At 51.7% G+C, this 121,896-nt stretch overlaps 4 protein-coding genes across 6 annotated transcripts; 1 reads left to right on the forward strand and 3 right to left on the reverse strand.

The window, feature by feature from the left end:
• Nucleotides 1-31,064: 31,064 nt before the first annotated feature.
• MAP3K10 (mitogen-activated protein kinase kinase kinase 10) lies at nt 31,065-60,363 on the forward strand. The gene is made up of 15 exons (XM_058531068.1): nt 31,065-31,077; nt 31,885-32,013; nt 32,291-32,484; nt 32,838-32,899; nt 44,042-44,578; nt 44,821-45,533; nt 49,774-49,954; nt 52,838-52,986; nt 53,437-53,612; nt 54,216-54,462; nt 56,003-56,119; nt 57,785-57,959; nt 58,052-58,164; nt 58,466-59,140; nt 59,920-60,363. Exons 1-15 carry the CDS (start codon nt 31,065-31,067, stop codon nt 60,243-60,245), a joined length of 3,807 nt encoding a protein of 1,268 aa, XP_058387051.1. The 3' UTR covers nt 60,246-60,363.
• A 284-nt stretch (nt 60,364-60,647) lies between these two features.
• On the reverse strand, nt 60,648-62,814 carry TTC9B (tetratricopeptide repeat domain 9B). The gene is made up of 3 exons (XM_058530960.1): nt 62,400-62,814; nt 61,671-61,853; nt 60,648-60,884 (listed from the first exon to the last, which is right to left on the reverse strand). Exons 1-3 carry the CDS (start codon nt 62,812-62,814, stop codon nt 60,775-60,777), a joined length of 708 nt encoding a protein of 235 aa, XP_058386943.1. The 3' UTR covers nt 60,648-60,774.
• A 1,807-nt stretch (nt 62,815-64,621) lies between these two features.
• On the reverse strand, nt 64,622-68,607 carry CCNP (cyclin P). The gene is made up of 7 exons (XM_058531069.1): nt 68,551-68,607; nt 68,226-68,495; nt 66,715-66,804; nt 66,481-66,636; nt 65,729-65,887; nt 65,486-65,637; nt 64,622-64,787 (listed from the first exon to the last, which is right to left on the reverse strand). Exons 1-7 carry the CDS (start codon nt 68,605-68,607, stop codon nt 64,622-64,624), a joined length of 1,050 nt encoding a protein of 349 aa, XP_058387052.1.
• A 4,536-nt stretch (nt 68,608-73,143) lies between these two features.
• AKT2 (AKT serine/threonine kinase 2) lies at nt 73,144-121,433 on the reverse strand. Of its 3 annotated transcripts, none has more exons than XM_058529328.1 (14): nt 121,280-121,433; nt 102,783-102,910; nt 95,258-95,386; nt 93,505-93,616; nt 83,243-83,396; nt 82,629-82,760; nt 80,742-80,807; nt 79,084-79,152; nt 78,157-78,279; nt 77,136-77,264; nt 76,712-76,926; nt 76,116-76,203; nt 75,924-76,026; nt 73,144-74,773 (listed from the first exon to the last, which is right to left on the reverse strand). In XM_058529328.1, the coding sequence occupies exons 2-14, from the start codon at nt 102,826-102,828 to the stop codon at nt 74,694-74,696; spliced, it is 1,446 nt and encodes a 481-aa protein (XP_058385311.1). In that variant the 5' UTR covers nt 102,829-102,910; nt 121,280-121,433; the 3' UTR covers nt 73,144-74,693. The 3 variants fall into 3 exon arrangements, with proteins under 3 accessions (XP_058385311.1, XP_058385310.1, XP_058385312.1); XM_058529327.1 differs by having other exon boundaries at nt 83,243-83,392; nt 93,501-93,616; XM_058529329.1 differs by lacking the exon at nt 121,280-121,433 and having other exon boundaries at nt 95,359-95,386; nt 102,783-102,831.
• Between the last annotated feature and the right edge of the window lie 463 nt (nt 121,434-121,896).

Genomic DNA, 121,896 nt, shown 5'->3' on the forward strand with positions numbered 1-121,896 from the left:
CGTAATTCCTCCAGCAGTAAGTTGTGTGGTATACGGTACAGTAATAAAATGGAAGAACTGCTGCTATATCCAGCAACTTGGATGACTATCCCATATATAATGTGGGCAAAAGAAGCCAGCCACAAAAGAGTACATACTGTATGATTTCACTGACGTAAAGCTCAAACTTCAGCAAAACTAATCTAGGTTATTACAAGTCAAGACAGTGTTTAGCTCTGGGAAGAAGGTCATGTTGGAAGAGGCGTGAGGGGAACTTTCTGGGACTCTGTTAACGTTCTGTTCCTTGACTGGGTACTGGTTATATGGGTATATTCATTTTACAGAATTCATCAAGCTGTGCATTTATTAATGATGCATTCTTCTTTATGTTATGCTTCTATTAAAAAGTTTGTTAAAAAACCAAAAAACTGTTAAAGTTTCAATTCCTTTTATTTCACTACATTTTTTATCATGTAACATTTTTTGATGTATGGGTCATAAGATTTTATTTCTTGTTTTGTTTTATTTATTTATTTTAGTGAGGAAGAGGGGCCCTGAGCTGACATCTGTGCCAATCCTCCTCTATTTTGGATGTGGGATGCTGCTACAGCATGGCTTGATGAGTGGTGTAGGTGTGCGCCCGGGATCCAAACACACAAACTCTGGGCTGCCAAAGCAGAGCACATGGAACTTAACCACTATGCCACCGGGCCGGCCCCATGAGTTTTCTGTACCTATGTATAAGTAACTAAATATGAAGACTCTACTATAGTTTCTAATATCATATCTAACTCCTCCAACTCAAAGACCTATGATAACCTTCACAAGCGTAAATAAGAGGAAGTTCTGGCATAAATCCGGGTCCTCTTTTTTATATCTCATACTAGGATTTTTCTACCAATGTGTACTTGGATGTCGCTATACCACCCACCCACCCACACACACACACGTGAATTCTATCTTTGTTTTACAAATAGAGTGTCACATTATACATCCATTTCTTGATGTTGTTATTCTCACAACACTACATAATGCTAATATCTCAAGTTTGGCTTGTATTTAACTCATTCTTTTATCTATCTACTTAGTATTTCATAAATGATGTATCACAATTCATTCAACCACTCACTAATGGGAATTATGGTTGCTTTAAGTTTTCTGCTTCTACAAACTCTGATACAATGAAAATCTCACATGTGTACCATTATGTATTGATACTTTTATTTCCATAGGGTAGACTCAAAGAATATCTCTGGATTGAAAGCTATGCATATTTTTTACTGCAATATATAATGCTAGGGGCAGCCCCAGTGGCCTAGTGGTTCAGTTCAGCATGCTCCACTTTGGTGGCCGAGGTTCAGTTCCTGGGAGCGGACCTACACCACTTTGTTAGCAGCCATGCTGTGCTGACGGCCCACATACTAAAAAACAGAGGAAGGATGGCATGGATGTTAGCTCTGGGCAAATCTTCATAAGCAATATATATATAATGCTAGATTGATTTCCAAAATTTCTGTAACAAATCACATTGCCACCAGCAACATGTGAGAGGATCCTTTCCCTAGCATTCCCACCAGCATTAGCTTTATAAGTCATTTTCGGTTTTGCCAATGAATGGATATACCATGATGTCTCATTGTTGCTTTAACTTCCATTTCCCTGGATACTAACATCTTTTCATATGTTTACTGGCCTCTTAGATTTTTGATTCTATAATTTGTTTATTTATATCCTTTGCCCAATCTTCTACTTGGTTATTGTTCTTTTACTTGCATAACCATCTTTCATCTGCCTTGCATGCTATAATTTTGCCCATCGCCTTTTTTATACATCATCTGCCATATGATTCTTACATTGTCAAATATATTAATATTTTATTATATGGATTTGAGGTTCCTTATTTTAGTTAAGGGGACCTGCCCATCACAAAATTGTACATAAAATCTCTTCATTTTCTTCTAAGATTTTTGTTGATTTTTTATCCTTAAGTATTTTATCCGTTTGAAATTTGTTTTCTGTATGGCGTGATATAGGGATCATACTTTATTTTCTTCCAGTTATGCCAGCACCATTTTTTAAATAAACCATTTGCTGGTCCTCCTACCAAATTCAAATACCACCTTTACGTGTAATAAAATGACACCTTCTCTGGACTCTACTTCTAATGTCCCTGATATATCTGCCTGGTCACATGGCAGTACTACACTATCTTTATTACAAAGGCTTTATGGTGTGTTCAAATATCTGATAAGATTAACTGCCCTTCTGTTTTATTTTCATAATTTTCTTGCTTTTCGTGAGCCATTTATTCTTCCATATAAGCTGTAAGATTATTTTACTTGATTAAAACATCCTTCGGGAATTTTAATTGGTACTATGTTGAATTTATAAATTTTTGGAGAAATTATATGATTAAGTTATTAAGTTCCTTATTCAAAAGCATGGCATGGCTTTCCATTTGTGCAGACTTTGTTTTATGTTTTCTGAAATGATTTTATAGAGTTCATTTCATATAGGTCCTATATCTCTCTTGTTTAATGTATGGAATTTTAAGTATTTTGCTGGTCATCATTTCTTACTATGGTTTATTTCATAGTCATATCTTATTTTGTATTCTTTCAACACAGACTCACCAGGCACATAGAACATGTAGAAAAACTCTTCACTTCCGCAAATAAGTATGCGCTTATCCATTTACACCACTCAGGATAGGCTCAGTTATGCTGCAATAACAAATAACCCCCCAAGTCTTGGTGCTTTAACATAATACAAGTGTATGTATTATTCATAATACATGTCCGATGTGGATCAACAGGAGGCTATACTCATTCTAGTCACTAAAGGACCCAGTCTGATTGACAGTCATCTCAAAATGTGTTTCCATGATCACTACAGCAATGGGGAAGGGAAGGAACAAATTACACATGGTCACTTCTGCTCACATTTCTGCTCAAAGTATGTCACGTGGCTATGCCTAACACGGTGTGAAGGAAAAGAAACTGAATAGTTACCAACAGTCCAGATGACTACCACAATGTTCTTCTGGAAGCATGCAACGTTCTCATCTCTACTTTCATCACATTAGATAAGGACAAGGGTGAACAGTAATATTTCTGTGTCATAAGGAAAATAATAGGGGTGGCATCAGCATAAGTGGTGGAGTAAGGACCACCAAAATTTTTCCTTCTCCATATTAATGAGAAAATTTGCAAAAACATAGTCTAGAATCCACTTGTTCAGAATTCTAGAAATTAATCAAAGGCTTGCAGCAATGTGAAGAACATTTATTCAAGAAAAATGGCTGAATTTCACTAAGAACAGTGAGAGTTGTGGCATTTTGACTTACCCTTGTCCCATCTCCTTTTCTCCAGCTCCACAGTAGCCTTGAAAAATAACACCTCTCATACAGGGTGAAAACCAGCAGTCACCAGAGGCAGCACAATGGGGCTGGAGCTCTTTCACAGCCACATTCACAAAGACTCGTCATTATTCTACCTGTCTGGTGCATTTCTGGAAGACCTCACTTGCAAGGCTGTCTGTATTTGACCTGACTTAGAGTTTTCCCAGTGAAAAAACCTTCTCACAGGGGGTGGCATTTGCCAAAAGAAATTACAGGCAATTGTTGAATTCTGTGGCTGCCTGAAGTGGTAGATAACAGTACAGGCAAACAATATGCTGACCGAAGAGCTTAAAAGGAAGAGCTGGAGAAAGAGATGTCCAGAGGACCTTTGAAAATCTCTGACACAGTCTGAGAATCTAGAAAGCCATGCACATGCACAGAGCTATGAGCATGTACAAGGTTGTGTGCATGCTCAGGAAAGACCTGAGAAAGTCCTAAGCTCTCACCTTGTGTTGACCTTGAGGCCCTGCACAAGCAGAAAGTGAAGGCTAAGGCAGAGTTTTAAACAGCCTGACTAAGCGTTGAAAGCATGCCCCAACACACACACAGAGCCCCTCAGCAAAAACTGGGAGACATATTGGTTCCAGGTATTTCAAGAAATCTCTATCCAATCATTAACTAATCCATAAGCTAACTGAGCAGAGATTTCAATATCCACACACAACAAAGAACAAAGACTTTACAGAACTAGTTTATAAAAGTCAGAAAAATCACTAAACAAATAACTACTACCACAAACAGCAAGAAAAACAAACCTTTGGAAGAGGGGAATACATGATTTCCAGAGTTGCCCATTATAACAGTCAAAATGTCCAGTTTCCAACAAAAAATATTATGAGATATGCAAAGAAACAAGAAAGCATGGCATGAAGCAAATGTTATTAAAATATTCAAAAATATATATTAAAAGAAACAAGGAAATTAAAATAGTATACTAGAAAAAATATATTTAACACAAAACAGAGCAGTAATGGAAGAATAGAGGAACAAAAAAGATAGAAGATATATAGAAAACAAACAGCAAAATGGCAGATATAAAGCCTACCTTTAGTAATTACAATAAATGCAAATAGATTAGATACTCTAATTAAAAGGCAGAGATATGCAGAATGAATTTTTTAAAAACATGATCCAACTACATGCTGTCACAAAGAGATACACTAGATTCAAAACACATACAGGTTGAAAGTAAAATGATGGAAAGATATACAATGCAAACAGTAACTAAAATACAGCTGGAGTGGCTGTACTAATATCAGATAAAATACGTTTTAGGACAAAAATTGTTACTAGAGACATTTTATAATAAAAAGAGAATCAATCCATCAAGAAGATATAACAATTATAAACATATATGACCTAACAATAGAACTCCTAAATACATAAAGCAAAAATTGACAAAATTGAAGGAAAAAATAAATAATTCAACAATAATAGTTGGAAACTTCAGCACCCTACTTTCAATAGTTGACAGAACAGCTAGACAGAAGATCAACAAGAAAATAGAAGATTTGAACAACACTATAAACCAACCAGACATAATAGACACGTACTTAACACTCCATCCAACAACAGCAGAGTACATATTCTTCTCAAACATGCATGAAACAATTTCCAGGATAGAGTCACATGCCACGCCACAAAACAATCCTCAATAAACTTACAAGGATTTAAATCATACATACAAAGTATGTTCCCCAGCAACAATAGAATTAAATTAAAAATCAACGACAGAAGGAAATTTGGAAAATTCACAAATATGTGGAAATTAAACAACAGACTCTTAAGTCAACAATGAATTAAAGAAGAAATCACAGGGAAATTAGGAAATACTTTGAGATGAATGAAAATGAAAATACAACACATCAAAACTTATGGGATCCAGTGAAAGCAGTGCCCAGAGGAAATTTATGCCTGCAAATGACTACATTTTTTTAAAATCTCAAATCAATAACCTAACCCTCCATCTAAGACATTGGAAAAAGAAGAGCAAACTAAACCCAAAGCAAAAGGAAGGAAGTAACAGAGATTAAAGCAGAAATAAATGAAATATATAATAGAGAAACAATAGAGAAAATCAATAAAACTGAAGTTGGTTCTTTGAAATATCAAGAAAATTGACAAACCTTTAGCTAGACTGTCCAAGAAAAAAAGAGGGAAGACTCAAATTACTAAAATCAGGAATGAAAAGGGAGATATTACTACTGATCTTACAGAAATAAAAAGGATTATAAGAGAATATGAAAATTCTTATGCCAATAAATTAGAAAACCTAGATAAAATGCAAAAATTCCTAGATAGACACAAACTACCAAAAATGACTCAAGAAGAAATAGAAAAACTGAATAGAGCTATGACAAGTAAAGAAATTGAATTAGTATTCAAAAAACCTTCCTACAGGGGGCCGGCCCGGTGGTGCAGGCAGTTAAGTGTGTGTGCTCCGTTACGGTGGCCCAGGGTTCTCCGGTTCGGATCCCTGGCGCGCACCAATGCCCCGCTTGTCAAGCTATGCTGTGGCGGTGTCCCATATAAAGTGGAGGAAGATGGGCACGGATGTTAGCCCAGGGCCAGTCTTCCTCAGCAAAAAAGAGGAGGATTAGCAGATGTTAGCTCAGGGCTGATCTTCCTCACCAAAAAAAAAAACTTCCTACAAACAAAAGCTCAGGTCCAAATGGCTTCACTGGTGAATTCTACCAACTGTTTAAAGAATTAACACCAATCCTTCGCAAACTTTTCCCAAAAATTGAAGAGAAGGGAACACTTCCCAACTCAATGAAGCCAGTGCTACCCTGATCCCCAAACCTGAACAATATATCATGAGAAAAGAAAACCACAGACCAATAACCCTTTTGAATATAGACAGAAAAATCCTCAATGAAGTACTAGCAAACCAAAGCCACAAACAAAAAATAGACTATACACCATGACCAAGTGGGATTTAAACCAAGAACACAGGGGGCTGCCCAGTGGCGTAGTGGTTTAAGTTCCAGTGCTCCGCTTTGGCAGCCCAGGGTTCGCGGGTTCGGATCCCAGGTGCAGACCTATGCACAGCTCATCAAGTAATGCTGTGGTGATGTCCCACATACAAAATAGAGGAAGATTGGCACAGATGTTAGCTCAGGGACAATCTTCCTCACCAAAGAAAGAAAGAAAGAAAGAATAATTCTAAAATAGATAAACAAACCAAGAACACAAGTTTGGTTCAACATGTAAAAATCAATCAACGTAATACACCATATTAAAACAATAAAGGACCAAACCACATGAACATCTCAATAGATGCAGAAAAAGCATTTGACAAAATCCCACAAAAATCCACAGTAATATCATACTTAATGGTAAAAGATTAAAAGCTATCTCACTAAGATCAGGACAGGGACCAAAATAATGACATTCTCTCTCACCACTTCTATCCAACATTTTATTGGAGGTTCTACCCAGGGAAATTAGGCAATGAAGATAAATAAAAGGTATCCAGAATGAAAGGAAGTAAAACTATCTCTATTTGCAGATAATATGATCTTGTATATAGAAAATCTTAAGAAATACACAAAAATCTATTAGAACTACTAAATGAGTTCAACAAAGTTGTAGGATACAAGATCAATATACAAAAATCAGTTTATTTCTATCCACTTGCAATGAACAATCCGAAAAGGAAATTAAGAAAACAATTCCACTTACAATAGTGTCAAAAAGACAGGAATACAAAGGAATAAATTTAACAAAAGAAGTACAAGATTTTTACACTAAAAACTACAAAACATCATGGAAGGAAATTAAATAAATGGACAGATAGACCACATTCATGGATCAGAACTCTTAATACTGTTAATTTGGCAATACTACTCAAATTTACCAATGCAATCCCTATCGAAATCCCAGCTTCCTTTTTTGCAGAAATTGACAAGCTGATCCAAAAATTCATATGGAAATGCAAGGGATCCAAAATAGCTAAAACAATCTTGAAAAGGAACAACATTGGGGAACTTACACTTCTGATTCCATTTTACTACAAAATTATAATAATTAAGACTGTGTAATGCTGGCATAAGAATAGACATAGATAAATGGAATAGAATTAAGAGTCCAGAAATAAACCCATACATCTATGGTCGATTTATTTTTGACAAGGGTGCCAAGACAACTCAACGGAGAAAGAATAATCTTTTCAACAAATAGTGCTGAGACAACTGGATATCCATATGCAAAAGAAAGAAGATAGACCCCTACCTCACACCATATAAATATTAACTCAAATGGATTACAGACCTAAACATAAGAGCCAAACTATTAAACTTAATAGAAAATGTAGGCACAATCTTCATGAGCCTGGATTAGGCAAAAGTTTCTCTGATATGACACCTAAATCATAAGCAACCAAAAAGAAATAGATAATTGGAGTTCACCAAAGTTAAAAACTTTTTGTGCTTCAAAGGACACAATCAAGAAAGTGAAAAGACAACCCTCAGAATGGGAAAAAAATATTTGCAAATCACATATTTGTTAAGGGTCTAATATCCAGAATATATAAAGAGCACTCACAGATCAACAACAAAAAGATAACCCAATTCAAAACCAGGAAAGGATTTGATTAGACATTTCCCCAATAGAGAAATGGACAATAAGCACATGTAAAGGTGCTCAACATCATTAGCCATCAGGGAAACACAAATCAAAACCACAGTGAGATACCACTTCCCACCCACTAGGATGGCTATAACCAAAAAACAAAGAATAATGAGTGTTGGTAAGGATGTAGAGAAAGTGGAACCATCATATGTCGCTGCTTGGAAGGTAAAATGGTGCAACCACTTTGGAAAGTTTGGTGGTTACTCAAAAACTTAAACATAGAGTTAGCACATGACCCAGCAATTCCACTCCTAGGTATATACCCAAGAGAACTGAAAACACGTGTTCCTACAAAAATTTCTACACAAAATCAGCATTTATATGATTCACAGTAGCCAAAAGGTGGAAGAAATCAAGTGTCCATCGACTGATAATGGATAAATAAAATGTACTATATCCACACAAATGGAATATTATTCAGCCATTAAAAGTAATGAGTATTGATACATACCACCACGTGGATGAATGCTGAACAAATTATGCTAAGTGAAAGAAGCCAAACACAAATGATTCCATTTATATGAAATGTCCAGAAGAGGCAAATCAATAGAGACAGAAAGTAGACAAGTGGTGCCAGGGGCTGGGAGAGGGGGCAATGGGAAGTGACCGCTAATGGATCTGGGGTTTCTTTTAGGGGTGGTATAAATGTTCTGGAATCATATAGTGGTGATGGTTGCCCAGTTCTGTGAACATTCTAAAAACCAATGAACTGCACACTTTAAAACGGTGAGTAATTTTATGGCAAGTAAATTATATGTCAATTTTTAAAAGAAAAATAATTATGATACAGGTATAGTGATAAATAGCAACTGATGTTGAGTCTTGGGATGGAGAAGACAATGGGAGTGCTGCCATTTCTGATTACCTGGACGGTACCTGCCCGCCACTCAGCTCCAGGTCACTGGGCCATGAATGCAGGCCCAGTGTCTCCAGATCTTCTGCTTATCTCCCTGTGTAATATAAGAGTTATCAGCTATTACTCAATTAGAAAAAAATTACAAGGTGGGCCAAGTTAAATACATCTGCAGGCTGGATTCTACCACAGGCTCCCAGTTTGTGATCTGTGGGATATGCATGTCAGAGAGTTTCTGCACTGTTTAATATCGAAAACAGAAACACAAACAAGAAAGTATAAATCACCACCATTCCATCACTTATTGGGATTTATGCAAACAAGAAATGAGTCTGCCCATCCCAACTCTGAGAAATAATACCTGTTAGCTCTTTGTCACTTATTTCTGCAGACTTGGTTTCCATAAACAATTTCTGTAGATGTATATATCGAGAGAAAACCACATGTACACATTACTTTTTATCAAATATAGGGTCATGCTAAGAAATTTATCTCAATGTTGATTTTTGGCCTCTTTCTAGATCAGCAAGTTCAACTCTAGCTTGTTCTTTTTAACAGCTGCACAGTATTCTCTTTTTTTGGAAGTACAATTACTTAGCCAGTCCTATACTGAGAGGCATTTAGGCTGTTTCCAGTGCTTTTGCTATTACAAATGAATGCAGTGAACATCTTTGGGCCTATATCTTTATATACTCAAATTATCTTGTGGGATTGATTTATATACACAGAATGCCTAAGTCATAGAGTATATGTGTTTTTAAATTGCATTTAACGACCATCAGATTTCTTTCCAAAAAGTGTATCAATTTATACTGCCACCCACATCATTTACAAGCATGTCACCTTCTACACACGCCTGGCAGCACTTGATGGCATCAATCAGCTTAAGTTTTGCTACTACGACGTCTACCTTTCCTTGATTTGAAATCTCATTTGCATCCAGAGTCCATCTAGCCAGAAAAGAAGCCCCTTTCGTGGGCCGGCCCCGTGGCTTAGCAGTTAAGCGTGCGCGCTCCGCTACTGGCAGTCCGGGTTCAGATCCCGGGCGCGCACCGATGCACCGCTTCTCCGGCCATGCTGAGGCCGCGTCCCACATACAGCAACTAGAAGGATGTGCAGCTATGACACACAACTATCTACTGGGGCTTTGGGGGAAAAAAAAGGAGAAGGATTGGCAATAGATGTTAGCTCAGAGCCAGTCTTCCTCAGCAAAAAGAGGAGGATTAGCATGGATGTTAGCTCAGGGCTGATCTTCCTCACAAAAAAAATAAATAAATAAATAAAAAGAAGCCCCTTTCGTAGCTAAATGTTTGATCCGGGCAAATTACTTTACATCTTTGATCCTCAGTCTGGTCATCTTAAAGTGGGGATAAATGCCTTCTTTTTAGGTGTTTATAAAAAGTAGAAAGACTATATATACATAAAGCAGCTATCACAGTCGGAGTTCAATGAGTGACAGCAGCAGCAAGCATTGCTAGAAGTGGTATGGTAGTGACAGCAGAGGTTTCAGATCTCTGGTTTAACGAGGGAGACAAGCAGAATTCTGTCAGGTCAGGACATAACGTATTGCCAAATTACTAGCATCTCCTGAGAACTGCGTATGACTCATGGAATTTGAAATTAGACATCTTGGGCTCACATCCTGGCCGAATCACTTACTAGTTCTGCAGCACTGGTTAAATGACATAGTCTTTCATGCCTCAGTTTTATCATCCGTCAAATGGGGATGAGGATAATAATAACTACTACCTCATTAGGATTAAACTAGTTAATATACAGAAGGTAATATAAAGCAGTGCCTGGCACTCAGTAAGCAATATAAGCACTATTATTATTGCTTCTCTCTCTCTGCTCTTTCCTCCCATGCTTCACCCACGGCCCTTCAAGAGAGGAGAGAAAGAACAGGCAGCTACCTGCCCTCCATCTTTAAAGTCAACTGAGTGAGGGCCGGCCCTGTGGCTTGGCGGTTAGGTGCGCGCGCTCCGCTACTGGCGGGCCGGGTTCGGATCCCGGGCACGCACCGACACACCGCTTGTCTGGCCACGCTGAGGCCGCATCCCACATAGAGCAACTGGAAGGATGTGCAGCTATGACATGCAGCTATCTGCTGGGGCTTTGGGGGGAAAAAAGAAAAAATAAAAAAAAATAAAAATTTAGGGTGGTGAACATGATGTAATCTATGTAGAAATAGAAGTATAATGACGTATACCTGAAATTTATACAATGTTATAAACCAATGTTACTGCAATAAACAAAAAATTTTAAAAAAAATTTAAAAATAAAAATTTAAAGTCAACTAAGTGTAAAAAACCAAGGACTTGAAAGCAGGAGATAAAGGTTCCAATTCCAGCTCCTAAAAATTTAGCTCAATGACCTTGGGCAAGTCCATGCCCCTCTCCGTGATGGCTTCCTCCTCTGTTAAATGGGACAGAGGTGGCCTCTAGACACACGTCATTGGGAGGGGTCCAAATCCAGACCAAGTATCCTTTCACTGCCACCCCAGTCCCCGCGCAGAGCCTGGGGCTGAGCTGGACACCACAGTCCGGCCCCAATGTGGCGGCAGAAGAACACCGACTGCTTTGACTCTGGCCTGGGGAAAGGAGAGGGACCGCCTGCCCACATAGGGAATTCTACCCCAGACCACCTGGCCCAGAGCCTCAGGCTGGAAATCAGCAGCCCTGAGTGTCAGCACTTCTCGCTGGTGACCTCAAGCTCCAGCTCCACCCTCTCTCAAACTCAGAGCCCAAGGGGAGGGAAGTGTGTATCTAGAAGGCTCTGCCATTCTGTTGTTTCCCACCCTTTCCCAGCTGCAGATGATTCCGGGCTAACTAGTTGGCGTCCCTAGACAGTGACTTTCCATCTCTCAACACCAGTCTCCTCCTGTAGAAAATGATATAGCACCTGCCCGTTTCAGTAGTTATAAAGAAAATCAATTAGGGTGCAAAGAACAAGAATAGCCCAAAGCAAATGGTGTAAACAATAAGGGATTTATTTGGCTATCCTACTTATAAACAGGCCATATGTAGGGCAGGCTCCACTATTTCTAGTCTAAACAGTGCCAGATGTTTTTATATTTCTTCCTCTTTATATAGAGGGAGGGAAAGGAATACACAAAAATAAATCACAAGTTACCCATGTTCCCATCCCTTTATTTGTTAATTACGTAAAGCAAGAAATGAATGTGTTCTGATCCCAACTCCTACAGGTAATTACTGCATAGAATTTGTGGCATATCTTTTCAGACTTTTTTTTCTATCCACATACAAACAATATCTATAAGTGTTACAGATAGAGAGATACCCAAATACATTTTAACATCTCCCCTTCAGCCTGGGCCCCAGCATGAACACATACAGAACACACCTGAAACCAACCCACAGCCTGGATCCAAGCCCAGCCAACATGGGGCCTGACGCAGAGGTACCCAGTGAAGTCCACTCCAGATAGTCACACTACAGTTGATCTCAGTCCAGTGATCATGAGGCTAAGTGTTTGCTGAAGCCACTGAGTTTGTGAGTAGATCATTAACCTGAATTACTGAGGCAATATCTGACTGATACACCACTGTCAGGAACCGAATGATCTGTAAATCCTGTGCCAAACCCATTCCCATGGTGCTTAAACATTTTGGTATTAGGCTATCTTTACACTCTTAAAGATTATTGAGGACTCCAATGAGCTTTTATGTATGTGAGTTCTGTCAATATTTACTATATTAGAAATTAAAACCAAGAAATGTTTAAAACACAAGAATACTCAACATCATTAGCCATCAGGGAGATGCAAATCAAAGCCACAGGGAGATACCACTTCACACCCACTAAGACGGCTATAATCTAAAAGATAGATAATAATTATTGGTGAAGATGTGGAGAAATCAGAACCCTCATACACTGCTAGCAGGAATGTAAAATGGTGCAGCCACTTTGGAAAATAGTCTGGCTGTTCCTCAAAAAGTTAAATATACAGTTACCATATGACCCAGCAATTCCGCTCATAAATATATACTCAAGAGAAGTGAAAACATACATCCACACAAAAACTTGTACATGAATGGTCTTAAGCAGCATTATTTCTAATAGCCAAGAGTGGAAACAACCCAAGTCCCTCAACTGATGAATGGATAAATATAATGTGGTATGTCCATACAATGGAATATTACTTGGCAATAAAAACGAATGAAGTGTTGATACATGCTACAACGTAGATGAACCTTGAAAACACTATGCTAAGTGAAAGAGGTCGGTCATAAAAGACCACATATTGAATAATTCCATTTTTTATGAAATGTCCAGAATAAGCAAATCTATAGAGACGGAAGTAGATTAGCTGCTGCCAGGGCTAGGGGTGGGGGAACAGGGAATAACTATCAATGGGTGTGGGATTTCTTTTTGGGGTGATGAAAATTTTCAAAAATTGATTGTGGTGATAGTTGCAAAACTCTGTGGACATACTAATAACCATTGGATTGCACACTTTAAATGGGCAAAATGTATGGGTGAGTGTGAATTATATCTCAATAAAGCTTTTATTAAAACACACACACAAGAATACCTACACACACATTCCGTTAGCCGGCAGAGCAATGACATCATCACACGTGTAACCTCTGGAAAACTCCACTGAGTCCTTGTGGGAGAATGACAGTGGAAGGTGCAAAAAAATCTTAATATTATTATAGAAATAGTACTGAAAGGGTCCCCAGCTCACACTTGGAGAACCACTGCCCCAGATCCTAGGGGAACCAGGATTAAGGTCCCCAGGCCACGTGTCTTTCAGGAACCCCGGGGTTAGGGTCCCCCATCATCGCCCCTTCATGGTTACCAATTATTTAGACCATTCTCAGTTCCTGCTCCATGAAGTTGAGTGCCTCCAAGGGGACCCTCACCCCCTCAGCCTTTCTGCCCACCAGGAAGTCATCAGGGAAGGCTGCCTGGAGGAGAGGCCACTAGTTCTGAGACTCCACAGAGAAAAAGAGTTGGCCAGACACAGAAACCAAGAAGGGGCTCCCTGGTGGAAGGACAGTCTACTCTGGATGGGGAATGACTAGTTGTGGTACCTCCCCTCCAGGTACGCTGAGTTCTCCTCTTTCTCTCTCTCCTTGCACTCACTTTGTGCTTGTTCTTAACAAGAACCACAGTCATTCCTGCTCCCACGCCCAGTGCTTCCTCTATATGCTCGGCTGGATTTCACCTTTGCCACAATTCTAGGGGGTAAGTGCTGGGTGAGCCTCATTTCACAGCGGAAGAATCCGAAACTTCAGAGAGATGAAGTAACTCACTCAAGATCCCACAGGGTAGGGGCCGACTCCATGGCGTAGCGGTTAAGTGCTCGTGCTCAGCTGCTGGCGGCCTGGGCTGGATCCCGGGCGCGCACCAAGGCACCACTTGTCAGGCCACGCTGTGGCAGCGTCCCACATAAAGTGGAGGAAGATCGGTATGGATGTTAGCTCAGCAAAAAAAAAAAAAAAAGGTCACGCAGCGTAGAGCTGACTTTCAAAGCTGCCTATTTGATCCCAAATCTCTGCTCTTTGTCATTGCTTCATATTTTATCTCACAGATGCGAACGCTCGCCCTTTAGGAACAAGTTCCATTTATTATTCATTGCTATTCTCTCCCACCCTGTGCTGAAACACTGATTCAGGACCAAGTGGGTGCTCAGTTTAAGTAGCTGCTTGAACTTATCTCCTGCATTGCTTCAGACCTTTCCGGAAACAACACTTACACCTTGCAGCATTTTTCTGAGCATGTACTATGTGCTAGGCGTGTCCTCAGGATTTTGCATGTATCACTTCATTTCATCTTCACAGAAGAAACTGAGGTGCAGAGAAATGCTTTGCACACCTAGTCAATGTCAGAGCCAGGGTTCGACTTCAGCCGGTTTATGCTTTTAACCATACTGGACGGTGTCCTGGAGGGGCTGAAGGAAGCACAAGTGTACGCAATTTTTGCCAAGAAGTCCACACTCAGCCTCTGGGGTGGGCTGAATAGTGGCCCCAAAGATGTCCTTGTCCTAATCCCCAGAGCATGGGAATATGCTCCCTTGCACAGCAAGAGGGACATTGCAGATGTGATAAAGTTAAGAATCTTGAGATGGGGAGATTATTCCGGATCATCCTGGAGGCCTGATGTCATCACAAGGGTCCTTGTAAGAGGGAGGCAGGAGGATCAGAGGTCAAGAGAGACGACATAAGGATAAAAGCAGAGGTCAGAGAGGAGGAAGACGCTATGTGGCTGGCTTCGAAGGTGGAGGCAGGAGCCATGCGCCAGGGAATGCAGGCGGCCTCCAGAAGCCAGAAAGGGCAAGGAAACAGATTCTCCACTAGAGCTTCTAGAAGGAATCAGCCCTGCCAACACCTTGATTTTAGCCCAGTGAGGCCCATTTCAAACTTCTGGCCCCCAGAACTGTAAAATAACAAATTCGTGTTGTTTTAAGCTGCTGAGTTTGTGGCAATCTGTTACAGCAGCAACAGGAAACTAATACCGTCTCTTCAATGGGAGGTGCCAATTTGCCCCCTCTGCCAGACCCACAAAGCTAAGGAATCTTACAAAAGAGAAGAAATATTTGGCTCCTGGGTGGAGCCAAATACAATTGTTTACAACAATTGTAAAATATCCGCCCTCCAGGTCAAGGGGGACTTTTGTGTTTCCTGTAATATTTGAATATCTCCTAAGAATGCACTCACATACCAATAGTATAGTTAAAATCAAAGAAGGAACAAATTTGCTCTAATGTAGTGCGTAAGTGCTATGTAACACTCATTCTTGCATTCACTTAAAAATATTTATTGAGCACCAACCATGTCCATGCACTGTTCAAACACTGGGGGTCCAGCAAGAACACACAGACAAAATTCCCTGCCCTTGTGTATCTTATACAGCCTGACGGGGAGACAGAGAAACAAAACGATGAGTAAATTACATTAGATGGTGAGGAATGCAAGGAGAGATATACACCAAGGAGAAAATAAGGGGTACGGAGGCGGAAGGCGCGAGATTAAAGGGGTGGTCACTGGGGCCGGCCCCGTGGCATAGTGGTTACATGCACGAGCTCCGCTGCTGGCAGCCTGGGTTCGGATCCCGGGCGCGCACTGACGCACCGCTTGTCAGGCCATGCTGTGGAGGCGTCCCATATAAAGTGGAGGAAGATGGGCATGATGTTAGCCCAGGGCCAGTCTTCCTCAGCAAAAAAAAAAAAAAAAAAAGGAGCAGGAGGATTGGCATCGGATGTTAGCTCAGGGCTGATCTTCCTCACAAAAAATAAATAAATAAAGGAGTGGTCAGGGGCATCTTCACTGAAGAGGCAACTTTTGAGCAGAGGCCTGAGGGATGGGAGAGAGGGAGCCCTGGGGAGCTCAGGGGAAAAAGATTCCAGATCGAGTGGAGTGAGCAAGGAGGAGAGCAGATGAAGTCAGAGCTCACGGTGTGGGAGGGTGGGGGCAGTCTTGCCAGGCCCTATAGGTCACTGAAGGGAATGTGGATTTCACTCTTAGTGAAGCCACTGGTGGTAATAAGCAGAGAAGGGACACGACCTGGTCTGCATTTCAACAGAATAACTCAGCAGGGCAGGGTGGAAGCACGGAGCCAGGTTAGCGAGGAATTGTAGAAACCCAGGGAAGACGTGATGTGTGTCTTGGTCCAGGGTGTTCGCATTCGGGATATTTCACCAATAAAGTCAACCGGATTTGCTGACAGATCAGATGAGACGTATAGAAGAAAGAGACGAGTCCGTCGAAAATGATTCCAAAGATTTTGGCCCGAGCTGCAGGACCGATGGAGTGAACTAAGCCGGGGAAGCCTGCAGGATGAGCAGGGAGGGAAGATCAGGAGCTCGGCTGTGGACACAAGCAGTGTGAGTCCATCAGACACCCAAAGCAGATGTTAGACATCCAAGGGCAGAGCTTGGGGGAGAGGTTGGCCTGGAGATAGAAGTTTGAGGCTAATGGTGGACAAAGAGATGTCCTGCCCAGATCCCCCTTCAAGGTAGGACTTGCCACTCCAGCCACTGGAGTGCTGTCAGCAGATAAATTCCTGCTGTCGGCTCCTTCAGGGTTGGCCTCAGTCGCCCAAATGCGGGCCCTTCCCAGGACGGCCCCATCAGTGACAGAAGGACTCAAGGACATGAGGTCCAGGAATTCGAGCCAAACAGGGGACAACTCTAATGGGCTGTCCACGCTCCAGAGCTCCTTGTGGGGTCGACCATGGCCAATGCTGTGCCTGCCTCGTAGGTCAAATTCTCCATCCACCCAACCCTGGTTCTGCCCTCTCCCTTCCACAGGCATCGATCCCTAATAAACGTCTTGCATGAAACTGCATCTCGGCGTCTGCTTCCAGAGAGCTCAAATTGCAACAGGATTCATCAGCCCACAGACAGTATGTAAAGCCTAGAAACTGCATTTAACGTATATACAGCCCCTAAAGTATTTCAGGCCTGCTTCTCAAGACATAGAGTTGTGTCTGTGCTGTGAGCCTGACATCCTGACCTAGAGAGACAAGAGCAGGATAGAAAATAGATGCCATAAGCATTTCACAGAGGCCACAATGGGAAAGGCCAAAGATGCCCAACCTCATTAATGGTCAGTATTCAGAAAGATTCTAATCAAAACCACAATAGTGTGCCATTTCACATCCAGCAGGTTGTCAAAAATTAAAAAGACTCTCAATTTCAGGGTGGCTTTTTTTTGTTGTTGTTGAGGAAGATTGGCCCTGAGCTAACATCTGTGCCCATCTTCCTCTATTATGTATGTGGGTCGCTGCCACAGCATGGCTTGATGAGTGGTGTAGGTCTACACCTGGGATCCAAACCTGTGAACCCTGGGCTTCTGAAGCAGAGCACACTGAACTTAATCACTACGCCACCAGGCTGGCCTCCTCAATATCAGGTTTTAATCCACAGAATAAAACAAATATCCACAAATCCATACTGATCTAAGTAAATTATCAAATAATTAAGTAAATGAGAAGTAGAGACAGCTTTTTCTTTCAACAGAATTCCACTTAATAAATGTAGAAGGAAAAAGGGACATGAAAAATCACCATTAGGCAAATGCCCCAGTAATAACTGTGGCAGACAAGATTCACCGATGGATGGAGAAAGTGTGAGGAGAAACGAGACTTGTCTAGTCTCAGTGTTTCCCCTAAGATACTTGTTAATTACAAAGGGAAAGGCGGTAACTTCACAGTGGAGAAGTGAAGCAGACAGCGCTATAACCTCGTGATCAAGGTCAACATCACCAGTAATAAGACACATAAACATCATGAAACATCGGGGATAGGATGCTCTGAGAAGGACACGACATCATTCGTGTGGTATTCTTGGCAAAAATGCAGAATTTCATTTCAACCATGAAAAACATCAGACAAACCCAAACGGAGGGACATTCTATAAAGCAGCTGACCAGTGCTCTTCAGAAGCGTCAAGGTCATGAAAGAAAAGGCAGTCCAGAGGAAATGACACAGACCATAGGAGGCTAAGGAGACGCGACAACTAAAAGCAGTGTGGGGTCCTGGATTCGATCTTACAACAGAAGAAGGACATGTGTAGAAAAATTGCTACAATTCAAATCAAGTTGCTAGTTTAGTTAGTAATATGGTACCAGTGTTAATTTCCTGGGTCTGATCATTGCACTATAGTGTTAACACTGGGGTGAGCAGGGTGAGAGACACATGGGAAGTCTCTGTACTGTCTGCAACTTTCCTCTAAGTCTAAAGTTATCTAGCATTGCAGCTTCCACCCTGCTGTCTCTGGGTCCACTTGCTCTGGGGGAAGCCAGGTGCATGTCACAAGGACACTATGGACACAGCCACGTGGTGAGGAACTGCCTGCCAGCAGCCAGCACTGTCTTCCACGTGTGTGAATAAACCACCTTGGAAGAAGAACCGTAGCCCCAGTCAAGCCTTCTAATGATTGCAGCCCTGGCCGACGTCTTCACTGCCAGGGCTTCAAGCCAGAGCCACCTAGAGAAGACCTGAGCCACAGAAAGTATGATAATGAACGTTTATTGCTATGAGCTGCCTTTTTAGAGAAAATATTGCCGTCGTGTACAGTGGCCACCAGATGGGGCCAGGATTCCAAGGATGGAAACAAAGACCCGCCAACATTATAAAGAGGTCAATAGCCGCTGAGTTAGTTTATAAATGTACCGCAACCCTAATAAAAATGTCATCAGCGTTTTTTCCTAGAGCTAGACAACTTGATGATAAGGTTCATTTGGAAGTACGACAGGCAAAGATACGGGGAAAAACTGGAAAAGGAGGAGGAGGAGCAGAAACCAAGGAAGTAGCTCCACCAGATATTAAAAACAATATAAAACAATGCGTTATTGGTGCACGAACTACCATACAGATCAAAGGAAGGATCAGAAAATCCAGAAATAGAGACAACTGCTTATGGAAACTGACATGATCATGTAACAGTTTTTAATTTAGGAAGGGACTTTAGGGAAGCTTTTAATTTCGTAGTGTTGGAACAACTAAATAACCAAAAAGAAAAACTTGCATCCATTCCCCACCCCGGGAAACAGATTAAATTCCAAGTGTGTCAAAGATCTAAGTGAAAAAATACAACCTCACAAATAAAAGAAAACCCTGGTGAGTCTCCTGATGACCTGGGCATGGGGTGGATTTTCAAACTATTAATCAAAATCGAGAGGCAATAAAAGAGAATTTTGTTAAATGACCAGACAAAAATGAAAATCTTTTGCAGGTTCAAAACTTAAACCCATCATATACAAACTGAAAACTACAGGTGATAAAATGAGAACAATGTTTACAACTGATATCACAGACAAAGGGTTAGTATCCTAAAATATAAAGAGCCCCTAAAAATTGAGAGAACAAAAGACCAAGAAACCTATTGAAAGTGGGCCATATATATGAACAGAGAGTTCACATAAAAAGAAATGCGAATGTCCCCCACAGATATAAAAATACGTTCAACCTCACTCATAGTTTTTAAAAACCACAAATTAAAACAACACTGAGATCCTTTTTTTCATCGATCAGATTAGAAAAAAATCCCCATGTTTGACAACACCCGGTTGACAACACTCTGGGGAAACAGGGACCTCACACCTTGCTGGTAGAATTCGAACAGGTAAAACCTCCACGGAGGAGAATTTGGCAATATACAGCAAATTTACCCTGTGACCCAGTAATCCCATGTCTGGGGTTCTATTGCAAAGACACATCAATGGAAAAATGAAATGCCATATGAACATGCCTCTTCGTTACAGCATTATTTGTAACAGCAAAAAACTGGAACCTTCGAGGTGGCCATGAATAAGTACTAGTTAAATCAACTATGCCACATCCATAAAAACAGGATACTATACAGCTGTAAAAGCCACTAAAATACGTTAGGATTATATATACATAAGATGTGTGTGTGTGTGTGTGTGTGTGTGTGTGTGTGTGTAGTGACCTCCAAGATATAGTTAAGTGAAAAAAGCAAAGAGCAAGCTGGTGTGCATAGCATGCTATTTTTGTGCAATCAGGAGGCACAGGGTCTCCCCTGGTCGTCTGGGACCTGGCCCCAGGGTGATTAGGGCAGGTGGAGAGCAACCAGGAGTGAGAGCCTGAGGGAAGAGGTGTGGGGTGTGGGCTCTGGAGGGGTTGGTCTGTATTTGATGATGCTCACGGGTGAACCATTTTCTCTCTCTAGGAATTGGCTAGTCCTGGCAGGGGCAGTCCACCAGCGTCAGCCATGCCCCAGATGTCAAAGCATCAGAATGCAGAAAAGAAAGACCTGACTAATACACTTCCTTGGCTCTCTGCTACATCTGACCCGCCTTCTTGAACCTCCTTTGTCCCTCACTCGCTATAACTTCTCACCCCTCAAGCTCTCCTCCCACCACACTGCCTGTTCCTTCTCAGAGTCTTCCTCGTCTCCATTCCTGTGACTCCTGGTTGGGGATCTTCTTCTTGTGTTGCTTGTCTCCTCGGGTAGACGTATCCAGGTTCATGGTTTCAGCTGCCACCTAGATGCTGATCATGCCAGAATCTCCATTTCTATGCAGACCTCTCTCCTGAGCTCAAGACCCTGTAACCAACTGCCTACGGGATCTCTACACCTCAGTATCTCAGTTGGGACCTGACCAAATCCAAAAGCAAATCCGTCATCTCCACCACCACCGTCTCTCCCCTCCTCCTATTGTGTATTTTGTGAATGGGCACCACGGTCCACCTGGGACCCGGGCCAGGGACCTGGGAGCTGTCCTAGCCTCCTCCCTCCTCCCAAATAGTAATCAAGACCTTGTAAATATCTTCTGTCTGTCACCTCTTCTCCACCCCACTCCCACTGCTCTGGTTTGGACAGTCTTCATCTCTAACTTGCATTATTGCAGGGGGCTCTGGGTCACTCAGGGTCCAGTGAGGTGACAGAAACCGCATCAGTTACTTTAACAGAGAGAATTCAACACATGGAATATAATATTGGAATTGTATTACATATGAAATTGCCAACTTGGTATAAAGTTGTTATCTAGATAACTGAAGGGGTAAAAAGAGACTCTAAGGCAGAAGTTCTTCAGCTTGAGAAGAATTGCCTGGAGGACTTGTTAAAACACAGGCTGCTGAGCTCGACTTCCAGAGCCTCTGACGTCTCGGCCTCTGGGACGGGGCCGGGAACGCTGCATGTCTAACAAATTCCCAGCTGATGCCGCTGGTCTGGGGACCACACTGAAAACTACAGCTCTATGGAAGTAGCAACCACAGGAAGCAGCTATCACTCCAGGAGCTGGAGGAACAAAGACGCTGAAGAAAGGGCACCAGCCGGCTGGCGCTGATGTTTCTGCTGAAGTTCGTTTTGCAAGTGTTAGAAAACTACGGGCTGGATTCAGCTGCTGCTACAGGAAGGAACTGCTGCTGCTGTCACCGCCAGATGAAGGAGTGTTGCTGGGGTGATGCTCACAGGAACAGCAGACAGGGTCCGGCTGCGTAAGGTGACCAGCCAGCCTGGGGAGGGGCTGCCAGGAGGCAGAACTTCCAGTGCTAAAACTGGGAACGTCCTGGGCAAACTGGGACGAGTTGGTCACCCTCCTTCTGCAGTCTCTTCGTGAACCCGACTGCCAGGGTCTAACATCGAACCATCCGGCAAAGCAGAGATGTGGTTTCCCGGCTCAGCATCACAAAGCAGAGCTGAGACAATAACTTCGTAATTGATGCTGACTCCTAATGATCTTCCTGGTCCTCTGCAATCCATCCTCAGGACCGCCATCAAGGGAAACTTCATAAATAGGTTAAACTGATGATTTCAGACTCTTGCTGAAAATTTTTTAATAGCTGCCAGTGATATTGTGAGAAGAGATTTTCACACATTGAGGTATATGGGGTAGCTATTCTGGTTCAAAACGGATTCGGCTCGAACTAAAGAAGCCTGACTTATGGCCTATCAAACATACACTGTACATCTGCTTAACCATTAAAGAATGCATTCAACGTTATCTCAAAGTAAAAGGATGCACTCTCTCAAGAAAAGAACGCATACTTCCCCTCCTAGCCCACCAGTATGGGTCACGCCCCTATTAGTGCTCTTGAAGATAAGTCCCCTTGCTAGACATCAAGGTCAAGTTGACCTGCTAATTTACAACTGAATACCTCTCTGAAACTTTGATGAATATGTATCCTGGGCTTGTTTAATGTATGTTCTTTGTTCTGAAAAGGTACAAAACTGTACTGAAAACCATGCTTCTCTGGAACACCTTCTTCCTTTGTGGAGACTTCCCAGACTATAGTCCTCACCCTGGCTCAAGTAAAGGTCATCTTATCTCTCTTATCTATAGAATGGTTATTGGTTATTTTACGTTGACAATTGTGATTTATAATCAGAAATATATATTTGGTCTTTGTTCCCTTTCCAGACACAGAGCTCCTAAAACCCCCGGATTTCCTAAGTGGGAAGAGAAATAAAAGTGAAAGGAGTGACTTTTATTATTCATAACAAGCCCCTTTCAACCACACCTGAGTTTATGCTAATGAGGTGGCTTTGGGAAAGCCCCTGAGGATGGGGGCTGGTTGCCAGGAAACCAGCCAAGGGATCAGTGGGTTGGAACTTTCAGCCCCACCCCCCTGACCTTCAGGGAGGGGAGAGGGATTGGAGGCTGAGTTAACCACCGATGGCCAATGATCTAATCAATCATGCCTATGTAATGAAGCCTCCACAAAACACTGAGGGGTTCAGAGAGCTTCTGGCTAGTGAACATACCCAGGTGCTGGCAGGGTGGTGCACCCAAGGAGAGCATGGATGCTCTGAGTCCCTCCCCCCATATCTTGCCCTATGCATCTCTTTCACCTGGCTGTTCCTCAGTTGTATCTATTTGTGTGTGTGTGTGTGTGTGTGTGTATGTGTGTGTGTGAGAGGAAGATCAGCCCTGTGCTAACATCTGCCAATCCTCCTCTTTTTTTGCTGAGGAAGACTGGCCCTGGACTAACATCCGTGCCCATCTTCCTCCACTTTATACGGGACGCCACCACAGCATGGCTTGCCAAGCTGTGCGTCAGTGTGCGCCCGGGATCCTAACCGTGAACCCTGGGCCGCCACAGTGGAGCACACGCACTTAATCACTTTCGCCACCCGGCCGGCCCCCTGAGTTGTATCTTTTATAATAAACCAGTAATCTAGTAAATAAACTGTTTTCCTGAGTTCTGTTGGCTGTTCTAGCAAATTATTGAATCTGAGGAAATCGTGGGGACCCCCAGTTTGTAGCCAAGTTGGACAGAAGTTGTGGGTACCCACAACGGGGGACCCACTACTTGAGATGGGCATCTGAGAGTGGGGGGCGGTCTTGTGGGACTGAGCCCTTAACCTGTGGGATCTGATGCTAACTCCAGGTGGGAAGTGTCAGAATTGAACTGAATTGTAAGACACCCAGTTGGCGTTCCCAGAGAATTGGAGAATTTCTTGGTGTGGGAAAAACTTCCACACATTTGGTGACCAAAAGTGTAGTATTGGGAGTAAAGTGGTGAGTGGAAGGAGAATTAGAGTTTTTACTTTTCACTGCCTACCGGCCAACTGGGGTGAAATGTCAACTTTTAATCAGCATAAAAGGCTCTTCAAAGTTATCTTCTTATAGCCCAGCCTCATCTCCTTTTCTGAACTTTATGTTCCAGAAATATATAAATCTTTGGGTTTCCTAAAGCAAATTATATTCTCAAGTTTCTATGCTTTGAATATACTATTACCTATATACTATATATATTCTGGATGAAAAGCACATAAATCCCTTTTTTAGAGGAAAACACAAGATCAGAATATGCGCTTCCCCTTTAAGAATGGAAGTTAGCTTTCAATCGGTGTTAGGTGGATTCCAAGGCCAAAGAAAATCTCAAAGCAAACATATTTTTGAATTCCACAGTATTTACTGTTCTCAAGCTGTGACACTCAAGGAGAAAAAAAGATAAGAACACTCCCAGTGCTAATGAAACTTGTTAGTTTTTCTTTCCTGTTAAAGATACTTACACTTGAATCCTTTTCAAGGCTTGAAACATTTTTAGATGAATTCCACAAATGAAAAGCAATGATTGGTTTGAAAATTAGAGATGGTTTATAAAATCATATTGAAGTTGGGCACCTGAGGGTTACTGTAAATATTCAGTAAGAACATGATTACCCTTTGACCTTGTTCCCAACTTAGACACAGATGAAAAGAAGCTAATCTTGTTAATTTGCTGTTTTCTTGTTTAACCTGGGGGGTGACTCAAGGGTCACAAGGATTTATGAGCTTGTTTTGCAGAAGAAAAAGAATGCCTTTAAGCAAGTTACGACCACCAGATAACCAGCCCCCAGCTGCCGTTGTTGCCCAGAAGTCTGATTGCCCAAGGGCTTATCTGGAGCGAAAGAAACACAGATTTCCCATTTGTTTCTCTGAAACTCCTCCTGCCAAGCCCCTTAGCTCTATAAAGACCCCTGCTTTCTTCTTTCATTAAGGTGGATTTGAGAGAACCTATCTTCTTGCCTTCTTGCTTTGGCCAACTCCAATAAACCTTTCTGCATCTCCAAGCACCGATGTCTCAGTGATTGGCTTATTGTGCACTGGGCACATGAACTTGAGATTAAGAGGTTCAGTATCACTCTGTCTCCCCAAAATGTACCCAGCTGACTGGCTAGTTCTGCTACTTCTTGTGTATTGCCCAGAAAAAAACGTTCTCCAAAAGAAAGACCACTGGCTTTTGCCAGGAGAGCTAAGAGCCCCTCAGCCACAACACCCTCCATCTCTCCAACTCTTGCAGTGAAGTTATTCGAAAAACCAGAGCAACTCTCCCAGGCCTCGGGAAAGAGCCAGTCAAGTGGGGCCCAGTGCTGGTTTTGAGCTTGTTAGTGGCCAATGCTACTCAAAGGAGCAGCAAGGCAGAGCTGCCCTCTGGGTGCTCTCTGGTTGCAGCCCTGCTTCCTGCCTTCCCTTCCCCACACATGCAGCTGCAGGACTGCAGGGCCCGGCCTCAGCAGTGAACCAGCATCATCCTGTGGCTCACCTTGCTCATGTGGGAGAAGCCTGGAACTCTCAGGACCTAGCGGTAATGGAGACCACAGTGCTTTGTGAGGCCAGCTCGCTTTGTTTTAAAAGGAAAAGCTTGTTGTCAGACCATCCTCCAGCACCATCCTGGCAAGGACAGAGGCTAAGGACAAAGGAGCTGTTCTTGGGTGACAGGAAGGTCACCAGCCTGGTGACCAGAGCTGACAGACATCACCTTGCTACAATTGCACTTAAGCCAGTGTATCAGTTTGCTAGGGCTGTCATAAAAAAGTACTACAGCCAGAGTGGCTTAACAACAGAAATGTACTGTCTCTTGGTTCTGGAGGCTGGAAGTCCAAAATCAAGGTGTTGGCAAGGTTGGTTCCTTGTGAGGGCTTGGAGGGAAGGCTCTGTTCCAGGTCTCTCTCCTTGGCCTGTAGATGGCTGTCTTCTCCCTGTGTCTCTTCACATCCTCTTCCCTGTATGCATGCCTGTGTCCAAATTTCCTCATCTTATAAGGACACCAGCCATACTGGACAGGGAACCACCCTAATGAACTCATTCTAACTTGATTCCTCTCTAAAGACCTATCTTTCAGATAAAGCCACATGCTGAGGTACTGGGGGTTAGGACTTCAATATATGAATTTGGGATTGGGGGAACACAATTCAACCATCACAGCCAGTAAGGCCATTCACAGTTATTAGAGAAGGCAGTCGCCTCCAGTAATTGAGAGCTCTGGATCTCCATCCCATAACCTCACTGCCTGGTAGTGTGCTACATGAAAACAAGGCTTGGTCCAAGTTCTGCCACATATATAAACACTGATTAGCAGACTGACAATAAAACAGCCACACAACCTACTCCGTGAAATCAGTGAGGCCCGGATTCTGTTGTCAGGTTAGGCATTCCAGCAAACAGCTCAAATGAAAAGTTCACCGGAAACAGATGCAATGATACACTAGCCACAGGTTAGCTAATCTCGTCAGGATCAAGTGGCAGCAACCCCCATTTCCTGGGGGGCACAGGGTCACACCACCTTAGTTAGGGCTATGGTGTTGTTGCAACTAGCAGAAGCTCCTTGGCTCCTGAGGCTCAAACCTGCAGAGTCTGTCAACCCAATATGCATCTTCACTGGCACTCATTTCACCAAAGAAAAAGCAGTTCCAACATCTGATATGCTAATTCAAAGACCCACAATGTTGCCTGAGAGAAAGATCGTCGAATGCTTAATAGCCACCTCTGCAGTGTGGCTCCCTAATTAAAGTCTTTCAAATGATAACTAACCTGGCTATGGTGTACAGATTCAAAGAAAACACCCACATATCTATCACTGTGCGCAGAAGTCTCCTTTTTTTTTCTTCTAGATTTTAGATTTTCAATCACTCTCTTGGAATAGTCTTTTTTCTTTTAAGATAAAAATAATAATAATATATACATATAGTTTATAATGAAAACAACCCTCGCTGCCGCTCCATTCCCTGCCTGCCCATCCATCCTCAACCTCAGGTCTGCTCCTCAGAATGTGTGGAAGTATCTCAAAGTAAATTATAGATAATACAGCTCTCAACTGGAAAGCTCTCTCTTCATGGACTACTATAGAGCCTGAATTTTACCATTAAGAACAAAAAAGATAGGGATGAAGTCTTTTCTTCAAAGTAGAATGAATTGCATGTGCGAAGATTCAGAGGTGACACGATATAGCAGATTCAAGGAACTAAAGGAAACCCCATATGACATGCATGTTTCTAAAGTTGAGATGTAATTCACATGCCATAAAATTTACCAAGTTTAAGTATATAATTCGGTGGTTTTCAATCCATTCACAATGTTGTGTGACCATCCCCACTATCCAATTCCAGAACATTTTCATCACCCCAAAGAGAAACCCCATACCCATTAGCAATCAATCCCCATTCCCTTCTCCCCCCAGCCCCTGGTAATCACTAATCCACTTTCTGTCTCTATGGATTTGCCTATTCTGGACATTTCATATAAACAGAATGATACAATATGTGTCCTTTTATATCTAATTTCTTTCACTAAGTACAATGTTTTCAAGGTTCATCCATGTTGTAGCATGTATCAGAATTTCATTCCTTTTTTATGGCTGAATAATATTCCACAATATGACTATAACACATCTTGTTTATCATCCATCAGCTGATGGACATTTGGGTTGTTTCCAGTTTGGGGCTATTACGAATAATGCCACTATGAATGTTCGTGTACAAGTTTTTGTACGACCACATGTTTTCAATTCTCTTGGGCAGATACCTAGAAATGGAATTGCTGGGTTAAGTGGCAATTTTATGTTTAACTTGTTGAGGGACAGGAATGTAGTTCAAGGACCACACTGAGGACCGGTGAGAGAAGACATAAGTATTAGTATTAGTTTCTAGGGCTGCCTTAACAGAATGCCACACTGGGTGGCTTAAACAACAGAAATTTATTTCCTCCCAGTTCTGGAGGCTGGAAGGCCAAGATTAAGGTGCCGGCAGGTTTGGTCTCTCCTGAGGCCTCTCTCCTTGGCTTGCAGATGGCCGCCTTCTCACTGCATGCTTGCATGGCCTTTTCTCTGTGTGTGCATGCCCTCGGTGTCTCTTCCTCTTCTTATAAGGACCCAAGTCCTGTGGGATTAGGTCCCTGCCCTTATTATCTCATTTAATAACCTCCTTAAAGGCCCCATCTCCAAATTCAGTCACATTGGGGGTTAGGGCTTCAACATATGAATGGGGGGGCACACAATTCAGTCCATAAGAAGGTGATAAGGCAGGAGGTGAGCAGGGATCAGAACCGGATCATGAACAGCCTCGGGAAACATGTTTGAGGACATTCTTCTTCACCTCCCCCACCCCCAGAGGTCCCCCGGGGGATCAGCTCCACGAAGAGTCCCCTTTCTGTGCTTTACCATCCAGACAGGACTAAGCGCTGAGCACAGCTCCACAGACTTGTTTCCCAGGTTGCCTGGGTAACGGTGGACCCAGTGGGACTCATTAGAGAGAAGTTGCCTGGGGAGGAAACACAGCTGGGAGGGATGGATGCAAATTAGATACAAACGACCCGCCTATTTAGGATTCCTTCTTGGGGTCAGCTGCCCAGGGCTTCTGAAAAAGAGCCTAACCAGAAGAGGACAGTCCCTTAATCCCTGCATTCGACAAATCTGAGGGTCTAGTGCGCCAGGGACTGTTCTAGGCCCTGGGACTCTTGCACTGTTTACGTTCTAGGCCTGCACTGTCCAAAATGGTAGCCACCGGAACGCTCGGCTATTAAGCACTTGAAATGTGGCTAGTCCAAATTGAGACGTGCCGAAGTATAAAATGCACACCAGACTTCAAAGACTTAATATAAAATATCTCATTAATAATTTTTTTACTGAATGCATGCTGAAATGATAATATTTTGGATTAAATAAAATATGTTATTAAAATTAATTCCATCTCTTTTTACTTTTTTTTTAATGTGGCTCCTAGAAATTTTGAAATGACATATGTGACTTGCATTTGTGGCTCAATTCTATTTCTCTCGGACCAGGCTGTTCTCCAGGCTCCACCCGGAGACCCTCTCTGTTCAAGCTCATTCCCGTGGACACAACAGAGGGGACCTTAACTTGGATCGCCATTCATAAGGATTAGGGGATTTGAAGCAAATGCCTCTAGCTGACAATATCTGTTTTAAAATGAGCTGCCAGGACAGGAATAAATGGGAAAAGGAGGGAAAGAAAGAGGTGAGATTGCACACACTGGGGGAGACTGGAGAAGGACACAGAGACTCTGGTGCCTAAGAGCCAGTTTCCAACTTGCCCTCTGTGGTACGCAGAATAATAGCCCCCCACAGACGCCCATGCCCTAATCCCCAGAACCCGTCAATGGTATCTTCTGTGGCAAAAGGGACTTTGTGGGTGTGATTAAGGTAAGAATGTTGAAATGAGGAGTTAATCCTGGATGAGCCAGGTGGGCCCAATGTGATCACAAGGGTCCTTCTAAGTGAAAGAGGAGGGCAGGACAGTCAGAGAAGGAGACGTGAAGACGGAAGCAGAGGTTAGTGTGATGCCATTGCTGGCTTTGAAGACAGAAAAAGGGGCCATGAGCAAAGGATGCAGGTTGCCTCCAAAAGCTGGAAAAGGCAAGGAAGTAGATTCTCTTCTCAGCCTCCAGAAGGAATGCAACCCTGCAACACTTGATTTTAGCCCAGTGAGACCCGTTTCAAATTTCTGACCTCCTGAGCTATAAGATAATAAATTTACATTCTTGTAAGCCACTAAGTTTGTAATAATTTGTTACAACAGCCACAGGAAACTAATATACTCCATTGTCTGCCGGAATTCTCTTTGAGTCACATTCTTCACTAGCTGAGAGAGCTATTTCCTTCTAAGGTGTGTGGGGAAAGCCCTGGGTTGGGTCTTCAATTTGCCCTGTGGGTCTTTGGACAAATCCCTTTTCCTCTCTACTAAGGCTGGGGCAGAGGGAGGCTGGAAAAGCTGTGGGGACTTCTAGAGCAGAAGTGGCATATTTGTCTGCACCAGGTGTCAGCATGGATGTCATTACCAAAACCAGGACAAAACAAGTGCCAAAGAACCGGAGAGCTGTTCAGCATGCTAAGTCCTTTACATAAATCATCTCATTTAATTCTGAGAGCAGCCCCATGAGTCAGATAACTATTATTACCCCATTTTAAAGCTAGAGAAACCAAGGTCAGAGAGGTTGAGTGACTTGCCCAAAGTCACTAAGTCAGTAAAAATATGAGCCAAGACTCAAACCTTGGTTTACAGACTGCAGAGAGGCACCCTCTGCTGAGGGAAGAGATCACGACCAACAGAATGGATCCAGGGGGCTGGCCCGGTGGTGTAGTGGTTAAGTTTGTGCACTCCGCTTCAGTGACCCAGGTTTCACGGGTTTAGATCCCAGGTGCGGACCTACACACTGCTCATCAAGCCATGCTGTGGCAGTGTCCCACATACAAAACAGAATAAGAGGGCACAGATGTTAGCTCAGGGACAATCTTCCTCAAGCAAAAAGAAGATTGGCAACAGATGTTAGCTCAGGGCTGATCCCCCTCACCAAAAAAAAAAAAAGAATGGATCTGTAAGTTTCATTCATTGGTTCATCTCACAGCTAGTTGGGCCCCTGGGCTTAGCATTCAGGGGAGAGCGGTGAACAACTCAGGCCAGATTCTTGCAGCACAGAAGTCACATTCTATTAGAAGGATGCCAACAACTGAGAAATAAGCTGATTATGATGAGCATGATGATGACCATTCAGAGAGTGAGGTGAGAGGGAGTGCATGGGCCTGGGAGGCTGCTTTTTGTAGCAATATGTGCTTCTGAACCTGAGAGCCCTCTGCCCTCCAACGGGTGTCATGACCAAATTCATTGTGTTTCCTGTCTTTGTTTTCCTTGGTAATCCCCCCAAATACAAGCCCCTCTCATCATCTCAGGTCTTCTTGCCTCCATCATTCTCTCTGTTGTCTTTCATTCTACCCAACTCCTGCCTCCCTCCACTCTTCCCAAACTCTTCCACTGTGACCCTGTAAACCTCTCACTGAATGCTCCCTTCAATTCATAGCTTAACTAAAACCAGCTCCTTCCTCAAAGATAATCCCTACCATCCTAACTGAAAGTTCTCCATCCTCCACTCGCCAAACACCTCAAGGTCTGGAGGAGGAGAGGGGTAGTCTGGATGTGCTGTGGAAACCAACAAGCCCAAATCCTGATAGTTCACACAAACAAAAGTAGAGACTCACCTGTGCCCATGTCCAACGTGGGTCAGCTGGGCTCTGCTCCATGTCTTCATTCATGGATCCAGGCTCTTCATTCACAGGGCAGCATCTGAAACATTGCCGATCTCTGGCAAAGAGAAAAGAGACACGGACACCTACGAGCTGGCTCTTGAAGCTTCAGCTCAGAAGAGATGTACGTCACTTGTGTTCACATTTCATTGGCTAAAGCGAATCATAAGGCCAAACCTGACATCAATTGGGTATCTTTCAGGAGAGACAGCAAATACAATCTGCTATTCCTTGGCACCCCAATGCTGTTTATAGATATTGTCATTCCTTCTCCGTACTCTCATTTTTTTTTATTGAGGTCATAACAGCCTATAACATTGTGAAAGTTCAGTTGTACATTATTATTTGTCAGTCGCCATACAAATGTGCCCCTTTACCCCTTATGACTACCTCCCAACCCCCTTCCCCTCTGGTAACCACTACTCTGTTCTCTTTGTCCATGCGTTAGTTTATCTTCCACATACAAGTGAGATCATACGGTGTTTGTCTTTCTCTGTCTGGCTTATTTCGCTTAACGTAACACCCTCAAGGTCCATCCATGTTGTTGCAAATGGGACGATTTTGTCTTCTTTTATGGCTGTCCATACTCTTATTTTTTTTTAAAATCCTGCCTCCCCTTGACAGACCTCCTAGAGTGACATCTAGACCCTCTTCTCTTCTAGCTCCTCACAGTTTCCCGAGAAACCTGAGAGTCACACTTAGCCCTTCCCTCTCCCTCACCCCATTTCAGATCCTTTAGAATGTTCCAGAGGTTCTAAATCTCACTTCCCCCAGTCCCCACAGATGCTACCCTCTTCCAAGCCACGATCATCTCTCACCCGAACTACGACAACAGCGGCCTTCTGAGTCTCGCTCTACAGTTAATTCATGATCCACCCAACAACCAAGTAGTCACTACCCTGCTTAAACCAAGTAGGCGGACCATGTAGTCACTACCTTGCTTAAATCCTTCCGTGGTTTCCCACTGTCCTTTGGAGAAAGTCTAAAATCCTTACCCATTCCTAGAAAGCTCTTCCCAGCAGGCTTCTGCTTAGTGCCTCAGCCCCTGCCTCTGCCCCCGTCACCCCACAGTCTGGTCACATTGGGCTTCTTCTGGGTCGGGAATCCACACTTTAACTACTTTGGGGCTTTCACAACGTGGTTCTCCTTGCCTGGAACTCTCTCCCTCCCACTCTTCTTCACCCTTCAGGTCTCAACGTCCTCACTGGGGCCTTCAGATGTACTTGGTTCTTTCTGCGCATGTGCGCCCACAGCGCCCCCTACTACCCCTTCCGAAACACGCAACACTCCCGTCTGCGCATGCCCAGTGCCTCACCTGCTGACCCCGACTTGGAGCTGCATGAGGTTAGCGACCATCTCTTAGACTGCTACATGCCCAATACGGTGATCGTGCTCAGTACATATTTTTTCAGTAAGAATGACTTTGTCATACACGAAGGCTGGAAGAGGGAAATAATAAAGGTTAATAGACGCAACTATCCATGATTGAATTAGCCTCTTGATCAAGAGAGGCAGAAGAAGCTGGGACATTTGCAACACTTCTGAATCACTTAGTCCTAAACTCATGGAACATCATTCCCTTCCTGCATTTCCCTCTGTTTCCAGACCTCATAAATGCCTTCCTCACCCACGCCTATTGAAAGAAATCTGGTTTCATGCCCGAGAGAGAGCTTCTGTCCCTCCTCGCTCTCCCCAACTCCTGCTGTTCTCACCTCTCCTCCAGTCTCTCTTCTCAGCACATCCCACAGGTCCCCGAAACCAAGTCATCTGGAAAAGTCTGGAGCATCACCAAGATGTCGTGAGATTCGTTCCCAAGCAGAAGGACTTGAATGACACCCTGAAAAAAGAAACATAATGATGCGCGAGTGAGACACGTCCTCGGCCTGGGCTTGTTAAGTCTCTGCCAAACCAGGCTGTGCTCTGGGTGCGATGGGAACAGATCTGGAAAGGCCCCTGTGTCAAAGCATAGTTCCTCCCTCCAGGCTAAGATGGTGTCTGAAATTAGAGCATTGAAGACAGTATTAGTTTGCTAAGGCTGCCGGAACAAAGTACCACAGACAACGGCTTAAGCAACAACAGAAATTTATTTTCTCACAGTTCTGGAGGCGAGACCTCCAAGATCAACGTGTTGGTAGGTTTGGTTTCTTCCGAGGTCTCTCTCTTTGGCTTCAGACTGTTAACATAACTGGTTCAGTTTCTGTTTTTCTGACCAAACCCTGATCAGAAACGCTTTGCCTCCTGTAGCCATATGACTAATTTTTGGTCAGTGGGATATGAGCAGAAGTGAGGTGGGCAACTTTTGGGTCATGTCCTTAAAATGAAGCTAATTGTTCTATACTTCCAAGTTCTGTCTTCTCACAGACTGGAACATGGATTTGGTGGCAGTGGGACAGCTGCAACCATGTGAGTCAGGATGACTCTCAAAGCAGGGCAATAAGAAAGGGATCTGATGACCTCTTGGGGGGGCCACCTACCCACTCTGGAATGTTCTGTGAAATAAATGTCTTCGGAGGCATTGTGTTCTGGGCTCTCTTTGTTTTAGCTTAGTCCAAACCCTAGTGTAGATAGCTCTAAAAAACACAAAAAAGAAGCCCAAAAACTTAAATAATATAATACAAATAACTCAAGTTAAAAAATAGAACATAGGGGGCCAGCCCCACGGCTTAGCAGTTAAGTGCGCGCACTCCGCTACTGGCAGCCCGGGTTCCAATTCCAGGCGCGCACTGAGGCACCGATTCTCTGGCCATGCTGAGGCCGCGTCCCACATACAGCAACTAGAAGGATGTGCAACTATGACATACAACTATCTACTGGGGCTTGGGGGGGGGGAGGGAAGGAGGAGGATTGGCAATAGATGTTAGCTCAGAGCTGGTCTTCCTCAGCAAAAAGAGGAGGATTAGCATGGATGTTAGCTCAGGGCTGAACTTCCTCACAAAAAAATAAAATAAAATAATAAAAAAAAATAAAAAAATAAAGCATATAAAAAATAGAACATAAATAAATCCTTATAACTGAATGGCAATAAAAGCACTGCTGAAGCAGAGTTTCAAGGGTAATTCATTGCTTTGAACATTTTTATCAAAAAAGAAAGATTGATGGAGGGACTGACCCAGTGGTGTAGTGGTTTAAGTTTGCATGCTCTGCTTTGGCGGCCCAGGGTTCACAGTTTCAGATCCCCGGCACGGACCAACACACCGCTCATCAAGCCATGCTGTGGCGGCATCCCACCTACAAAATAGAGGAGGCTTGACACAGATGTTAGCTCAGGGCCAATCTTCCTCAGCAAAAATAGATTGGCAACAGATGTTAGCTCAGGGCTAACCTTCCTCACAAAAGAAAAAAAGAAAGATTGAAAACAAATGAAGGAAGCCTTAGCTTAAGAACTTAAATATGAAACAACAGAGAAAATCCAAACAACAAGAAGAAAAATATTTTAAGGCAGAAATCGAGAAAGTAGGAAAAAATAGGGAAGATCAACAAAAACCAAAAGTTGACTATTTGAAATTCTAATAAGTTAGAAATGCTTCAGACAAGACTGATGGAGAGAAAAAAGAAAGATGCAAAGAAAACATAATGCATAATGAAAAAGGGGAACTAACTACAGATATAAATTTTTTTAATAATAAAATTTTGAACTCTATAAACCAATACATTTTAAAACCTTGACAAAATGGACAAATTTCTGCAAGAATAGGAAATGCCAATACTGAAACGAGAAGAAACAGTAAACTGTGACTAGACCAGTAACCATTAAAGAACCCCAAATTTTAGTTAAAAGCAGCCCCAGAAGGTTTAACAAGGGAGTTCTATCACACTTTCAAGGAACAAATAATACCTGTCATATACAAATCATTAGAGAAAAAAAAAGAAAAGAAATTCATTTTATGAAGCTGACATATCCTTGATTCCTAAACCGAATAGGGACAATTTTGGAAAAGACTAGAGGTCCACTTTACTTTCTAAATGTATACACAATTCCTAAATAAAATATTAGATAAGCAAATATAATAATGTATTAAAAATAAAACATTATCTTGGGGCCAGCCCGGTGGCGCAGTGGTTAAGTGCACGCACTCTGCTTTGGCAGCCCAGGGTTCACAGGTTCGGATCCCGGGGCACAGACTGACACACCGTTTGTCAAGCCATGCTGTGGCAGCGTCCCATATAAAGTAGAGGAGGATGGGCACAGATGTTAGCTCAGGGCCAATCTTCCTCAGCAAAAAGAGGAGGATTGGCAATGGATGTTAGCTCAGGGCTAATCTTCCTCACATAAATAAATAAATAAATAAATAAATAAAACATCATCAAGTAGGTTTTAGTAAACACAAGAAAGTTAACAATGTAAGGCATATATTATGGTATAAAGGAGGAAAGTCACATGGTTGCCTCCATAGATTTAAAAAAACATTTGATAAAGTTTGACATCTGCTTGTGCTAAAAGCTCTCAGAAAATTAGGAACAGAACTTCCATAATTTGATAAGGACTATCTACCAAAAATCGACCACAAACGTCACACTTAACATAGAACCTTAAGCTCATTCCCTTTCAGATCAGGAAGAAGACACAGGTGGCCACCATCGCGACTACTGTTCAGTCCTGAGAGTCCTGGTCATTGAAATAAGTCATTACAAATATGTATATAAGGAATGGGAGGGAGGATGACAAAACCGTCATTCTTTGGATGTGACTTCGTATCCCATACAGAAACTCCAAACCATTAAAACTCAGCAAATCGGCCAAATAAAAGATCAAATTGGAAAAAAGGAATAGCATTCCTTTACATAATAGTAAATAACTAGAAATTCTAACAAAAAATAAGATTCCATTGAGAATAATAACAAAAGTTAGAAAAGTAGTCTGGGAGGCTGGCCCAGTGGCACAGCAGTTAAGTGCGTGCGCTTCGCTTCGGTGGCCCAGGGTTCGAAGGTTGGGATCCTGGGTGCGCAGTAATGCATCACTTGTCAAGCCATGCTGTGGTGGCATCCCATATAAAGTAGAGGAAGATGGGCACGGATGTTAGCCCAGGGCCAATCTTCCTCAGCAACAAGAGGAGGATTGGCGTCAGATGTTAGCTCAAGGCTGATCTTCCTCAAAAAAAAAAACACAAAACAAGTAATCTAGGAATTCACCTGTCAATCCACAAGACGTTTATGAAGAAAAAAATTTAATGTTATTAAAGGACATAAAAGAAATTTAACAATGGGGAGATGAACCATGTTCGTGAAGGCAACAATTTAGTATTATTAAGATGTCTCTTCTACCTAATTCAATGCAAGCCCAAATTCCAGAAAGATTTTTTTAGAAACACAATAAAAAGATTCAAAAATGCATACGGAAGAATCAAGACCCACAAATAGATAGGAATGGGAAAAAAAAAAGAAGAAGAAGAAGAAGAAAAATTTTCTGTATCAGATAAGACATACTAAAAAGCCAGAGTTCAAAAAAGAAAACAGGGCCGGCCCCATGGCCTAGTGGTTAAGTTCGGTGTACTCTGCTTTGGCAGCCTGGGTTCGGTTCCCAGGCACGGACCTACACCACTGGTTGGCGGCCATGTTGTGGCAGCAACCCACATACAAAATAGAGGAAGATTAACACAGATGTTAGCTTAGGGCAAATCTTCCTCAGCAACAAAAATAAAGAAAGAAAACAAAGGTAGTAGGCACATCAGAGACAAACTGATCAAAGGAACAGAACAGAGAGGCCAGAAAGAGACATTGGTACATAAAAGAACTTGGGATATTTCAGAATAAGTATCCTAATCAGAAGGGAAGCCATGGATTGTTAAAGAATAGTATTGGGAAAACTGGCACCTTATAAGGAGAAAAGTAACATTGGTTCCCTACCTCCCACCGTAATACACAGGTCAAATAAATGGAGTAGAGGCCTAAATATGAAAGATAAATCTAGAAACCTAGTATATCAGTTTCCCAGGGCTGCCAGAACAAAGTGCCACAAACTGGTTGGCTTAACCCAACAGAAATTTATTGTCTCACAGTTCTGGAGGCTAGAAGTGCAAAATCAAGGTGTCCGAGAGGCCATGCTCCCCCTGAAACCTGTAGGTGAATCTTTCCTCGCCTCTTCTTAGTTTTTCGTGGCTTGTTGGCAATCTTTGGAGTTCCTTGGCTTGCAGCTGCTAACTCCAATCTCAGTCTTTGTCATCACATGGCACTCTCCCTGTGTGTGCCTGTCTTCACATGGCTGTCTTCTTATAAGGACATCAGACATATTGGATTAGGGGCCCACTCTACTCCAGTATGACCTCATCTTAACTAATTACATCTGCAAGGACTCTACTTCCAAATCAGATCACATTCTGGCATACTGGGGGTGAGGATTTCAACACATCTTTTTGGAGGGACACAGTTCAACCCATAACAGCTGGTAGAAAAATGTAGAATGTCTTTATGACTTTGGAGTGAATAAAGATTCTTAAACCAGGCCGGCCTGGGGGCGCAAGCGGTTAAGTGTGCACGCTCCGCTGCAGTGGCCCGGGTTTCGCCAGTTCGGATCTCGGGCGCACACCGACGCACTGCTTGGCAAGCCATGCTGTGGCGGCGTCCCATATAAAGTAGAGGAATATGGGCATGGATGTTAGCCCAGGGCCAGTCTTCCTCAGCAAAAAAAGAGGAGGATTGGCAGATGTTAGCACAGGGCTGATCTTCCTCACACACACACAAAAAAAAGAATTTAAACCATATAGTGAAAATGAGATGGATTTGACTATATTAAAATTAAATATTTCTTCCAAACAAAGACATGATTGAAAAAGCTAACTAATGAGTGACAAACTGGGAAAAGATATTTTCAGCTTCAAAAAAAAAAGTTACTAATATCCAGAACATACAACAAAATCACGCAAATTTTTAAGAATAGGAAACCCAATAGAAAAAAAAAATGGGCAAAAGATATGAATAGGTAATTAACATAAAAGGATATCTAATGGCTAACAAGTCTAAAGAGATGCTCAACCTCATTCATAATCAGTTAGGAAATTACCACATGTTAGTTTAAATCTATCAGAGTGGCCAAAATTAGAAGGTCAGAGAGGGCCGGCCCCGTAGCTTAGTGGTTAAGTGTGCGTGCTCCGCTACCGGCGGCCCAGGTTCGGATCCTGGGCGAGCACCGACGCACCACTTCCCCAGCCATGCTGAGGCCACATCCCACATACAGCAACTAGAAGGATGTGCAACTATGACATACAACTATCTACTGGGGCTTTGAGGGGAAAAAAAGGAGGAGGATTGGCAATAGACGTTAGCTCAGAGCCAGTCTTCCTCAGCAAAAAGAGGAGGATTAGCACGGATGTTAGCTCAGGGCTGATCTTCCTCACACACAAAAAAAAGAAGGTCAGGGAGGAACTAGTACTAGTGAAGATGTGGAATTTGGAACTGTCATGCACCTCCAGTTGGTATAATTCAGTATGTAAATCCTATGATCCAGCAGTCCCAATTGTGGGTATATAATCCAGAGAAACTCTCACAGAAGTCCCAAAGGATACAAGTACAAGATTGTTGATTGAAGTACTGTTTATAGTAGCAAAGAATTCAAGGCAATGTGGGTCTTCATTAGTAGGTGAATAATTAAGGATGGTGAATTAATAAATTGGAGTGCTATGCAGCAATCAGAAGCAATGGACTAGGTGTACAAACAACATGGAATGCTCTTAAAACAATATTGAGCAAAAAAGGTAAAAACAGACATTTACTTTATATTTTTGTAAATTAAAAACATATGCATATATAAAGCACTATACATATTTTAGGAAGATGGGCATATCCAAGAAACATAAATTAAACACATTAGAAAATGTGTCTATGAGGTGGAGGAAGAAATAAAAGTGGGAATGGGGATATGGGGGAAAAACAAGAGAATAGCTTTATACAAACTATTGTTAATAGTGTGTCAGAAATGAAACAGTATGGTAAAATCAGCTCTCAGAAAAAAAAAAGAAGAATGAATGAATGGGAAAAGAAATACCAAGGAAATGTTAAGAGAAAGGAAGCATTAAAAGCAAAAGTCATTAGGAAGGACAACAAAGGATACTTCATACTCATAAAAGGAATAATTCACTGATGTCATATTAATATCATAAACCGCTATGCACCTAACAACATAATTTCAAAATATATAAAGCAAAAACTGATACAGCTAAAAGGAGAAATATGGACATATCCTCACACATAATAGGAGACTTTATTACACCTTCCAGAAGCCAACAGATCAAACAGAAAAAAAAATAGGTAAGGATATAGTAGATAAGAATTAGATAATAAAATTTTTTATTCAGACCTCTGATCCCAATAACTAGAATGCACATCCTTTAAAAACACATAGAGAACATTTCCAAAACAAAACAAAAAAAGCCACATACTAGGTCAAAAAGGAAATCTCAACAAATTCCTAAGAATTTATATCATTCATAATATGTTCATTGAATAAAATTAGAAATCAACTACCAAAAAAATCCATGTACCTAGATATTCAAAAATACATTTCTAAATAATTTGGGGGGTTGGGGCCGGCCCCGTGGCATAGCGGTTAAGTGCACACACTCCACTGTTGGTGGTCCGGGTTTGGATCCCAGGTGCTCACTCCCCACTTGTCAGGCCATGCTGTCGCGGCGTTCCATATAAAGTGGAGGAAGATAGGCACAGATGTTAGCCCAGGGCCAGTCTTCCTCATCAAAAAAAAAAAAAACAGAGGAGGATTGGCATGGATGTTAGCTCAGCACTGATCTTCCATACAAAATAATAATAATAATAATTTGGGGGTTAAAGGAAATTGAAATTACATTTTTTTGGGAACTGAATGACAATGAAAGTACCACATATCAAAACCTGGAGTATACAGAATAACAAAATAAACACTAATACAAAAAAAAATAATAAGTCAATAATTATAGCAGAAATTAATGAAATAAAATAACCCCCCTCTCCAAAAAAAATAGTAGAAGACATTATCAGTAAAACAAAAAGCTGGGGCTTCTTTAAAGACCAATCAAACTATAAAATATTTAGCAAGTCTGATCCGGAAAAATAAGAGAGGGAACAAATAAATATCAAGAAAGCCAAAGAAATATAACTTCAGATACAAATAAGTCATAAGAAATAATATACATAAAGTATGTCAATGAATCTGAAATCCTAGATGAAATAGATATTGTTCTAGGCAAATATAAATTACAAAAATTTATTCCAGGAGAAAGTAATACATCTGAATAAACCAATATCCACAGAAGAAGTTGAAATCATAGTCAAAGACCTACCAAAAAGACACCAAACATGGGGCCGGCCCCATGGTTTAGTGGTTAAGTGCGCGCGCTCCGCTGCTAGCGGCCCGGGTTCGGATCCCGGGCTGCACCAATGCACCGCTTGTCCGGCTATGTTGAGGCCGTGTCCCACATACAGCAACTAGAAGGATGTGCAGCTATGACATACAACTATCCACTGGGGCTTTGGGGAAATTAATTAATTAATTAAAAAAAAAAGACACCAAGCATGGATGATCTTCATCCAGTCAAGTTCTACCAAATGTTCAAAGAACAGATAACTCCAATATTTCACAAACCACTCCAGAGTGCAGAAAAAGGGAGATGGGTTCCCCAAATCATTGAATAGGGTTAGCCTTTCCCTAACCCCAAAACTGGGCTAAGATAGCACCAGAAAGCAAGCCATGGGCCAATTCCATTTATGAAAACAAATAAAAAACAGCTCTAAAGAAAATATTATTAAACCAAATCCAGAAATAGCGAAAGGGAGGAGGACAGTTCAACATTTACAGATTAGGGCAGAAAAACCATCTGATCACATCAACAAATGCATAAAAAGCATGTGATAAAATTCAACACCTGCTTTCTAAAGGAAAACCTCTTAAGGGCTGGCCTGGTGGCGTAGTGGTTAAGTTCACCAGCTCCACTTTGACCCAGGGTTCACTGGTTGGGTGTGGACCTACATACTGCTCTTCAAGCCATGCTGTGGTGGCATCCCATATACAAAGTAGAGGCAGATTGGCACAGATGTTAGCTCAGGGACAATCTCCCTCAAGCAAAAAAAAAAAACAAAAACAAAAAACCTCTTAGCAAATTAGGAATAGAATTTGATAAAGGATTTCTACTAGATATCTACTGAAAACATCACACTTAATGGTGAAACCTTGGGGTCATTCCTTTAAAAGTCTAGAACAAGACAAGGATGGTCCAGTATCACCACTATCATTCAACATTGTAGTGGAACTCTTACCCAAATGGGGAGGGCATGAGAAATGACTAAATTGTCGTTTTTTTTGCCAACAGCAGGATCATCTAGCTAGAAAAGTATGGAGAATTATCTGTCAAGCTATTCTAGAACAAGTAACAGTGAGTTCAACAAGGTAGCCAGATCCAAGATCAGCATTAAAAACACAACAGCAGTAACTGATTAGAAAAAAATAACAAAATCCCAGCCATAAATAAATGAGTAAAATCAGTAAAGTTCCAGTGAGTGAGCCAAAGAAACTGTGTACAAGATATCCCAGGAGAAAATATACCTAGGTCCAAGGATGGAAGACTCAATACTACAAAGTCATAAATTCTCCACAAATTAATAACTTATTCATTAGAATCCCAATCAAAATCCCAAAGATTTTTTATGGCATTGACAAGTTCCACCCCACTCCCCATTCCCATTTGTTTAGAACCAAGCCAGGTCCCTTTTCTTACCCAAGTCTAGACATCTGCTTAAAGTCCACCTGTTCTGCTGCCCATCTGCTTTTCTGGCTTAAACAGCCCCATGAGGGGCTGGCCCTGTGGCTTAGCGGTTAAGTGCGCGCTCTGCTACTGGTGGCCCGGGTTCGGATCCCGGGCGCGCACCTACGCACCGCTTCTCCAGCCATGCTGAGGCCGCGTCCCACATGCAGCAACTAGAAGGATGTGCAGCTATGACATACAACTATCTGCTGGGGCTTTGGGGGAAAAAAAGGAGGAGGATTGGCAATAGATGTTAGCTCAGAGCTGGTCTTCCTCAACAAAAAGAGGAGGATTAGCACGGATGTTAGCTCAGGGCTGATCTTCCTCAAAAAAACAAAAAACAAAAAACAAAAAACACCCCATGAGCAATTGGTAAACAGAATAATGTCAGCATAACACAAGCATGTTGGTTAATATGCAATTTTCTCCAGGAAGTGAATGTTTTGAAGCAATCAGGGGCAAGCTTTTTCACAGTTAAAGGGACAGCCTTAGGAATAAAAGAAGATCTTAAGGAAAAAAGCTGCAAATGTACAGAAGTGTCTTCCTCTAGATCCACAGTGGCTGGTTTAGTCGCTTCAAAGACCACAACACTTGCTACAATGTTACATATGTGGCAAAGCTGTGAATGCAGATGAAGAAACCGCAAAGATATTTTGTCACATTAAAATAGATTAATGAAGAAGACCACCTTCTATCAGATTTTTAATTTTGATGAAAATGGTCTCCATTAGAAGTTATCTCCAGACCAGCATCTTCAAGGAGGAAGCACAAGCGCCAGCCTTTAAGATTGCAAAGAAGGGACTGAAGATGTTGCTGAGCGCAATGCCTGAAAAACTGTGCTAGTATTTCTTTTTTTTTGTGAGGAAGATCAGCCCTGAGCTAACATCCATGCCAACCCTCCTCTTTTTGCTGAGGAAGACCGGCACTGAGCTAACATGTATTGCCAATCCTCCTCCTTTTTTTCCCCCTTTTCTCCTCAAATCTCCAGTAGATAGTTGTATGTCACAGCTGCACATCCTTCTAGTTGCTGTATGTGGGACGTGGCATCAGCATGGCCGGAGAATCGGTGCGTCAGGGCGCGCCCGGGGCTAAGCCACGGGGCCAGGCCGGCCCCTTGTGCTAGTATTTCTATTAGAATCATTATTGGTTTTGTAATGCTCTGATTTTGCCTACATTTTGAGCAATCTGTCCCTAATTCTATTTTTCCCACAAAGTCTTGTTATTTTTAGTGCACTGTTTTGCAGAACTCCCGTTTTTTCAGGAATGCATGTATCAGGTTATAGCATAAACACCTATACTCAGAATGAGGTGGGGCCTCTCTCTTCCACCAAGCATTCTTGACAGGTCCTGAGTTTCCCTTAGAGAGATCCAGGAGATCAGGCACCCACTTACCCCTGCGAGTGGAACAACTTCTGAGGAGCTTGTGTAGCAGTTCTCTGGAGTTTGGGCACCCGAGTCCATCACAGGTCCCCTCTTCTCTCCTGCCTCCAGACCCTCAGACCACTCAGGCGAGGCCAAGTGAAAAGACCAGAATTTTGCCGCTTACAAGCTTACAGATCCTGAGCAAGTCACCGAACCTCTGCAGGACTCAGTTTCCTCGTTCTTTAAATGTTTTAAAAAATCACGGTGGTTGTTTTTAATTTAAAAATCTGCCTTTGATTCTTGCTTTGCCATTTATAATTCGACCTTGGACAGTGACTTGGGGCCTTTGCGAGGATTTAATGATTCCACATGAGCAAGCACTTAGCACAAGATGCACAGTAAGCCCCAATAAATTGAAGTTCCTATTCTGGGAGGCGGCGGATTCTCGAGGGTACCCAAAGCTGGTGGGGGAAAGCAGAAGTGGCTGTGATTTCCCCAGGGACAGTAAACACATCCTCCCGGCCTCGTCTACCCTGCAGAGGCCTCGTCATCAGCCTGACCCCCTAGCTTGCTGGAGCCACCAACCGGCTCCCCGAAGCCCGCGGCTTGGGGACTGCCTCCCGCAGCGCCCGCGCGAGAACAGACTACATTTCCCGGCGTGCACCTCGGGTCGGGGCCCCCAGGGGCCGTCCCGCCGCAGGGACCTCGTCCGGCCGCATTAGAGGCTCAGGGGAGTAACCATCGTTCACGCAGCTTCTACTACTCGCTTTGTGAAACGCGTCCGTTACGGTCAACCCCACCTTGGGCCGCGGCCCCTACAGGGTCTGTGAGGGACGCTTGGCCCCCTCCTCCAGGCGTCCTGCCCAGTGGATCCCAGGGAGGGTCCGAGACCAGTCTTGTCTCCCCTGGAGGATTCCTTCGGCCCCGCGGGGTCCCCACTGCGGCCTGACGCTGGCAGCGGGGCTCTGGGGGCTCGGGGGCTTGGGACGAGCCTCGAGGCCGTGCAGCCGGAGACTACAACTCCCAGGCGGCACCGCGGCGGCGGCGGCGGCAGCGGCGGGCACGTCACTCAGGCACCGCCGGCGGCCCCGGGCAGCGGCGCGGGCGGGGGCAGGGGCTGGGGCCGACCGGGAGGCGGGTGCTGAGGATGGGGGCCGCCTGGCCGCCCTGCGCGTGAGGAGGCCGAGGGGCGCGCCACCCCGTCCTGGGGCGGGCGCCCCCCGGGCCCCGCTACCTCCGCCCCGCCCGGCGGTCGTGGCCCGGGATGCGGAGCCGGGGGCCGCCGGTGGAGCTGCGCGGGGTGAGAGGCGCGGGGAAGGGGGCTGCCTGCTTCCCTCGCCCTCGTCCCCCACCGGCGGGCCCCGGCAGGAATTCGGGAGCCGCGCGGCCAGGCCTTCTTAGCGCCCTGACATTTGGGGGCGACTGGTGAACCCGCCGCCCTACCCCCACCCAGCCCCACCTGGACAGCTGAATCAGAGGGAACGACCCTGCCCTTTTAAAGAGGCTTTTTCTTGCTCCTGCGGAGGCCCCCCCCAGCCATGGCCCCCAGGAGCCCCCTAGGACCCGCAGGGACTTCCCTCCATCCTGGCCGCCGGGGCCCGCCCTCTGCATCCCGCGGGCAGCCTGTGTGAAGCGGCCTCCCGCAGCCCCCGGCCCCTCCCCCATGGAGGAGGAGGTGGGGGGGGGCGGCCAAGGAGTGGGGCACGACCCCCGCGGGGCCCGTCTGGACCGCGGTGTTCGACTACGAGGCGGCGGGCGACGAGGAGCTGACCCTGCGGAGGGGCGACCGCGTCCAGGTGCTGTCCCAGGACTGGGCCGTGTCCGGCGACGAAGGCTGGTGGACCGGGCAGCTACCCAGCGGCCGCGTGGGCGTCTTCCCCAGCAACTACGTGGCCCCCGGCCCCCCCGCCGCGCCCGCGGGCCTCCAGCTGCCCCAAGAGATCCCCTTCCACGAGCTGCAGCTAGAGGAGATCATCGGTGTTGGGGGCTTTGGCAAGGTCTATCGGGCCCTATGGCGTGGCGAGGAGGTGGCTGTCAAGGCCGCCCGACTGGACCCTGAGCGGGACCCAGCAGTGACAGCAGAGCAGGTGCGCCAGGAGGCCCGGCTCTTCGGAGCCCTGCAGCACCCCAACATCATTGCCCTCCGAGGCGCCTGCCTCAGCCCCCCACACCTCTGCCTGGTGATGGAGTATGCCAGGGGGGGCGCGCTGAGCAGGGTGCTGGCGGGTCGCCGGGTGCCCCCTCACGTGCTGGTCAACTGGGCTGTGCAGGTGGCCCGGGGCATGAACTACCTACACAATGATGCCCCTGTGCCCATCATCCACCGGGACCTCAAGTCCATCAACAGTAAGTGGTGTCATCCCCCCAAAACTTGCTTCCGCAGAACCTTGTGAGGCCAAGCCTAGGTGATGGGAAATAGGGACACCAGATGACACTGCCTGGGGCAAGTAGGGGCAGCAGAATGCCTTCAGGGCCGGGTGGAAAAAGGAGGCTCAGAAAGGTTGAAGGACTACTGACTACTTGCCTTCCAGGCTGCAGAGTCACAGCAGCCCAGTAAATAAGTATATGCATGAACGCTGTGACAGGCCCTGCGTTCCCTGCCATGAACAGGACAGATGCAGTGCCCGCCCTCATGGCGCTCACTGTCCACGCATGACGCCAGAGTCCACCAGGCGGGGACAGAAAGAACCTAGCCCAGAGTCAGGGTTTCTCAACCTCGGCACTATTGACTTTTGGGGCCGGATGATCGTAGGGGGCTGTCCTATGCATTGTAGTTTGTTTAGCAGCATCCTTGGCCTCTACCCACTAGATGCCAGTAGTGTTCCCCACCTGCCACCGCCAGTTATGACAACCAAAAATGTCCCCAGACATTGGCAAATGTCCCCTAGGGGGCAAAATCGCCCCCAGTTAAGAACCACTTCCTGGAGTCCTTCTAGGCCTCTGCCCCAGCTGGCCGAGGCAAACTGGAAAAGAGGAGGGAGGAGGAAAAGGGATGTGGCTTACGTAAAAGCTTCCAGGCTGCCCGGCCTATCCCAGCCTCTCAAGAGTTGATTGGTTGGTTGAATGGGGACTGGGGCCAGGTGGAAGGGAGTGTTCCCCAGGACGCACAGCTAGATCAAGGAGCTTCTCATGATGTCAGCAAATATTAATTGAGCACCTATTTAATAGGAGCCCAACAGGGACCAAGGCAGCCGTGGTTTCTGCCCTTCTGGTGCCCACAAACTAGAGATTTCATTCATTCCCCAGATATTTCCAGAGCGCCTGTTGTGTGCCAGACCCTGTCCTGAGCCCAGAGGGATTCAGCAGGCGGAAATCCTACCTTCTGGCTCTCCCATCCTTCCTCTGCCCCATCTTACTCCCTTTCATTTCTGTGTTTGTGTCTTCATTCTTTCGTTTGGTATTTCCCGGGCCAGCTCATGTGCTAAGCAAGGAGGATCAACAGTGAATGAGGCTAGCATGATGTTCCCTGCCCTCTCATGAAATGTGAGCGTTTTCTCTTTGCCCTCAACCCTCACGTCTCATCCATTTCTGGTTCCTGTCAATTCTACGTCTTGAAATTTGTTTGAATCCATCCCACTATTTTTAGGTTTGTTGCTGTGCCTCCCCCCCCCCCCACCAATTGCCAGCCCCTAGACAGAGGGGTGAGTCCTCCTTACCTTCCAGGCCTGCCACTCATGCACACAGCTGCCAGGTGACCCCGTTGGGCCAAGCCCTGTGCCAGGGTTGGGAATTGAGCAAGACAGACACAGACGGTCCCTGCCTTCGTGGATGCTCGTGCTCGAACTCCCCTGAAGTGCTGGGCGGATGGAGGCGGGACTGCCAGCAGCTCCCCTTGAAGGCTAGGGCCCCTTCTCAGTCCTTCCCTCACCCCCGCTGAGTCACAGCCTGCAGGTGGTGGATGAGGACACGCCCCCAAGTTTTTCTGTCGCCAGTGCCGCCTGGACGAAGGGTTCTTGGGGCTCTTTTGGCCAAGGCTTCCTGCTCGGGCAATGGGACTGCTCCATGCCTGCGACAGAGGACACAGGGCCTCCACGTTCATCCTTCCCCAAGGGGCTCCACATCTGACGTCACTCATTCACTGGTTAATTCAACCAGTAATTCTTAAGCAGAAGTCAGTGTGCTAGGCACTGTCCTGGGCTCTGGGATTACAGAGTGAACAAGGCAAGATTCCTCCCTTGTGGAAGTTATAGTCTAGTGGACAGAAATAGATGATGCGTATTTAGATAGACAACAAAGTTTCAGAGTACCAGGGACTTGGAAGGAAATAAAGCAGATCGAGGATGGGGCAGAGGAGCTCTTAGATTAGATGGTCAGGGAAGGCAACATTAGAGCAGAGAACTCAGCAAAGAGGACTAGCCTTACAAAGGGCTGGGCAGAGCCAAGGTCCTGAGGCAGGAATGAGCAGGCCTTGTTGGAGACACAGCCAGGAGACCAGAGGGGTGGGTAGAGCGGGAGTGAGGCAGAGGTGGAAGGAGATGAGGTCGGAAAGGTAGGCAGGGGCCAGCTCATCTTGGGGTCCATGGAGAGGACTTGGGGTATTTTGTTCAATGTAGTGGAAGCCATTGGAGGGTTTTAAGCAGGTGGTGACATGATCAGATACATACCTTTACAGGGCATTGATTTAGGCCCAGCCTGGGAGATGCAGAAATAAAGTGTAAGACCATAGGGTGTTCCTTCTGTCACAGGATCACTCCACTCCACAAACAGGAGAGGGGGGCACCCAAGAAAGGAGGAGTTCTGGGACATGGAGTCACAGGCTAGAGAGTCACGGGAGGCTTCCAGGAGGAGGCGGCATTTGAGTCAGTTTTTAAAGAATGGACGAGAATACCACTAAGTGACCTTGGGCAACGTACTGATCTCTCTAACCCTCTGTTTCTTCGTCCGCCAAAGGGGCATGATAGTGGAATTATTGTTCTATGTTATTGTTATTGTTGTGACTGGAGAAGTAGCCAAGAATGGTCAAGGATGAAGGTGGAGAAATGAGGGACGATTATGACGATGTAGCACACTAACAATAGCTAAGGCTTTTAAAGGGCCTGCTGTTGCCTCAGGCAGTAGATCTTCCCTACAACCCTATAAGGTAAATACTCTTATCCTCTCCAGTTAACAGAGGAGAAATCTTAGTGTTAAGAGAAATAAAGTAAATTATACAAGGTTATGAAGCTAATAAGTGGCAGAGCTGGGATTCAACCCCAGGCAGGACGCCCCACACTTCGGGGCCCCTGTTGGATAGAAGGTGGTGGAATATCGTAGCAGTTAAGAGACTGGGCTCTGACGACAGATCTGGGTCAGGGCTACGCCCCACCAGTTTCTAGCTGTGTGATCATGGCCAGGTGATGTCATCTCTGAGCCTCAGTTTACTAGTCAATAAAATGGGTTGCTTGCTAGTTAATTCATGTAAAAGGCTCAGCACAGTGCCTGGCATAAAATAGTGCCTGACAAACATGAGCCATGATTATTATTGTTGTTACGGATAACCCCAGGTAGCAGGTAAGTTGGAACTACTCAATATGCTTGGGGGATATATCAGTGAGATATATTAGTCATTTGTCGCAATGCTGCTGTGTAACAAACCACCCCCAAAACTTGGTGGCTTACAGCCCCAATCATTTATTAGTGCTCATGGATTTGCTGGCCAGCTGGAGGGTAAACCAATTTAGGCTGGGCTCAGCTGGAGGGGCTTTGCTCCAGGCATCTCCTATCTTCCTTGGACAGCAGGCTCGCCGAGGCACGTTCTCATGGTGACGGCAGAAACGCAGAGGGCAAGCAGATATGTGAGGCCTCTTAAGGCCTAGGTTTGAAACTGGTGCTCTCACTTCTGCCTCATTCTATTGGCCACAGCCAGTCATATGGGCAAGCCAGAGTAAAGATGGGGACATACACTGCCTCTTTAGTGGCAAGAACTGTGAAGTCCCATGGCAAAGAGTGTGACACGGATGGGGCTGGCCTGGTGGCATAGTGGTTAAGTTCACGTGCTCTGCTTTGGCGGCCCAGGGTTTGCAGGTTCGGATCCTGGGCGTGGACCTACGCACCACTTATCAAGCCACGCTGTGGCAGCGTCCCGTATAAAGTAGAGGAAGATGGGCGTGGATGTTAGCTCAGGGCTAATCTTCCTCACCAAAAAGAGGAAGATTGGCAACGGATGTTAGCTCAGGGCCAATCTTCCTCACCAAAAAGTGTGACATGGAAAGGAGTAGAATGGGGGCACAGAAGGCAGTATACCACAGTGGGTGACAGAGACAAGGGAAACCACGTCCATCTCCTCTGCTCCTGATTTGTAGTTCCCACGTCTGGGGTGGTTGGGAATTCAAGGAGAACCAAGCCCTTGGCCATTGACCTTTCACTGAGCCCCCCAGAGCTCAGTGTCGGGAGGGCAGGGGACCCAGGGGAAGCTCCCGACCCCCTCCTGGGAACCTGGGGCCTGGGAGGGTTCATGGTATTCCAAGCCAGGAAAGGGGCCACTGCAGAGGCGGGCGGCTGGGGGTTGGGGAGAGAACAGTAGGAGGTTCCAGCCGAGGCCAGGACACTCGGGTCTGCAGCCCAACAGGTCTGGGGTGACCCACCCACCTTTCTTCCCACCCCACAGTCCTTATTCTGGAGGCCATCGAGAACCACAACCTCGCAGACACGGTGCTCAAGATCACAGACTTCGGCCTCGCCCGCGAGTGGCACAAGACCACCAAAATGAGCGCCGCGGGGACTTACGCCTGGATGGCTCCGGAGGTCATCCGTCTCTCCCTCTTCTCCAAAAGCAGTGACGTCTGGAGGTGCTGACGGTGGGGCCGGGGAGGCCTCCTGGGAATGGGGGAGGGAGGGAGTGAGGGCAGAGGGGAGGGACAGTCTCCCACTGAAGCCAGGATCCAGGCCTGGCAAAGGGGCCGCCGGCGAGGTCAGACCGTCAGAAAGGCGCCAAAGCGGGTGTCCGCTCTGCCAGTGGAAGTGGATTCCAGTAAAAATCCCAGAGGCGTAGAGATAGGATGTGAACACTAAAGGCCCCTCGGACACCAGTACACTGTCCCCGCTTGTCACACAGGAAATTGAGGCCTTTGGAGGCAACCATTCATTCATTCATTCATTCTTCCATCCATCCATCCACTGCTCTGGGTGCTGGGGATACAGCAGTAAATAAAAATAGATGGACATATTTTCTGCCTGCAGAGATAGTACATAAATAAATAAATACACAAGAAGCTGAAAAAAAGCTATTTTCAAGTTAAGAAAATTGTGAAATAATTTTTATCAATCCACCAGAGAAAGCATTAGATAGTGTTAGAGCCAGGCGGTGGATGGGAAGCACTCTGAGGGCTGGGGGACAGCGTTGGGAAGGTTTTTCTGAGAGGTGGCACTTGGGCTGTTGTGACACTGAGTTCCGAATGGCTGGGAGGAGTCAGCCAGGCAGAGTTTGGGGGACGAAGCTTCCCAGGCAGGGGGCACAGCTCCCACGAAGGAGGCACTGAGGTGAGAGCGAGCTCGGCATGTTCCAGAAACAGCTGCGAGGCCCGTGTGGCGGGAGCCGAGCAGGCAGGGAGGAGAGTGGCAGGAAATGAGGTAGGAGCGAGCTAGAGGGTGCAGGGGGAGAGCCCTCCGAGGCGTCTATGAGGGACATGATCTGATTTTGCGATGCAGGGGCTCCCTCGGCTGATGGATCACAGGGGACAGGAGGGCGGGAGGCCAGCGAGGAGGTTGTTACCATTGCCAGCGCGACTTGATGGTGGCGGCAGAAAGTCTTCAACCCGGGGCCTTTTCCTGGGGAGGAGCCAGCCCAGGCCAGTCCCCAGCTGAGGCTCCAGGTGCACCGGGCAGCAAAGTCCTGGCTGTTGGGCAGACAGATCGGACAGGAAGTCTCAACTAGAGCAGCACAGCCCTTTGGGGGAAGTTCTGACTGGCTTCACATCAGACATTCATTTATGGTCCCAAATGTTTAGTGGAGCCATATTTCAGCAGCAGGAACAGGAAACTCAAAAACAAGACAGAAGTATTTGCTCTCATGTAAAGCGAGAACTGATACGGTGCCCCTAGCATTCCCCTAACCCTAATTCAGGGTCTTATGTCAGGGTTCCTTAACGGGGGTGTCATTGACACTGGGCAGGATAATTCTTCCTTGTGTGGTACTGTCTTGGACTTTTCGGGACACTAAGTATGCATGGTTCTCAGCCACCAAATGTCAGTAGCACTATTGTGACAATCGAACATCCCCACAGGTTTCCAGGGATGTGTATTGGGGCCGGGGGGTGGCAAGGGATCATGCCATCTCCAGTTGAAAGCCACTGTTATTTTCTTCCACCTTGTGTGGGCTCCATCCCCAAGTTCACTTCATCATCCAGAATGGCTGCTTGAGCTCCAGCTTTTACATCCACATTCCAACCAGTAGGAAGGAGAAAAGAGGACAGAGGCACCCTTTCCCTTTAAGGACACCTTCTGGAAGTTAGTTGCACACGACACACCTTCCTACATCCCACTGGCCAGAACCATTGCCATGTGGGCATACTTAGCTGCAAAGGAGGATGGGAAATCATTTCAGGCAGCGTATGCCCAGCTCAGACTCAGCAGTGCCATCTCTGAGCAAGAAGGGGAGGCTGTCGGCTGCGTGAGGGCAGGGGTTGTGTCTCTCTTGTTCCAGTGCTGGGAACAGTGTCTGGCAGACGGCAGACATTTGATAGGTTATGTTGAAGGAAGGCGTGTGTGGATATGGGGAGCAGGGATCTGCTGCCTGCGCGGCATGGCACAAAACGGTGAGCAGGGTCCAGAGGCAGCACAGTCCACTGGAGAAGATGGACACGCAGGGGATTATAGCCCAGTGATGCACGCTCTGGTGTTGTGTAGCCGTTAAGGACACTGTCGTGGGCATCAGGGAGACCTCAGTCCGAGTGTGGCTCTACCACTTACCAGCTGTGTGACCTTAGGCAGGTGACTTAACCTCTCTGAGCCTGCATCTGCTCATCAGATAAAATGGAGGTCATACCCATAACTTCTGCCTTACAGGGCTGTTGTGAGGATTATGGAGAGTGCCTAGCACAGTGCTGGCCTGGAGTGAGTGCTTTATAAACGTTGAGTACTGTTAACTTGTTTTTAGAGGTAAGTGCCCATGGTTCCGTGAGAACATAGAGTAGGGGCCTTTAACCCAGCTTTGGAGGCTGTGGAATCAAGGAAAGCTTCCTGGCAGAGGGGACACCTGAGTTGTGACTTAAAAGGACAGTTAAGAAAAGGGAAGAGTGTTCTCAACAAAGGGAACAGCATGTGCAAAAGCCAGAGGTTAGGAAGAACAGGGCTTGTTCAACTGTTCAGTGTGGCTGCAACATAAAGCTGGGGTTGGCACGGGGGCTGAGAATGCATAGAGGCGAGGCTGCAGGGGTTAGCGAGGGTCAGGGCTGAGGAGGGTGGATTTGCCTAGTGGGCACAGGGGACCCCTGAGGGTGTTCAGCCGGGAGTGAGGGAAGAGAGGCAGAGCACAGGTGAGGCATCCAAGAGCCAGCCCCAACACGTCCACTTGAGGTCAGGCTGATGGAGGTCAGATCAGGATCTCGTGGCCTGGTCGGCCAGGGCTGGCTGTGGGGGTGAGGGAGGCCCCCTGTGGGACCGGAGGCAGGGCTGGGGCATAGGTGAGGATTGGGGTGGGCTGTGGCATCACCCTCCCTCTGCCCCACCTGCAGCTTCGGGGTGCTGCTCTGGGAGCTGCTGACGGGGGAAGTCCCCTACCGGGAAATCGACGCCTTGGCCGTGGCGTACGGCGTGGCTATGAACAAGCTGACGCTGCCCATCCCCTCCACCTGCCCCGAGCCCTTTGCCCGCCTACTGGAGGGTGAGCCAGGGCCCTGTGGAGAGGGTAGGCTCAGCTTGGGGTGGAGGGGCCCTCGGGCCCAGACCTCACCCCTCACACCCATCCCTGCCAGTGAGTGAGGGAGAAGGGGCCGGGACCATGGGACTGTGAACAGCCTCCTCCGCAGTAGGCTCCATGGCCCCCAGACCCTTGTTCTGCCAGGCCCTCAGCTCTTGAGGGCACCCTGTCAGGATTCCTAGGCCCAGAGATTCCTCCCCAGTCCTCGACCCTACCACCAGTCAGGGAGCACGTCCCCAGGTTTCTCTCCCAGAGTTTCACTGAGTGAAATATTGCCAGGAATTTGGCTTTTAATTCCTTCCCCTTGGCTCCACGGGAGTCCCTTGTAGTCCTGCCTCCCACTGAGCAGGCTGATGCCCAGAGCGTGGCCACTGACGTCGCCACTTCCACTGCTGTCCCCCCACCCGACCCCAGAATGCTGGGACCCGGACCCCCATGGGCGGCCAGATTTTGGCAGCATCTTGAAGCAGCTGGAAGTCATCGAACAGTCAGCCCTGTTCCAGATGCCGCTGGAGTCCTTCCACTCGCTGCAGGAAGACTGGAAGCTGGAGATCCAGCACATGTTCGATGACCTCCGGACCAAGGAGAAGGTGAAGGCCGGGGCAAGGTGGGGGGGACGGAGCGAGATCCCTGAGTGCTGACGCCTTGAGTGGGGCAGAGTCCCTACTCTGAGGCCCTGTCTTTGGGTCCATGCAGGGCGAAGGGAGCCTTTTTTGCATATTAAAAGGAGACAACCTCCTTTTGGGGATTGATAAGAAAAAGGCACCCTGCACTGAAGGGCTTACAGGTGATACTGGGTGAGATCTGGGACTGGCTTTAAAAATGCGAGGGAGAGAGGAGAGAAGGAAGGGATACAGGAAAAAGGATTTGCAAAGTATAGATAATTATTGAAGTCTGATGATGGCTACATGGTGGTGCACTGTTCTGCTTTTGTAGATGTTTGAAGTTTTCCAAATTGAAGAGTTAGAAAGTTTAAAATGGGGGGCGGGGGAGAAAAGGCAGCCCTTTCTTTGGGCTAACAGTCCCCTGCCCTGGCACCCAGCTTGGCTAGTGCAGTGTGAGTTGGAGTGTACCCCAATTTGCCCCACCGCAGGCCGCCCCTGTGCAGGGCCCCAGGCAGCCCCGGCAGCCCCGGGTCCGTCCCCGGGGGCGGTGTCGCCGGGCCCCTCCCCCAGCCGGCGCCTCTCCTCCAGGAGCTGCGGAGCCGCGAGGAGGAGCTGCTGCGGGCGGCGCAGGAGCAGCGCTGCCAGGAGGAGCAGCTGCGGCGGCGGGAGCAGGAGCTGGCCGAGCGCGAGATGGACATCGTGGAGCGGGAGCTGCACCTGCTCATGTGCCAGCTGAGCCAGGAGAAGCCGCGGGTCCGCAAACGCAAGGGCAACTTCACGCGCAGCCGCCTGCTCAAGCTGCGGGAAGGCGGCAGCCGCATCAGCCTGCCCTCCGGTACCGCCGCGGCCCTTGAGCGCCCCCCAGCGGGCTGCTGGGGGCACCCCCAACCCGGGCTTGACCTCTCCCGTTTATTTTTTAAGCTTTTTTATTGCTAAATAGATCAGACATGGAAAACAACCAAAACACCGTGCCGCTTAACGAGTTAGGATAATCGCCCCGTGAAAGCAGAGAAAACTTCCACCCACCCAGATGCCCTCCACATGCCCGCTCCAGACACAGCCCCCTGACAGCCCCTGAGGGTAACCCCTGTCTTGACTTTTAGGGCAGTCCTTTCCTTATTTTTCTATATAGTTTTGTCCCCCAACTCTTTCTTTAATATCTCCTGATCTGCCTCTCGTCCCCCTTGCCAATGATTGGCGGAGGGGCTGCGCCACTTACCCTGTGGCGTCTCCACAGCCTGGGCTGTGCTGCTCGCATCCCCCTGGAATTGCTGACCATGCCCCTCTGTCCCCTGAATGTCCTATACATTGGTATTAGGTTAAACCGTGTGAAGTTGCTGGTGATCAGCCATTTTTGACCTACGAAAACAAGTTTCACATGGATCAGCCGTTAGGCTGGGTCTCAAGGCTTAGTCAGTTTCAAGTTCAGGTTTGATTGCTTTCTGTCCCCAAAGGCTGCTTCCCAGGAATGTCAGCAGGCACAGAGAGCTGGTTCTCTCTCTCTGTGATGCTACAAGCCACAGAGCAGTGCCCAGGACAGCACTGGCCAAAGAAATATAATGCAAGCCGCATGGGTAATTTTAAATTTTCTAGTAGCCACATTAAAAAAGAGAAAAAGAAATGGGTGAAATTAATTTTAATAATTTATTTAGCCCAATATGTTATGGTTTCACCTGTAATCAATACAAGAAAAATTGTTAATGAGATATTTTACCTTCTTTTTTCACACTAAATCTTTGAAATCCAGTGTGTATTTTATATTTACAGTGCCTCTCAATCCGGGCGGTAAATTTTCATCAAAAATACTTGACCTGTATTTAGATTTCATAAAATTCACAGTTGAAAAAGTAGATTCACATACCCAACTTGTTCCAGACATGCTTAAATGTTTCCAAGAAGTGAACTGAGTATTGTTTTTAAATGTAAACTTAGATTAATTACCATTAAATAAATAAAGGTTGGACCCCCCCCAGCCCCTCAGTCACGAGCCGCATTTCAAGTGCTCAGCTGCCACGTGTGGCTAATGGCCACCTTCCTGGATGCTCAGACCTAGACCCTTAGTCAGTCCTTAGTTAATTAGGGAGCCGTTAGGATCCTGACTCGCAAACTCATGTGCTTCAGGGGTACCTGGAGGGCTTGTTACAGCCACATTGCTGCCCCTTATCCCCCAGGGTTCCGATTCAGGGAGGGCCCGAGAGTGTGCATTTCCAAGAGGTTTCCCCGTCATGTTGACGCTGCTGGCCTGGGGACCACACTTTGAGAACCGCTGCCTTAAGGAAAGCAAAACGGTGGCGTTCCCATTCCTTCCATAAAGGGAACTTCTCTTTGGTTACCCATGGAACCGTCTGCTTAGGAAAGTCTCTTCCCTTTTGCAGGCTTCGAGCATAAGATCACAGTCCAGGCCTCTCCGACCCTGGAGAAGCGGAAAGGATCTGATGGGGCCAGCCCCCCCGCGAGCCCCAGCATCATCCCCCGGCTGAGGGCCATTCGCCGTGAGTACCTCCCAAGGCCCTGGCCAGCCAGTCAGTCAGTCAGCAAACCTCTCTGAGCACATAGCTTGCACCGAGCTGGAGGAACAACCGGGAACAAGACAGGCAGGGTCCCCTCCCTTATTCTTACCTGGGGGAACAGATGTGAACCGGGAAACAAGTCAGTGAGCAGGATAAGCACTGTGAAGGAAATCTGGGAGGAGAAAGCGGAGAGAAGCTGCTGTTCACATCAGGAAGGCCTGTGTGAAGAGCTGAGCTTTGAGCAGGGGCCTGCATGGCAACAAGAAGGGAGACATGCGGGGATCTGAAGGCAGAGTGTCCCTAGCAGAAGGAACAGCCGAGGCAAAGGCCCAGAGGTGGGAACAAGCGTGGCGTGTTTATCAGCCCGGAAGGCCGGCTCGGCTGGAGGAGAGTGAATGGGAGGGAGCGGTAGCTTGTGGTCAAGGATCTCGCCGGGCCTGGAGAGGCAGGATAAGGAATCTGGATTTTATTTCAAATGTGATGGGGGAGCCCCTGGAGGGCTGTGAGCAAGGCAGTGACGTGATCAGATTCACCTTTCCCCGCCGGCCCCTGTGAAGAGTACGGATTGTAGGAGGGTGGGAGACAAGGGAGATGATGGGGGCTGGACCAGAGTGGGGGCCTTGGAGGGGGAGATGGCCACAGTGAGCACCGCATGGCAGAGGGACAGCCATCGGGGTTTGCTGATGAGTTGCAGGGTACAAGGCAAACAACAACCATACAGTGGTTGTCAATACTAGTATCAGGGTCTGTTCAAAGTGTGGTGGGAGCAAGAGAGACAGCAACGGACTCCAGGGAATGAACTGCTGCAGAGCTAGAGGCTTGACGGGCAAGCCGCCAACCAGGCCAGGAAAGGGACTGAAAGGGAACAGAATCCAGGTGAAGGGAACAGCCTGTGCAAAGGCATGGAGATGTGAAAGCGTCCCCCTGGGAACCAGCAGACAGGGTCCCAACCATGGCACCTGATGCCCCCTGCCTGCGTGTCCTGACCCCATCTCCTCCCCCTCCCTCCACACCAGCCTCCTGGCTGGCTGTGAGCTCTCCAGGCGCGTCCCAGCCCCTGGCATCTGCCGTTCCCTCTGCCTGTAGTGCTCCTCTCCCTGCTGTCTACCTGACTCAATCCCTCACCTCCTTCAGGTCTTTGCAGATTTCTCCCTCTCACACAGGAGGCCTTCCCTCACCCACAGCCCTCACCTGCTCCCACGTGCTCACTTTCTAACGCCCCACACAGATGGCTGACCCAGTAGGACCTGCCTTTACCCACTAAGATGTAAACTCCCGAGGGCGGGATTTTTGTCTGCTCTGTCCCCTGCCGTCTTCCCAGCCCCGCCACAGGGCTGGCCCAGCAGGCGCTCAGTCAACCTGAGTGGACGGTTGAAGGCTGAGGCTGTGAGGAGTGATGGGAGATGAGGCTGAGGAAGCCAGCAGGGAACAGCCTTGAATGCCAGGCTGAGGAGCTGGGACGTTGTCCTGACAGCAGTGGGGAGTTATGGAAGGATTTATAGCAGGGAAGGGTCATGATTGGAGTTAGAATCCAAGATCCCCTGGGCTTCCAGGTGGAGGGAGGATAGAGGTGGGGAGAAGGAGGCTGGGAGCCCAGCGGGGACAGACTCCCCAAGACCCAATGACTTACTGGTTTGTCTCCCTCAGTGACTCCCGTGGATGGTGGCGGTGGCAGCAGCAGTGGCAGCAGCAGTGCTGGCAGTGTGACGTGGGGCCGCAGCGGGCCCCCAAAGAAGGAAGAACTGGTTGGGGGCAAGAAGAAAGGCCGGACCTGGGGCCCCAGCTCCACCCTGCAGAAGGAGCGGGCGGGAGGAGAGGAGAGGTATTGGCTGTGGCCCGCCAGCCCTGTTCCCCGGCCCAGGCCGCCACCGCCGGAAGGCTGACGACGCCCCCCACCTCTGGTGCCCCCTGCAGGCTGAAGGCCCTCGGGGAAGGAAGCAAACAGTGGTCATCCAGCGCCCCCAACCTGGGCAAATCCCCCAAACACACACCCATCGCCCCTGGCTTCGCCAGCCTCAATGAGATGGGTAAGAGAGTGAGGGCCCCTTTAAAAGGGGAGGGGAGGGGAGCCCAAGACAAAGCGGGGACCATACCCCAGAGTTGGGGGGAGGGAGCCGGATTTCACCGGGCCAGTGGGTAGGAGGCGTTCCTGGAAAGGGGCCCAGCCGGGCCCTGGGGTGTGGGGGTCATTCCCAGGGAGGCAAGGGGCTTTGGGGGCGAGGAAGCCTCGAGAACCACGCCTAGTGGGACTCGGTGGTCTCGCTGCCGGAGGGGCCCCCGGGGCCAGGGGCAGCCCCGGAGTCGAGCGCCGGCCTCTCCCGGTTGCAGAGGAGTTCGCGGAGGCGGACGAAGGCGGCAGCGTGCCCCCCTCCCCGTACAGCACCCCGGCCTACCTCACGGTGCCGCTGCCCGCCGAGCGCTCCCCCGGGGCGCCCCCCGCGCGGCCCGGCCCCGGCGCCCGGCGGCGCTGCGAGCTGGCGCTCCTGGGCTGCGCCTCGCTGCTGGGCGCCGTGGGCCTGGGCGCCGACGTGGCCGAGGCGCGCGCGGCGGATGGCGAGGAGCAGCGGCGCTGGCTCGACGGCCTCTTCCCCCGCGCCGGCCGCTGCCCGCGGGGCCCCGGCTCGCCCGCGCGCTCCCCCGGCCGCCGCGACGACGCCGCCCCCGGCCCGGGCCTGGCGCCCTCGGCCACCCTCGTGTCGCTGTCGTCCGTGTCCGACTGCAACTCCACGCGCTCGCTGCTGCGCTCTGACAGCGACGAGGCCGCGCCGGCCGCGCCCTCCCCGCCTCCCTCCCCGCCTCCCTCCCCGCCCGCGCCGTCGCCCCCGCCCAGCGCCAACCCCCTGGTGGACCTGGAGCTGGAGAGCTTCAAGAAGGCCCCCGGCCAGTCGCTCACGCCCACCCACGTCACGGCCGCACGCGCCGTGAGCCGCGGGCACCGGCGGACGCCGTCGGACGGCGCTCTGGGGCATCGGGGGGCGCCCGAGCCCGTGGGCCCCGGCCCTGGTGAGTGAGGCGCCGTGCGCCCAAGGCGCAGAGAACGGCCCTTCCCCTGTCCCCGCCGGGCTCCGATGTCCCAGCCCAGCGGCGACCCCCTGGATGCCAAGGCGGCCTCCTGCTTAGCATGCGGAGGGGTGGGGTCTGTGTCCCCATGGCCCTCGCTGTTGAGGGTCCTCGGGTGACTGAGACACAGGCCCAAGCAGGGGTGGCAAATTCTAATGCCCACAGGGGCCAGGCAAGTGACATTAATGGCAGCAGTAATAACTAGAGCAAACACTCGTGCTGGGCACTGCTCTCTGTACGTTTGTTATCAGGACAAAGATGATGAGGACAGACAGGAGTTAAGTCCCTCCTGTGAGGCACGGTGCTACTTCTACAGTCACTGTCATTATTTCATTTAATCGTCACCCATGTAGTGAGGCGCTGTTATCCCTGTTCAGAGGTGGTGACATGCCTAAGGTCTCTCCGGGGTCTGTCTGCGGGAACCCCGCCCAGCGGAGGAGGTGGGGGCAGGGCACGGGGGCGGGGGGCTTGTCTAGAGAGGCAGCAAGGAGGCGGGCCCTGGAAGGTTGAGGACTGTGCCTAGAGTTGCCCCCAGATGAGCGGGCAGTCAGGAGTGGCCGGGGCCTGGGTAAAGGTCCAAACCTTGCAGGAAAGCGGACCCAACAAGATAAGCAGATTTTTCAAAAGAAGTCAGAAATCCCAATTTTCCTGTAAACGCTCCTGGCTTTTAAATACCGCCCTCGGGCCCGCCCCGCTCACCTCCTCCGATCCTCTCTTACCAGGCCCTCGAGATCCCCTGGACTTCCCTCGCCTGCCCGACCCTCAAGCCCTGTTCCCCACCCGCCGCCGGCCCCCCGAGTTCCCTGGCCGCCCCACCACCCTGACCTTCGCCCCGAGACCCCGGCCGGCCGCCAGCCGCCCCCGCCTGGACCCCTGGAAACTGGTCTCCTTTGGCCGGACACTCAGCATCTCGCCTCCCAGCAGGCCGGACACTCCGGAGAGCCCCGGGCCCCCCAGCATGCAGCCCACGCTGCTTGACATGGACATGGAGGGGCAGAGCCAGGACAGCACGGTGCCCCTGTGCGGCGGGGCCCGGGGCTCCCGCTGAGGCCTGCCGCCACTGCCCTCGGGGCAGCCATGAATGTAGCGCCCCAGGCCCCGCCCCAGCCCAGCCGGCCAGAGGCGGGGAGGCCCTGCGCAGGATATTCGCTCTATTTATTGGGGAAGGGGGGAGGGGGGACACTTAATTTATTCCTTTGTACCCCAGGGGGTGGGGCCCTGCGCCCGCCCTGCAGTGGGGGGAGGGTGGGCCGGGATACTCAGGGACAGGGCATCGAGGGGGATTTGGCACAAAATGCAGCATTAAAGGTAACCCCTGCCCCCTACCGCGCTCGGCTGTGTCGTTCCCGGCCCAGGTCCCACCCCGGGTCATCCCCTGTGCCCCCCCCCACTGGGTTTCTGAAGTCCGTGGGGGTGAAGCGCAAGCCTGTGTCCCCTCCTGGGTCCCCACAAGAACACCACACAAAGAGGCCACGGTCACCAGTGACGAGTACTTTACCAGCAAACACACGAGTCAGGGGAAGTTACACGGTGAGGGGGGAGCGAGTGGAGGTGGGGACTGTCCCCCTAGGTCGGCCTCAGCCAACGACATCCCGAGTGCCGGCCTGGGCCCCACTGTCATCCCGCTGGAGGCTGCACCGGTTCATCTTCAGCTGAGTCAGCTGGATGTAGCGCAGGACGTTGGTGTCTGCAGGGGAGGCGGGCGGGGTGTTATCAGGGTGTCCCGGGGCAGCGGTGACATCTGCACCTTCGGCTCACACCTCATTGTCCCCAGCCTTCAGTGGCTCCCCACACAGCCGGCATTGTCAGGGCCCTTCTCCAAAGGCCCCAGCCACAAGGAACGGGGGCATTTCACAGCTCCGTGCTTGCACATATGCTCTGCCCTCTGCCAGGAATGCCTCCTCTCAGGAGCTCCCGTCACACTGCCACCAGCCTCCAGTGACATCTGCAAGAAGCCACTTCTCTCCAACCAATTACCAGGATGGCTAATCTTGCCTCTGCGCCCACCACCCTGTGTTGTGCACCTGTTGTGCTCCCTCGTCTCTGGCTCTCAATACAAAACTGAGTGTTGTGTCTGTCTGCCCCCACACACACACGCACACACCCCTCTCTGATCTCCCCGAGGGCAAAAAGCAAGCCTCCAGCTCTGCTAACCACCCCCACCCCGGGCCAATTTCCTAGAGTGCCAGGAACCAGGTGACTGAGCAGGTGAAAGTGTGACTGGGTTAGTGAGTGAGTGGATGAATGAGTGAGTGTGTGGGGGGCGTGTAGGGAGACAGGGCGCGTGGATGGAGAGGGAAGTGGCTGATGGGGGGTGGGAGGCATCGGGACGAATCAGTGACTGACTAGATGAGAAGTGGGTGAGTGGACATTCAAATGGGAGGTGAGTGGATGGGGGGTGTGGAAGGAGTAGGTGAGTGGAGAGGTGACGTGGAGGGAGGGGTACAGCACTCCGCTCCGGGCCCGCCCTCACCTGTGGGCTCCCGGCTGCGGGCCTCCTGCAGGTAGCGCAGCGCGCGCGCATAGTCGCCCAGGTGGTAGAAGGCGATGCCGGCGCGGTAGGTGGCCTTGAAGTTGCCCTGCTGCTTCTCCAGCACCTTGAGACAGTACTCGCGCACGCGCTCGTAGTTCACCAGCTCCGACTGCAGCAGGCAGGCTGCGGGGGCACCGGGACCCCTGGGCTCAGAGCTGCCGGCGCCCGGACCTCACCTGGCGGCGAGGCTGCGGGACCCCGCCCTTCCCCGCGGCGGAGCTGGGCCTGAGGGATGGCTCAGGCCAGCGGGCCGCCGAGCTCTGACCAATCAGAACGGAATCCATCTGCGCCGCCGCTAGAGGGCGCGAAAAACATAGGCAGGCGCTCTCCGCGGTTAGCTGGGAGCTTTCCATACCGGAGAGCGCTAAGGGCGGTCTCACAGGTGAGGGATGGGGCCTTGAATGGCTCATCCAGGGTAAGTTTTTGTCACCTGAGGCTCGCGGGTGGCAGCCCAAAGCTCAATTCCTGCGTCCCAGCTCCTCCCGCCTCTGTGGTCCCCCACACTTTCAACCTCTCTCGTTGATCAAGTTCTGAGGTCTCCCCACACAGACCCCAGCCCTGGCCCCTTCAAGCCTCCAGAGTCTCCCCCCGACCCCAAGCTTCATGATTGCCCCTCGCTCCCCATCCCTCTCGCATATGCACCCTCTGCGCCCCCCGACGGCCCCGTACCCGTGAGAGAGTCATAACATTCCACCTCCGTGTTCTCCACCAGGCGCCGCTGCTCCTCGCTGAGGCGGGCTGGCCCCGGGCTGCTGGCGGGCCCGGGGGCGGGGGCGGGCAGGCCTCCAGGGCGGGCCCCCTGCGCCGCCTTCAGCTGCAGCAGTGCCCGATGATACTTGCCGATGGCTTCCCGGAACTTCTTCTCTCGGTAGCAGCGCTGGCCCTCCGCCTTGAACGCCACGGCGGCCCGCAGGCTGCTGTCGAGCGCCGCGCCCAGGCCCCCTGACGGCTCTGGGGCAGGACCGGGCCGCGCTGAGCCATGGCGGGGGCCCGCGCCGGGCGGGGAGAGGGCGGGAGGCGGGCGCGGCGGAGGCTCCGGGGCAGCGCTGAGCATCAGCACCGGGGACAGCGCGCCGCGCTGCATTGTGGGAAACTCCTGCGGCCGCTGCTGCAGCTACCGCATCGCCCCCCGTGGGGCTGGTCCCCACCCTTTCTCCGCCCCCGCACCTCCGGCAGCCGACTCCGGCTGCCCCCTATGGGTCTAGAGAAACCCCTCAAGACTTCCCCACTCTCTCCTTCAAATCAGCCCCAGTCCTATTTCTTCAGCCGGCCTCTCCCTCCTTCCCACTCCCTTTACCCTCCCCACCCTCCTGCCTGCTCTCCTCCCCCATGCCCAAAGCTCCCAAAGCTTCCTGCAAGGAAAGGGGATGTCTGGGGGAAAGAGCAGGAAGATAACTTCGTGGAAAGCTGGTTTTCAGCCCACTAGGCATTTGGCATATTAGATAAGAACACAGGCTATGGACTCAAGCTGTCTGGATTTAATTCCCTGCTTATTTTGTCACTAGTTGTATGCCTTAGACAAATCACCCAAATTACCTGGAACTCTGTATCCTCATCAGTAGTAACATGGCAAGATGATAGCAACTTTGAAACTCATTTGTTTATCTATGCAATGAATAAATTTTCACTGATGTCTTTTCTGTGCCCAGCTCTGGGCTGGGTGACGCTGGGAGATAGCAGGGATTGAGAGAGCCTCAGACCGTTCTCACTGGGCCCCTAGTCCAGTGGGGAGACAGACCAGTGACGAGACAGTGACAGCCCAGAGTGAGCAGCACAATAAGAAAAGTGTACAGAATGGGAAACACGTGAGAGGCTTCTGGGAGAAAAACTGAGGGCAAATGAGGTGATTGTCTTTCAACCCTCCTTAGCCTCTCACTCCTTGATCTTCCTCCACCTTGCCTTCCTTCCCTGTAACATGGGATAACAAGTGAGCTTACTTCAGAGTAGTTGTAGGGACTGAATTATGTTATGCAGGCAAAGCACGGAGCACAGGGCCTGGTAGAGTAATGCAATTGACAACCGGTGTTTCTTATCATCCACGAGACTGTGAGGTTTGTGATAAGTGCCCGGCTTTGAGTCAACATCCATATACAGCTGTTGAATGAATGAGTGAGTGAATAAATTTATGTATGACCACCTGACCCCCAAGACTCTAGCTTGGGTCTCAGCCCCAAGCACCATGCCCGTATTTCCACTCTCCCCTCCCCCTCTATCGCATACCCCCCCACCACTGACTGTCGCACTTCAGAGGTTGAGTAGATCAGATCCCATTTACCGAACTCTTGCTATCAAAGACCCTCACTGTCACAAACTGATGACCCTCACCGACCAGTATATTTAATGTGTCGGGCTTGTGCAACCATTAAAAAATATTGAATTAGTTGCCAACATATAAAAACAGAGATACTTGTGGAATTGCAAATTTTCAACTTCACTTGAACAAAATCTGAAAATCTGGCAAGGTCAAGGTAGCATTCCTCATGACTAGGACAGGCATTCTGTTTCCCACAGTCCGCATCCCTCCTAGTTTCTTCCCAACCCTGAGGCCGAGGGTCATTCAGCTTGCGTTGCGATTTTCCTCTCAGCATCTCTCTCCCCCGCGAGCATTTGCGTTTGGAATCCCAGTTTTATCCCGCTAAGCGGCGCTTGCGGAAGCCCGCCAGCGCCCCCTCGCGGACGAGTCCGGAATTCGCATCGCGTCTCCCAGCAACCATTAAGGCACTTGGTGAGAACATCCAATCAGAGGGAGGAGAGGCCCAGGAAGTAACCAATCAAAAGCGAGAGCAGGCCAGAATTCGACCAATGAGGACAGAGAGCGCTCGGAATAAAAACTCTTTTATTGAAGTGGGCGACGCGCAAACGCGGAGTCTTTTTTGGTCCGGTCTCCCGGCTCAGCGAGGCCCGGGCTGGGGGCGGCGGAGGAGGCGGGCGGCGGCGAGGCTGGTGCCGCGGCTCTGGGGCCGCGCGTACTTGAGGAAGACGGCGGCGCGGCCGGGCGCGGGGCCTCGGAGCGCGGCGCGGGCCATGCACGGCTCGAGTGGGCCCAGCTCCGCGGGGCTGCGGCGGGGAGACGGGGAAACTGAGGCGGGCGCGGGGGCAGCGGTGGAGACGACCTGTCCTCGGAGGCTGAGAAGACGCCTTGACTTGGGTCCCCGAGGACCGCTCACGGGCTCTCTCGAGGTCGGACACATGGTCCAGCATCTAGGGAGTGACTGGGGGGCACCGAGGAGGGGACGACCCCCGATTCTCCCCGCAGGGCGCGGCTAGGGGAGAGCCAGGACCCGCGGCGAGGGAAGGAGAGGGGCTGAGGACGGGCGGACATCCAGCTCTGCCCCCGGGGGCAGGGGACGGGAGACCAGACGATTCATCCTGCCACCCGGGGCCAGGGTTAACGGGGAGGGGGGGCTCTAGCAACTAAAGGGAACCCCATTCGCGGCCAGAAGGGGAGCTGGGGGATGGAGGCCTACAGACCTCTCACTCTCAACCCTGGAACGCAGTTAGAGCATCTTCTGGGCCTGGGGAGATCTTGTCTGCCTCCCTGGGGCAAGGTTAAGGGTCCCCAAATCTGGACCAACACCCCATTCTCTGACACCCCCAGACTAGACAGACATACCATTCTCTCTCACACCCAGAAAAATCAAGTCTAGGTGCGTGCCCCCCCCAACCCCCCCAATTGTCTTATTCTCTGAGACGTAGAGACAGCGACCAGGAAGGTAGGTCCCTGAAGCCACAGAGACCCTCCGCCGCGGCCGTACCTGTAGAGCGCCGGCTCGGGCCCGGAGCCCGCCCCGCCGAGCACGCGGTGCGCCAGGCTCAGCGCCGCAGCTGCGCGGCGGCCGGGCTCCCATCCTGCGGCCTCGGCCTCCAGCAGGGACAGCTCCAGGAAGTAGGTGGCAAGTAGCGTCACCTGCCGATGCAGCTGGGAGACCATCAGGCCACGCCCCTATCCCGCGCAGACCCCGCCCCTCCCGCGCGGGCCCCGCCCCCGCCCCGCGCACCTGGTGGCTGCTCCGGGCCAGCGCGGAGAGCAGCCCGAGGCAAAGGAGCGGGCCCGGGTGGTGCAGCCGGAAATCCAGGCGGCTCAGGATGCGGCGCTCGGCGCGCAACAGCTCCGCCCGCGAGAAGGAGCCAGCGCCCAGGAGGCAGAGGGAGGCGGGCTGCGGATTGGGGGAAAGTGGGGGGAGTCTTGGGCCTCGCTCGTTACTCCCTGCCCTGGAGCACCTGGGATCAAGTCAGCCCCCGTTCTGGACCTCAGTTTCCTGATCTGTAAAATGGGGCCATTGATGTGTTTTCTGGAAATCGTGGAGAGCACCGACTTCCGAGTCAGAAAGACCTGGGTTCGAGTTCAAACCCTACCATCTACTCACTGTGTGACATGGACATTCACGAGGCTCTCTGAGACTCAGTTTCCTCATTCATAAAAAGATTACCCCCAACTTCCCCGGGCAGCTCTGATAAGGCACTGAGTTTGTGCTTGTTAACAGCAACTACTCAAGATGGGCCGTAACTACTATAACTATTGAAGACTGAATCTAAGTCCCAGCTACTTGACTTGGGGCAAACGGCTTCCTCTCTCCGGGCCTCAGTCTCCTCCTCTGTTAAAGGGACACGTCGGTGCGTCCCCTACCTCACCCAGATATGCTGGGATTCCGAGAGTACGAAAGCGCTCACTTGGCACACAGTAGGCGTTTAATCTGTGACCGCCGGGAATAGCAGAGCTCCACCCTCCCCAGCTCCACCCCGGCAGTACCTCGGGAAGCACGCACTCTTCCACTTTGCACGCCACGAAGAGGCAGGCCACGCCCAGCAGCTGCAGGCGGCGTAGGCGCACTCGGCCCGCGCGCAGGTAGGAATCCAGCAGGTGCACGGCTAGGTAGAGCGTGTCCCCCGCCAGGCCCAGGTACTCCTGGGGAGGGGCACGGGTGACCACCAGGGTCCCAGGCTGCGACGCGGGCCTGGCCCTGGCCCTCCCCCCTGTACGTACGTGCACCTGGACCAGCCAGTCCACCACTAGCGCGCGCATCTCCGGGGTCACGGTGCGCGGCAGGGCCCTCCGGGGCAGCGCGCTGCACACCTGGGGTCGGGAAGGGGAGGCTCACTCTCCGCACCTGTGCCTCTGCTCCTCTCCTGGGCTCCAGCCCTGGGTGCTGCAGCCTTCTCCAACCAGTTGGATGTCACATGAGTGCCACACCCAAACTGGCCTCCAAAATCTCCTCCAAAAATGCTTCTCTTCTGTGTGCCCATCTAGAACCCTGGACTTTGTTCTGGACCCCTCGTTAGGCACCTCTCCAGTCTGTAGCCCCCATGAGCACTGGACCTCCTTGAGTGTCTCCCCCTGGGTTCCCAGATTCCACTCCTGGTCACCAACTGTCAACCCATCCCCCTCAGAGCACCCAGAAGGGTCTTTCTAAAGTACCAATCTGACCAAGGAATTCCCCAGCTTAAAACCGTCCCATGGTTTCCAGTATCCTCAGGAGAAAAATCCTAATTCCTCTCGGACTCTCTCAGGTCCTGCCACTGCTCCAACACCACCTCTTCCCTCTCCCCCCCTCACAATCCACACCCTGCCTACAACAGCCTTCTTGGGGTCCTAGACTATGCCAAGCTCATTCCTACCTCAGGGCCTTTGCATGTTATGTACTGTTCCCTCCACCTGAAATGGTCCTTCCCCAGCTCCTTGCATTGCTGACTCCTTCACAGTCATTCAAGTTTTAGCTAAAATTTCCCTGACTTTTTCTTTTCCCTGCACCCCATCATCACTCTCTCTTATCACTTTATTTTCCTCATAATCTTTTCAGTCTGGAGATGTGTTTCCTTGTGACTTTTGTCCATTTGCCGCACGAGGCTTCAGGCACCACAAGGCCAGGGATTTCTGTCCAGATCCCAGCTGCATCTCAGGTCCTGATAGAGCCCCTGGCCCGGGAGAGGCATGCACAAGATGTTTGTTAAATAAATTCCTGCCTTCAGTATTTCTTCTGACGGTACCTATCCCATACAGATGTCTGCGGACTCCCACGGCCTGTGTTTGTGGCTCTTCTGAAATTATCACCTATATTTACTTGTCTCCCCACAATGAGGACAGACTGTCTGTGTTGTTCCCCACAGCATCCCCGGTGTTCACAAACATTTGTTAATAAATCGCTATGTGTTAAACGAATAAATATGAGGGACAAGTAGGCGGGGCTGTGAAAAACCAAAGGAGGGGCTGCAAACGGCCTGGGGAGGAGGGGAAGGGCACTCCGAGCGCGGGAACCCGCCCAGGTGACTGTGCCAGAAAAAACAAGCCAAGAGATTAGGGGCGGGGGCTGGAAAGTCAGGGAGGAGGGCGGAGAGCTGAGGCTGGCGAGGGGGAGTTCGGAAATGCTCGGGGAATGGGTGTTGGGCGAGCGGGTCAGCTTTGGCCTCGTCTAACCCGAACCCTCTGCTGCCCTCCAGGGCTGGGGGCGGCGCCCGAGTGGCCCGCGGGTCCAGGGGGGCCCTGGCCCGTCCGCTCACCATGACCTCGGCGAAGATGTCCCCTGCGTACTCGCGCTCTCGCTCCAGCCCCAGCGCGCTCAGCGCCTCCTCCAGCCCCGGCGGCGCGCACGGCCCCGGGCGCCTCTCCGGGCGTCCCGGGGAGCCGCTCGTGCCCGCGGGGACGCCGTCGGGGACTGCGGCGCTCGGAGGCTCCGGGTTGAGCGAGGCAGCTGGACTCTGCAAGGGAGAGGGACTAGGCGTCAGTGCCTGGAGAGAAGCCCGAGCCGGGGGTGGGCCCCTGGCTCCTGCCTCTCACCAGCATCCTCCAGGCTGGCGTCGGAGCCAAGCCAAGCCCTGCGCTCACCTCTTCCAGCTGGAGCGTAGCCCTCGTGGAGGGCGCTTTAAATGAGCCTTGGCGCATGCGCGCTGAGCACGCCTCACCTGGGCAGGTGCATAGGTAGTGGCGAGTGTTACACAGGCTGGCTCTGCCCCCTCCAAACCCTCTAAGGCCAGCCAGCTGGAGTCCGATCCTCGTCCTGCTGCTTCCTATATGACCAGAGGCAGCCTCTCTGAGCCTGACTTTCCTTGGCTAGAAAGTAGGGATTATTTCAAAACTTCTAAGATTGTGTGTTTAAGTGTCCCACACAGGGAAATACAGTAAAAGCTTAAGACATGGGAGCAATAAGTCACCTAACAAATATTCAAGGAAGGCCTCTGTGTTCCGTGCAGCGGGGGTTGGTGGGGAGCACCTGTGGTGGCTGCCTTTACCAAGTGCACGGCCCAGAGCTGAGGTGGTGATCGGGATGAGTGGCTGGCGATCTGGCTGGACTAGTGCAGCGGCCTCCTCACTGCCCTCCCTGGTCCCCTCCCCTAGGGTCTGTTCCCCACACGCAGCCAGAAGGGATCCTGTGCACACCTAAGAAGTCAGATCACCCTCTCAAGTTGAAAGTCCATGAGGCCCTATCGTATCTTCCCCCCTACCCCATACACACCCTTTGAGCTCATCTCCTATCCCTCTCCCCCCTCACTCATTCCTCTCCCACCACACTGGCCTCCTGGCTCATCCCCACCAGGTATGCTCCTACCTCAGGGCCTTTGCACTGGCTGCTCCCTCTGCCTGAAATGCTCTTCCCTTCCTTTAAGGTGTTTATTCAGATGTTACCCTCCCCATGAAAAGTGCCATCCTGAGCATTTCCGGTCCCCATTGTCTGCACTTATTCTCTCCTTAGCACCTACTGCCTTCCTATTTATTGTCTCCCTCCTGACTAGAATGTGAGCTCCACGAGGACAGGGCTTGTCTGTTTTCATTGCTGTATTCCCAGTGCCTAGAACAGGGCCAGGCACATAGTAGGTCCTCAGTAAATATTTGTTGAATGAATGAGCAAACAGGCTGGTTGTAACTTAGAGACAGTGGTCTGGAAGGGCCTTTCTGACATGACATTGGAGCTGAAACCTGAAAGAGAAGAAGCCAGGAATGCAGAGAGGGAAGAATATTCCAAGGGGAGGGAACAGGCTGACGCAAGGCCCTGAAGTAGGAAAGAGCTTGCTATTCTCAGGCATTTAGAGGTCGACGAGGCTGGAAAAGTGAGCAGAGAGGAGCGTGAGACGCTGGACCAATGGCTTCCTGTCATCCTTACCATAAACCCCAAACTCCTTACCTTGGCCACGAGGTCCCTTTGGCCCATTGTTCTCTCTCTAACCTCATTTCCTTCCGCTCTCCCCCTCCCTCACTCGAGACACGCTGTCCTCTTTATGTTCCCGGAACATCTGAGGTACCTGCCTGCCTCAGAGCCTTTGCGCTTGCTGTTCCCGTTACCTGAATGCTCGATAAGAAGGAGGATATTTACACTCTCAGTATCTTGACACAAGATACTCGCTAACTACACAGAGAAAAGTACTAACTTGACAGTGGAGGAACCTGACAGACGCCACCTTAACCCCGGGGTCAGAGTCATCCCCAGTAATGGGACAGGTGCCCTCCTGCCCCTCCAGAGAGGATGCCTTGGAGGGCACACCGTGCCTGGGAATTCCTGCCAATGGCTGGAATAACCACGAGGCGCCATCAACCAACCAACCGATTGAGGGACATCCTGCAAAATAACTGCCCCGTAAGCTCCGAACCCGTGAGCCAGCACTAGTCACTAGGCAGGCCTTTTCTTCTTTTGTCTACAAGGGCTTTTCTGTGACCATTGGTAAGATCTGAGGAAGGTCTGAAAGAAGGGCATTGCTTCACCGCTAACTTCCTGACCTTGGTAATTAGACTGCGGTCATGAGAGAGAATGTTCTCGTGTTAGGACAGACACGTTAACACAGGGGCGGGGAAGGGAATAAAGTAAATGTAAAATGTCGTGGGGAACCTGTGTGAAAGGTAGATGAGAATTCTTGGTACTTTTTTAAAATAAAAAATTTGAGCAGATTTACATCCCATCCCCCATTTCTGCTATTAACATCTGACATGAGAGGGGTACCTGTCACAATTTAATGAACCAACGGGGACACACTATCATTCAAGGCCATGCTTTATTCAGAGTTCCTGACTTTTTACCTACTGTCCTTTCTCTGTTCCAGGATCCCACACTTAGTCTTCATGTCTCCTAAAGCTTTTCTTGGTTGTGACAGTCTCTCCGGCTTCCCTTGTTTTGAACAACCTCCACAGTTTTGAGAACTAGCGGTCAGGTCAGGTATTCTGTAGAACGTCCCCGAATCGGGATGTGTGGGACGTGGTTTCTCCTTATTACATGGGGTTGTGCATTTGGGGCAGGAAGACACAGAGTTTAGTAAAGCCAAGTTGTCATCGCGTCACGTCCAAGGCACCTACTGCTGACGTGACTCGTCACCCTCGGCGTGGACCCTGACCACCTGGCAGACGCAGTGCGTCAGGCTTCTCCACTGAAGAGCCGCCTTCTCCTCTGTCCACAGTGCACTCTTCGGAAGGAAGTCACTTTGCAGCCCACAGCTAAGGCGTGGGGGTCTGCTCCCCCTCTGTGAAGGCAGGGTATCCACAGAAATTCTCTGCAGTTCTGCACAGATGTCTCTTCCCACTGTGTATTCATCATTTATATCAGTGTGGGCTCATCCATTCTATACTTGGGGTAAAATCCAATACTACGCTACTTATTTTGTTGCTCTAACTGCTCTCGGCTTCTGCCACTGGGAGCTCTTCCCATGGGCTCCCGCCGGCTCGAGCGCCATCAGCGAGAGTCCAGTTTGGTTAGCAGGTCCTTACTCCCGGGCACCACAGGATGCCCCGGGCTCATGTGGCTATTTCCTGCTCCACTCCTGGATCATTTTAGTACTATTTTCAAAAGTTTCACAATTTTCTACAAGTCTGCAATTACTTCAAAATTAAAGTTAAAAATACGTGAATCACTACACCTTTTGGGGAAAGCTAGCTGACACATTAAATACGGCAACCCTGGAAGGTAAGCCACAAAAACAAAAGGCAGGTGCAGTAAAGACGGACTGCTAAGGTTTATTATAATACGGCTGGCAGCAGCAAAGAAACTGGAAACCAAGTAAACTCTCGTCAACAGGAGGCGGCTCAATCAGCTGGGGTGCATCACCCCAGGAACCTCGTGAAGCAACTGGAAGGCATGATGGCAGTGTCCACGAGGAGTTCCCCAGAACGCAAATGGCTGGAGGATCTCGTTTTTACCAACGACCCAGCACCCCTATTCATGTGCATATGTTGGGGGGAGCCTACGTGACAGGTGGCAGGACACGGCCCGGGCGTGGCATGATCAACAGGGAGGAAAGTTCTGCAAAAGGAGGGGGGACGGGCAGTTCACCAGGTCCACCGCGCCAATACGCATGCTCAAGGCCTGGGATCTGGGGGACCTGACTTTTATTCTTTACACACACAAACAAAACTTGTGAAATTTTCCATGTGCACATGACAAAAGATTAATCTACTCAAAATCTAATTTTCCCAGTTGGTAAAATTTTATTAAAAGCCTGCCACCTGAAACTCGCTCTTTGGGAAAAGCTCTCCTGTGGAAGCAGGCAGCACCGCTCCGTCTAAGGACGCATGTTGCCCTGAGGGAGCAGGTGACTGACGTGGGGGGCCCCACCCGGAGGAACGTGAGACAACACAGAGGCTGACTCAGGAACGTCCCCACACGGGAGACCTGAGTGGCAGTGCGACGTGAAGGGAACCTCTAGCACCCGTCCCCTCAGGGGGCTGTGACAGAGGGAAGAGTAAAGGGCTTTTCTTTCTGCCCACCGGGACTTACTCTCGTACTTAAATCGAGTCCACATGAAGCGAAGAAAAACAAAAAATTCCTTGAGTCTTGGCCACAGCTCATGCTAATTTCTATCAACCGGATCCGACTTTTCTGCTACCCTCAAGATCTCAGACTCCATGCACGTGAAGCCCTAACACCGTCTGGCAAAATCTGACAGGGACTTCTCCCATGCCGGGCTTAGCAGGGGCAGCCCCGGCCCTGGGTCTGGGAGGAGTGATTCAACCGTGGGGACTCTGGATAAAGGGGACAGCTATCAGAGGATGCCCAGAGCTGGGAGGACTCTAACCAAACCTGAGGTGGCCCAGCTGAGAGCCACCACAAATCCCACTGACACACCAAGGAGCGTGGGGGACTCAAGGCTCCCTGGTTTAGCCTAAGTGAGGAGACGGGGATGTGCTGGCAACGCCCCCTCTCGGCTCAGGCGCCACGGGAAACGAACCCACTCCCTCTCACGCCCACCTCCAGGGCACACTCTTCTTGCTCACAGCCACCCCACCTCTTTTTGCCTCAGCAGCTTCTGAGGGTCTGGAACGGTCTCTGTCCACCGTACCCCACCACCCCCAGGCCCTGGAGCCTCCCCCAAACTCCTCCGCCGGCGCCCCCCCCTCCCCAGCCCGTGGCTGACCGGCTCTGTGAACGGAGCACGGGGAGCAGCAGGCGGCTGGTGCCAGGGGCTGGACTCCAAAAGCAAGGAGAGGCCCAGGGTGGTGGGCCCCGGTCTGAAACGAGTGTCTTTATTGCTTGTACCGTACAAGTACGAGGAGTAGGGGAAGGCCAGTGGGGAGGAGAGAGAATTGTCAGATCAACGACAGACACACACAAAAAGGAAAAAAGACCCCCCCACCCACCGAAACCAACCCCACCCCCACCCCAGGATGTCTCTCTGTGAACTACCTAGTACAGGAGGTGGGGTGGGGAGATCAAAACCAGAAAAACTAAATTCCAAACACCCGGAGATGTTGCGGGGGAGGGGGACAGGGCAGCAAGTGGACCCCAGGCGTGGCTCCCCCCCTAGGCCAGCACCCCTCCCCCACGGGATGAAATGCTCAGGCCTGGGACAGGGGCCTGAGCCCACACACACCACGCACACTCGAGGCCGGGACACGCTTGCCCTCGCACACACATACCCAACACGCATGCACACACACACCCACGTGCACCTGCGTCCCAGATGCACAGGGACGCCTGCGGACACACGCAGTCTGGGGCACTCACACACGAGTGCCCACAGCACTGACACACGTTCACCTTAAGGCTGCAGAACGCAGGGCCCGGAGAGGGGGAGGGGTGAGGTGGCCTGGAGCCCCCCTTCTCGGAGGCCCCCACCCCAGTACGTACCAGAGACCCCCACCCCCTCCTCAACCCAAGTCCACGGGGCCCAATACTGTCTCGGTGTGAGATGTGTAACAGCCGAGGCTGGCACCCCTCTGCCCCAGGCAGAGAGAAGGGGGCGATCCCGGCCCCATCCTCGGAAGGGACCAGGGCCAGGCCCGGGATCCAGCGGGAGGTAAGGCCAGCTGGAAGGAAGACCTAGTAAGGCACGGGGCTCGGGGGCGGGGAGGCTAGCCCCCAAAAGTTCCTCCTACCTCATCCACAGGTCAGGAGAGCAGCGTGGGGGGGGCGGGGGGGAGGCAGGGCCAGGAGGCAGCGCCCATCCCCTGGGCCCCTGCTGGGTCCCCACAGGGTCGATCGGGCCCCATCCACGTGAGGAGGCCCCAAAGCCCAGATCCCACAGCTTCCAAAGGCCCCCGCCTGTCCCTGGACATTATTGCTTTTCTGCCCCCATGGGGGAGGGGCTGGACTGCCCCTCGCCAGACCACTGGGAGCCTAAGGACAGGGCATGGAAGGCAGCACCCCCGCGCTGTCTACCGGGCGGCCCAGAAAAGGCGGCCTCTGACAGACGCAGCAGCACCCCAGCCAGAATGCAGGCCCCACGGCTCCACGCTTCGCCCCTCACGGGGGTTGTGTTGATTAAATACCGGAAGCTCTCTCACCGCCCTGAGGCCCGGTCCTGGGCAGGCGGCGGGAGGCTCCCAACTCCTGGTCTGGGCACAGAGGTGGGGGCAGGACAGGGTCCTGGAGGCAGGGCCGCAGGGACCGCTGAGGTGAGTTTGGCAGAGGGCTGGAGAAAAAACTGGAAATGGGGGTAAGGAGGTGAGGGATAGGGATGCAAACAAAAAAGGCAAAATAAAAAGTTGAAAAAAAAGAAACAAGCCCCCGGCGGTGGTGGCGGCCGTGCGTGCGTCCCGTGGCGGCGGCACGCTCACTCGCGGATGCTGGCCGAGTAGGAGAACTGGGGGAAGTGCGTCCGCTGGTCCAGGTCGAGCGAGCCCAGGCTGTCATCTGCGGGGGTCAGTGGAGTGGATTGGGGAGACCCGGCCTGCAGACGGCCCGGTCCCCCGCCTGCACTCCCTGGGGTGGGGGGGACGGGGGAACCGCCCCAGGAGGACAGCAGGTGGCCCACAATGTGAGCCCCCAGCGGGTGGCCGTCCACGAGAGGGACAGAGAAGGCTTGGTGACTTCCTCCCTGACAGGCCCCTCAGCCACAGCCCCAGCCCCAGGCAGAGCCCTGGTGCACGGGCCACTCCTCAGCCTCGCCAGTGTCCCCCCAGCTCCTCTGCTCTCCTGCTCCTGCCACACCGCGGTCTAGCCCAGGCCTCTCGGTCCCAGTCCTCTGCCCTGGCAGCCACTCCCGCCCCCAACAACCCTCCACACGCAGCCAGAGCCAGTGGGGACTTTCTGAAGCCCTGAGGCAACCCTGTCCCTCCTCTGCACAAAACCCTCCTACGGCTCTCCAGGCAACAGGCGCCCGCTCCACCCAGGGGCCCCCAAGCTCCTCCTGCTTGGCCCGATGCCCTCTCCTGCTCCTCTCCCCTCTACTCTGACCTCTGCAGTGCTCCCACGGTTCCTGACCACACAATGCTCGCACTTCTGGGCGTCCCACGTGTCATTCCTTCTGCCAGAAACGTGTCTCAATTGCCATGCCTCCTCCTCCAGGAAGCCCTCCCTGACTCAGAAGCCGAGTCAAGCATTTCCTCTGGGCTTGTATTCCTACACCCTAGCCCTGACCCCTCTGGGCTGTCACCCCACCTGGACAGGGAGCTCCCCGAGGGCAGGGCCTAGGGCTGTCTCGGTCACTGCTGTGTCCCCAGCAGAGCCCAGCCCTGGGCAGGTGAGAGTAAGAACTCAGAGGAGCAGAGTCAATGGACCAATCGGACCTGAGACCCAGGCGACGTGAGAAGACAACCGTGGATCTGCCACCTCAGCACTGACAACTCCCCACAGCTCCTGCCGGGCCTCTCCCCTGAGCTCCGGAATGTGCTGTAACAGCTCCGGGCACCCCTCACCCTTGGTCCACTCACAGGCGGACCATGGGGTACACTGCCTACAAATGGAGGGGGCCCTGCAAGCTGCCTTCTGGAGAACCAGGTCAAAAGCAGACCCCACCCCTCCACAGCCCGCAGGCCCACGGCGAGGGGCCTCAGACACTCACAGCGGTCCGGGGGGGTGATTGTGATGGACTGGGCAGTGAACTCGTCGTCAAAGTACCGTGTGTCGACCTCGGATGTGACCTGAGGTTTGAAGGGCGGCAGAAGCTGCGGAGGAGAGGAGCCCTGGCTCAGGACCCTGAGGGCAGGAGGTCTTGGCCCAGGTTCCCCGCGAGCGAGCGGCCGGAGGCGCTCACCTTCTTCTGTACCACGTCCTGCCAGTTGATACTGAGGAAGAACCTGTGCTCCATGACCTCCTTGGCATCGCTGGGCCCCCCGCCGAGCCTGGGCAGAGACGGCCATGAGCACCCACCTCCTGGGGCTGCCAGGTTCTGGGAGACAGGCTTTCGGTGCAGGCCCTCAACAACCTTTAAGGATTCTGTCCCGGTCAAGACCACAGAGGAGGAAACCGAGGCTCTGGGAGGGAGCTCACGCGCCCAGGGTCAGGGTCGGGAGACTGCAACCTGCCCCCGAGTCCCGAGTGAGAGCTGAGAGGGTGGGCTCAGGGACGGCCACTTCGTGTCCTGGCTCTGCCAAGCATGACTCGGCCACCCTAAGCCGGGCACAGGGCCGCCCTGTTCCTCAGTGTCCCCATAAAACACGGCAATGCGGGCAGAGGGCTAAGCACAGGCCTGGCCCCAAGGGAGCACTCCCTAAGTGCCAGCTGTGGGGCCCGCCAGAGGCTGTGTGGGGACAACACACACCACACACCCACGAGTGAGCGCGCCTCTGGGCTGCGGGCACAGTGGCAGCAGGTGGCACCAGGCTGGGCAGCACAGACGCCAGCCCTCACCTCTGCTTGGGGTCCTTCTTAAGCAGCCCCGAGAGCAGGGACTTGGCCTCAGGGCTGAGTGTGCGCGGGAAGCGGATCTCCTCCATGAGGATGAGCTCGAAGAGGCGCTCGTGGTCCTGGTTGTAGAAAGGCAGGCGGCCGCACATCATCTCGTACATGACCACACCCAGCCCCCACCAGTCCACGGCCCGGCCGTAGTCATTGTCCTCCAGCACCTGAACAGGGAGGGGCAATGAGGGGCCAGGCCCACAGCCCAGTCAAGGAGGTGAGGGGCCCAGGGGGGAAGACAGCCCTGCCCAGGGCCCGGGAGGGTGGGCTAAGGATGGGAGCCTTGTCCTCAGAGGCCTGGGCGGGGGAAGCACACAGGTCTGAGGGCCCCTCCTCCCTCAGCCTCACACGCCCCTGGACCTCCAGCCCCAGACACCTCGGGTGCCAGGTATTCAGGGGTCCCGCAGAAGGTTTTCATGGTGGCCCCGTCACTGATGCCCTCTTTGCACAGGCCAAAGTCAGTGATCTTGATGTGGCCGTCTTTGTCCAGCATGAGGTTTTCCAGCTGCAAGGAAAGTCAACATACCAGGGACATGTCCTCTCAGGCTTCCTGCCACCCCCTGAAACCCCACACACGCCAGCCCTTCCCGGGAGAGGGCCATGACCTGGGTGGTAGCTGTCATGCCAGGGGCTCCAGGCTGGGCCATGGGGCACACCCCCAGCACAGGGTTAAGCCCTCCCCTCTGAGGCTCAGGGGGAGGCCAGACCCAACAGCTCTCCACCCCCAGGCGCCCCCCAGGGGAGCTGGAAAAAAGCAGGGCAGAGAGAGACAGGAGCCGGGCCCGGCCCCCTGCTCCCCGCACTGTGGGCTGCAGTTTTCAAACTTCAGACGTGAGGGCCACTTTCTTTCTCCTATTTTTAAACCTAACACGAATGGGCAATTCGGTGCGCCTTTGTGTAACCTCCACCAGGTCAAGAAAGAACATCACAGCCCCTCAGAACCCCCACGTGCCCCCTTCTTGCTCTTAACGCGCCCCCACCAAGAGGAGTAACTACTTCCATGCTTTTGCTTTACAGTTTTCCCCACCTACGTATATACCCTGAACAGTACACATTCATCTCATCTGTTCGGGCTTTTCCCCTCAACATTAGCCTGTGAGATGCGTCCATGCTGCTGCACGTGCTGTGGTCTGTTCTCTGTAAGTACTGTGCAGAGTCCCATCATGTGAACACACCATGCTGTATTCTATCTGTTCTCCCACGGTAACTACTGGGGTTGCTCCCAGTGGAGGGTTAGCGTGAATGATGCTGCTGCGAGCACACACATCCACGTTTTGAGGTGGACACAGGGACCTGTCCCTGTGGTGCGTACACCTAGGGCACAACGGCTGGCTCACAGGGCACACGTACGCTCGGCGTTGGTGGATTCTGCCTCGCCGGGAGGCGAGCAGGCTCACCTTGATGTCGCGGTACACCACGTCCCGCGAGTGCAGGTACTCCAGGGCTGAGACGATCTCGGCGCCGTAGAAGCGGGCCCGCTCCTCCGTGAAGACGCGCTCCCGGGACAAGTGGAAGAACAGCTGCCGGAGGACGAGGGCGGGGAGGTCAGAGCCCTGGACCAGGGCGGGGATGGAAGGGACCCTGCTCGCCGGCCCCCGGCACCCAGCCCAGGGACACGCGATACCCACTCCGCAAGCCAGCAACCGACAGCGAGCAGGACCACGTGAGGGACCGTGAGTGCAAAAGAGCTCACGAGAAACAAAATGAGTAAGGGATGAGGAGCAGAGGATACACAGCGGGCCCCGAGGGAAAGGAAGGGGCGGCGTGTGGGGTCAGGTGAGCGAGCTGGTAACCGCAAGGAAGCAGGGGACACAGTCACAAGCAAGCGACAACAAGCTCTGAGAGCAAACGCAACAGACGGAGCCAAAGACCACGAGCCAGCGGGTCAGAGCCGCGTGCAGAAAGAAGGGTGCGGGGACAAGGCACAGCGGAGCCCTCTGCACCCCGAGGGCGCGGGGAAAGCCGAGGACGGCGGGCCTTGACCCGCACCCGCTTTCTCCGCAGCCTTTAAGAACAGCCTTTGTAGCGCTGTCTGCCAACCACCCCCACAGCCCGCTCACATCTTTGGACCTCAGTTTGCGTCCTGCCCACCAACTCACTAGCTGTGTCAACTCGGGTAAGCCACTTAACCTCTCTGAGCCTGTCTCCCCAGCTGCAACACGGAGATGATGATGCCTGGCCAAGGGGCGGGGGCAGGATGGAACAAGACGACATCCAGTAAGGCGCCCTCCGCCCCCCTCTTCCTCACCCACAGTTCCTCTCGGCCTCCCCCACACTCAGGAAGGAGACACCCAGAAAGCCAGGCTGGGGGCCGCGCGGCTCACCTCCCCACCATTGGCGTACTCCATCACGAAGCACAGGCGGTCGTGGGTCTGGAAGGCATACTTCAGCGCCTGTGGGGAAGGCAGGCGGCCGGGTAGGAGGGGGGATTCTTTTTTTTTGTTTTTGCGAGGAAGATCAACCCTGAGCTAACATCCATGCCAATCCTCCTCTTTTTGCTGAGGAAGACCGATCCTGAGCTAACATCTATTGCCAATCTTCCTCCTTTTTTTCCCTTTTTCTCCCCAAAGCCACAGTAGATAGTTGTATGTTGTAGTTGCACATCCTTCTAGTTGCTGTATGTGGGACGCGGCCTTAGCATGGCCGGACAAGCAGTGCATCGGTGCGCGCCCAGGATCCAAACCCGGGCCACCAGTAGCGGAGCGCGCGCACTTAACTGCTAAGCCACAGGGCCGGCCCCATGGAAGGGGGATTCTGACACACACTCCCCACCTGGCCCAGCCATGGGCCAGGGTTCGAATCCCAGCTCCACCCACTGGGGTATGTGAACGAGCGCGAGGCACTGAGCCCGGGAGAGGGTTTCTGTGCTCAACGATCCTGCCCTCTGCCTTCAACTGGGCCTCGAAGAGCACGGCCAAGAGAGGCTCTGTTCTGAGCACCCAGAGCTGCGTGACCTCTCTCTTCCTCCTCCTACTGTACTGTCAAACATGTTAACTTACACACAGACGAGGCTGCCGGCTGGGAGTTGGCAGTGGCTTGGGAGCTGACCTCAAAGACAGGATGGACAAACGATCCGCCAATAAATAGTGGTTCTCAAACCGTGCTCTAAGCAGCCCTACAGAGGACACCTCAGAGGACCTTTGGTGACCCCACTGCTCACAACAACTCTGCCACTCTCTGTCTTCTACACAGAAGTACCTCGTAAGATTTCATCTGGACAAGTGCTGTGGCTTAACAGGACACCTGGACAGCAACTGAGCTAAAGAAATGACCCATAAGCCATCCTTAACATGGTCCATTTAACTGATGGCTGCTGGCCATGATGGAGACTGTAGCCCAAAGACGTGTCTGCTCAGCCTATGGTGACAGGCAGCACAATGATACATCTGCTTTCAGGATCACAACCTACCTACCTACCTACCTACCTACCTATCTATCCACCTATCTACCTACCTGCTGAGGAAGATTAGCCCTGAGCTAACATCTGTGCCCATCTTCCTCTACTTAATATATGAGTTGCTGCCACAGCGTGGCCGACAAGTGGTGTAGGTCCACGCCCAGGATCCGAACCTGCAAACCCGGGCTACCGAAGCAGAACACACCAAACTTAACCACTATGCCACAGGGCTGGCATTTTAAAACAAAATAAAAAAAAATAATGTTCCCCCTTTGACGAGTGGATTAAGTGCCTCAAACTCATCAAGACAGCAGCCATGCTCTCCTGGGGCCACCCTGCAATGTGATATCATCAGTTGGCTGAGTTGCTGACATGAAGCCACCGTCTATGAAGAAGCTGCCATCTCTGGGGTCTTGGGTCAGGCCATCTGGGGAGCCCAATAACACCTGGTCCTGGCCACCTGGCCAACATTAAGTCTATGCTTCACAGTGGCAGGTTTGGGCTCTTTCCCTGAGCTCTGTCGAAATGCCCCACCCAGCGCACAGGCAGGCCAGGCCAGGCACTGCCTGAGGGAGTGCCACTCACAGTGAGGAATGGGTGCCTGGTGTTCTGGAGGACCCGGCTCTCGGTGACCGTGTGGGCGACTTCATCCTGCAGACAGAGGCTGGGTAAGGGGCTGGTGGGCAACACCACGCCTGCCCCCACCCAACCTGAGGGAGGGGAGCAAGGTGTTGGTGAACCACAATTCCCTTCCTAGCCAGTATGCAGAGAATGTTCTCACTCACAAGCCTTAATGACATAAAGGACCCAGACAAAGAGACAATCAGTGGCTCGCTCTCAAAACCACAAGGTGAGAAGTCCATGGAGACTTTATGACGGAGGGACCAGGCCGTCACCTCCTGAACCCACAGGCCAATTTTAACACCCCTGAGGGGGGGAAAAGCAGACAGCATGAGACCCCTGAGGTGATGCCACAGGCTGTGAGAATCACCACCTATAAATGTTCTTGCGGAAAGAAGGAACTGGATCTAATCACGACTAGAGGCTGTGGAGCGGCAGTTCTCCGTGTGTGGTCCCCACACTGGCAGCATCAGTGTCGCCCGGGAACTTGGAGAAATGCAGATTCTGGGGCCCCTCCCCAGACCCAGTGCATCAGCAGCTCAGGGGTGGCCCAGCAGTGGTTTCACAGGCCCTCCCGGCACCCTACCCTAGGCTCGAGTTCGGTATTTGAATACACAGCAGTCACCCATAGAGCTGCTAAAAATCCGGACCCACCTGCGGGAGCCAGACAGCGGCTCCCCGGGGGTGAGTCTGTCCCCAGAGAGCACTTGGTAATCATGTCTGAAGACATTTCTGATTGTCACACTGCGGGGAGGGTGCTAGTGGCTTCCGTGGGTGGAGACCAGGGACACAGCTACACCCTCCCTGGCTCACAGGGACGTCCCACAGCGCAGAACGATCTGGCCTGAAGTGTCAACAGTGCTGGGACTGAACAACCTTGCTTTAGAGCAGTGACATCAGGGATTGTTAATTTTTGTTTGTTGTTTTGCAGGGAAAGACTCGCCCTGAGCTCACATCTCTTACCAATCTTCATCTTTTTTTTTTTTTTCTCCCCAAAGCCCCAGTACATAGTTGTATATTCCAGTTGTAAGTTCTTCTAGTTCTTCTACATGAGCTGCCGCCACAGCATGGCAACTGACAGACGTGGTGTGGTTCCACAACCGGGAACCGAACCCGCCAAAGTGGTGAGAGGGCCGAACTTTAACGGCTAGGCCATCAGGGCTCGGAAATTGTTCATTTTGTTGGATATGATCATAGTACCATGATTATAGTCTTTAATATCTTCACCTGTTAAAGATACACACCTAAGTATGTATGGGTGCAATTAAATGATGTCTACAACATGCCTTAAAATACTCCAGAAAGAAAAAAAGGGAGGACACAGCTAATAAAAACAAGATAGGCCAAACTGTTGAAGCTGGATGGTGGCTACATGGAAGTCCATTATATTCGTTTTTCTTTTAAAAATTTTGTGTACGTTAGGGATTTTCCTTTTTAAAAATTTTAAATAAGGAAAAAAAGGAATAGAATTCCATTCCTGGCCCAGCCTCCTACTGAGACACCCTGAACCAAGCCTCCACCCTTGGGCCTCCCTGCAGGCCCTTGATCATCACAAGGGACCACCTTCAGGCCCTGACAGCCCTGCTGGGGAAGGCCCCAGCCAGACCCTCTCCACATTCAGCCCCCAGGCCGAGGACTCAGCCAGCTCTCTCTGGGCCTCAAGCTCCCCTTCCCTGACGGGGGACTTACAGGGCTGAGCCCAGGGGGAAGGGTTTTGGTGGGGGGAAATGAGACTTGGGCAGCAGAAGGCATGGGTAAGTGTCCTGGCCCTGTGGGTGCTCCCCACCAGTCAGGCTCTGGACTGTGACCCCCGCTCTGAGGCCAGCCAACGGCAGGCCTCGAAGCACCCACCTTGGCGATGATCACCTCCTTCCGCAGGATCTTCATGGCATAGTAGCGGCCAGTGGCCTTCTCCCGCACCAGGATGACTTTGCCAAAGGTGCCCTTGCCCAGGAGTTTGAGATAGTCGAAGTCATTCATGGTCTGCCCGGAATGAGGAGAGAGTGGGGCAGTGAATGCTTGGCACATGGTCCATGGGAGGAAATTTTAACAAAGAAAAAGACAAAATCAAAGGGCCCTGTTGCCAAGATGCTCAGGCGTGGGCAGGAAGGGAGGCTCCGAGCAGCCACTGTATGCTTTGCAGCGGCCTTCAGACCAAGACTCTCCCACCACTTGGCTCTCGCAAGCACGGGGCTCAGGAGGGCTCTGATGCGGGGGCAGACAGGTCTTCATGACCTCTCAGGATGAGGCTGCCCGTCACCCCACAGGCACAGGGCAGTGCTGAGGCATCTGTACCCATCCCACACCCATCAATCACCCACCCCCCAGGGCAGTCACAAAGGGTCCTGGCTGGGCCCCTGCACACTCTGTACAGAAACCAAGGGTGGCAGGGCCTGCACTGAGGGGAGACGGGTGCTCACAGACTCGCAGCCCCCACCCCCAGCCACCCCCTCCCCAGCACTTACCACCTTGGCCCGTGCCTTGCTAACTGCTACCTCCATCTCCTCAGCCGCTGAAGAGTCGATGGGGGAGCCACACTTGTAGTCCATAGGGTCCTCCCCAGGGCCCCGCTGCTTGAGGCTGTTGGCGACCATCTGGATGGCCCGCATCCACTCCTCCCTGTGTGGGGACACGCCAGGGGAGACATGAGTCTGGGGAGCCTGGGCCTTGGGGCGGGAAGGGCTGAGCCTCAACCCCTCCAATGGGTGAGCAACTGACCAAACACCTTAGGGCATTCTGGCAACATCGGTCTGAGCTGGAGAGAGCTGAGAGGACCTGACTGAAATCTTACAGACCCTCTGGCTGCAGTGGCTGGGAGCGAGCAAGAGTGCAATCAAGACAGAGACCATCTCTGCCTCAGGAGCAGCCCGGCCTGAGCACCACTTGAGGTCAGGCAGCAATTAATGATCAAAGAGGGGGACCACCTTTCAAGTCCCCTGAAAATGAGCCGCCACTCTTAAGCCTTGAAGGAGAGAGAGAGAGACAGGGCTCCTGAGAATTCCTCCAGAACAAATGACAAGCTCAAATGTACGAGTAACCAGTGTTTTGTAAAAGAAAACCAAGAGTAAAAGGAAGCACCCATTAGCCAAAGAAGCCGAGGCTCTTATAGGGCAAGGGCTGCCTGACACGACTCCTTGCAGGGGGCTGACTGCCCGGAGGCCGGGTCACGGACAGAGGGTCGTGGAGGGGCAGGGACACAGAAGAGAAGCTGGAAGGTGGGCAGGGAAGCAGGTCCCAGCAGAAGGGAGCCGGGTTTGAGAACAATAAACTAGTTCTGTCACTCATGACTCGGAACTTGCTGGGAAAGAATTTTCTTTTGATACTTGCAAACTGTTCTATCTGTAGAGAAGGAAAATGTATCTAGAAGAAATAAGTAAAAATGACCAAAGACCAAAAAGAAAAAAATAGGAGGCTGAATGATACTAAACTGTCCATCCTCTGATTTTTGACCCACGACATAATTTTAGGTGGTTCAACCCAAGCTATGCTGAACCCCCTATGGATTTTGCTTATGTCTATAAAGCAGCCACATGAACAGTGGGAAAAATAAAATGTTCACTAGGAATGAGAAAACTCAAAGAGCACAAGCAGGCAACCTCCCAAATCACAGCAACTGAAACAAGCCCAGTGAGTGCAGCCAGCACGCATCTTCTGGAATCGTCCCCGGTCCCAGACAGTGGGTGTTACTGTTCCTGCCTCTTCAGGCACTGAGGCCCCTGCCCAAGGTCACGCAAGGCTGGGGTCCCAAGGCCGAGCCTGGGCCACCCTGCTGTGCTGCCCCCCAAGAATCTCCATTTCCTCATGTACCAAAGAGCACTACTTCTGGAGTCCATCAGTCCTACGACACACATTTTCCCACGTTTTGCCATGGCTGGAATCCAGATGCATCTTCAGTTGGCAGCCTGTCTTGATTCAACTGGGCACTGCTCCTCCTTGGTATCATACATAAAATAAGTGTGACTTCAGGTGACACCGTCTTAGATTCAACGAAACATGGCAACAGTACTGAGCTGACAGGGCATCGTGAGTGGACAGAAGGTGTTTGAAGCATCCATGCAAACACACATTCTGAGGCTGAAAGCATGAGGCAGATCTGTATGTGGACTTGGAATGATCTGAGACATCTTCAGTGAAGAAAGGAAGATGCAGAGGACCACACTGTTAGAGTTAGAAACAAAAGCAGCTGACACACACACGCGCTCACATCAGCACCAACACCTCCAGAAGGGCACTCTGGACACAGGCCCCGGCTGCCTCCCAGGAGAAGAACTGGGAGTTGGGAGCGGAGAAGAGTCTAATCCCACCATCCTCTAATAACAAACACTTGCAGAGCACTTACCTCTCCTCTTGCATTACAGATGGGGAAACTGAGGCATAGATTAAAAAACAAAATTCAAGAAAAACACAGTGGTTGCTCTGAGCCTGGTAGCTAGAATCACAGAGGGCCTGTGACCTTCCGGGGCCAACAGGCAGGGCAGCTCCTGTCTAGCCCCACGGCTTCCTGTACCAAGCAGCAACCCAGCCCAGAGGCCCCAGCTCTGGGGCCAGCCCAGAGGCAGGCCCCAGGCTGCCTCTCCAGGTGGCCTCGCTCACATGAGATCGTTCTCCCTAAGACAGATGCGCGAATATCACAAGCACAAACATCAAGTGCCAGCACGCTGGCCCTCCCCAAGCCCAAGCCGAGTCTGGGGGCCCCATGACGGCAGGGATTTCATCTGTTCGTACGTGGTATGACCCAGTACCTGGGCAGGTGGGTACTCGGTAGGTATCTGGGGAATGAGTGAGCAAGGCAGCCAAGTCCGAGTAGCCCCACGCCTGGTACACACCAACGCCCAGTGCACACCCAGGCAGAGCACACACTGAGACCCAGTGCACACCAGACTGGGCACCCAGGCAGAGCGGCACTGGCCTCTTCCCTCCCTGAGCCAACGCCTTAGGCTGGCATTTCTCAACTTCTTTCAACCACGCCCTCTTTGGAACAAATTACAGTATAAATCCGTATCCTTAATTAAGATTTCTGTTTTTCGAAAAATGGGGGTGGGGGGCCACATCCCATGATATGCTTTGTCAGATCATTAACTGTCCTCTTAGAAATATTAAAATGCTGACTTTGGCTGTAAGACCAGGGATTGAAAAAAAAAACCAATCTCCAAGGAATATATTAAAAAGAAAAAATATGTATATATCTCACATAGAAAGATCTTGAGAGACTGTCACAGGAAAAAAGCAAGCTGCAGACTAAGATGCACAGCGTGCTCTCATCTCTGCTTATAGGGTGGAGGACACAGCAGTCCATCAGCAGTGGCTGAATGAGCAAAGGATGGTGAGTCCACACAACGATCCCCGGCAGCACCTCCAAGGGGCTGCTCTGGGGCGACCTCTCTGGGCCGCAGAGTGGTGATCAGGGGCATGGGCTCCAGGGCCACACTGGCTGGGCTCAAACAGCAACTCTGCCACCTGGGCACACTCACCCCTCCCAGCCCGCCCCTCCAGAGTAGACGGGGGATACTGAGACCCTGGTGGGCTGCTGAGTGCAAAACCCTACGCACAAAGGAGTACTCAACTCAAGGAGGGTGCTCAACACACTGCGTGCGGCCTAGACCTGTCCCCTCACCCTGGCTCAGGTGCCCAGCCCCACAAGGAGCTGCAGAACCCACAGGAATGCCGGGGGGTGGTTGGGGGTCACTGGGGCTCTCCTACCGCCTGACAAGCCCTGGTCCTGTTCCAACTGGCTCGAGGTCGCAAGGTTGCAGCACTCAGAATTCCAGAGGAAAAGCAAGGGCCTCCGTCCAGGCTACTCCTCAAGGGTTTGCGACACGGTGTCTGGGGCAGAGGGGAGCTCCCACCTAGAGCTGGCGCTGCCGTGCCTGCCACCCCTCAAAGCAGAGCCCTCAGGGGAACCAATCTCCCTCCACCCAAGAGACATGATGAGAAATGTAACAGCTTCACAAACACCACCTCAGTCCACTCTCCTCAGAGCACTGGATGGGGAGGGGGCGTTTCTGATATGGAAACGGAAGCGCTCAGACATGGTCACCTATGGAGGCCACACAGCCAGGAGGTGGCGGAGCCGAGACTGACGTCCAGGCCCACCCCGCTCCCGGCCCCACGTCGCCATTCCCTGATGAGAGCTCCAGCTTACAAGGCCCAGGAAGACCAAGCAGGGCTCCCACAGGAAGGCTCGGGGAATAAGGGACACCATGCCATGGAGCCGAGGAGCAGAGTGAAGGAAAGCCGCCCCATGGGAGGTCTGACCTGGACCACCTTCGAGAGGGCCTCCCACAATGAACAGCAATACAAAGGACCCCTGCTTGCAGTCAGACGCTGGTGGGAGTGCTTTCCCTGAACTGCCTCCTCGAGTCCTCCCCACAACCCTCCGATACAAAGCAGGTGCCATCATTCACCAACTTCTATAAACGAGGAGACTGAGGCACAGAGAGGCTGATGTCTGCCCAGCTGCACAGCCAGCAAGCAGAGGACCAAGAACCCAGGCGTCCCTACCATCTCCAAGCACTTCTCCCCCCAGGGGAACTTTCTGGAGCCTTCCCATCCCTCACTTGAGTTCCGGGGCCCAGGGAGGCAGCACAAGGCAGAGTACAGCACAGGCCCCGGAGCCAGGAGCCAAGAGCAGGGGCGTAGAGCCCAGCTCTGCTGAGAGCTGGCTGTGGGGCAGAGTGGCTGAGCACAGACCGAGCCAGATAGCCTGGCGAGAATCCTAGCTCTGCCCCTCCAGGAGGCCACGGCGGGGCAGGCCATTTGACTCTGCTGTGCCTCAGTTGCCTGACACGTAGAGCGGGGACCAGAGGGGCGTGTAAGGATGACATGAAACACCAGAGATACAGCGCCTGGGGCCTGGCACAGAGTGAGCACCTCAAAGGGCTGTTGGGAGAATCCGCCCAGCCAGCAATACTTCCCGGGTGCAGCAGGGAACAAGCCCATCAGAACTCCTCGGCTAACAGAGAAGACAAAAGTTCCCAGGCAGGAACTAGAGGGAAGCCCCTTCTCTAACAGTGGTCAGGGAAGGCCTCTCCGAGGTGGCACGTAAGCCAGGACCTGAAAGATGTCCCTGGTGCGCAGACCAGGCCGAGAACAGGCACTCGGCACACAGCTGTGAAATAAATGAAGTGGAGGGAAGGAGGCATCCGGGCAAAGGGCTTGGAGGGAAAGGAGTCCAGGCAGAGCGGACAGCATGGGGAAGGCGCTGAGCAAACGGGAGCCGAGGGGTCTGCAGAAGGCCCAGCAGGTGCCAGTGGCTGGATCTGACAGACAAAGAGGAATGGAGATGAGGGTAGGAGGGAGGACAGGCCCAGACCACACCGGACTCCACGTGCCACCATGTTGGGATTTACACCCTAATCCTTAACACCACGGGAAGTCGCTCAAGGGTTCATGCAAGGGATGACAAGATCCAGTTTCTGCTCTAAGTCAGCAGCTGCTGTGGGGTACGGATCAGGGGCAGCGAGAGGAAGCGTGAGGAGACTCTGGCAGTCCTCCAGGCAAGAGGGGCTGGGGGCAGAGGAGTCAGAGCAGAGAGGGCACCCGCAAGCATGCTTCCATGGGGCAGCGCTTCCACATCACTTCCGCCTCTGTTCCTTACGACAGCCAGGGAACTGCGCCCCACTGAGAAAGCGGCACAGCAACCGGTCTGACTCCAGAGCCTGGGCCCCAGCCCCGGGCGACCCTGCTGGGCAGGACTGAATGCCTGCCAGTGGGAAGCCTGGTGAATCGGAGGTGGCAGGGCTGTCCTCCTCGAAGGTTCAGGAATAACAGCTGCCTGCTGGTCTGACGGCAGATGGGGGGCCTCTCTCCCTAACTAGGGCCCTCCTCTGACACAGAGGTGCGTTTACAGCTGGAGGGCCTCTGGGTTCCCCTCTGTTCACAGGCACCCTCACAGGGGCTGCTGGCTGATCCAGCCCAGCACCGTCTGACAGGGAAAACCCAGGCCCTTCAGACCTTCTTTCTTTTATCCTATAACTCTCTGTGCTCAGTCTCCCCATCATTATCCCTGTTAAAGAGGTGAGGAACTACCTCCTAGAAATGTTGTGAGGATCAAATGAGTTAATATATGTAAAAAGCTTAGAACAGGATCCAGGGGGCTGGCCCCGGAGCGTAGCGGTGAAGTGCGCGCGTTCTGCTGCCCGCGGCCCGGGTTCGGATCCCGGGCGCGCACAACCCACCGCTTGTCAGGCCGTGCTGTGGAGGAAGTGGGCATGGATGTTAGCCCAGGGCCAGTCTTCCTCAGCAAAAAGCGGAGGATTGGCGGATGTTAGCACAGGGCTGATCTTCCTTACAAACAGAAAACATTAAAAAAAAAAAAAAAAAAAAAAAAAGAACAGGATCTGGCCCAAGAGAGAACGTTTTAATTATTCTTTTATTCATTCAACAAACATTTACTGAACACCTGTTTATGTTCCCTGCACTAATAAATAAATAGAAAATGTCACACCCAGTAGACAGGTGCTATGAAGAAACATAAAGCAGGCTAAGGGTAACAGAGACAAGAGGGGCAGGGCAGGACACTCAGAGAAGGGGGCTCTCGGGCAGAGACCTCATGAACTTAAGGAGAGAATTGTAATGATATCTGGGGGAAGAGGGTTCCAAGCAAAAGGAATAGCAAGTACAAAGGTCCTGAGATCAGAAGTGTGCTTGGCAGGTTTACAAAACAGCAAGGAGACCAGTGTGGCTAAAGCAAGGGAACTAGTGGTAGGCAATGATTCTGGAGAGGAGGCCAGATCATGTAGGACTTTGTAGAATATGGGATAGACTCTGGAGTTCACTACAAGAAGGATGGAAGGCCACTTGGAGTTCTAAGCAGAGGAATTGCAAGACAAGATTTACACTAAAAAGATCACACAGGGGCTGGCCTGGTGGCGTAGTGCTTAAGTTCACGTTGCTCTGCTTCCGTGGCCCAGGGTTCACAGGTTCGAATCCCAGGTCAGGACCTACGCACTGCTCATCAAGCCATGCTGTGGCGGCATCCCACATACAAAAAAGAGGAAGACTGGCAACGGATGTTAGCTCAGGGCCGAGCTTCCTTACCAAAAAACAAAAGATCACACTAATGTGAAGCACTATTGAGTGTACCTGCCAAGACCAGAGGTTTTGCAAACTTCTCCTGTAAAGGGCCTAAGAGCAAATATTTTAGGCTTTGCAGGCCACATGGTCTCTGTCACAACTACTCAACTTAGCCACAGTGGGGCAAAAGCAGCCACAGACCATTTACAAACAAATGGGCATGGTCATGTTCCAATAAAACTTTATTTACAAAAACAAGAGGCTGGGCCATAGTTTGCCAACCCTGCTCCAGATCTAATCTCCGGGTCACAGAAAATACAGGCAGAGAGGAACAGAGTAAACAGTGCCCAAAGGCAATAACGTGGCACATCCATAGTGAGGGACATTCTACAGGACAAGCCGCCTGGCTTGTCAAACAAAGTCAATGTCAGAAGGGGAGAAAAACAAGGGGCTGAACTAGATTAAAACAGCCAAAGAGACAACATGTACCTTGAATGAATCCTGGTTTGCAAAACAACTTTTTGAGGACAACTGGGGAAATTCAAGTACGGCACGGATATGGAAAGCATGTTAGTAAACGTGTATCATAAAGAATCATCTCAGCTGTGATACTGCACCATGACTCTACAGGAGAAAATTCTTATTCTTAGGAGATGCCTGAAGCATTAAGGAGGAAAGGGTCACCAAGTATGAACAGAAGTTCAAGATTCAGCATAAAATACAGCCAGAGCAGGCAGACATGGCAGCTGTTGAACTGCTGAATCTAGGTGCCGGGTACCTGGATGCTCATATTACACTAAATGTACGTCTGAAACAACAAGTGGGCAGGGGCGGGACATCCCTCCAGCTGCCCTGGGGAGAGCCGACGGGGGAAGGCAGGAGATTACCAGGAGCCCAGTGAGTGGGCCGCCGCAGCAGCTAACCATCGTCCAGTCCCCAGAGTGGCTCCCGTCGCCCCTCCTCCCCCACCCCACTCCCCAGCTCTCCCCAGGCTCTGGCCTATGTGGGGCGGGCTGTGAGGACAGCCGGGAGCAGAGCGTTCTCCCTCTTGCTGGGTTCTGGATCACACCTCCCCAGGGCTGAGGTCAGGAAGCAGGAGTTTGGTCTCAGACGGTCCCAGCACATCTCCCTCCAGTGGCAGCGGCAGGTGCTGAGAAGAGGAGGGAAGTGGGGCTCTCCAGCCCCCACAGGCTCAGGAAAGGGATTCTGCCCCACACCAAAGGGCATGGTAACCTTACTAAAATGGAAACAAGAGCAGTGTCCTGCCTACTAACCGTTTGCTCTGCCAGCTCCCCACTGCTCCTTTTCCCGGCTTGCAAACTGCGTGCCAGGTACTGCTGAAACAAGGGCTTCCTGTTTATCATCCCCCTGAATCTTCCAGCAACCCTGTGACAAACCCCAATTGATTCACCGCCTGCCAAGCCCTGTAGGGATCTCCATCTGGAGGCCAGGCCCTGGCTGAGCTGCCAGCTTCAAGGTCTCCACTTCGCCTCTTCCAAGCCCCTGGCCCTCGATCCTTCAGACCCTGGCATGACAAGATGTCTCGCCTCCAGGGCTTTGCATATGCTGGTCCCTTTTCCTGGAGTCACCTTCTCCTTCCTATCTCTGTGGCCAACTCATACCCCTTCTTCATAACTCAGCCTGGCACCCAGGTCCTATGCACCGACTGGCCTCAATCTGCTTTTACTCGTAGTCCATATTTTGGTCCCCAGGTTTCCACTAACACCTCAGCTGGCCTGAGATGGTAATTCTGTGCCCCTTGGTGGGGAAAGTACATTTTTAACCTTGGGAAGGTATGCGACGATAATTACAGTACAGACTGGGGTAACAAGTCTTGTGATATTGCTTTGTGTATGCTCTAGAAATCCACTGTCCAAGAGGGCAGCCACTAGCCACATGTGACTATTCAAATTTAAATTAAACAAAAGAACTCTATTCCTCAGTTGTACTAACCACCTTTCTTTTTTTTTTTTTTTTTTTTTTGCTAAGGAAGATTAGCTCTGAGCTAACATCTATGCCAATCTTCCTCTACTTTACATGTGGGTCACCAGCACAGTGTGGCTAACGAGTGGTGTAGGTCCATGCCTGGGATCCGAACCTGGGCCGCTGAAGTGGAATGCACCGAACTTAACCACTACGCCACGGGGCCGGCCCCATGTACTAGCCACATTTCAAATGCTCAACAGGCACATGTGGACTAATGGCTACCCTCCTAGGCACTGCAGATACAGAACATTTCTATCATGGCAGAGAATTCTCCTGGTATTGTTTTAGGGTTCTCCAGAGGGTCAGCTGAATCCTCACCCCACAGACAAGCTAAAGGAGTATTTCTCCAAGAGAGGCCCAAAGGGACAAAGTGAGGAAAAAATATTTGCCACTCATTACCAAGGACCAAGCTCCCTAACATATAAAGAGCTTTCAGAAATAAATGAGGAAAAGACTATCCAGTAGAAAAATAGACAAAGGATATGGACAGTTCAGAAAGGAAAACTCTCCAGGCCCCCGAGCATATGAAAGGACACAAACTCACCGACAGAGAAAAGGCCAGCTGAAACCATGAGGTGCCACTTCCCACTGATCAGACTGCTAAATATCCAACGTTTGAAAACACGGGGCTGTGTGGACACTCTTAGACAGGGCCTAATAGAGACACTTCTCCAAATTACAAATATACATTTCCTGTAACCCAGCAACCCTACATCTAAGAATTCATCTTACAGATTTATCTGCACACATGTCAAATGAGACACATACAAGGTGCTCCACTGTGGCATTACTTGTAATGAGCCAAAGGCTGGAAACAACCTCAGTCCCATTAATAAAGAACTGCTACAGCCAGCCCTGGTAGCCTAGTGGTTAAGTTCAGCATGCTCCGCTTTGGTGGCCCGAGTACGGACCTACACCACTCGTCTATCAGTGGCCATGCTGTGGTGGCAGCTCACAAACAAAAGAGGCAGATTGCCAGCGAATGTTAGCTCAGGGCGAATCTTCCTCAGCAAAAAAAAAAAAAAAAAAAAAAGAATTGCTAAACATGAGGATATACATGTAGCAGCTCTCTCCATATTGAAGAAGAAAGATTCCCCAGGATACAAGAAGTGAAAAAGCAAGTTCAGAACAGTTTGTGTACAACGCTACTGTGTAAAATGAGAAAACAAGGGCTGAAAGGGCAAAAGTCTCCAGCTGAAGGAGCTTGTCTGTGCAGGAAGGAGCTCTAGCGGGACACGTGAGAACAGCAGTGAACTCCGGTGGGGGGAAAAGGGGCAGAAGTAAGAGTGAAGCTTTCACCAGACACCCCCTTACACTGAGTCTTGAGCTAGGTGAATCTACATCATCTGATTATTAAATTGATCTTTTTAAAACTGCATCTCTGGACCACCTGCCTCAGCATCAATGAAGACACTCACTAAAAATGCAGCTCCCTAGCCCTGCACACATCTCCAGACACTCAGAGGCCCTAAGCGGGCTCAGAGCTCCGTACCGTTACCAAGCTCCCCCCGTGATGCCAACACAGCCTCCAGTCTGAGGACACAGAGGGGGTCTGTAGACTGAGAACCCCTGCTCTTCCCAGCTCCAGATAGGGAGACCCCCACTCCAGAAGGCTGAGACAGGAAACTCCTAAGTCAGGGCCCCTGGGAATCTGTCTATCTGCATCCCTTCTCCTCACCGGGCCTGGCCACTCTCAAGGGGCGGCCATGCGGAGGCCCAGACTTGCCTCTCATCTGGAGAGTCTACGTGAAAGGTCCTCTCGATGACTGTGGTCCACTGCAGGCAGCGTATGACAAAGGTGTTGGGCCGTGGTCTCTCGGTCTTCATCAGCTGGCATTCTGTAGGCAGAGAGAGGACAGAGCCAGGAGGGTGAGGGGACAGTACTGCCCGCCTGCAGCCCACATTCCCCAAGCCACCTTCTGAGGGCCAGCCCCATGCCAGATGGTGTTGGGACACTTTAGTGACCAAAACAGCCCTGGACTTGCCCCCATGGGGCTCAAGGTCCAGTGTGTGTGTGGAAGGGGGGCAGACCACTAGACAATGATGGCTCGGTGTCAGGGCGGTGGCGGGGGAAGCCTAGGAGGCAGCCAACCCAGCCCGGGGCTCAGGAGAGGGTTCCCAGAGGAACGGGCATCTCTGCAGAGTCCTGAAGGACAAGGGAACATGGTCAGACTGAAGGGTGCGGCGTGTACAGAGGCCCAGAGGGGCAAGAGAGAACGGCAAGTTCTGCTCTAGGTGTGAGGAGGTGACACGTGAGAGACGGGCTGGAGGGCGGGCAGCGGCTGGCCTGCAAGGCTCAAGGGGCGTGGTGAGGAATCCACACTTTGACCTGAGGGCAACAGGGAGCCACGGAAGGCTGTAAATAGGGAGGGACATGAACAGATTGAGACAGGTCCCTCCGGCTGCCATGCAAAGGGCAGGCGAGAATGGAGGCTGGGAGCCCGGGGAGGGGGTCGGGGCTGCACCAGAGTGCGGCCATGGGCAGGGGAGGAAAGGGCAGCTAGACAGGCCACAGGGGAGGTGGAGACAGGCATCCAGGACGTGACCCAGGCCTCTGGCCTGAGGACTAGGGGAAAAGAGGGCCCTCCCTGCGACGGAGACAGGGAGTAGGAGAAGGCTGGAGGAGAGGAGGGGAAACCTGAAGGCCGGTTTGGGCCATGGCGGGTATGAGGGACCTAGAGGACACCCAGGGAGAAAAGTGCAGGAAGCTGCTCGCGACAGCTTGGCAGTTCAGGTGAGAAGCTGGGACTGGTGACCACGTCAGAGTTACCAGTACATGGGGAAAGCAACCAGGACAAGGCTTTCAGCAGGACAGAGAGGGGACTGGGGCTGGATTCCAGAGAGAGGGAGTGGGGGCAGTCTCAAGGGGTGAGGCTGGGAAAGAAGAGGAGCAGGGAGCTAGGTGGGAGAGGACGGTGGTCTGGGCTAAGCAGTGGCAGTGGAGATGGCGTTGTCTTTGAAATGCTCTCAGGAGGTGGGACAAGGAGGACACGGTGAGCGGTCAGGTCAGCAGAGAAGGAAGAAAGCAGGGGGCAGGACCATGGTTCTGCAAGGCCCAGGCAAGGGCTTTGGGCCTGCCAAGCTTTCACTGGCCAGGGTCCAGCTGGAAGGCACCACTTCAGATACCACGGAGGAGACAGAAGATGGGAGGTGAGCCCTGCAATTAGCTGAGTAGGAGGCCTCTAGGTTAGAGGGACAGAGAAGCAGGCTGTTACCAGAGTGTGTGGGCACCTGACATCAGCCAGAACCAGGGGGCCTGGGGAAATGCCTGGCTTCTCCCTTCTTGCTGCTCTCCATAGCCCACCAGTTCAGCCCCTGGGCTTGGCTGACACGGAGATGGAGCAAGGAAAGGTGGGAAATGGATCTGAGAGCACACAGGCCCTGGTCAGGCCCACAGCCCCACTGTGCTGACCCCCAAGACCTGCTAGCCATCCTCTGAGCAGCCGAACTCTGGCCTGCCCACCCACCCGGAGACGCACCTGCGACAGAGAAGTTGTTTAGAGGGGGCAGGGTCTGGTCAGGGGCCTCAGGCCGCTCCTTATATCCAATGAAGGAGCCGTCACTCTTGAGCAGGAAGTACCGGGGTCTCCAGGTCTTGATGTATTCACCTGAACCGAGGCAGGGGGGAGGGAGAGAGATCAGGGCAGGCAGCCCAGTGTGACAGTGCCTCACCAGGGGCACCCTGGTGGGAGGAGGGTGGACGAGGGGGCGGGCAGGAGAGTGCCTCTCCGAGAGAAACCCTTGAGGCAGCCCTGCTGACGCAGGCTGGCTGGCCTGGGCCCAGTGATCCAGAGGTCATGCCTGGCAGGAAGGCGCCTGCGGCAGTGCCCCAGGGCACCAGCTGCCTCAGCGTGTGGCCAGCAGCAAGCCATCCCTGCCAGCACGTGGCCCGGTCCCAGGGGAGGCCCAGGCTTCCAAACACACATGCCCTGTGGCCCTGTAAGGCCAAATCCCATGGGCCGGTACTCGCCAGCACAGCCGTGTGGGTGGATCAAATGTCACAACACTGTGCCAGGTGGGGGTAACCGTTGCTGCGCCCTCTGAGTGCCCCTTGATCCCTTCCATTTGTTCTAACCACGAATATCCAAGCACCCCGTGTGTATATACACACACACACACACACACACACACACACTACAAGGACCCAATCCTCAGAGGGCTGCTAAGGATTAAAATAAGATGGTGAAACATAGCCACACAAAAACTTGTATGTGAATTTTCACAGCAACGTTATTCATAATAGTAAAAAGTAGAAACAATCCAAAAGTCCAACAACTAATGAGTTGATAAACAAAAAGTGGCATATCCATACAATGGAATATTATTCAGTCATAAAAAGAAATGAAGTATGAATACGTGCTACAACATAGATGAACTATAACTTATGCTAAGTGAAAGAGGTTTGTCACAAAGGACCACAAATTATATGATTCCATTTATATAAAATGTCCACACCAGTAGAGATGAAAAGTGGATTAGTGGTTGCCTAGGGCTGGGGAGGGGGAAGTTTTGGGGGGAGATTGGAGGGTGATGGCCAAGGGGGAGGGTGGGATCCTTTTCAGGGTAGTGAAAATGTTCTAAAATTGACTGTGATGATGGATGCACAACTCTGAATATACTAAAAGCTACTGAATTGTACACTTTAAATGCCTGAATTGTGTGATATGTGAATTACATCTCAAGCTGTTAAAAAAAATGAGATAGCAACCATAAGCACCTAGCTTAGGGCCTAGCACACTGCAGGCACTCAATAAATGCTCTTTCTCATCAGCCCACTGTGCAAAGAGTGTGCCAGGCCCTCAACTCACACGGCACATGGGAGGCAGAATGGGCTCTGAGCTGTATTTGTGGCCACAGATACAGAAGTAAGTCACTTCACTTCTCGGAGTCCTATTCCTCTTATGGGCATATTCATTAATTGATAAGGAAGATGACGATGATGATGATTAGATAATACTATAGCGGTACTTTGCACCAGGCACTGTCCTAAGTATCTTACAGGTTTTAACTTATTAAATTCTTTCAAATATAGATGCTAAATGATTCCATGTATATAAAGTTCAAAAACCAGCAAAACCCCCAATTCAACAGCATATTAAAAGGATTATATACCATGACTAAGTGGGTTTTATCCCAGGAATGCAAGGTTGGTTCAATACGTGAAAATCAATCAACATAATATACCACATTCATAGAACGAAGGGAAAAAACCACATGATCATTTCAATTGATGCAGAAATAGCATTTGACAAAATCCAACACCCTTTCATGATAAAAATAGTCAGCAATCCGGGAATAGGCATTTTCTCCACAGCATAAAGGACATCTATGAAAAATCCACAGCTCACATCATACTCAATGATGAAGGACTGAAAGCTTTCCCCCAAAATAAGGACCAAGACAAAGATGTCCACTTTCACCACTGCTATTAACACTGTACTGGAACTTGTAGCCAGAGAGAAAGAAAAAGAAAAAGAGATAAAAGGCATTCAACTTGAAAAAGAATGAGTATAACTATCTCTATTTGCAGATAACATGATCCTATAGATAGACAATCACAAAGAATCCACAAAAATAATTACTAGAGCTAATAAAATTCAGCCCAAGGTCAACATACAAAAATCAGTTGTATTTCTATACACCAGCAATGAACAATTCAAAAAAGAAATTAAGAAAACAATTCTGTTTACAACAGCATTAAGAGGTGAAAGATTTACGATCTAAAAACTACAAAACATTGCTGAAAGAAATTAAAGATCTAAATAATGCAAACATATCCCGTGTTCTTTGATGGAAGACTTGATATATTTAAGATGACAACACTACCCAAAGCAATCTACAGATTCAACACATCTCCTATCAAAATTCCAACAGCCTTTTTTGCAGAAATGGAAAAGCCAATCCTCAAATTTACGTGGAATTCAAATGGATATGGCAAGGGGTCCCAAACTGCCAAAACAATATTAAAAAAGAACAAAGTAAAAGGACTCACACTTCTCGATTTCAAAACTTTACCAAGCTACAGTAATTAGACAGTGTGGTATAAGGATAGACATATAGACCAATGGAACAGAACTGAGAGTCAAAAAATAAACCAACACATCTATGGTCAACTGATTTTCAACAAGAGTGCCAGGACCATTCAATACGGAAAGAGGAGTCTCTTCAACAAATGGTGCTGGGACAACTGGACATCTTCAGGCAGAACAACAGAGTTGGACCCCTACCTCACACCATATACCATATACAAAAATTAACCCAAAATAGATCTACTTAAATATAAGAGCTAAAACTATAAAACTCTTAGAAGAATATAGAGGTAAATCTTCATGACCTTGGATTTGGTGATGGATTCTCAGATATGACACCAAAAGTACAAGCAAAAAAGAAAAAAATAGAGTTCTAGGACTCATTAAAATTTAAAGCTTTTGTGCAAGGGACATTATCAAGAAAATAAAAAGACAACCAACAGAACAGGCAAACATATTTACAAAGCATACATATGATAAAGGTTTAGTAACCAGAATATATAAAGAACTCTTACAACTCAACAACAAAAAGACAAACAGCCCAATTAAAAAATGGGCAAAGGACTTGAATAGACATTTCTCCAAAGACATAAGAATGGCCAACAAGCACATGAAAAGATGCTCAACATCATTAGTCATTAGGGAAATGCAAATCAAAACCATGAGATACCACGTCACACTCATTAGAATGGCTGTAATCTTAAAAAGAAAAAGAACAAGTGTTGGTGAAGATGTGGAGAAACTGAAACCCTTGTGCACTGCTAGTGGGAATATAAAATGGTGCAGCCCTGGGGAAAAGTCTGGCACTTCCTCAAAAAGTTAAATATAGAATACCTCATCATAGATTATAAATATAGAATCTATGACCCAATTTACAGAATCTATATAAATACAGATTATAAATGTGGAATATATGACCCAGCAATTCCACTCCTAGGGTGTATACCCAAAAGAACTGAAAACAAGTACTCAAATACCTGTACACAAATGTTCACAGCAGCACTATTCACAACAGCCAAAAGGTAGAAATAACCCATATGTCCATCAATGGACATATGGATAAACAAAATGTGGTACATCCATACAATGGAGTGTTGTTTGGCCATAAAAAGGAATGAAGTACTGACACATGCTACAACATGGTACGCTAAGTGAAAGAAGCCAGACAAAGAAGGCCGCATATTGTATGATCCACACATAAAATGTCCAGAATAAGTAAATTCACAAAGACAAAAAACAAATTAGTGGTTGCCAGGGGCTAGGAGGAGCAGGGAATGGGGACTGACTGCTTAATGAGTACAGGGTTTCCTTTCAGGGTGATGAAAACGTTTCGGAACTAGACAGAGGTAGTGGTTACACAATACTGTGAAGGTACTAAAGGCCACTGAATTGTACACTTTAAAATGGCTAATTTTGTGTTACGTAAATTTCACCTCAATTTCAAAAAGCAAAATAAAACTAGAAAAACTCACCTATCCTACTGGAAGTTAGGAGAGTGGTTACTGCTTGGGAGGGGCAGGGGGGCTTCTGGGGACTGTCTTGCTCTACTTCTTGATCTGGACTCTGGTTTTGGGGTGAGTTTATGATCCAGGCACTGACCTATGGTGTTTTATACATCAGTGACAAGCTAAGAAAAAAAAGAAACCTAGAAGGAAAGGAAAAACATCCTCACAACAATCTCAGTTTACAGATGAGGAAACTGAGGCACAGAAATGTTTCATTACTTGCTCGAGGCTAACAGTTGTTAACTGGGAGAGTTAGGACTGGAACCTGGGTTTGCTCCGTCCAGAGTCCACACTTTGGACCACTACGCTGTCTGCCTCTGAACTGGCAGGCAGGGCCAGGCCCGGTGGGGCTGGCAGAGGGCGTGCTGAGGCTGTGCCAGAAAGGTGACCAGCACGTGGCATGAGCGACTCCAAGAGTGGTGCTCTCACTTCGCCGGTTCCTTGAGCAGACCTTGCTGGGCGAGAGGCAGCACATGGGCCAGGCCTTGAGAGCACTGGTTCAGGAGTCAGAGGGCCCAAGCTCAAACCTCAGCACTGCCCCTCCTCGCTGAAACCTCGGGCCGGTCAGTCTTCCTGCCGACCCTCAGCTTCTGGTCTGTAAGCTGCCCAGCCCACAGGGCAGCTATGGAAATGCAGCAAAATCAAGCCTGCCTAGAGCAGAGCCCCAGGCCCCGCACACAGTAAGCTCGGGCTGTGTTGTTTTTTTTTTTTTTTTTTTTTTGGTGAGGAGATCAACCCTGTGCTAACATCTGCCAATCCTCCTCTTTTTTTTTTGTTTTGCCGAGGAAGAATGGCCCTGGGCTACCATCCGTGCCCATCTTCCTCCACTTTATATCGGACGCCGCCACAGCATGGCTTGCTAAGCAGTGCTTCGGTGCGCGCCCGGGATCCGAACCGGCGAACCCTGGGCCACCACAGCGGAGCGCGCGCACTTAAGCGCTTGCGCCACCGGGCCTGCCCCTGGGGCTGTGTTATTTTAACCACCATCAGTAGGGTCAGGTGCCGTGGGGTGCAGTGGGGCAGGTGCCAAACAGCAGCAGTCAGCAGAGACCCCCTGGCCTCGCCCATCTCTGCTGGGCGCTGCTCAGAGTGCTGGGCACCGGGAAGCCAAGGAGCAACAGGTGTGTGCGTGCGTGTTGCAAACCCAAGGCAGGTGTGTCCCAGCTAGGCCGTCTCAGCAGCTCATCTGCCATCCCGCCCCCCCTTAACATGAATGGAGACACTGAAGCCTAAGAGGGCCTGAGATCCTTCTAAGGCTATCAGCAGCCCTAGACCAGAGACAGACCCCCACCCCGCAACAGTTCTCAGGCCACCTCCAGGCTCCTGCACAGCAGACAAAGCAGCCACCAGCCCCAGGAAACTCAGGAGCCTGAGACCCTGACACAGTCTAACACACTTGCACCACCCACACACACAATGCTGTTCATTCAACAGTTATTGAGCACCTACTGTGTGCCAAGCACTCTTCCAGGCACTGGCGATACCGCAGTGAACAAGACAGCCCTCGTGAACCTGACAAGGTCAGAGGCCTGGGCTGTTAACCCATTTTACAGATGTGAAACCAGGGCTCAGAGAAGTTACACAGCTTGCTCACAGTCACACCAAGAGGAAGTGGCAGAGCCAGGGTTAGAACTTTGACAGCTGCCAAGGTTCAGAAAGCTCCACCCACAGCCCCAAACCCAGGGCCCAATGCCATGGGGCGGGGTCCATAGGCCGAGGTGTCTTGAATGCCACCCTCATCTGGAAAGGACAGTGGAAAACAGGTCTTCCTGGCTCAGGGTGATGGGGGAGAGCTGGCCTGGGGAGTCACCTCCGTCCCTCATCACTGTGCTGTGTCTGCGGCTGGGACAGGGCAGGAGGGCACTTCTCCCGGTTCCCGCAGGGCCGGCCCACCAGCCTCCTGACCCTCTTCAAACTCGCCCAGCCTGCTCCCTCTCCAGACTCACAGGCTGTCCCCTTCCCTCGCACACTTCTGCCCCAGTTAACTGTGGGGCTCACTCGCTTGCCTCCTTCAGATCTTCATTCAAACGCCCCTTCTCAGTGAGGTCCTCCCTGCCCACCCCGTTTGTGACAGCTCCCCTGCCCACGTCACCCCTCCTTCTCACAGGGCTTGGTTCTTCTCCACAGCACGTAACAGCCCTAGACACGTGCGCCTACTGGGGCGCCTCCCGCCTGCCCCGCTACGTGTAAGACATCGACACGAGCACGGGGATTTCTGCTTGTCTGGTTCACTGCTGAGTCCCCAGGGCCTGGAACAGTGCCTGGAACACAGGAGCTGCTTAACAAATGTTTGCTGAGTGAAGGAAAGCGCACAAGAGCCGCTACCACCAGGCCCAGCACCCTCCCTCCCCAGCAGAAGGTCCACGGAAGCCAGGACAGTCTGCCTCCCTCCCTCTCGGTGCCTGGACAAGGCGACTCGGCACAGGCTTCTTCCCGCCGCCCAGCGCACGGCAGCGAAGCCCTTACGTGGGGTGGTTCTGAGGACAGGCAGCCAGGGTCTAAGGGTCTAGTCTCCTCGTCTCTGCCCTGTGAGTGACTTCACTTCTCCGGGCCTCAGCTGCCCACCGGTACAGCCGGATCAGGTCACGCCTGGCTCACGACACCACAGGCTTCCAATCGCCTGGAGAGTTAAGGCCCAGGCCCCTTCCACAGCCTGCAGGGCCCAGCGCGGTTTGACACCCATCACTGCTCCGCCTCATCTCCTCCCGCTCGCTCGTCCTCGCCTGCTCTGCTCCAGCCACGCTGGCCAACTCGCTGCTGTTCCGGGCACACTCCGACCTCTGTCCTTGCTGTCACCCTTACCCAGCTGTGTGTGGAGCTCACTCCCTCACCTCCTCCAGGCCTCTGCTCGCTGTCACCTCCTCAGAGTGGCTTCCCCTGACCATCTCTCTCCAGTCCCTTCCCCCTCAGTTCTTACTTTTCACAACAGCACCTATCACCACCTGACATCCCGTCTGCTTATTTGTTTATTGTCTGTCCCCACCTCCCAATGGAATGTAAATTCTACAAGGGCACCACGGTGTCCCCAGGGCCTGTGACCCCCCCACACAGTGAGTATCTGCTGAATGAATGAGTGAATGCTGAATATCACCTCACTGTGTTACTTCAGTGCAGTGACTTTCCCTCTCTGAGCCTGTTGCTTCATCTATAAAATGGGGCTATGAATGAGATCACTAATGCAGAGGCAGAACTTGAGGCCTGGCCTGTGGGCTCATGCAGGGGTCCAGGGACAACTGAGACTCAGTCCCCAGGCAGACCCACAGCTCCCTCGCCCAGACCACTGCAGAAGGATTCCACGAAATGGGCTTGTAAGGAGCTAGTGGCCTGGGGCAAGCAGGCGGGGCTCGGAATGCTGGCTCCTGGGGCTGTAGAGACCCTGCACCTCTGCCTCTCATGGCCCCAGCTGCCAAGGGGACAGCCAGGGGAGGAGGGGGAGATGCACAGTCCAGTGGGCAGGAGCCGCCCCTTACCGCGCTTGTGGAGCCAGCCTTCTTTGATGACAGACACCTCGTTCATGGTGGCAGCGTGACACGCTGTCACCTAGCCTGGGACAGCTCTGGGCAGCAGGACATGCAGGAGGCGCAGTGGACAGAGCAGCCTGCAAGACAAGAGAGAAGCTCATCAGGGTAGGAGGGGGACTAGGGCCCAGCCCCTTCCCTCAGGACAGGCCCCTCTGGCTGCTCTGCTTGCCCTGCACAGCGTGGAACCAGTGAGGGCGGGGAGAGCCCTGCCCTGGGGGCCCAGTCTGAGGCAGAGGTGGCCGAGTCCCCGGGACCCCAATCTGGGGGCGACGGGGGTGTGGGGGAGGACGTGACTCTGCCCTCAGAGCCCTACTCTCTGGAGGGAGCAGAGCTCCCTGGCGATGTGCAGGCCAGGCCCTACGCTGGGGACACCCATGCTGAGCAGAGGTGGCCCCTCCGCCCACCCTCACCGCTGACGGGCTCCGCCCCCTACGTCACTCCCATGCCCCAACGCTGAGGTAAACTGGGATGAATCAGACAGCCCTGGGCACCTGAGGAAGCGCTCACAGCCACCAGCATCTGCCTGCCACCCCCCAAACACACACATACGCATGCGCGCGCACGCACGCACGCACGCACACACACACACACACACACAGTCACTCACTCACTCACTCACTCTCTCTCTCTCTCTCCTTTCCAAACCAGGGAGCCACCAACCTGCCACCTTTCGCAAACCAAGTACCCCCATCGCCCTGTGCCAGGCCACCCCAAGTCAGTCCCTCAGCCTCAGGTCCCTCCTTGCCCCCACCAGACGAGCAGGGAAAGAGAGGCCTCAAGGCGCTCAGGATCTTGAACGAGAAAGCAACCTACTGCGTACGCGGCTTGTCTGGGGCCTGGGAGCCAGTCCTCACAGGGGCTCCAGCAAGGCCCTGGTCCCTTCCCCGAGACCTCCACTTCTGTCCTCAGGGACCAGCAGCCAACAGACTGACGGACGCCGAGGCCGCTGCCTCGTCTCAGGTTCCCGGGGTGGAGGGGAAAAGGGCGGGAGGCAGCCACTAGCTGGGCCCCTACCTGAGCCACGGGCCTGGAGAGGGGCCACGGAGCCCAAGGCGCGTTTTGCCTTTCTCGGCCTGGGGTTATTTGTGGACAGCAGGTCAGGAGCTCCGGTGGCCCCCAGAGAAGCGGCAGCTGGCTCTAGGGACACCGTGGGCATCAGCTTTCTCTCGTGCCCCAGGGGAGCCGTTGGGCCGGACACACTACTGCCTGGCATGTGACGGTGGCCGGCTGCCCAGCCCTCGCAGGGCAGGGAGGTAAGTGGGAGGCAGCGGGAGGAAAGACAAGATGGACAGCGACAGGGAAGCGCACGGCAGGGTGAGACTCACGCTCTGAACGCCGAGCCGCAAAGGCAGGGCTGGGAGCAGCCACAGGGGCTGCCTCCCCACCGCGCATGACTGGCACCCCAGGGGGCTCACACCCCACGGATCGAACACCAGGACCGCCAGACCCTCGATTCGAGATATCCCACCAGTCTGTGCTTCAACTTCTACCGTGAGCAGTCTCTCCATCCCTCCCTCCTCCCACCCTCCCTGTGGCCTGGCTCAGGTCCAGCACCGTCGTCCCCCGCAAGGGCCCCATCCCACCTCCTCCGTGGACTCCCCCCCTCCAATCTGTTCCCCATTCAGCACTAGAGGGACTCTCAAACCTGACCCTGCCCTTCCCCTACTCAAAACCCTTCTGGGCCTCCCACTGGCTCGGGAAAGAGCCAAGCTGCTCAGCTTGGGATTCAAGGCCGTTCAGGACCTGGCCTCTGCTGACCTTCATTCTAGCTGCCTCCCGCCCCTGCTCGGCCCGGCAGTCCCCACTGACACCCACCTGGCTTCCTGACCACCTCTCCCCACCTGCCCCCACCACCCCGCCCTCCCCGGCCTTGTCCCTGGGCTCCCAGCCTCTGCTCTCAATCCCTATACCCCATCTAAATCTGATCCTGTCCCTCCCGGTTCATACCCTTCCACAGCTCCCCAGCGCACTCAGAACACAGAAGACCCTGCATGAGCCAAGAGGCACCTAGAAGGCCCTCCATAAAGGCTAACGACCGTGACAGTGATGACACCTGGCACTATTCACCTCTCCAGCCCCCCTCTCCCCACTCTCTGCCAGGCTTCTGTCATTCAGGCCCTTCCCTCTGGCCTCTGTCTCCACACCTTCTGTGATTTCTCCCTCCTCCTTGAGGCCCCAGCTGAACCAATGCCTCCTCCAGGAAGCCTTCCTGACCTCAGAGGCTGCGCTGGGTGCTCTCTGTGCACCTCCTCGGCTGATTCCCCCCACACCTCCCAGCGGTAACTCAGTGGACCAGCACAGTGCCTGGATGTCTGTTAAGTACACAACGAACGACCCCAAGTCTCCCCAATAGACCCCCAGCCCAGGACCAGACACAGCCATGGACACATCTCCAGAGTCTTCTCAGGCCACCAAGCTTTGGATGCCAGAGACAGCGTGTCACTAAAACACAGCCCTGCCTTCACGAAGCTCCCATTGCGGTGGGGGAGGCAGACAGTCACAAACACACATAACAGTGTCAGGAGGTGGAGAGGCGCTGGAAAGAAAAAGAAAGCAGGGGAAAAGGATGGCAGGAACGGGTGCTGTTAGCCACAGGGTACAGAGACACAGGAGCAGGGAGCGAGCCATGCCGACATGGAGGGAAAAGAATTGCGGGCAGGGGAATAGCAAGCGCAAAGCCCCTGAGGCAGAAAGGAGCGTGGGACTGCCAAGGGGTCGCTGTGGCAACAGGGCTAGGAGCCAGGAGAGGTGGGCGGGGAGAACACTCAGGGCCTGGTGGCTGCGGTGGGAGCTAGGGAATTCCTCCCCAACACAGGGGCCGACGCCGCACTTTCCCCAGTACGAGCTGAGTTCGGGGTAGTTCCCAAAGGGCTGGGATGGAGAACCTGAGTCCACAGGAAGGGCAGACACGGAAGGAAAGGACGGGGCCAGGGTCCAGTCTCAGCTCTCCCCGGCCCTCTCCTCCCCGGCCCGGCACTTCACCTCTCGGAGCCTCCGTGATCCAGCAGCAGCACTAAAGCACCCACTGTGTGGAGAGGTTCGCCCCACTGCCTGGCTCCCAGCAGACACCCAAACACATGGCTGCCGTGATCAGAAAGAAAGCACAGGGAGCCAGGTGCGGCCAAGAGTGGTCAGGGCTGCAGAGCCCAAGAGCCACTGCCAGCTGGGTGGCCTTGAGAGGGGTGCCCGAGCTCCCTCGGAGTCCCTCCTGAATGCTCTCTCCCACCCCCCGAGGGGCCGTGACCAGGCCCAGGGAGGGGAGAGGCTCAGAGAGGTGAAGCCATTACCTTGGGTCTCCCAGCTGAGGGGTGGCGGGGGCCCTGGCACTGCTCGGCACACCGGAGCCACTTTTTACGGGCTCATTGCAGGGACTAAGAAGCCGGAGGAGCCTGGGCGAGGGCAGGGGGAGGAACTGGAAGATCCCCTGTGTCCTCCCACCGAGGGTGGCGCCTCAGCTGAGGTGTCTGTGACGCAGTCCTGAAGTGATGAAACACCAGACACTGCAGCCAAGAGGATGGCCCGCTCCCGGGGAGCTGCCAATGGAGGACGCACAGGCGGGAAGACAGAGACCTGCCTCTGGAAGCCGAGGGGCAGCGTGCAGGGGCCTGCCCTGGCCGCCCGCCCACAGGCAGCACACCCCACGGTGGGGAGTACCCGCACGGCCCCATCTCCACTTGCTGCTTTCTAGGGTGTCCGGGTCTGAGGCTGCTGAGGGCCTGGGCCAGAGCTGCAGCTGAAGGCTAGAGGTGAGCCACCTGGGAGACAAAGGGAAAAGAGCAAGAGCACCCCACGGGAGAGGATACCCACACAACCAAGAAACACACTCAATCTTATTAGTTACAGGGAAATGCAAATTAAAACCACCCATCAGGATGGCTGAAATTTTTAAAACTGACAATGCCAAGTGTCGACAAGGATGTAAGGGAATTGCTACTGGTGGTAGTACAAAATGGTTCAACCACTATGGAAAACTGGTAGTGAGAACTAAAACTCAGTATACGCGTACCCCACAACCCAGCAATCCCACAGCCCCTTAAAAGAAATGGGAATACTTGTTTACCAAAAGACACGTACTAGAATGTTCACAGCAGCAATACTCACAGTAACCTCCAAACTGGAAACAGACCAGGCATCCACCCACAGGAGAATGGATAAACAAACCGAGGTGAATGCCTACAGCAGAGCACTACTCAGCAATAAAAAGTACGGAACTAGTGATGCCCAGAACACGGAGGACGAGTGAGAATGGCACACGAGGGCAAGAGCCAGCCGCACAATGAGGCATCCAGTGAGCCCATTCGTGGCCCGTTCAAAACAGGCACCACGATTCGTGTGTTTAGGGCTGCCTTTCTTGCCAGTAGAACTGCGCAGAAAAATCAAGACGACAAACACCCCAAAGTCAGGAGAGCGGCTACGTTCGGGAGTAATGGAGGGGGTTGTGGGAGCCAATGATGTTCTACTGTGATTACACAGGGCTTGGCTTGACAGTTATTTGTTATACTGTACTGTATAAAATGCGCTGAACATATTTTCTGTATTTTATCACCAAAGAAGTAACAATAAAAAAGAACCCAAGTTTGGGAGTCCTGAGGGTACAAGGGAGCCAAAATCGAGCCTCCTGGCTTCCAGGCCTTTCCCCACCCCAGCCCCAAGGCTGGCCTGCCTGGATTTTCCCCTCAAGAAGGCTAGGTCACCAATGAGTAAGGAGGGGGAACCTGGGGTCCAGAGGATCCGAACTTCAATGCTGGGCTTTGCCACTTCTTGGCCATGTGGCCGCAGGCAAGTAACACCCTCTGTGCACCCTGCCACGCTCCCACCTGCACAGTGATGCCACTAGACGAGGGACGTGCACCCCAGGAGGGAGCAGGGCGGCACGCTTCCAGCCCTGCAGCCCCGCGGGGGCAGAGTTTTCGGGGTCTGTTTAACCCTGCACAGAAGAAGGGTGAATGGGAACGAAAATTAGGCACTCGGTAGCCAGCTCTAAGCAGGGAGAGGGGAAGTGACTGGAGGGGGTCCCCAAGAGGGCTCTGACGACACTTGCAAGGTTTTATTTCTCTAAAACAGCTGCTGAGTACACAAGTATCACTGACTTGTTCTATCATTATGTCTCAAACACTCTAACAGATCATTTAAAAAAATTTTTAACACATTTTTATTTCCATTTGTCTAACTCGTGGGTCTTATTTTTCAATGGTTTCCAAGCCGTAGCTCCCTCAGAAGCTTCATCTCACGGTGCTGGGATCACATCCACAAGAGATTTACAGGATGACACGGGACCAAGTGGAGAGAGGCCCTCAGATGACTGCCTCGTCCTAGCTGACAGCCTTGGAAGGGACTGGGTCCTGGGAAGGGTCCTTCCAAACCTGTTTCCTCATCTGTAAAATCTGGGTCATTGCTGTTCTTGCCGTTTAGGGAGTTGCGAGGCCTCAATGAGATCCAGTGCTTCTGTCCTCACCCCTCCTACAGTTGGGACCCTGTGACCACCTGAGTCAGAGCCCATCCCTCCTCCGCTCAAACCCCCCATGTCCCCACTTCACCCAGAGTAAAAGGTAAAGTCCTTAAAGGAGCCCCAAGACCCTATGAGGTCTGCACCGTCCCCCTTTTACTTCTCCAAACACACTCCACGTCAGTGGTGCCTCTGACACACCAGGACACACCTACCTCAGGGCCCTTGCACATGCTGCCCCTTGAGTCAGGAACGCTCTTCCCAGGTATCCTCGGGGCCCACCCCACTTCCTTCAGCCTCTGCTCTCATGTCACTTTCTCTGAGAAGCCTTCCTAACCTCCGTAGACAAAAGCGTACCCGCCCTACTTCCCCTTACTCTTTATGTTTCTTGTATTCTCCATAAGTGCTTATCAGTGACATTATTACACATATTTCCCTGTTCACCAGTTTTCTGTCGACCTCTCCCCACTATGGTATCAGCATGCTAAGGGCAGGGGCTCGGGCCTGTCTTGGGCACTGCCAGCTCCTCAGAGCCCTGCACTGTGCTGGATCCACAGGGAGCACTTAATCAATACTTGTGGAATGAATGTGTACAGACTGAAGCCCTGTGCCCACAATAGGCTCCAAGTCCGTTAAATCCCTTTCCTTCCACTCATCAGGTCTTTCTCTCGCCCCCTCTCCCTGACCTGGTTCCTGTGCCAGACAGCACAGAAGGGATGAGGGAGGCAGAAGCTCTGCGTCTCCTGCAGTGGAGACAGTGGGGTGGGGCTTCTTTCTGGCACTGTGACCACCTCCCCCCACCTGCCCAAGCCTCTGTCACCTGCCCTGTAATCCTCACCTCACCTACAGCTCCCAGAGGGAGACTCACTCAGGAGATAAATTCAAAACCTGTCGTTGGACAGCCAGCATCCGCCTGTGGGAATCTGGGAGGAAAAGCCCCCGGGGGAGTGGCGGGCAGTAACTCCCTCAGGGCCATCACAGCTCTGTAGCCAGGCTGTTGTTGTGTGAGCGCACTTTTGCAAAACTGATAAAGTGAAAATGCACGTGTCCTCAGAGGATGCTGTCCTGCAGAAAAGGCTTATGCCAGGACACAGAGGTTCTAAGGCGGGTTTCTCTACCTCAGCACCAGCGTTATTTGGGGCTGGATAATTCTTGTCATGGGGGCTGAGGTTTAGCAGCATCCCTGGTCTCTACTTGCTAAAGCCAACAGCACACCCTCCCCCAAGTTGTGACCACCAAAATGTCTTCAGACAATACCAAATGTCCACCGGGAACAAAGCCACCCCCTGGATGAGAACCGCTGTTCTGAGGGCATTATGGCTAGAACAGTGAAACGCTGGAAGCAACCTAAATGCCCGCGATAGGGGCCTGACATTGTAATAATGGCTGATACAGTGACAGTACTAAGAAGAGGGAACGCCCACTTGGTCCTTACCACATGCCAGGCACACCTAAGCACTCTGTATAGGCGAATTCGACCCTCACAGCAACCCCAGGCGGCAGGCACCTTCACTATCTCCATTTTAATGAAGACACTAAGTCACAGAAGTGAAATGACTTGCCCCAATCACCTGCTCAGGAGGTATGAGCTGGACGGGACCCCAGGCAGTCTGGCTTTGCCACCACACGGCCTCTGGAGTCAGGCAGACCTGGATTCAGGTCTCTGCTCCCTGACTTTATAAGCTCCCCAGGTCTCTGTTTCCTCCTCTGTGCAGTGGGATGACAGTGGCGCCTCCATCAGAGGCTCACACGTGGGAAGGGCTCAGCACAGTGTGCGGCCCTTAACTGAGGGTCCATCCACCCAACAGAACACAAGGCAGCCATCCCACACACCAGATCCATCCTCCATGTGCCGACACACATGGACGCCTGGTGGCGTTCAATGTGCTCAGGGCACAACAGAACATCCGACCTAACCCCTCCTCTGAAACACACGCATGTACACACCACATTACCTCATTCTGATACCCTTATTTTTTCACAGGCTGACATGACTGAGATCGACACACACCTCACAATCCAGGTATAATTCTCATCCACAGCATCCTTTTCAGAAAAGCAGGTACACGATCAACAATGGATCTTACTTGGAATGGCCTCTTAGACTGAGGGCACGAGGAGGGACATGCTTAAATGCCACATGCACAGGAGGAATTGTGCCAAAGGGCCAAGAGAGGCAGAATAATGGGTGAGGAGTCAAGGTGGCCTTGGGAACCACACACATTCCAACCTCAGTTCCGCCCCCTGCTGTGACCTTGGGCAAATCACTTCCCCTTTCTTCGCCTCAGTTTCCTCATCCAGATACTAGAGATAATAATAGAACTGTACCTCCAAGGCTGCTGTGAGAACTCAATTAGTTAATCTACAGAAAGCACTTGGAAGAGAGCCTGACAGAGCAACTGCTCCACACCTCTCCAGTGTCTTTCTGTCCTCTGGTGGGTGTGGACGTGGGGACCTTCACTTCCTACGCGACACATTTCTGTAACATGTCAATTTTTACCTATTCCATCTCCTTGGTAAGAAGGTGGCATTAAGATACATTTTTTTCTCTTAAACACCACACACTCCCCCCGCTGCCCCATCTGTCTACTTCGAGCAGGTAGGCCTGGAGGCAGGCTGAAGACGTGGGCGGGCTGCCAAAGATCCTGGGACAAGAAGTACCAGAGCAGACTTCCTTCTCTTCCCCACCACTCCTCACACCCTCCCCCTTCCCCGCCCCCCCGGGGCCTTACAGCCCCCACAGAGATCATGGCAAACGTGTCTGCCTGGCCGCAGCCAGACGGACCGTCCAAACACAGCTCTGACTCTGTCCCTCCCCTGCTCAGGGATCATGTCCAAGGCCTATGGAGGCCTCAAGGGTCCATCTGAGGAGGCCCCTGCCGGTTCTCCAGCCTCAGCGGTCAGCAAAGCCCACACACACACTTTCCCCTTCTCTCAGTCCCTTCAACACTCCTTGCTTTGTCTCACCCCGGGGACTTTGTACATGCTAGTCCCCCACCTGGCACACTGCTCACCCGTCTTCACCTGTTAAATCCTCATTTCCTCAGGGAAGCCTGCCCTGACTGCCCCCTACCCCACGACACGTCACAGAGCCTCAGAGCTCGGCCCTCCCGTCCCCTCACAGCACTCACCTCTACTGTGCTGTCACGTGTACAATGACCTGGGGAGACGATGCCTCCCCCACGGGCCTGGGAGCTCCACATAGTCTGTCCTGGTCCCCACCGTGTCCCCAGCCCCATCCAGCACAGGCCAGGCCCAGAGACTTCACTAATTCAGGGAGGGGGTGGCAAACAGAACCACAGCTTTTGAGTTCAGAGTTCTGCCAAGCGATGGTGAAACAAAAAGCCTGCATTCGTTCATTCCACAAATATGGCCGCCAGGTTGTGGCAGCACAGCTCGGTCACCAGGGAGGCAGCAGGGACCAAAACAGAACCCCCTGCCCTGGCGGGTTTACAAGGGGGCAGGGTGGGGGAAGGCAGACAGACATTAAAATAACTAAGTTAAATAATAGGCAAATTACACGGTAGATCAGAAGGCGACAAATGGAGAAAAGCAGCATATGGAGGACTAGGTGTGTGGGAAGGGACGAGGGTTTCTGAATTTACACAGCGGGGTCAGAGAAGGGCTCACTGAGGTGGCGAAAGCTGGGCAGAACCCTGAGAGATGAGGCGCCACGTGGAGCTCCAGGGAGGAGGCTCCAGGCTGAGGAAGAGCAAGGTGTGGTGGAGGGGCACAAGGCACACAGGGCTAAGGAGGAAGCAGGGGGCTTGGCTGGGCAGGGCCTGGGAGGCCCCTGTGAGGGCTGTGGCTTCTTCTTGGAGACAGATGGGGAACTGTCGGCTTGAGGGGGGCGGCGGCGGCAGCACCATCCAGAATCCCCTGGCCCCAGTGAGGCAGGGGCTGGATCACAGCCTCCTTCTCCAGGACTTGTCCCCAGAAGCAGCCCCGTGCACTGGCCTCACACTCCCACCAGCTGGCTCACTGGGGGACCACAAGGACCCACACTTTACAGATGGGGAAACTGAGGACAGCAAGGGTTCAGGGAGTACCCAAGGCCAGGCAGCTAGGACACAGCGGAGGAGACTGCAGCACGCCTTCCCCACCCTGAGCCCCTTCCACCTCCCTCTGCCCTTGCTCCCGAGAGACCGAGCCCCCTCCCCCAGCCCAGCCAGCCCTCTCTTACCATCCCTGCCGCCCTGCAGACCTGGGCTGCCCTCAACACACACGCGCACACACGCAGGGCCCCTCCAGTGTGGCTGAGGGCATTGCTCCGCATCACATCACCTGCCTGCCTCCCCGGCCAGGAGCTGAGGCAGGGCGTGATGCTGTGAGTCCCCCTCTCATCCCCAGGGCACCCAGGAGCAGAGGCAGGGTCCCAACCACGGCTAACATTCACTGAATGCTGACAACGTGCCACACCTGGATTAATATTCATTCTCACTGCAACTCTGTGAGGTAGATGACGTTACTACGCCATTCTTCAGAAGAGGAAGCTGAGACCCGGAGAGAATAAATCGCGTGCCCAAGATCACACAGCAGCCGAGTGCAGGAGATGGCTGATTTAGCCAACAGAACCTTCTGTAATGATGGAAATGTGGCTACTGTGGCCAGAGCAATTAAAGAACTGAATTTGTACTTTCATTTAATTTTAATTAATTAAAATTTAAGTAGCCACACAGGGCTAGTGGCTAGCATACTGGAGGTGCAGCTCTAGAGAACCTCTGCTAACGAAGCTCGGGAGGCTGAAGGCAGGAGGAGGGGTGGGGTGAGGCCAGAACCGTGGATGCTCACAGGCCCGAGGGGCTGGGTGGTCCCACCCTGCCGAGGAGAAGCTCCCACACTACGCCAGTGCTCGGAGCCCTGACCCCCTCACCCCAGAGAGCTGGAAGAGGGCTCGGAGGCCCAAACCCACACCTGCCCTGGTGGATTCAAATCCTGACTACCACTTCCAGTCTGCACGGGTGGCCTCTCTGAACCTCAGCATCCTCGTCTATAAAATTAGATCTTAACACTAACCTGATCAAGCATATGTTTATGTTATTTCAAATGATGCTTTTTTTTGACAACCCAAGGTCATCGTGGGGACCCAGTGAGATGTGCTTCAAGTACAGCTGGGGATGAGGCCTGCATCTTTGGAAGACAGGCAGCAATTACACAAAGGCGAACTCCGACGTCCAGGGCCAGCCTGAGCCACACTTAGAGCTATGAAGTGGCAGCTACGTCAACACTGTCACTAGCCGGTTAAAAGGAATCATCCCGATGATTCGTGACATGCCTATATTAACTTTCTGAAAACATCACCTAAATGGAAACACACAGCCAAAAAAAGTAGACAACTCACAGACACGACCCCAAAACACATGCTTGACACCTGCCATCACCCCCCAGCCCCAGGTCTTTGGACACCGGTTTGAGAAGCACGGCCCTATGGGCCCTGCTACTTCCTCTCTCCCTCCACCCCCTCCCCCAGCTCCAGCCACAGCGGCTGCTGAGCGTCACCACCACATCGAGGTACCTCCCACCTGAGGGCTGTGACCCGTGCTGTGCCCCTGCCTGGCCCATTCCTTGGGGCTTTCACGCTACGGCCTGACTGCCTCACCTCAGGCGCCTTCCCAAGCCCCCCTCCCGCCAAGTCCAGCTAGAGCCCCATTCCCCTCCTCGGCCACACGGAGCACTCGGAGGGCAAAGGCTACTCCTCTGCCTCCTCCACTAGACTGGGTGCCGCGCCCTGGTGTCCAGAACCATACGTGGCACAAGGCAGGTATTCGATAAACTATCCGGTGAGAGAATGGAAGACACAAATGCACGCTAACAGCCAGGGGCTGGCTCCAGAGGCCACTCAGGAGTAGGCTCCAAGGCAGGGCTGGCCAAGGCCAGGGATCCCCGAGATTAGGGGTGGAGAGTTGCAGCCACACCCCATCTCCCCAGCGGGCACCGAATGGAGCTAATCCAGTCTCTTCCAGGACAACTGAAGCCCACTTTGCACCAGCTCTGTCTAGAGAAATCATCAGACCCCAGTAACAGTGGCCACGGCACTGGGCAGGGGCAGAAGAGCCCGTCTTACGAAGGCAGACTTGACCCCAGATAGAACTGGGTTCAAATTTCACGTCTGTCACCTACTAACACTCTGACTGTGGGCTAACCCAATAACCTCCCTGGGCCTTGGTGTCCTCACCTGTGAAATGGGAGAACAGCCATGCCCAGCTCCCAGGCCGTGGTGAGGAGAGACAAGAGCAGGCACGCAAAGCCTCAGAGCGGGCCCGACACAGAGAGGCCGCTCTGCTGGCTCTCAGGAACAACACGGGCATTCTATGCAGCTTTCTGTGCCTCGGTTTCCCATCTACAAAATGGGGGTGACGCTACCACCCACCTCACAGACTGCTGCGCGTCCGAGCTAACACACACCGAGTGCCGTCTGGCCGAGCAGGGGCTCAGCGATGGGTGTGATGAATACTCCTGTCTGGAGCCCTCCACGGGGGGACCCCAGCTAATCAGCCCGCCACCCCCTCCCAAGGCTCCAAACGCAAACCCACTCTGCCAACCAACAAGCCCAGGCTGGCTGCATCCAGAGCCCCCTCTCTGCTCCCAGGTGCCCAGCCTGACACTCTCCAGCAGCAGCAGCTCAGATCCGTCAAGCACCTTCTCAGGAGGCCCGTACCAAGCACCTTCCAATACATTAGCTCCCTGAATCCTCCCGACAGCCCCGGGCAGCAGGGATGTTCCCATTTTCAGCTGAGCAAAAGGCACCTGGGAGAGATGGATGATGCCCCCAGGGTTCCACGGCAACCAAGGAGGAGCCAGGGGGAGCAGGGCTCACACCCAGGTCTGCGGCCCCCAGCCCAGACCCCTATGCAATGACCCTCCAGACGTGAAGTGGGGCAAGGGAGCGGCAGTCACCCCAGTCCATTCAGAAAGCGCCCGCGAGGTGGCAAACCAAGGAAGGCTTGGATTTCTGGCCTCACCCTTAGAAACAACATCTGCGGACGAGCTTCCTGGGCAGGACAGCTGGGCTCGAGGAACTTCCTGCAGAGACCTCTGACATGTCGTGTTCCCTTGGCCAGTCCCAGCCTGCTGTGCCCTGCTCCACGCACCCAGCACAGCGGGGCCCTGGCATGGGTGCCGAGTTGCCAGTGGGTCCTGCCCCCAAGAGGGCCAGGCCGAGCTCCCACCCCACTGCCCCTCCCACGCCCGCTCCCTCACTCCCTCCCTCCTGGTCCTGCTCGCAGGGTTGTCTCCCTGAGCTGGGCCTCTTGCTGCTTGGCTGGTTGTCCAGAAGAGCCTGCCACGGAACCACCCCACCGCGCAGCCCAGAGGCCTGGTGGTGGAGAGCCTTCCGCGGAGAGCTCTGGGAAGCCGAAGGGAGGCCCAGGGAGGGGTGGCCCTGGGTCCCCCGGAGGCTTGGAGATCAACTGTGAAAGACATTCCTTTCTAGCCCCCCCCCCCAAGGGATTTCTGGAGACTTCAGGAGGTTTGCTCTGAGGCGGCTCCACTCCTTCTAGGAAGATACCCCAGAACCAGCCCAGGAAAACAAGAGCCAGGCTCCTGCTCACTGCCCTCAGCCTTAAGTGCGAGGCTCAGGTGCGAGAGAAGCCACTCTCACCCATGGTTACCAAGCACCTTTGTGTGCTGGGCGGACTCTGGAGTCACAACGCCCAAATTCGGAGCCCATCCCCAACACTTCTGGACTGAGGACTCTCCAGGCCTCAGATATCACCACTGTGAAGTGATCATCAGAGCTGATTCCTCCTGAGTCTGAAGAGTCTAGAGTCTTCACTCAGGTCCTCCATGGCTCCTTCACTGCACTCCAGTCTCTACCTACACGTCACCTCCTCCGAGAGGCCCTCCCTGATCATCTCAGCTAAAATATAATATCCCCAAGCTCTCCTTCCCCCGACCCCCCTTCATTTTGCCTTTGTAACACTGATCACTATCACACATTTGTTTGCTGGGCACCTGTCTCCACTAGAAGGTAGGTCCACAAGGCTTGGTCTTCCAAGTTCTAGAGCGGGACCAGGAATGTCACAGGCCCTCCAGCACAGGAGGGCAGAATCAGCAAGTATGGTTCCTATCAGGTATTACTGTTGTTCTGCACTGTTATATGATATTAGCCCAGCTGTTCGGGGTGGGGTGTGGCGGGGTGGGCAGAAAATCAGCCCATTGAGCCTCCCCCCATCTGTCCCTAAAGGGAACAGCCATGGGCCCTGGGGAACGCGGTGTGAAAACCACAGAGGAGGGAGGCGACCATCGGGCCTTCGCTGTTTCTAAGGCAGTGATTCTACTCAAGGGGGAAGTGGCAGGCATGTGAAACTCTCTGACCGGCTCGAAAATCTACCTCCACCCCAGGCAGAAGCCTGAGAACCTCGCTTATGGCAAGAGGCACCTTCTAAAGCCCTATGTCTGACCAAATTCCTCCGCACGGCGTTCTACAAGCTCTGAGTGACCAGCCCCTGGCCTCCTCTCCTGCCCCCTCCCTCGCTCACCCCACCACACAGCCTGTCCCTGCACCTCACCAAGCTCGGTCCCCACCCCCCGCCCCAAGGCTGTCCCTTCTCCTGTCCCACACGACTGCCTCACCTTGTCAACCTGGGACCAGCTCAGAGGCCCTCCCAACAGCCCATCTAAAGAAGCCCCGTCACACCTGATTTCAATTCAAGGCCTGGCACCTCCCTTTAACCTGCCCCTTGTTTATTTTTACTTTTTTTTTTTATAATTTTATTTATTTTTCCCCCCAAAGCCCCAGTAGATAGTTGTATGTCATAGCTGCACATCCTTCTAGTTGCTGTATGTGGGTCGCGGCCTCAGCATGGCCAGAGAAGCGGTGTGTCGGTGCGCGCCCGGGATCCGAACCCGGGCTGCCAGCAGCGGAGCACGCGCACTTAACCGCTAAGCCACGGGGCCGGCCCTGCCCCCTTGTTTATTTGCTGGCTTTAGGATTTGTCTCCCTCAGCTCCGTGGGAGTAGGGCCTCTGTCAAGGACACCACTGTACCCCCAGCACCTGAAGCAATGCAGGCATGCAGTAGATGCTCAATAAATGGTGGCGGTCAGCTCCGCAATGCCTTCGGATCAAACCCACACCTCTCACCCAGGCCCCTGAGGCTTGGCGCAGCTGGGCCCCCGACTCCCACCAGCACTTCTGCTCGTGCCCACCCTTCCACCTCGCAGCCTTCAAAAGGGCTGACCCCACCGAGGTCAAGGCCCTTCCCGCCACTCCAGGGGCTGTGGTGGAGATTCAATAAAAGCACCACAGGAAGGGGCTTTAGCAGGGCCTGACATCTAGAAAGGAGCTAGAACTGCGACCTTGGAGAGGCTCCAGGCAGCAACTGTGTGGGACAGGGAGGGGACCTGGGCACTGCATTTGCCCGTTTTTAGTTGATTATATGTCCCCTGGCTTCCCAACCTCCCAGAACCTCCGTTTCCTCATCTGGAAAATGGAGATGCTAATTTTGGCCCCGCCCTCCTACTGGTGTTATCTGACAAGGCTCTGTGATCTGGGAAAGGCCTTCAAAATCCTAGCAGAAGTAACAAGGATTACAACTGCGAAGATATCCTGAAGGCTCCTTGTGGGTCCGGCACTCTTCCACAACAGTGGGAAGAAGGACCATTTACCGCAGCCTTACCGCTATGCCAACACAGCTATAAATGCTTTCTACAAATTAACCCATTTAACCTTCACAACAACCCATCACGTGGGAATTATCATCGTGCCATGATAGCGATGAGGAAAGGGGCTCAGAAGGGTTGAGGAACCTGCTGAAGGTCACACAGCCAATGAGTGGCTGGGCTGGATTTGACCCCTGTGCTCTAAATCGCTTCAGTGCGATGCTTTACAGAGGTTAGAGACCAAGATGCTGGATTCCTGGATCCTGGATGGGCCATGCTGGGGGGCTGGATAGCCCGACGCTTGAGAGGACCAAGGGTAGGGGTCAGGGAGGATAGATGACCTCTGGACTGCCGACTGAGCATTTACAGCGCCAGACACTATTCTAGGAGCTTCTTGTGGATCAATTCATTTAATCCTCACAACAGCCCGAGGTGGGTGCCATTCTGAGACTGCTGCACAGAGACGAACACTGAGGCCCAAGGTCACACAGCCAGAACGTGAAAGCACCAGCACTTGCATGCATGCCCACTACACCACCCTTGTGCACGGACCTCTAACTCAGGTCCCCTGGTAGCTGTGTCACCCCCTGCATGTCTCTCTTACTGTTCTCTGCCAGCACACACTCTGCCCCAGGTTAAAAGATCTCCGGGCTCAATTCTGAGAAGAGACTAGATTGCACCAGCAAGCCCAGAACTGCTGGACCGGCTGCCGGCAGAGGTGCTCCCAGCAGCCCTGGGCTCAGGGGATGAGGGGAAGGAACTGCCCAAGGGCGCAGGTGGCAGGGCCCAGGGCAGGTCCTTTGAGGTGACAGACCCACTGCAGCTTGAGACCTGGTGAGCAAAGAGTGTGTGACACCAGGGACAAACCAACCTGTGTTCAAACCCCAGCCTGGCCCCTTAGGGTCTGACAGACCTAGGGCAAGGCAATTCCCCTTCTGAGCCCCAACTGATGACTCTGCAAAATGGACAGAAACACCATATCCACCCCTCGGCAAAACTAAACCACTGTTCCAGTTACTCTGACAAGAGGTTCGTTCTGAGGCCAAGCCGGGCCAGGGGTTCACATGCCAGCTCTGCCACTTCCCGCCGGTAGACGTCGGACAAATCATTTCACTTCACAGCAGGTGTCTCAGTTTTCTGATCAGTGAAATGGGTGTCACTTCTCCCCACCTCATAGGAATGTGTGAAACGGGCATAACCATACCTACCCCATAGGTGTGTTTTGAGATTTAAACGAGGTCACGTGTGTAAAAGGTCTGTCACGTGCTTGACATACAGTGAATATTCAATAAACACTGGCTATTCACTAGCTCTGGAAATGATTTGCTTCTGTGTGCCTCAGTTTCCCCTTCTAAAATGCAGATCATGACAACAGTACCCACGGCTCTAGGACATGAGCACTCAGCAAGTTAACCCATGTGAAGCATTCTGAACAGCGAGTGGCACAGAGAATGCACTGAATACATGTCAGCCATCAATCTCATGATTATTGTTTTTACTGCTGCTGTTAACCCATCAGACAAACCCTCTAAAAGCTGGCAGAAGGAGACTAGAGGAACAAACCCCTGGTGGAGAAAAACTCTACAGAGTCACCACAGCCTCGCAGAGACTCAGGGACCTTCCTCTCCAGGAACCACAACCCTCGGAAGCCAGTCAGCTCGGAAGCCGACGCTGTGGACCAGAAGCGACCATCTACCCCCATAGACCACATCACCAGTCTGTGCTAGCTGGGTCAGTCAGGGACTGTGGCCACCCTCCAGAAACTCCAGACCCAGGACAAAGGTTACGACGCAAGCCAAGGTCACAAACTGGCCTGGGGAGCAGGGGCAGTGGCCTCACGTTTGGAGCTAGCTGCTCCAAGCACCCATACCCAGCGACCACAAGAAACCAGATCCCTAGGGGATCTGACAGCCCCAAGTCCTTCAGAGCAGCCTTCCTCCCTGGGCTGGGCTGGGCCAGGGGCACCCCCCACCCCCACCCAACCCACCAGAGTCCCCTTGGCCTATGCGGAGAGGAACAGCTGGGAAAACAGCGCTCAGCCTCACTGCCGCCTAATGGTGAGGCCAACTGTCAGCGCCTGGTGGGGAGCGTAAACATGATGGGCCGCTGGACTGCCAACCCGGGAGACACAAACAGCCTCACGGCCAGGATGGAGGGGGCTGCGGTGGTCTGTGTGGGTGCCTGGCCCCTTCGCACCCACACTAACCAAGGTCAGGCTGGGACTGAACTCCTGATGCTTCTCTGAGATGGGAAGAGTGGACAAAGTTGAAAGGAAGCCCACAGAAGGACCCAATTACTCCAGCTCAGGCCTCTAAATGAGGAGTCCTCAGAATCCAAAGAATCGAGATGTCCCCATCCACCTTGCCCTGGTGGAGAGCTGTCCCTCCAAACATTCCTTCCTCCCAAGTCTTAACAAGCAGGTCCAAGGGCGCAACTCCTCAAATCCAAGCTGGATACCCCCTCCCCTCCCTAATATGGAGCCGAAAGCTCAGAAAACTTCAGACGGCGGCTTCTAAGACATCTACCCACCCAACCCTCCGGCCCTGGAAGGAAACAATTTGCCACAGAGGTGGCCCACACACCTTAAAATAAGGCTTAACACTATGAAAGGGTTCCGAGGTAGACAGAAGTCCCCGTGACCATCCAGTTTCCCCCAAAGTCATTACGAAGTTCAATAAAGTGACCCTCCCACTCCAGCTCAGTGTAAACCCCCAAGCCCCACCCACCAAAACACAGGCGGCAGAAGCCCCTCATCACTCGGCGTTACAGCCCTCCCCAAATACCCCCCTAAACACCCACTTGGGCCTGCCCCGTCCCTCGGAGATTATAAACATCGCAGCCCTGCTCCTCTGATAGAGCGCTGCTCTCGTTCTAAGGACGGCTCCCCCCAGCTCCTCAGTGGTATAACCCGGACAGCGCTACCCCGACCACACTTGGTACAGGCCCCTCCCCAGAAGCCCCCATCTCTCTAAACACACTATAAGAACGGCTCCCGCAGCCCCGGAGAAGGACAGCCCCTACACTTGGTAAGGCGCGCCCCCTCCATGGCTAGCTCTCGCACACCAGGCACGCTCTCTCTTCACACCCCACTAGTTCAGCCCCCAGCCCGCACACGCCGGGGTCTGCGCCCCCACCCTTCAGTGGTTCGGTCCTCTCACTTTGGTATGCCCCCCCCCCGCGGCCTCAGTGGTACGGCCCGCCGCCCCCGCCCCCGGCCCCTCAGGGCTAGTCCTCCGCCCCCGCCCAGCCACCCTTCCTCAGTCCCGGAAGGGGGGGCTCGAGGACGCGGTCCCCGCCCGGCGGGCACGGGTGGTACGGCCCAGCGCGGCCTCGCGGGGGGTCCGGACGCGACCATCGCAGGGTGGGGGGGCGCTCGGAAACACGCGCTGGCGCACTCACCTGTCACCGGCGGCCGCCCAGCCTCTCCGGCGGGGCTCTACTCCCGCCCATCGCCACGCTGCGCTTGGTCCCGCTCCTTGTGTTTCCTGGCGGCAGCAACGGCGGCAGCAGCGGCAACGCCTTCTCCGAGCCAGGCCCAACGGCTCGCGAGGCGCGGCCCCCCCCGCCCCCTCCCCCCTGCCCCCGCTTACCGCCCCCTCCCACCCTCTGGCCGGAAATACCGCCTTCTCCCGCCACAAACAGGAACTGACGTCAAAGAGCGAGAGCTGGACTCGGAGAGGGCTAGAGCGCAAGCGCAAGGAAGGGGCAGAGACGGACTCAGAGCAGGGCGCCTGCGTACATTAGGCAAGTTTGGGCCTGTGTGGGTAATGGCCGTGTCTCGCGCAGGCGCGGGACGGAAAGAAGGGATAGGAGTGCGCAGGCGCAGTAGGCCTCTGACGCCTGCTTTCCCTAGAGGCTATAGCCGCAGTGACGTTTCCCGGCAGTCCCTGGTCCTTATTTACATACGCTTTGATCTCGCTTTTCTCTGCTGTCGCCTTTCCTCCCGGTTCCGAGGCTCTTAAAGAGCCCTGGAGCGGGGCTTAGGAGGGGTGGCCTTTTCAGCATGTCCCTCCTGG

The sequence above is a fragment of the Diceros bicornis genome, chromosome 34, assembly GCF_020826845.1.
Source record: "Diceros bicornis minor isolate mBicDic1 chromosome 34, mDicBic1.mat.cur, whole genome shotgun sequence".
NCBI lineage: Eukaryota > Metazoa > Chordata > Mammalia > Perissodactyla > Rhinocerotidae > Diceros > Diceros bicornis.

Coding starts and splice junctions, on each gene's coding strand:
- MAP3K10 (XM_058531068.1), top strand. Junction 49,955..52,837: donor AAAAGCAGTGACGTCTGGAG/GTGCTGACGGTG, acceptor CCCCACCTGCAG/CTTCGGGGTGCTGCTCTGGG. Junction 56,120..57,784: donor CCGGCTGAGGGCCATTCGCC/GTGAGTACCTCC, acceptor TGTCTCCCTCAG/TGACTCCCGTGGATGGTGGC.
- TTC9B (XM_058530960.1), bottom strand. CDS start 62,814: ATGCAGCGCGGCGCGCTGTCCCCGGTGCTGATGCTCAGCGCTGCCCCG. Junction 61,854..62,399: donor ATGTTATGACTCTCTCACGG/GTACGGGGCCGT, acceptor GTGCCCCCGCAG/CCTGCCTGCTGCAGTCGGAG. Junction 60,885..61,670: donor CCGCAGCCGGGAGCCCACAG/GTGAGGGCGGGC, acceptor CCTCCCCTGCAG/ACACCAACGTCCTGCGCTAC.
- CCNP (XM_058531069.1), bottom strand. CDS start 68,607: ATGCGCCAAGGCTCATTTAAAGCGCCCTCCACGAGGGCTACGCTCCAG. Junction 65,638..65,728: donor TGGCCCGGAGCAGCCACCAG/GTGCGCGGGGCG, acceptor CTGCATCGGCAG/GTGACGCTACTTGCCACCTA. Junction 64,788..65,485: donor CCCGAGCCGGCGCTCTACAG/GTACGGCCGCGG, acceptor TCCCCGCCGCAG/CCCCGCGGAGCTGGGCCCAC.
- AKT2 (XM_058529328.1), bottom strand. CDS start 102,828: ATGAACGAGGTGTCTGTCATCAAAGAAGGCTGGCTCCACAAGCGCG. Junction 95,387..102,782: donor AGGCTGGCTCCACAAGCGCG/GTAAGGGGCGGC, acceptor GCCTCGGTTCAG/GTGAATACATCAAGACCTGG. Junction 76,027..76,115: donor AGGACGTGGTACAGAAGAAG/GTGAGCGCCTCC, acceptor TCTCCTCCGCAG/CTTCTGCCGCCCTTCAAACC.